This window comes from Rhamphochromis longiceps, linkage group LG7 (genome assembly GCF_057381845.1).
Source record: "Rhamphochromis longiceps isolate RC_006_pf linkage group LG7, R_longiceps_female_GT1.1, whole genome shotgun sequence".
NCBI lineage: Eukaryota > Metazoa > Chordata > Actinopteri > Cichliformes > Cichlidae > Rhamphochromis > Rhamphochromis longiceps.
Window position 1 is genome coordinate 16,323,009 of NC_140563.1, and position 144,179 is coordinate 16,467,187.

The 144,179-nt window shown below is 40.5% G+C and overlaps 2 protein-coding genes across 14 annotated transcripts; both read left to right on the plus strand.

Moving 5' to 3' along the window:
- The first annotated feature begins 1,803 nt into the window (after window positions 1-1,803).
- Window positions 1,804-89,227, plus strand: LOC146665086 (pleckstrin homology domain-containing family A member 5-like). Of its 12 annotated transcripts, XM_085412535.1 has the most exons (29): window positions 1,804-1,931; window positions 2,053-2,129; window positions 4,571-4,628; window positions 52,305-52,388; window positions 61,246-61,366; window positions 61,510-61,614; window positions 63,433-63,505; window positions 65,213-65,313; window positions 66,661-66,776; window positions 68,644-69,138; window positions 70,355-70,835; window positions 71,938-72,021; window positions 72,714-72,833; window positions 73,825-73,878; window positions 74,716-74,796; window positions 77,131-77,193; window positions 77,281-77,361; window positions 77,974-78,123; window positions 78,250-78,351; window positions 80,328-80,486; window positions 81,560-81,715; window positions 82,513-82,633; window positions 83,282-83,397; window positions 85,708-85,923; window positions 86,039-86,200; window positions 86,782-86,915; window positions 87,297-87,439; window positions 87,735-87,819; window positions 88,078-89,227. In XM_085412535.1, exons 1-29 carry the CDS (start codon window positions 1,840-1,842, stop codon window positions 88,133-88,135), a joined length of 3,888 nt encoding a protein of 1,295 aa, XP_085268661.1. In that variant the 5' UTR covers window positions 1,804-1,839; the 3' UTR covers window positions 88,136-89,227. The 12 variants fall into 12 exon arrangements, with proteins under 12 accessions (XP_085268661.1, XP_085268652.1, XP_085268651.1 ...); XM_085412526.1 differs by lacking the exon at window positions 74,716-74,796 and having other exon boundaries at window positions 87,735-87,837; XM_085412525.1 differs by lacking the exon at window positions 74,716-74,796.
- Window positions 89,228-90,425: 1,198 nt separating this feature from the next.
- Window positions 90,426-115,379, plus strand: LOC146665087 (zinc finger protein aebp2-like). 2 transcript variants are annotated; one of them, XM_085412537.1, is made up of 9 exons: window positions 90,426-91,082; window positions 91,655-91,865; window positions 93,050-93,157; window positions 93,284-93,470; window positions 96,226-96,350; window positions 103,895-103,962; window positions 111,399-111,512; window positions 112,814-112,843; window positions 113,888-115,379. In XM_085412537.1, exons 1-9 carry the CDS (start codon window positions 90,526-90,528, stop codon window positions 113,892-113,894), a joined length of 1,407 nt encoding a protein of 468 aa, XP_085268663.1. In that variant the 5' UTR covers window positions 90,426-90,525; the 3' UTR covers window positions 113,895-115,379. The 2 variants fall into 2 exon arrangements, with proteins under 2 accessions (XP_085268663.1, XP_085268664.1); XM_085412538.1 differs by lacking the exon at window positions 112,814-112,843.
- Window positions 115,380-144,179: the final 28,800 nt, after the last annotated feature.

Genomic DNA, 144,179 nt, shown 5'->3' on the forward strand with positions numbered 1-144,179 from the left:
GTATGTCCATCAGTCTGTGCCCCCCAAGCACATGAAGAAGGGAACTTTCCTATGACAATGGATGTTCCTCAGAAAACTCCAGACTGTCTGTGCATCATCTGGTTTGAGCTAATTTAATTGATCATTTGTTTTGGAATATGTACCACAAAAGCACAATACCATCTAACACTATAAGAGCCTCAAAGTGGTTCCTGCTATTAGCCGATGTGACTCGGGGGCACTATTTGAACATGAAGAGGAGAGAGGATTTGAGTTTTGATTAAAAATGTCTAAAGTGAAAAAAGGCTTTTGGAGGTCCAGCAGATCAATTTTGTCCTGGGGCGCTAGTGGCAGGTTTATCTTCTCCCCCCCCCCCCCCCCCCCCCCCCCCCTTATGCTTAATGTGCCTTTGTATGTAGAAAAGCTACAACGACAGCCATGGGCACAGGTTTTGTTTGAGCACTGGGGGGTGAGTGTGGATTAAGCAGAAGGTCTCGAGGTCTTCCCCAAGGAATTACTGACACTTATTTTCCTTCTGGTGAATTTTAGACCTCTTCTGCCCCCGTTTCTGATAGAAATGTCTTTTTTTATATAGAAGAAAACATTTTAAAATCAGTCATCAGGTGCCAATTCAACATGCCTGGAAGTTATGTTATTATTGGTGGGAACAAATGTGTGAGATGGGCGCCTGCATTCACCACTGACATCTGTACTATGATGTAGCAACCAGATCCCACAGACGAGACATAGAAGGAAAAAAAAAAACATATAAAGAATGTGAAGAGTGTAAGGGTGCAAAACAGAAAATATACACTCACCGAACACTTTGTTAGGTACACCTTGCTAGTACTGGGTTGGACTCCATTTTGCCTTCTATGTCTAGAAATCTATGTCAAGTCTTCTTGACATAGATTCAACAAGGTGCTGGAAACACTGCTCAGAGATTTTGGTCCATATCGATATGATAGCATCACTCAGTTGCTGCAGATTTGTTGGCTGTGCATCCATGATGCACATCTCTTCCATCACATCCCAAAGCTGCTCTACTGGATTGAGATCTGCTGACTCTGGAGACCAATGTAGTATACTGAATACATTTTCATGTTAAAAAAAAACAAATCAAAAAACAGTTTGATATGATTTGAGCGTGACTACCTGTACTAAGAAAATATCTAATCCTACACCGTTACAGCAACTAATTTAGTTACAACCCTCTCATTTTAAAGCAGTGTCCTCTCACTTCATTGTGAGAGGAGACATTGTGAGAGACATTGTTGCGCAGAGTACATGTTTTTACACTATCTGTAAACACCAGAGATGGATCTTCGGGGAAAATCCCACCCAACCACAGACGATCAGGAGTTTCTGAAATACCCAGACCAGCCCATGTGGCACCAACAACCATACCACTTAAAAAGTGGCTGCTGGGAAACCGATGTTCAGTTTTCAACTTCAGCAGGTCGCCCTGACTATGTCTACATGCCTAAATGCACCGAGTTGCTGTCATGTGAGTTTGCTGATTGGACATGTGGTTTAATATCCTGGCTGTATATTTAAGTCGTAGAGAATCATAAAGAACCATAAATCCAAAAGGACTTTTTTGACTAAAGCCATGTACACAGCGATGCAAAAACTTACCTAAAAGTAAAATAACTCTTTTATTGTGTCAGTAAAGAAATAAAATACATTTTGGGTTAAAAAAAACCCTCGGCTGTCCAGCCATTATTCTCCCATACAAATGAATGGACTTTACCTGTCTGCTCTACACCCTGCTCTCAGCCACCCGCCGTTGCCAAGGTTTCCGTGTACGCGCTGCCTGGGAGAGCGGAGCCGCGCGATTGTCATACAGTACTGCCAGACATGGCGGCGGAGCTACAACCCGAGTGGATTTCTTGTCTCCCGTCTTCCTGGAGTTATGGTGTTACTCGGGATGGACGTGTCTTCTTCGTTAAGTAAATATCCCTTCCAAAGGCAAACGCTTCAAGTCATTCTGCTCGTTTCTATTTCGAACAAAGTCACCGCTGGATTTGAACGCATATCTCGCTCTTTCTCTCTGTCTCTCTTTCTCAACAGCGAAGAAGCCAAGAGTACAACCTGGCTGCATCCAGTAAGTGGTGAGGCAGTTATAACCGGGCACAGGAAAACTCCAGGTAAAGATGTCACTGTCAAGTTTTTCTCTTATCTTGAACGCCTTTCGTGTTCGCCCCGGCAGTGTGTTGTTGTTGTGTTACCCAAAAGCGAACACTTCCCACGCTGTGCGTGTGTGTGTGAGAGAGAGAGGCTGTGATATCCACGCCGTGTTTCTTAACACACGAGTGGGTTTTTGTCGCTCGTGCTGTGAAAATTGAGCCCTCTCGTGCCCACCTCTGCCCAGCTAGTGCCACTTCCTTCGCTGCTGCCTCTCCCCAGGGTGGTCAGTCAGTGGAGTTGAAGAGTGGACACTAGCCAATATCGCCCGAGAACTAGTGAAGAGGCGACCTTTAGCCTAATAGCAACTAAAGCACGTAAACAAATGTAGGAAGTCGTTTTTTGTTTTTGTTTTGGCTTTGAATAACCCAACGCATTATGTTGACCGTGCAGGGGAGTAAGATTAGTGCATTTAAGTGTTTTGACACAGGACCCTACTTAACAGTAAGCTCCTGTGTGACAGGTAAGCAGGAAAACTGTAGCAGATTGAAGTATAGCTCTGCTGAATTTCATCATTAATTTTTTTTGCAGTGAGCTTATATATATATATATATATATATATATATATATATATATATATATATATATATATATATATATATATATATATATATATATTCCTACAAAAAGCTTGACTTATCTTAGAGACATGGTACAATTAGCTGCTTAGTGCGCTTTTCTGGTGAGATTATGATGCAACTATATACAGCAGCAGCAAGCTCTTCTTTAACTTCAAGCACCCCCTCTCCTGTTAAGAGTGTCTGCTTCATCTGAATATGGCTGCAACCAATGAGTTGTTTTTTTTTTTAATAATGTGTGAGTTCATACATTTTCTTTTCTTTAAAAAATTGTATTCTATTAGTATCAAAAATTGAAAAATGTCCATCAGTATTTCACCACAGAGCTGAAGCCCAGAAGGCAGGCAGCTATTCTAAAAAAAATAATTACTAATATCATGATATAGCTCTGTTCTTTTCAGTTGCAATGATATGCTTTTATTAGCGTTGTGTAATAGTAAATGAGATATTTTTTTGTGGTTTCCGGGGGCAAAACCACAAAATTTGAATGTATTCTCAGTCAGTTTATTGACCAGATGACTGAACTGATTTATCAAGAAACTAAGTGACAAATTGAGCACAGGCGGAATAATTAGTTCCAACCCTAAAGGTGATGCATAAAGCTGGCAGAGGCAGCATATTTTTGGTGTCACTCACTAATTCATGTGAATGAAGAGGGGAGTAAACTCGCACTTTTTCTGGGCTCTCGTTCAGGGCACTAGAAAATCTAGCTTGTAATGAAGTACTTGGGCAAAAAGTAAAGTTTGTGCAGAAAATATGCAGTAGTGCGATGGGTTAAGTAGAGGACTTTTACAAAGCAGAGCAGTTTTTGAATCCCATGTGAAGCTCAGCTTTGAGTGAGTTTTAGCTTTTGTGAAGCATGAGCAGATGCCTGCATTTGTCTGATGGGAGGGTGTTAGGAGGAGAGCTGCCAATTTTCATATTCTAATTTCATAGCAGTTTTATTTATTTATTCTTTGCCTCCTATTGCTTTTTTTCAAAACATATTTTTCAAATTTTTAAACATTTCTCCTTTTTAACAAACTGGAACTTTCGAAATTTGCTTGAAAATTCGAGAAACTCTAAATTTTCAAGGTGGTTGCCTAGTTTTGGGTAAGTGGGTCTTTCATGTCTGGCCAAAACACCTTTAACTTTCTGGGACAAACACTCATACATACATGCATGCTGGAGGTGTTGTGTAGCATCAGCTTCTACTACACTGGCTGCAGGTGGATTGCTGAGCGGGGCTTCATGGACTAGACTTGTTCTGGTGCTCACTCATGGAGCTTTAACCTCCTAGGACCTGGCATCTACATATGTGGACATCACATTTTGTGTTATTTAGACCAAAATACTCAATTTTACTCTGCAAGGGCCTGATATCCACTTAGGAGGACATTATACTGCCACTGTTCTATCGAAATTTTAAACGAATATCCTCATATGTGGCTCTTATTTTTCTTAGAAACAAAAATAAGGTTAAAAAAAATCTGGTAATTCTTTGTTTTTTACATTCATCGAGTGCCAATATGCCCAAATATCAAAGAGAAATTAAAAATGCATGCTTTGGAAGAGTTCGGGTCTTAAGAGGTTAAAGACCATTCACGAGAAGTATTTGCAGTCTGGCAGCACAAGTCGTCCCATCAGGAAATGTCTTTTTCATGGTGGTGTGTGCTCGGTCTGCATCTTTATGAATGTCAGGACCCAAGAGGCCCAACAGAACCCCAACAGAACATAGCATCGTAATGACATGATCAATGTTATTTGCTTCACCTCTCAGTGATTTTTAATGTGGCTGATGGCTGCATGATTGTTCACATATTTGTCCACCTTTCCTTCTTTCACAGACTTACCCACCGGATGGGAGGAGGGATATACGTTTGAGGGAGCACGGTGCTTTATCAAGTGAGTTTCCCGCCTATTTTACCGCATGACACGCACACCCATCGCAACCTTAGTACCTCTGCATACAAACATGTCATCTAAATTCAAAACACTTCCCCGTTGCGCGCCACCGTGGTACCTCGATTACAAGCATAAATTAATTTATTTCCACTTAAGTCACCTCAGAGGAATGAAACGCTCCTCTCAATAGTCTGCAGCTCCTGAAAACACGCCTTGTGGTGGATGTGTCAATATAAAGAGGTTGTAAATTTGGAACCTTTACTCCCTTTTTGTGTGGCCTATCCCAAAAGTTAATGATTACACAGCTACATTGTGCAAATAACAGGCAGACATGGACACAGTGTGCTTGCTTTCCTCTTGCAAGCTGTTTGTATTTATTCAGACTTACCCTGCTCAAAGCTGAGTCTGCTTGGAAGAGTTGAGCCAAAGTATAATGCGTTCTCTTTTTCTGACAGTTATCCTCGCTGTTTGGGTTTATACGGCTCCTCACATTTCAGGATGACACTTGTCCCTAAATAGATGCTGGAGAATATTTCCGAAATACTACATGCCAGTCCACTCCGCTAAAGGAAACGTAAATGGCTTCTCATTCAAAGTCTCCTTCCAGTGATTTTTTTTGACATTTTTTTATTCCTACATCATATCTCAGGTATGCTAATTTCTTGTGGCTGTGTGGGCAGGGGAGAATGTCATATATCCTCTGTGTCCACTAAAACACTTTGTTCAGTTCGTGACCCTCTCCGTGTGAAGCCCAGGTTCTGCATGAATTACGTGAGCAGTCGGCCATAGTCTTTGAAATACAGTAAATTTCACATTTTGCTCTCTTCCCCCAGTAGCCTGATGTATGCGGCTAATCAAAAGAGATCACAAGTGCTGTCATTCATTGGGGTCTGATTCATCATCTGTCCTCCAAATCCAAGGGTATGAGGGGGGAAATATGTTGTTATTTTGCATGTTCTCTTGCAATTACGTTGCACGGCACGTATAGATGCGTAGTATGTGAACATCTCTGCCAAAGTACAAGAAGGCTTCTGAATGACTGAGGATATAGCATACGCGCCATATGAAAATAGGATATTATACCCTATTATTCTCATCGAATCCTCTCTCCTTTGACTTCCTCATGAATTTGAGGAGCTTCATGTGGCAGGCTGCCAGGCAGTCGGACTGAAAGGCAGTAATTTTATATTCCAGTATTTTATCTCAGCTTCTCGGTGCAAAACAGACTTGAGGAAGACATTCATTAGATGATCACTGTGATTTTGGCACAGTCCAATGACATGGTAATGTTGCCTGTAAAACAACTCACAAACTAATCATCCTGCCCCCCCACAAAGCAGGCCATCTGCATTTTTGTGAGAAAAAACCCATTTGGTTTAAGCCGTAGGTTGAATTTTAGTCAAAACTGTGAAAAAGTAAAAGCATTTTAAATGATATCGTTGCCTTTTATCTCATATACTGGCATACTGGCGCTTCAGCAGGGTCAGAGTAAACAAAAATATGCGGATGGCTGATTCAACTGAGCTTGTCCTAAACTGAAGCGAAGCAAGTAAAATACACAGAGAAACGGCTTCAGCATACTGATTCTCCCTTCTGTTGACCTTCAATAGCAATTCCCTCTTTTTTAAAACAGTAATGAAAATCTAACACGGAGCAATGTGACCAACATTTGACCGACACTTTCACCATCTTCCTTCTGTGTCCTCTTTTAGTAAGTAAACATTTACCCCGTCCTGTTTCTTGGGAACGACTTTGCTTCTTTTGTTGTTTTAACTTAGCAAGAGCTTTTAGAATTTGAGTCATGTCGTCAGAACTGCGAGTGTTTTAAAGATGGTGGCACATGCTGGAAAAATATTTGGTCAACTTAGGGCACAAGATCAGCGATCAAGACATCTTTAAGGTGTTTTTATGCTTTACGTTACGAGGTTGCGTAAAACCATGCCTGTTAATTTCATTGTGACTCATGTTTTGACATAGAGCTTTGTTGATAGCTTTATGTGATAACTGTCTTGGACGGTCCTTGAGGCATTTTGAGGCTTTGTGTGAGGTTGCCAGTAAAAGCCTCTCAAAGCTCTCCAGTACAATTAGCCCAGTGACAGCTGTTCTTATGTTTTACAGTAGGTTATTATTGCTTTGTCATCATTTTTGTATTAAATATCACAAGTTTGGAGATCCTTTTTTTTTATATTCAAGCAGTGGCTCTAAACACACACTTGTGTGAAATATAGACACGTTTATTGATCAATTTCTGTGGCTGTTTTGCTAGAAAGCGGAAAAAAAAAACCTTGTGCCAAAGGATCTGGCTTATTCACATGCTGGCTGTGTGGCTTGGCTGTTACCGTCGGGTTACACAGTGTGAGCATCAAGGAGCAGATTGTGCTGACGCAGGCTGTCCTCTGATGAGATGTGCTGGGAAGGATGAATTGCAGGTTGTTGGTGTGATAGTGTGGACTAGAGGCATGCTCCGTCCCAAGATTTGATTAGTTTGTGTCGCCGTGAGTTCTGAATGAGTGAAGGTCACTGGAGATGTTAATTGAATCAATCATAGCTTACTGCTCTCCTCAGACTCGCACCACTTTTCTGGATTGGTTTCTGGGTTGCCTGATGCAAAAATAGGATTTTTTTTTCTTTTTTTTAACTTTGTGGTGTGTTCCAACTGGCAGGTGGTGGGTGCTCGCTACCCAAGTAACAGAGATCCTGGTGAGGTAGAAATCAGCAAGCTGTTAACTTGTTAATTTCATTCACAGGCAGTCAAAACAGTCAGTGCAGTGCAAGTGCTTTGCTTCCATGTCTGACAGGACTGCAGGCACTGAAAGTGTGCCAGTCCTTTTTGCTAAGATGCTTCAGTAAAAATGCCAGATGTACCTAAGTATGACTGCATCCAAATTTTTAAGTCAGGAGTTTTGGCCACCTCCACAGCTGTTGAACTTGGTAATAAATCAGAGAACACTTCAGCTATTCTCCTGACTTTACTCTGAGATGATAATCCACATATAAGAATAGTAGACACCTTAGAAGTTGGGTCCTATCTCTCATTAACTTAACCTCTATGCACTCCTGGATGCTGAAGATACATCTTTTACAAAAGTATATACAAGCACAAAAACTATATGCATTGCTCTGTGCAGACTACTGCAGGCAAAGTCAAGCATTTCTACTTTTATTTTAAGACATTTTCTCTCCCTCGTGTCTATGAGTAAATCCAGCAGCCACCCAAATCTGTTCAGCTTGTTATTATTTGTGATGAAACAGTATTTTATGAGACTGGTCCATCTGGCAGATTTGTTTTTTCATTTTATCTCCATAGCACATAATCCCAGATTCTAACTCAAGCCTCATTTTGAACAAGAAGTGGGCCTGTGATTTAGGCACTTTTTGCTGTGTTTTGTCACATTTTGCTAATGAGCATTCCAGACCTGTGAAAACCTCTCAGAAGTGTGTGTCAGGGCAACTTAGGTGAAGTGACTTTGAGTGAAGCAAAGGTGTCATAGCATTAATATATAGTAGGAAAGCGGTGACCCTAATTGTAAGTTTGCTGCCTCGTCGATGCTGTAAGTGTAAATATGTTTATGAAAGACAGGTGCAGAAGTCAGTTCCCGGTCTTTGTTTGCTATTCTTGTCTCATTAATTCTGTCTGGGAATGGAAAAAAAAACAAAAAAAACCCCGCAAACTGCTGAACTCAGGGATAATTGCGCTAGGTTTGTCAAAGAGACTGCTGTTATCTTGTTTTGAAGCCTAATGAGTGAGTAATAAGCAGTCTGCATGTGACCCTACAGTTTTGCTTGATGGCTGTCCAGTTAGTAATGCTTCATTTGACGACTTTTTGCAAGTGAGCTTTGAGGACAACTTACCGTTTCCAATAGCTTATCAGTGTGAAATGCAACATAAAATATACATATCGTGCTAGTCTGCTCTCCAACTACCATTTTCATTAGGCTATTCACTTCTGCTGCTGCATAATTCATCACTCAGAGCAGAAGAAAGCATGTCAATTAAAATGCCGTCAATTATGACAAAAATCTCCTCAGTGGATCTGTGTTTAGCTGTTGGCTTTCTCTGCTTTAAAAGCCCGTGTACTCACGTGTCAGGTTACTCCCAGACAAATATTCATTGGTGGTTAATGTCCATCAAAACTAAATAATGAAGTTCATATAATAATCTTTTTAATGACTGTGTTTTTTTTTAAAATTGATAACCTAGATTGTGCTTATAATAGGTTTCCTGTTGGGATGCAGCAACATCGGTGTTTTAAATAACAATCTGACTGATTGCTGATGCAGTGTGGGGTTTTTTTGTTCTGCTTATTTGCTATGTTAATTATCTGTTCCATCTTTTGTGCAAGGGAGGGATCTTCATTCTTTACAAAAAAGCTTTTAGCTCTTTGACATTTGTATGGGGCAAATCTTGTGTGGTACAGCTGCTGGCATCTATAAATGTTATGTTATATGCTAATATGTTGATATCAGTTAGCATCGTTGATACTGGCCTATAATAAGTCAATATTTTTCATACTGACTCACATTAAATCTCTTGTTCAAAAGAAATACACTTTGAACCTAAAGAGGATGTTCTGTTTGAAATTATGTTAGTATACATCCAACTATCCTCCCTGCCTCCGGCTCGGCTGGTTATCCGGGTTCAGGTCACTGCGGCAGCAGTCTCAGCAGAGATGTCCAGGCCTCCCTCACCGACCACCTCCTCCAGCTCATCCCAGAGGACACTGACACATTCCCGAACAAGAGACAAAGTCTCTCCATTATGTTCTATCCTGGGGCCTCCTGCTGGTAGCGCATGCCTGAAAAAACGCTTTCTAGGAGGCATCCCAGTTAGATGCCTGAACCACATCAGCTGGCTCCTTTCCATGTGGAGGAGTAGAGGCTCCACTCTGAGCCCCTCCCAAATTATTGAGCTCTTCACCCTGTTTCTAAGGGAGAGTACAGCCACCCTTTGGAGGAAGCTCATTTCCATCGTTTGTATCCTTGATCTCATTCTTTCAGTCACTACCGAGAGTTCATGACCATAGATGAGGATAGAAATGTATGTTGTCTTACTCTTTATCACAACAGACCAGTATAGCGTCACAGGAGGATGCTGCACCAATCTGTCTGTCTGGAGGCCTACATGGTCCACCCTCCTTTGGGTGCACCACTTGCAGGAGTGGCCGTAGGGGTTCATCCCCAGTTGATGAGCTATTAGTATTTTTATATCTTAATTTTTATTTACCTCTGCATAGTTGCAGTGACTGTAGAAACAAGCTGTGAACACAACAGAAATATTACAACCTTTGAAGTTGGCAAGCTGGCTGAATGTCAGTGTCATCTAAGTAACAGTTATAGACATGTCTGACTAAAGTAATAACACCCAAACAGTTTTCGTGTCCTTGCAGGGTAAAAAAAAACTTAAGTAAACTTTTAGACTTAAAGTTGAGCTACTCCAGCAGCAGCAACCTTTCTCAGACATTTCCTGTAGCTGCTTATGAGACTTGCACAATGATGAGGAGGAATTTTGGATCTTTTCTTCCTACAAAACTGCCTCAGTTCATCAGTATTTCTGGGATGTCTTCATTCAACAGCCTTCTTCAGGTCATGCCACAGCATCCCAATTGGGCTAAGGTCAGTTTTGCAATACTAAAACAGGATTTTTCTTCATTTTTAACCATTCGTGTCACTGATTTGACTGTGTGCTTTGGGATTGTGATCTTACTGCATCTCCCAACCTCTCTTAAGCTGTAGGTCATGGACTGCTGCCCTGACAGTATCCTGAAAAGCTTACTGATACAATTTTATGGTATTGCTCTTTCAGTGACTCCAAGGTGTTGAGCAGTCCTTTGCCTCAGCTGAAACATACAGTGGATGAAAGTCAGAGCACTAATTGCAAATAATCAATGCAGAAGTCCTGGTAATTCGAATGGGTTCACAAACATTTTATTGCATTCGATGCATTCACCTTTACCAGTGTTTTTGGCTTGCCTTGTGTCTTTTAAAGTCTCATTTTCAGACAATGACGTCTGGAGTTTCAGTAAACCCAGGCGTCTTATCAGCGATCATAAGATGGAGATTAAAAAGTCACAGCCCTCGAAGATGGGGTAGGGGGTGGGGGAGTTTGTTTTTATTGACCAGAGTGAAAATGATTTTTTTAAAATTGAAGAATGACTTCACTCTATTTCTCATTTCTCATTTCTACCTGGGTTTGCTGCATCATTGTCAGTAGCTTTTCAAGAACTCAGAGTTGAGGTCCTAATCCTTCTGTGTAAGAACGATGGGAGTCCCTATGAACCCTCCTTAACTGTGAGAATGACAGTTATGGCAGACATTTAAAGACACTCCCTTCTCTCCAGGAAATAAACCATAGCTGTGAGCAAAGCCTTATATCAGCCCTGATTATGTAACCCTGAAAATCCAGTCATGGAAGTGGAGAGGAAGGCACAGAATCAAGCCCTTGGACTTGAAAATAAATAGATGCAAGTTAAGGTTGTATATTAAATTGTCTGATAACACCTACAGGTTATTTAAACCCTGACTTGTGAAAGCAAAGCTGTGATCAGTCATGCAGAGAAGGCTTTTTTTTACCATATGTGCCCTGGCTCGTAGTATATCAAGAGATTTATTATAGAGGGAACAAGTAAAGCCAGTTCCTTTCATTTGTATTGCAAGAGCTGTAGCTTGTTCCACAAGACATTGTATGAGAAGCAGGGTGCGCATAGGAAAGCCTGCCAGTCTGCCTCACAAAGACAGATGACCACAATCACATGTACAAGGTAATTCATTTCTGATTCTACTAACTTCCTCCTTGTACATTGTAGGAAATTTGAGCACTTGTTAAAAATTGAGGTGACACACAAACCTTTAAGCTGGGAGGCCACACAAGAAACTACTCAGTGATAAAGAATTGTGACAGTGCACAGAAAAATTAATTAGAAAGCCAGAAGAAGGGAGTTAATATTCAGAAACAAACTCCTGAGTTTCTGAGATTAAAGATGCAAATTTATGAAATAAAGCCACAAATTTACAAGAAAAAACATTCAAATTTTCTGACATTTGTAAGGTTAGATCGACCTCATTACACCACAGATGCTAGTGGTAAACAGGGGATGCTGCATGCACACAACTGGATGATGTAGCGATATGCTTGCATGCTGTCCTTTGAGTTGTAGTCCCTCATCACAGGCTGTATAAAAGATGTATGAACCTTCTGGGTCTGAAAAGTGAACCCATGGAAAAACCTGCATTCTTCTTAAGGGACCAGTCGAGAGCAACTCCTGTGGTTATTTAGATGTCTGCGACTGTGAAAGCGCCTCTCAGCTCCCTCACTCCGTGACCACTGTAAACATTTTCCTCATGAATTTGTGCCTTTACTGGTTTCAGGTCATGTTAATAAAACCTTAAGTTAATTTTGCAGATTGTGGTCATTATTAGAATTAGAATTAGAAAACCACAAGTTGCCATCCAGTGAGTGAGCGGTTTCTCAGTCTGATCCAGCGCTCGCTCCTCGTGTCATATGTTAAAACAATGAGCTACTTCTGGGCAAACTCTCTTTACCAGGCTGACATCAGAAATGTATGAAAATGTTCTGCATGTGGACGCAGCAGGAAGAGATCAACGTCTGTGTGTATGGGGTTTATTTGTTTTATTTATTTATACACGGTGCACAGGTTAAGAGTCCTGCGTGTCTAAAAGCCAGCGTTGATTGATAGCTTAGATTGAATGCAAGTCTGTGGTGAATGACGGATGTCAAAACTGCTTTCCATGTGGAGTGGCCTGGAAAAAAAAAGCTTTGAAGTTCCTCTGTTTACCACTTTAAGACAAACTGATGTTAGTCACACGTGCATGTTTCAAGTTTCACCACAAAAAATCACACCCTTGGTTTTGAGGGTGTTCCAGTATCAGCAGCATTAGGTGGAACTGCCCGCTCCTTTCAGGAAGAGATCTATGAGCAACAGAGAGGAGCAGCAGGACAGAACATACAGCTCACGGTTGCAGATTACACAGAGGTGAATGAAATGCTGTGTCACTGCTCTGACCTTCTTTAGTACATTATGAAATTTTGTCCTTATTTTGGATTTGACTCAATTACAAACTTTGAGTCAAATGAAAACCAGATTTTAGTTTTCAGTCATAACATCAAAGCCTATTGGGTTATTGTTTGTAAGTTGGCCATTACACGTGACTAACTTTAAGAAAAGGCACACGGGACAATGTCTTATTCAAACTGCAAAGTGCTGAGAGAATATTTACTCATCCTCTTGGCAGGGGGAGGCTCTGATGTGTGTGACTGCTGACTCACTAACACTGTCTGTGCTCAGTACTCTTGCAGAGCACTTGTGTGTGTAATGTGATTTAAGAGGGAGACCAGACTGCTGTACATCATCCTGATCTCCACATCTATAACTCTCTGTTGTGTGGCTGGGTGCTGACTGGGAGACAGACAGTCAGCGAGGCGAGCTTTGAGCTGCTCGCACTGCTCTCACGCCTTTAAGTCTCGGTGGGGTCCTCACCATCTGGCTTCTATTGGGAGGGGTAAAGTGTGTATCTGTTTAGATGCTCTGCTTGTGAACATATGTGTAAGAGATGCTCTGATGTTGGTGGCTGCCCCAGGTGCTGATTAAGACAGTTTCTCAGTGTAAAGCCACATCAGACCAAGTTAGCCCTTTTGTAATGTGCATGTTGTTTACAAATTGTGTGCACAGAGATTGCTTCTCCTTTCATCCCATGAGGAAAAAATGGAGGACAAAAAATATGGGTGGGGTTTTAACATAATCATAACTCACCTTCTATGGCGTTTTAGGTGGGATATGGATGTGTTTGCACATATGACTTTGCTGTAGTCCACACAAGCCTTGCTGGTGATCAGATGTTGTGATTGTTTTATAGTTATTTCTGTAATTGAGCCCTTTCTGGTTAAATCTTACAAAATATATAAAGCAAATGTAGGCCCACACCTTTGGGTTAAGTAAGGGAGCATATAGATGACAGTAATTCTTTGGTCCTAAAGCCTCTTAGTTATGCGGCATCTTTCATTTAATGCTGAGAGAGCTGTTGAACCTGATTAATCCCTGTATTAATCTGCAATGAGCCATCCTTTGTTGATGTTGTGTCAGGTTGAATCCAGGGACATCTGTCTCCATGGAGGTCATGCTCTAGTCTGCTATTACCCCACAAATGCTTTGGATTACGTATGAAAACTTGGTATGCTGGCTGTGTTGTAGTTTTTCAGATTCTGATTTTCGAGGGATAATGCTTAAGTCTCATTCTGCATTCGCTTCACTATAGTCAATTTTCCTTGATTGCAATGTGTACATTACAGAGGGCTATGAAGTCTTAAGTCACAAGGACAATATAGAACATTTCAAATCCGTACAGGCTGCTTCTGAAAGGCCCGAGGAGATTTATAAAGCTTCTACTCATAGCTGTTTTCCAGGGTGCCCATGGTAAAGAAATCTGTGGAAATAAAGCAAGCTGATCGGTGAGTGATGAAGGGAAAAGCGACTTTTATTTGCAACTGGAATACTTTACTTTTTGCCCATGTTATCAGTTCTCTGATCTATTAGTGGTGGATATCTCTTACGCTCTTAACATGTTACCGCTTCCATATCATACCCTGAAAAATCTTTTACTTTCCTTCCCCAGCTTTATCTTTCTCTCTCTGCCTCTCTTGTCTGTCTACCTCGGTCCAGTGGACAGTGCACGGCCCAGTTGTTTTCCAGATGGTCTGTGATGATTAGGGAGCTTTTGGAAGCCATCATTCTGCTCAAATGCTCTACAGCTGTGAGCTCTTGGAGCACCGTGTTAAAATGTCCACAGAGGACTCCGGACCACTAATACAGATAAATTAAACTTCTGAATTCGTCTTTAACAAATCCAAGCAGGCAGGGGGTTGCCTCTTTCTTTTTATTTTTTTAAATTGTCTTTTTTCTTCCACTTTATTTATAAAGCGGAACCAAATCTCTGTTTTCACAGTGAAGCCTTCGTGTGAAAAGGGTCCATTAAACTATTGGGCCATATTGTCATTTCACACATTTCCAGAGAGTTAAAATAAAAGGAAAAGTGGTAGAAATGAAACTTCAACACTGCTGTTAATACCTACTTGGTCCTATTGATACTGTGGCTTTGCTTTTTTGTCTGTCTCTCTCCTGGCAACAGTGTTTCCAACGCTGTCCCTCTGCAACCCCTACAGTCCCACAGTGGGCTTTCATAGGTACGCATTATTTAGGCTCTGCATCTTGCATGCTATTAGCAGGACATTGTTTCTCTTTGTGGCTCTCCCCTTAAGTTTTTAATCCTTTCACGGCTCTCATCTGTGTTTCTTAAGCTCAGCCACGGCACAGATGCTTTAGTCTCCCTACGATGTTAGCCTTTGATATCACTACCTCATTTGTACAGTGATAACCCTTACCTAATCTCTAGTAATTGTTTGTTCACTTCTAGAAGAGAGAGCTTGATGCTTAGCCTTTAGCCCATCTGCGTTGCTGGCATTTGTAAAAGCCCTTCATCTATATATAAAACGTACCTGTGCGAAGGGTTTCCAAAGCTATTTTTGAGCATCGCCTCACTTCATTTTTTTAAAATGTATTTATTTTTTTTAACAAGCGCATCAGTCCCCCCCACCGTGTGCCAGTGTGCATGCATTTTAGCGCGAGGCCCATCGTGACTTGAGTGCACTGCTACTAGATGGGGCACTCACGGATATAAATAGTAGCAGTTTGTCACGACTTCTTCAGAGAGTAGAGATATGTAAAAACTTGTTGAAAATAAATCAGTATCTATATAGTATGCACAGCCAGTTACTTTCAGGGAATTTGGTTCACTTTATGTGGGACAGAGAGATGAGCACTGACAGTAGCAGTGATTGCATACAGTGCCTTTTGTTGCTCCTCTGTGGGCGAGTCGCTCCTCCCACACTCTGTCCTCAGCTGTCCCTGCCTAAACAAATATTTGAACTGTGTGCCAGGTCTGTCTTTGAATAATCTGTGCTGCTGTGATTGATTTGTTTGTATCGCATGCTGAATGGCATCACCTGAGTTACCACACGGGAGGAATTTGCCACAGTGAAAAAACAAACACACAAAACCCAGGGGAGGACAAACTGCTAAATGTGTATCCCTTGATCTAAATCTGTGCCATGGAAGCCTGCTGGGTTTCTGCATCCTGGAGTTTGAGCCGCCTGTTTGAGATCAGGTGATTCACAGTTAGCTAGAAAGAGATGCATGCCTGGGTACTGGACATAACCTTAACCCAAACTCTCACTTTGGATGTTCTTTTGAATTCAAGGTGGGTTTTTATTTTTTTGTTTTTTTAATAGAATGTCGGAAGGCATTTTGTTGAAGTTTCCTTTTAGTATGAGGGCTAGTCAAAAGTTGTACATGTGTCACTGTTAGTATGCATCTTAAACCCTAATGTGCCATGAAACATTTGCAAACCTCCCCTTTACATTAGGTTTACTGTTGTCTTTCAGCCTTTATAATACAGCAACAGCTCCAGCCATTTACTGCACTTTGCAGAAATGTGCCCTCGTACTCGGGATTGCATTACCAGTAGCAGTTGAAAAAGCTCCATATGTTACCTTTAGAGACTAGCTGCAATGAAATCAATCTTTTCCACCTTTTCATACGGCGTATCAGCTCCACACAGCCTGCTTTCAGTTTTGTTGGGAGGCTGTGTGTGAGAGATGAGGCCAGAGTGGTGTGAGCTGACAGGGGCTTCATAACTGTAGTAATGGCTGCACCTCATATTGATCCATCAGTCTAATCAGCCGTCAGCCCTCCGCAGTATGTTTCTGCAGCATTCAGCGACGAGTGCTTCCAGAAGTCGAGAGTCTGCTTTAAATATCAACGGTACTTGCTCAAGGATAAATGCAGCCTTCCCACATTTGTGCTGCAATTCACAAAGTGATGTGTGCAGGCATTCCTCCTCCTCCTCTGAATGAGAGGAAACCCACTGTTTTCCACTGTAAGACCCCTGCTGGTGGTGCAGATAAATGCACCTCTGCTTCTCATGTAAGGTGGCTGGATTTAGCCACCAGTTCAAATGAATCTTTTAGAGAATGCTTCAAAATGTCTCCCCGTGTGATGGCTTTATTACTGCCTGCCACTAGTCTGAGGGTCCTTACTGTGTGTATTCAACTGTGTGTTTGAAAAGGATGGGAAATTTAACCTGCGTAAATGTCAGAATGGTGAATAGATGGGCTATGATATCATTCTGATTATACAGTTAGTGCCACCACAAGGTAGATTTTGTCACCTCACATAATGTGCACTGTGCACATGTTGACGCATGCTGAGAGTGCAGAGTGTGATGATTAGAGCTGCTAGGGTTAGCTGATTGGTGAAAACTTAACATATTTTCAAGTGATTAACAGTTACAAATTTGACCGTTTCTCAGCTGTGTGAGTTAGTTTTACCTTAGAGTACAGTGAGCATATACAGTATGAGTGAGTGAGCTTGTATATGTGCAGATTACTTTACTTTTATCATTGATAGGAATTCAGAGCCCTGATAGACAGCATACAGATTTGCATGCAAACTGGTTTTTCAGGTTAGTTGCTGGTTGAGTAAATGCTTTCATGGTGTAAAAAAACAAAACAAACTATATTTTGCCTGCTAGTTAAAATTTGATTTGACATGATACACCAGCAATGAATCTCAGTTTGCTGTTTTCCATCCTACCAGTCTTAACAGTCAGAATAAAAAATGAGACATCATGTTTCCTTATCGACAGTCTGTGCCTTAAGCTTCGTGTCTAACTCTCGAGCAACTTTGTATTTTTGGTCCAAGTCAGACTTAATGAGTTCTGAGCGGTGAAGTGTTTGATAAATGTCTGAAAAATCCAAAACCTCCCTCCACATCTATAGCAGGTTTTCGTGTAATGATTTAGAACTAGCTGTAAGTGGACTGCAAGCTGTTAGAGTTGCCACTCGTCCCGTTTGTTTTCATTGCTTATTTATGGAGGAGGGAGGCTCATTAGTCATTCGGTGTGACGGCGCAAATGTGTACACAAGAAGTTAGCTCTTTGCCAAGAACTAAAGCACAGTTGAAGATGGCTCACTGCCAAGCTTAAAATTGGCTTCACCCCTACCCACACTCAAAATGGCAATGTTCAAAAAATTCATGTTTATTCAGATTTAGAAACTTAGCCAGCACAATGCTTCAAAGACATTTCTTTGAAGCAGAAGCATTGTGTTGGCTAAGACTTGATTGTGGTTACATTCATCCAACTCAGTAATGTATTTACCTAAGTCATATCATTTTCACAGTTTACTAGTTAAAGACTAGTATGATAGTAATGTTGCCTGATCAGGTGCCTCCTGCATCTCTCTGTTATGTAGCTGGGTGGGATTCTTTGTGCTCTAAAGCTCTGGAAATGGTTATATTGGCCTCTGACAACCAATGGGCACATTTAACAGAGAGGCTTCATTAGGAGGTTGGAGAGCTGCTGGTAGAATAATTCCTGGGGTTAACAGCCAGGAGACCCTGGTTTAGCTTCATGCTGAGCCTTTTTCTTTCTTTTTACACTTTCCACTTGTTAGCTAGTTTAGGCACTAAAACCTATTTGGTTTGGGTTAAAACATACCTGTTTACAACAGTGGACACTTTGTGCCTAAATTAGCTAGCGGCTAGGGCTTTCTTTTGAGCACTCCTGGTGCCTCGTTGGGTTTGAAACTTCCACATTTGGATTGTTAGTACAACAGTGTTTTAAAATGTCTTTGACTGAATGTCAAAGCGTCTTTCCATAATAACAGAGAAACAGTCTGCTGTGACTCCAAAGCAGCATTTTAGTAAACTACAAAGAGTCATACAACTGAAATTCTGTTTGTGTTGCTCACAGTTATGAGCTTCAGTGATACCCAAAGTGGCTCTGAATCAGAGGGTGATTTATGTTTTTCATGGAGACAGCTGTTTACCACAACTGCTTTTGTAAATTGCACATTGTATGATCTGATTGGATGGTGTGCTTTCTCTCAGCTGGTGTGATGCAATAGCTGGACAAAAGTACTGGTTCACCTACACATTACACCTGCTTGGCTGCGGAAACCCATGCCATGAAGCTCAGCGCACAGTTTTTGTGCTGATGTTAATGCAACATGAGCTTTGGAGCTCTGCAGATGTTGAGTCAGCCAAGCATCAGGGACTAAACGCACACTAGGATCATCAATTAATTCTCTTATTTACACACTAAACGCATCAACGCTTGGAGACCCCGCTCTGTAACTTTATGTGGTCTGCCGCTTTGTGGCTGAGTTACTGTGGTTCCTAAATGCTTCCATTTTGCAGTAAAACCACTTACAGTTGAATGGGAGGGAAGAAATTTCACAAACTGACTTGTTGCAGGAAGGGCATCATATTGCCGTAGCATTATTGAATTCAGTGAGCTCTTTAGAGCGACCCATTCTGTGTAGACTGCATAACCAGGTGCTTGAGTTGATACATCTGTGGCAATAAGACTGAACACATCTGAATATCTTTCTGGTTGAATCAGCTGGTAAATGAACTGAATCTTGGAAAGCTGGTTTCATTTAATTTAAGCAATTTTAAATGACTTCAAAGCGGCCTATACTGGCTTGTGACTTTCGTCTGACCAAACGTGCGATATCCACTCAGTACTAATGGTCATAATCCTGATGGCTCTGTATTTCATGCTTCATTTTATGTGTATGTGTGCTTATTGTATGCATTTCACGGTGTGCAATCACTGTGATTTAGCTGATGCTGTTTTGTGGCCAATCTTGCAGAAGAAGTTTTAGACTTTTAGATCAGAGGTCCCCAACCCCCGGGCCTCGGACCGGTACCGGTCTGTGAGTCGTTTGGTACCGGGCCGCGAGAGTTGAGGCTCAGGTGTGAAATGTATGGTTTTCAGGGTTTTTATCGGTTTTCAGCGTTATTTTGTTATCGTTTTTATCGTTAACTCGGTTTTCCTGGGTCTTTTCACGTGTGTTATGAATTAATCTTCTTTTTTTCGGTACCGGTACTAGTTTTATTTTGTTGTATTTATCCGCGACACCTTAAAGGTCGGTCCGTGAAAATATTGTCGGGCACAAACCAGTCCGTGGCGCAAAAAAGGTTGGAGACCGCTGTTTTAGATAATAACGCTATCGACACTATTTGACTTTCTCAGCATTTTTTTATTTGAGGGGAAAGGGCCCTTATTTGGGGTTTCTGGGTTAGATGAGACCCAGAAACTGATATTTGTGTCTCTTGGTTCAGCGTGATTCTTGTGGTCCCTGTTTATGTCAAACCTGGCTGTAGGCACTTTAGTGCTGTCCACACATATTGGTTCAAGCTTCCATCACCCTAAAAGCACAGGACTTTAACTCCTGCACGCTCTGTCTTTGTTTTTGAAGCATCAACTGATCTTTATGTAAAAGCCAGGGACCAATAATGATCCATAACCTTGTTGGCTATGCTGTCGGCGATGCTAGCAGAAGCATTCAGCTAATGAGATATCGATAGAGCCTTCTGCAAGGAAGGATAAGAGAGGTATGTGTGAATTAGGCCAGCTTTTCTCTCTTATACTCCCACGCATCATTGCAACACAGCAGACAATTTTAAAAACTGACAGAAGAAACCTTGGTGCATTTAGCTTTTGGGAATTGGCATCAATGAAAGAGCCTGTACATGTGAACCTTAGTTAACTTGACATGAAAAAAAAGAATAGCACCCAAAAGGGATATTTTACTTTACACAATCGTTCGTGTTTATGCTCTTTGATGGATTGTTAATGGATAGAAAAACCATGAATAGTAGCAGCTAAAAAGACCAGTCAGCAGAAACAATAATTCGATGATTTTCATATATTCTTTAATAGTTCTCACCTATATCAAAAGTGCAATTTACTCTTGTGATATGGGAGGTAACTGTGTGGGAGATATGAAATCACATGGATGTGCTAATTCAAACATTTTAGTACTGTGAGTGCTTTGCTGATCGACTGATTAGTCATGTCGTGCTCATGGTAGACCCATTAGTCCAGATTTCTCTAGTTTCCATTGTTCTTTTAACAGAACCTAACAGGTACTGCATAACGTTTCACTGCAGCTGAGTCGATGAAGGCTTGTGTGTAGGACATGTTCTGTTTTGTTTTACATAGAAAGTGTTTCAAGGTGCCTTAGACTGTAGATTTGGTACTTGGCTGTGTAATGGTTTTCTGATGTCTGTGAGCATATGTGAATTCCTCTTCCCTTGAATCAGATCTTGATTACCACCTTGGTTTATAGTTAGGCTTGTTTATAACTCTCCTGGGGAAATGAATCATGGTCTATCGGGAACAATTTTAGGTTCTGTCTGGAGAACTTATCAGCTCTCTGTCACAGTCTCGTCACCGTGAGGCTTACGCACTGTAAACTAATGGACACTTCTCAGACAGATGTTACCATGTCTCACTGTTAGATGCATTTTTTATTCGTGGTTGTCTAGATCTAGGTGTGTGGTGTTTTCATTCCTATTAGTAGTCCTATCAACTATGTTGATATGACTTTAAGTCAGTAATATGACAGGTTTAAGTATACTTTTGATGTGTGTGGGGTTTTTTTTTGTTTGTTTGTTTGCTTTTTAACCCTGACATAAAATTTTTAAGATGGATACTGATATTTGATCGTTTTTAAAAATCTAATATATCAGCTGACATTTTTTCCCTTTCAGAACATCAACAGATTTCACCATTTGTTATATGTAGTCCCTACTAAGAAAATATGAAAATGCGGTTTAAAAATAGTCTTGTAGTGTTTAAAACAACAATTTGCCTGATACCCTGATTGCTGATATTGATATGTTTTTTTTCTTCTTTCTTTTTTTGTTGCTTTTTTCTATATTAAATTTTCTATATTAAAAATAGTTGTGTAGAAGTCATTCAGTTCTTTATTACACTGTCACCGAACACTAAACGAGCAGAAAATCGATGTGACACAACAGATAGCATCTGCAACTGACATTGATTAATGCCATTGTATTGCTATCATGCCGGTAATTGGCAACGAGGCTCAGCAAATATATTGGAAAATCACCACTATTCCCAAATGGATTTAACTACCTATTTGTGAATGTATGATTGCCTCAATGAGAAATATCCAACGTATTATCTCTGCTGGAAATATTTTATTGTAAAGGAACGAAATGGTGCAAGACCTGGTAGATTGTCAGGGATTTAGAAAAGGAGAAACCCTAGGAGCTTCAAGCCATGTGGTCTTTACATGCTTTCAGCCTGGTCACATGTTCACTGTCTCTGTTTCTGATGCCACATGTTAAGCCCCACCTGAGGCCAACATGTTTTATTCCTGCTGCTGAGGTGTGGTCAGAATAAGGTCTGACACTTTCTATGGTGGTTTAACCGGTCTGTAGTTTGTATGCGACTTACTGTTTTATTGTGGATGAGAGAGAGAGGGCAGCAGTTCAGTGTGGTTGATTTAAAACAAAGCATTTGTACTGATCTTCACCTCTGGTCAGACATAATGCCAGAGAGGCAAGCAGTCAAAAAATAGAAGCTTGCATCATTTGTCATGATGACAGGTGGAGTTCAGTGACCCCCCGCTGGACCCTGGAGCAGCACAGCTGATTCCCTCTGTATTGAGCAATTTGAAGTGATTTAGGCATGTGGAAAAGATAATGCCTCCAGCTTTACTTTCGGTTGTTAACAGATGACTGATAGATGACTTATGACTCAGTGGAGAGGGTGTAATGTTAAAACTGGCCTGCTGGCACCCAGGGATCCCCTACAAGCAGCTCGGAAAAAACCTGCTGGTTTTTTCTGGAATGGAATGGAGATAAATAAGAGAATTAATTGATGATCCTAATAGGGCGGAGCTCATGAAAGCAGTTTTTTGACTACTCAGGGGCTTCAAGAGCGTGCACTCCTGATTGTCTCAGTAACATGTGCTTGTTTTATTTTCCTCCAGCACAGCCATTAGCAGAACGAGCTGCACATCTACATGTGTGTGGGGGGTAGAGAGATGAAAGGCTCTTTGATCTAAATTATTTTGAGGTTTCATTATTTGACTGAAGTTATTTTAAAAAATTAAATGGGGGCTGTTCCTTTGATCAAGGTTTAGTTTCTGACATTGTCTGATTGAGTTTAAACATTTGTCTATTCTTTGATCTAAATAATATCTGTGCCTCTGTGGGAATAGAAAATCCATAAAGTTTGATTTTTTTTTTTTTTTTAAAAAGCAAAATAAAACTTTTGAAAGTAAAACTCAGAATCCCTGGTGGATTTTGTCCATATACACTTTGCTTTTGTTTGAATAAACAGTAGCATTTTTTATAGTACGTTTTGTGACATTAGCGTTGCATTTCTGCACAGTATAATGTCGTTTCTCATTAGGTCAGTATGCTTTGTCCTGCTGTCATATATATTTTTTGTCTTTGCCAAAAATAACCATGAAATACTGGATGAACTCAGCATTTTTCTGGATTTGTGATAGCATTGAATCTTGTTACTAAAAGTACACTGAAATACAGCAGTGTTGGGTTTTACTGCAGGGAAGATGTGGTTTACAAAAAGGAGAGGGAAAAAAGGCTCGTTTGTGCTTCGGATTTGTCTCCATCTATTTGTAAGGCTTCTCCTCCAAACACGGATGAGTCTTAACAGTTAAGCAGCTGTGCTCATAAATCGCCTTCATTGTGATCTCTTTGATGAATTTGAATAGATTTACTGGGATCATCCTGGCCTCCTACCATGTGCCGTTTATTGTTTACACCCGCATGCATCCCTTTGCTTTTCTTCAGAGACTGATTTTATTGTGTATCCCATTCCAGCTGCAGGGGTAGCGCGCTGTGCTGCTGAAAGTGACAAATTAGCATTGAGATTAGGACCAGATGTCAGCCTGCATGTTATAATTGTGCTCACTAATGGTGTAATTGGATATTTTATCCAGCAGAGGGCATCATAGTAGCTGAAATAAGGCCGGAACTGCAACTGCAGAGAAAGTGAGAGATCTTAGTCAGATTGTCAGTTTGAATTAAAATAGACTTTAGTTCCAGTTGTGTTTAAAATTAGGTGTTTTATCTCAGTGGGTTTTTTTAATTCTTTAAATGCTCTAGGGGAAACCTAGACATAACATGCTGTGTGAATCCCCCACATTTCCACTCCAAAGAAAGGCTTATTGAACAGTGCGAATCGATGTTTAGAGTGCCTCTTTGTTAGCTTCAGAGCTGAGCAGTGCTCTAAACAAATGACAAGTTGCTAACCTAAGCTCCAAAAAAGGGAAAGAAGCTATTCAACAAAGGGCTTCTCACTCCTGCTACGTGCTTGTAGGTTTGCTTATATTTTTAGTGCACTGCTTGCAAAGTGAGGTGGATGTGAGCTGGGGTTTAAAAACAAAAGATCTGCTGTCATCCAGTGGTGCAATCCAGAAGCTGCAGTCTCTTTGAGTGAATCAATCACAGAGCCCCCACCTCCTCTGGTACAATGTACACCCCTCCTATACAACCTGAAGGGAGGAGAGGGATGGAGATCTAGCACAAATGTAGAGAACAGGTTCATAACATCAGAGGCCTGTATTGTAGTTTATGTCTCATCATTCACCTGACGAGTGTAAGATCCCCTGTTCGATCTCTGGAGGAGACACAGACTTTGGTGGTTACGCCAGGGGGAAGAAAAAGAAAAAGAAAAAAGCTAAATCAAACATGTGGAGCTACCTGCTGAGAAGACCCCTTGTGAATATTGGTGCCCTGCAGGTAGCTTACTTTTATTTGGTGATGTAATTGCACAGCTTTGGTAGGCATTAATAATGTATGCCTTAAAGGTTCTTGAAGCAGGTTGCTTCAGCTTTTTGATGTATTTATTCTGACTTGATTCAAATTGCCCGGGTCTGGTTTTGTTTTTGTTTTTGTTTGTTTTTTGTTTTTTGTTTTTTTTGGAAATGATGTGTAACATTTTGTTTTTGCCATTGGGAGGCAGTGTTGGATCTTAACATCTAGCAGCCCTGTGGTCACTGCTTCAATGTAGTTGTTATTATTGCCTTAAACTTTTCTTCATTATATATATAAAAACATGCCTCTGTTAGAATGTGTGTGCAGATTAATTAAGTTTTTTGTGCATGCTTGTGTTGTGTGTGTGTGTGTGTGTGTGTGTGTGTGTGTGTGTGTGTGTGTGTGTGTGTGTGTGTGTAGGATGACTCACAGCACTTCCTACTGTTGGTTTGCAACAGATTTTTTTTGTTGTTGTTGTTCTTTGCTTTTGTTTTCTCTCCCACCTTGGTTGTCTTTTTGTGCGCTTCTTGCATCACCAATCCATGTAAGTGGCACTTAGGAAGATGTTTCACTTAAAAACTAAAAAGCTCTGCTCTGCTGAGAGTAGGAGGATGACTGTGTGTTTTACCTTGAGGTGCTTACAGTTGAGTGTGGTGTCTAACTTGGAACATTCCTCCCTGCTGTTTTAACTGCTGTCTGCCTCTCACACAGCTGCTAACTCAGTTTTTAGAGGAGCCGCCAAAAACACTTTGTCCTCAATCCTTTTTTGTAGGTCTTTGTAGTTTCACCTCCTGAACAGGGAATTGGGTGACATATGCACTTTTTTTCTTACAATGTTTTTCTAGTTCAGCCAGCTACACTGAACCATTCACTCGATTTACTCCATTTCACTCCCCATCCGCTCCCGCCTCTCCGAGTCGTTCCCTCCCTTCCCGTAATCTATGTGGCTGTCGGGACGTTGATGAATTGCCTTGTGACCCCTTACAACTCTACACCTGACATATGCAGCTGTCGGTGGGAGGGCTACAACCAGGAAGGAGGTGCGGCCCGTTAAATTTAAAACAGGCTCTCGCGGAGCGTGTTGATAATGAAACAATATTGTCCTTTCACAGTTATCATAAATACGCTGGATCTGACCGCTTGCTTGTAGGCGTGCAAAGCTGCAAAGAAACAAGATTTGAAAGTCAACAAGAATAGCTTGTTGTCCTTTTTCTCAGAGGCGCATTTGAGAAATGCAGCTGCACCTACAGAAATAGCACCAGGGGACCTAAGAGGAGACACACCTTGTAAAACAGACTGAGATTTGGCTCCTTGGCTTTAAGGGCTTGTTTATAAAAGAGCTGAAAAATATGGAAAATACTTAATACAGCCATATTGATGATATCCTCCAGACTTAAAGCTTTACAAATGTCTTTCACGCTGTGGAGACATACTGTGTTGATATGAATGACGACTATGAGGGAAGGTGACAGGGCGAAAGATGCATGAAGTGCCATTAGACTGAGTCACTAACTCAGTTGACTGCTCAGCACAGAGAGCTGTCCTCAATTTGTCAGCTGTGCCTTCCTCTGCACACTCCCAGCCCTTGTTTTAGAGTGGCATTGATTGGCTCCATTTCAAATATGGATTAACAGGATGCTATAATAGAGGGTCAAATCAGGACGTAAGAAGCCTCAGCGAGTATGCCGTTTGTTTGGCTTGCTCTTATGACCCCGCATTTTTATTTCACCTTTTTCTTGTTGTTGTTGCAATGCTTATTTCCTGCATGGAAAATAAATGGAAAGATTTTTCCCCTTCCTGCCAACCGTGCATGTCTGTGCTGTACTCTCATAAACCTCATGATTCATTCATGAAGTAAAAGAAGTAAAGTTTTATGCTTTCTGTTTACTTTAATATTTATAATTTATATCTAATCCTTATAAATAGGTTGCACGAGAAAACTGCGAAGATGCAGCTTTCATGACTAAATCATAAGACCTATAGATCTTACAAGCCGTATTCTAAAGCTTGGGTTTACCTTGAAAACGTTTTAAAAAGGGAACATTTGTTTTCATCTAATGCAGTGTAAGTTGATCATAAGGCTATAAATACCTGTTAATTTCTGTAAGCATATAAAAGCCTTTTAACAATCGCTCTTGCTCTAAAGGCATGTCATGTTACCTAATGCAAGCTTATCATATTAAGTCTCTAACTGATTGTGTTAGCACAGCTGATGTGATTCGGCTGGTTATGGAAGTGAGGAATTTGGCTTGTTGATTTTCTCATAATGGCCATTTTTTTCTTATGATGATTATTTACCCTTTTTACATGATAACCCTTAAATTATGTAACATACTGAGCTACTGCAACAGCATTACTGGTTGCTGAAATTGACCATCTTTGGGAATTTATTTATGCATTCCACCAAAAAAAGTCATATATACATAAATTACACTTAGTGTTACTTGGAGTTATTAATTTAAGGTTATTGTGCTGACCTGAACTAATCTTAAAACTAAAGCTAAGTGTGAAGAACATATTACACTGCCACTTTTTGATCATAGTGTAACACAAAGTTCAATCTGTCCAGTGAGGAAGCAGGAACAATTCTGAATGCGTTTTACCTGCTTTGGCACAACATTGCAGAGGGAGTGCTGGACAGGGCAGTCAAAGGGCGTCAGACCAGCAGCAGGACTGGTATCTGCTCCTTTCAGAAATGGTTCTGGTGTAGTCTGTTAAATGCCAGTGTTCTCTGCTGGGCTGTGAACACAGTTTCCACTAAAAGACGCCAGCCATTTTCATAAAGTCTGTGTCTCACATTTTGGTCAGAAACATGGCTGTGAGTAGCCTGCTTGTGATTCTGCATGGCTCTGGCATTGCTCCTCCTGCTCTTCCTGTTTCTCCTGGTACAAAAGAGCAGATACTGGTCCTGCTGCTGGGCTGATGACCTTCTACTGTCCTGTCCCACTCTTCCTGTCTAATGAGCCATCTCATGGTATCTCCTCCATTCTCTTCAGAGTCTGCTGAACAAGACAGCAAAATTAGTTGTGGCAGTATGCAAGGATATGTCATCCTTGAGGAAGCTGGACTACCTGAGCAACCTGAATGTGCTGGTGGTGGTACTGTAGTGGCACTAGCAAAAAAGCAAAACTAGAGAAAAATCAGTCAGGTGGGATAAGGAAAGAGCAATGGTCTGTGACCACCACCTGTAAAAACATTCCCTTTTGGGGGTTGTCTTGGTGCCTTTCAAGTGCACTTGTTGTCACTTTCAGTTCATCCAAAATGCTGCTGCAAGAATACTGACGGGGACTAAAAAAAGAGAACCCATATCTCTCCCATATTGGTTTCTCTCCCCGTTAAATCAAGGATGTAATTTAAAATCCTTCTCCTTACATACAAGGTCTTGAATAATCAGGCTCCATCTTATCTTTAAGACCTCATAATACCATACCACTGCAATAGAGGACTTCACTCTCAGACTGCTGCCTTACTTGTGGTTCCTAGGGCATTTAAAAGTAGAATGGGAGGCAGTGCCTTCAGCTTCCAGGTCCCTCTTCTGTGGAACCAGTTTGGATTTAGGAGACAGACACCAGCTGTACTTTTAAGATTAGGCTTAAAACTTTCCTTTTTGACAAAGCATATAGTGAGTGCTGGATCTGGTGATCCTGCATCCTCTCTTAGTTACACTGCAATAGGCCTAGGCTGCTTGGGTTTCCCATGATCCCTTGAGTGTTTCTTCCTCACCTTCACCTTTTTCACTTACTGTGTGTTTCTACACCACTATGCATCCAGTCATTAGATATTATTAATCTCTCACTCTATTCTACAGTATATAAACCTCCCCTCAACCCCAACCGGTTGTGGCAGATGTCTGCCACTTCCTGAACCCAGTACTACTGGAGGTTTCTTCCTGTTTAAAGGGAGTTTTTCCTTCCCACTATTGCCAAGTGCTTGCTCATCAGGGGTCATTTGATTGTTTAAATTTGTATTATTGTAGGGTCTTTCCTGGAGCTTGACTGACTTTTTGTTAATGTAGTTAACATTGTAGTTGTTGAGCAATGTCCTTAACTGAAAAAAATAAAATAAATGAAAGCTTTCTGTTCTTACAAAACCAACTAAAATAAATGAAAACAATAGAGTAATGTCCTTAGTTTTAGACTTTGTCAGTGTGGTCAAATATGTCAACACAACTAGCCTGTTTACTCAGATGTGGTATGTCTACATCACTGTGAGTCAGCTGCCTTCAAAATCTCATATGCTTGTGTTGTAATATCTAATCTGAACTTCATAAGTCCTGCCCTTGATAAACACCCTCTTTATTGTGATCTTTAAAAAGACTGAAACTAACAGTGAAGCTAATGAAAACTAGACTGAAGCTGACCATTTTTACACTATAAAAACAAACAAGCTAATGCACTGAAAACAAAAACTTAAAATAAGATTATTTCGGATTTATTTTAACATTTTCATGTTACATTAAAATAAATATTACCTGAGCTTTTTTTGTGTTTCTGGTCTATTTTGGTGCTTCCACAGATATACTGAATATCTCAGATACCATTATGGAAACTGCGTCAAAATGCCTCTACGCATATTAATAACACAGCGGGATGTGTTGACTTAAAAATTAAGTACATATGATGACCTCTGACTGTGGAGCGGTGATGTTCTGGGTCAGCTTGTTTTTCAAGATCACCGCTGCCTCTCTGTGTACTCTGTTTATCTGCTGGCTCAGATTAGGCCTGCTGAAGAGACAGCAGTCAGGTTGAAGTTTCGAAGCTGTGACCAATCCATTTCTCCTTGGATCGAGTGTCCATGACTGAATTGTTTGGTGCTGCACTGAAGTCTGTATATCTATTGGGGTTTATGTCTGTTCACAGCTCCTGTCTCATATTAAGTTTGCAGTCTACTTGCTTTATCTAATACATGTTATACATAATTCAGTAAATGCACAACAGAGGAAACAAATAGGCCTTCAAAAAGTAGTCTGTACAGCAGATTCAGTAACTTTATATGCTGGGGGTTTTTTTTAGGCACTGAAACTGCAGGCAAGAGACCGAGTATGTGCTTTCCACAATGTTTGTTTAGTCATCTGCTGTTTGCGTTGCTTCAGCCTGAAGCTGATAATATTTGACAATCCACAGCATACGATGAGTGTTCTTATTTTTGTTGCCACAGAGCTCACCTTGTTTAAAAAAAGAAAATAAAAGAAGAAAAAGCAAAAAAGAGCTTAGAAAACGTGATTCTAATAAACAAATATACATGTAATTTTAAGGTGCCACTCATATTTTAGTAAATATTGTCCATGATTACTGACTCTTTGAGGTGTAAACAAACACTGTTTACTCCTGAAGTCTGCCTCCTTCTAATTTTCAACATGGAAAGCTTCTGAAGTTTTAACCTCACATGAACTTCTGCCATCTCTCTTGCTTTCTTGCTGTCTCTTGGGTATCTTGGTATGTCACTCTTGCGGCTGACCCACTTGCATTGGTCAGCTTTTCTATAATCAGCTGCACCAAAGTGAGAGCGGCACTGCCGCGCCATGTCTCTGCTCACGCTAGCTGCTATCCTTGCTTGGGGACCAGAGGAAGTAGAGCTGAACAGATCCTGTATGGCGTTTCATTACATTGTCGGCTAAAGGCTGCCGTTCTTTAAATCTTTCTGTTGCTCTAGAATGAAAGTTGTTTTCCTTCAGCTGCAATTTAAGTTGTGCTTTGTCCTTTAACTGCAGTCTTTGCCTGTTAAAATTCTGGATGATGGACAGACCAATAATCCCCGTCAGGGGTGGTATTTTTTTTGCTTGTTGCTTTGGCTGATTAAATTGGATTTTTACCCATTTATTGAGGCCACACACTCTCCTCTCTGTCACTCATTGTCTGTCAGACACACGCACACACACATACAGTGCAAAGAAACTTTCCATGACATTATTGGTTTTATCAGAAGTAGGCCAAAGCAGGAGCCTGCCCCCCTGGCAGCCTTACTGAGCATGCTCAGCACTGCTGAGGGCGACGTAGTGGATCGAAACCTTGTTTTAGACATTTCCCTCTCTTTCTGTCTGTCACAGCACAGGCTTGTTGATTCAGACAAAGAAGGAGACAACACATGAATTAAAAATGATATGCCAATGCTTTATTCGAGGGTTTTGGCTATGGTAAGCTTTACTGTCACTGGCATTTCTACTGAGTCTTTTGAGTCTTTTTGGCCTTGAAGTCTTTAAATTAGTTATTAGTTCTCCAGTTTCAAATGTGAAGATAATCTATTACTAACTCAAAAGGCAAAGTAGTCAGCAAATTATCATATTAGGGATGCTGAAATGATGTAATATTTGGGCTTTGAAATGCCTAATGAATTAAATATCTATAGTCTTTAATTATCTAGTAGTTGTAGCTCTCTTTTATTTATAGATAAGGCAGAATTAAAGACGTAGTGGGATAGGTTGTATTCAGTGAAACCAAAGCAGAATAACATCTCAAAGAGCCTGAGCGACCCATGCAGATAACACGAAGTCTATCAGAAGCTATTCTAAGGTTTTCTCTAAACAAGTCAAAAGACACATTTTACCATTTCAGTCTTTTGTTCCTGTTTATATAGCTTCAGACAGTTAGCTTAGTCTTCAGTTGAGTGTCATACAAGTTTTATTGGGGAGTATTTCAGCTGGTGTTGTAGTCCCTGAACTGTGGTGTTTCATTCAGATCTTTTGTTGTGAACAATGGAGAAGCACTTATGAGAGAAAGATTGGCCTTTGGAGTCAGTAGATTGTCCCTCAGGCTGCAATAAATGAACGTTGTGTAGAAATCAGAGAAAATAAAGCAATGGATGTTTGAAAAGGAGATCACATTCATGTTTTTATACACATATAAATCTTAAATAAAACTGACAACGTACTACATGCAGACATATATTGCCTCAAGCTTGATGCAGCAGAGCTGATTGCATTCACAGCGTAAAATTTGACTCGGCTCACTTGCTGTAGTGTTTGGTGGGCATTCGTGTGGCAAAGCTGATCCGGCATCCGTTCTCTGTGATCAATCTGTAACTAAAATAATAATCTCAGGAAGGAAATAAGCTGATAGAGTGAGCCACAGTATTTTTCATGCTGCACTGTGGCTCTCCATTGTTGTATAATCATCAGTTTTGTGGTTGGTTACAGGGGCTCCTTGTGCATGTGGAAGAGGTTGTCATTACTGGCTTTAACAAATCAGTTTCTCAGCTTGCATTATCTTCTCCTGACAGGCTTATTATGCTCAAAGACAAGAGTTAATGTGTTCATTAGGCTCGCAGTGATGAACTGTGTGCAACTTGTGTGTCGATTTAGGAAACTCAGCAAGAATAAGACCTGACTTCTGATGCTTAATATTATACTGTAATACCAGCATTTGCTCACAGAAAGTGTGCCCACTATTTCTTATTATGTATAGGCTTTTGTGCTCTAGTGTCTGGTAGGCAATTTGACAACTTTTTCAGCTGATTACTTGATATTTATGTAATTTATGTAATCGAAATCCTCTATTTTTGTTATGCTCTGAAACTCCATTATTAAACCATTTAAGAACTGTGAATGGGGAAACACAACCGTTGTGTTTTCAACCACTGTGGTTTGATTTGTGACTCTTAAACTGATGTTATTTTAACCACTATCACAATTGCAGCCTGTAGGCAATATAGTGTGTAGACTTGGTTGTACAGCCATATTTTATTACGTTAACAAGCCTCTGCTGAGGCGATTCAGTCTACCTGAGTGTGCTTCAGTTGGATGGATAAAATTCCAGGATGCAAACTTTCATCTTTTACGTCAAATAGTTCGCACCATTTCTTCACTTTCTTCTTCTTAAACATTTTTACAAGTCTTTCAGATTACCTTCAAATTACACGAAACTGGGACATTTCTGTGTGATCTCAGGCAAAGTAATATAAAGTAGGATTTAAAGATCTAAGTGCCAAATAAGAGGTAGTGCTATGTATTACTTTTTAATAAAGGCACAAACGTCCTCTTTGTATTAATTATGCAGAACCAGCAAGTATATTTTTTCTGGAAAAAATATTGACTGTATATTGCTAAATCTAAGCAACTTATTTTCTAGGGGTACATACAGTATAATACACTTGGCTCATCATTCTGCACAACTGAAGCCCAGTGGATTGATGCTCTGCTTACCTAAAGGTTTTAAAGTTTACTTTGAGCGTTGAACTATAAATTATTCATGTCCAAATAATTACCCCTGTGTTTGGTTGCCTCGCTGGTGTAAACAAAAGTTGACAGGCTGATGCTGACAGTTGTTTGATGATGGATGTAAAGCATCAGTACATATTTCTTTAACGATAGGCATTGGCAGCACCTGCACTTTTTGCTGGTACTCTACATTTAATGGGGGGAAAAAAGAAAGTCGAGCCTGGTCAGCATGTAGACGCGATTGCAACAAGGGCTGGGTGAGGCCTCTTTGCAAGAGTGCATCACTGTTGGTATTTTGACTAGTAAACTTTGGAATGTGTGACTGTCAGTACTGCTAATGCTCACAATAAGCCTGAGCAGTGAAGTGAGTCAGTCCGACCCCCTCTGTTCACATGCTTACCTGTGATGTCACTCACAATGCCCACATTGTGGTTAAGAAATACTGCAGGTTCACTGCCCTGCTGACATAAATTTCATTCCATCCCTTGGTGTTTGTGACTTTAGCATCTTGGTCTATGAACATGAACATTAACATAACCCGTTCCTCCGATTACAATATGTGCTGCAGATTGAACATGTCATTGGGACAGGGATTTCTAGCCAGCTTTTACAGTCAGTAGGATTCTACACTGCCATTCACTTCTCCCAGACTTCCTGCCAGACTGTGAGTTTGACTTGTTATTGACTGAGTTACTTGTTTGCCTCTGTAAAAGTAGCCATGTTGTTTTTGTTGTTTTTGTGTGTGTGTGTGTGTGTTGATTTAAACTAATCTTTATTTCATTGTATCCGCTAACAAAGAAAACCATTGTGGTTCAAAATGCTAAGTGCAAGATCTTTACACAAGTTCAATACACCAAAAACAAATTATGTAAAAACATCGTACAAGTTGACTGTTTTCATTCAGTGAAAACACAATGACTGCAGTCAGTTTGGTTCCTCAGAAATGCTTTCTTGTTTGCATCAGATGTAAATGCTTTCGTTGTTGTAACCCAGGCAGATGATAAGACCCTATGTTGTTGAGGGATTTCTCAGTTCCTGTCAACCATGTCTCCTACACAAAGATAGAAACAGCTCTGGTAGTCTCTCTCTCTTTTGCTGCTCTTCTTGTATTGTATTGGATAGCATCAGTGGTGGCTTGTATCTCCTCGGGCAGCATACCATGCCTTATCGCAAATTAGTAAGAAGTCCTTTGAATGCACTGAAAGATGCATAGTTTTTCATTCCAGATTACACTTCCCAAATTCATGTCCTTTGACTCAGATCCCTTGGTTTAATCAGTGCTAATCAGTCAAGTTCAGTGTTCACCGATTCCTTTATTGAATAAAAAAAAATGTAATTCACTGATGTTATTAGAGTAACTTTATCTTGGTCTTGTGTGTCTGGATGCGCTCACTCAGGCACACAGGAGTGAAATGTTTTTCAGCTCCATCTGACACACTCAGCTAATTACTGGAGCGGGAGACACCCCCATTCTCACACACTGGCACACCAAGAGGGTGGCCATATCAGCCCGTCTTCTCACCGGCTCCCTGGGGACAAGCTGGGAATTGAACTGTTTATGCATGCAGTATTTTATTCGCTGTCACACAGTAGGAACAGAGGCCCCCGCAGAGTGCTGGAAAACGTGCCGCTTTGATTCTGTGTGGCTTCTTCACAGTAGAACCTCAGGCTACTGCTAGTTGCAGCCATTGTACGTGCAGCATTTCAGAACACTGGCAGGTAATAATCTGCACCTTGGCGACAAAGGAGAGAGCTTGGGAGTGTAGGTGGAAGAGGAAAGAGCCAAAGACGAGAGCGAGTGGGCAGGTAGCAGAGGCTCCTTTGAGAGTGGATAAACAGTGTGAACACTTAGCGATTTCCTCTCCCTTCCTGTCTCTCACTGACTCTGAGTGGGCAGTTAATGAGTCTGAAAGCTTCTCCCTGAGATCTGTCAGCCGAGAACGAGATGAAACTTCTAGTTCCAGCTACACCTGAAGAGAAGCACTCTGTTGCCCACTAATAATCAGTCCAATGTATAGAAGTTTTTTAAATTTCTTTTTACTTTTTAGCTTCTTTGTTAGGTTACTATGTGGGTCCAAAGGTCCTGTAATGCACATTAACCACATGTTATTAGACTAAGTATTATTATTATGCTTTTAGAACAGAATAAAGCACAGTCAGCTCCTAATGGTACCCAAAATTTACTTTAAAGTTACACTGTGTAAAATCTCACCACTAGATGTCAGTACATTGCAGATTTCTGTCAAATGAATTCTGTTTTCTTAACCCTTCCAATTCAAGTGCATAATCCTAGCTAGAATGGCCGCTGTAGGACAAACAACTCTGGCCACTGTTCATCTGTGGTGAGTGTGGGCAGTCAGTCCACTGTTTACCTCAGCTGTCAATATGCCAAATGTTAACATCTATTACTCTGGAGGAGACTCTAAACCTTTATGAAAGGAGTGAGATACACGTCAATGAGACTTTTCTGTTTTTAAGAAGTTACGTTTTTTTGCTGCTGTTAGCGTCTGTTAGCTGCTGTTAGCCAGGATTACTGAGACTTCTTTGAAGTGGATTTAAAATTGTTGGACCGTAAACTCTCATATGACGTGACAATGCAATCAAGCTGTGACACCTGACCAAGCCTGGTTCTGCTGGATGTTTCTTCCTGTTAAGAAGGGTTTTTACTCCCTGTTGTTGCCAAATTGTTGCTCAAAGTGGTGGGTTGTTTTTGGGGCTTTTTCTCTGTAGCGTCTTCACCTTACAATATAAACTTCCACAAGGCAACTGTTGTTATGATTTGGCACTACATAAATACAATGGAATTTTTCTATTATCCAATCCAAGTTAAACAACCTCAAAAAAGACTTACTATACTCTTAACATAGCATGTCATGCACACTATGAAACCTTTAACTTTTTTAAATAATAAAGGTCCAGAGGGGTTCTCTCTTCATTATAAGTCAAAAACAGAAAACCATTAACACATAACTCATCACCTGCCTGATAAGGTGCAATTCCAAAGGATCCTTTTTAAAGTTGGTGTATTACAGGTTTGTTGTTCAAGTTGCATTATGTTGCACAGATGTTGCTATTGTTCACAGCCTCTGTATCTGCTTCCACAGAAGGTGCATTGTTTCTTTAAAGGCTTTCAGCTTGGACAGCCAGACAGGAGGGGTGAAGTTAAATAATTCTGCTGTGATAACATCAACAGATCTGAGCTTGCCCCACTGTGTTAGCCTTTCGCTCATAAAGCTTAATGGTGCACTGCCATAAAATTAAGTGTAGCTGAGTTTTGGTTTGGGATGAAACAGACTGTATAACCTTGGTTTGGCTATACCACCACTTAAACTAATTCTTGGAACAGTTTTTAGGACTCTCACTCCCACTGAAACCTCTCTGGGGTTTTTCTGCTGTGAGGTTTAACTTCACGCTTCCTAATTTATAAAAAATGAAAAAAATGACAACAAATAGCATGCAGTTGCAATTGTAACAAAAGATCAGTGGCTGGGTTGATCGGGACTGGTTTCATTTTTTTTAAGCCGCCAGGCACACAAATCTGAGCTACTGAAGTTGTGACATGTATGATTTTGAAAACATCCTGCAGATCTGTGCCTTGGGGTAACTGAGACAGACCTGGTGGTTGCAAGGGCTACATTTTCTTTTTATTCTCATAGATGCCCTTAAATGGAATTAAGCATGATTCATAGAGCTCACAGTACACATCTCAGCAAAGCAGACTGGTGCACAGCTAATGCAATAGCTAGTATTATTCCAAGCACATAAGCTGTTTTTATTTGTTTTCATAGCTCTAGATAGACTATAGACTAAATCGATTCTGAAGTCTTCTCTGTTTCCTACAGTAAGAGTAACTTTTGTTCAGTGTTTTGGCTCACAGTGCAACATGATTATCTCAGTTTCTCTCTCCCACTACAGCATAGGATTCAACACAAGACTATAAATCAAGCTTTACAACGAGTGAGCAGATAGAAACATTTTTTTTTCCAAGGGAGTACTTTGATAAAACTTGTTAAACAGAGCTTGGTTCTTGTGAGAATCAAATGTGTGGATGCGCTGTCGTCTGTAACCACCCTGTCACACTTTTATGTAACAAAGTGAAGACCTTGGCAGTGGACAGACTTTTGTGTAGATTAATAGACTGCTGTTTGCTGTTTGATTTGGGCACTGAAAGCAAACACTGATGTAGTCATCCTGGATAAAACCACCATGTTCGCCACACAGCACATACACAGATGGCTGAACAGCTTGCTTTGACTTTCCCCTCTGACACTTTTTTTTTTGTGGGCGTTGGAGCACAAGATCTTCATTCGCCATGGATTCATCTTCCTGGGATTGGGTCACTAAATATCTTATCATATATGTGCCAAATACTCATTATTCCCATCTCCCTCTGCTTTCTCTTGGGGTATGGTGTCTGTTCTGTGCCCCAGGTGGTGGCCATATCCCCTAGCTCTGAGCGCCAACATGGAGGCTCTCCCTGGAGGACCAAGGATGGCTGAAGGAGTGAATACACCCCCTTTACTGCTCTCTTTGTAATGGAAGCTCGATGCATTATTTATGTAGCTGGTCAAGGTAGTTCACGTATTACAGATGGCGTTATAATGTGTAATTCCGCTTTACTGCATTTTCTGCCTATAAAAAATACATTCAGTATTTGAAGGCATTTTTTTTATCTGTCTCTTTGAGAGATACAGTATACTCCTTAAGGAGTGTTGAAGTATTATTAAACAGAGGCAAAAGGGAGAGAAAAGCAGCCGCTAAGAGTGCATTGACTGTCCCTGGGTGTCTTCCTGCACCATTCACTGCACCCAGCAGGTTGATGAGTGGAAGAGCTGTTTGGCTTCTTGGTAGAGGCTGGGGTCATTGTCCGTGCTTTCATGTCCTCAATAGCTGCGGGCTCCCTGCTGAATCTACTTGATATTCACTTCTTTCTCTTGCTCTGTCCTATTGAAACTAACAAGCCTCAACCAGAGATAGTACAGTTCCAGTAACTGGGATGCAAAGGAATCAAAAACCAGAGCTAAGAAAAACTAGTTAAATGTTTTAAGCGTGCTTACACAATGGCTTCAATGTTTTCCACATGTTCACAGCAACTTTTATCGCTATGATCCAAAGAATATTTTCAGGATGAGGCTGAGTTCACTTTCAACACGGCCCTTTGTCAGGACTTGTTGAAGAATGAGCTGAAGGAGGCGCACCTACCCACACTCATATTTAAGGCAGTAAATGCCAGAAATAACACAGCTCGGCTCACCCAGGAGCTACAGCGCTCAGACTCATTGATATTCACATTATTGACCTGCCTGGATGCATTCCTAAATAAACATCGGAGGGATGGTGTATGTTTCCATCTCAGATGTGGTTCAGTTATAAATGTGTCCAGCTGTTACTGGGCTCCCCGTATTTTTCCATGCAGTTATATTACCCCCCACCCCATCCCATCCCATATGAGCGGAGGAGTTTGGGAAATTTGCAAACTGCGTTTCAAGAATAAATCTTGCGTGGCTACTGTGGAGAAAAGTCCACCAGTCTTCCGTTTGTTTTTTTAATTTCGCCTTCACCACACGGGAGCCCTTCAAGTCTTTCAGCCTGCGTGAGTCAGGCTGTGCCAGCGTGGTATTGGCGGGTTTGTACCGCTGTGCTTTTCTATATATTAAAAAAAAGCGAGAACGCCACCGGCTACCTTCCTTTCTTTAAACCCGGACCGTGACATCATCGCCTCTCGTGTTTCACTGTGTCCCTACTACAGGGCGCACGCGGCAGTCAGCAGTCCACACTGAGCCGTGTGTGAGAGCAGAGCAGCCGCGGACGGGGAAAGCGCACTCCACGACGCACGCTTGTTCTTCACTGACAAACTGTTCACGTCGTTTTTTGCAACGTTCACATCTGGATAAGACGGTGTTTGTTGATGTTGTTTTTCTTTTTTGTTTTACCTGCTCGTTTTCTCGCCTGCTTGACTTCACTGCGATTTGAAGCCGCCTGGACATTCATGGAAGCGTTTCTTTGTAAGTAAAAAAGACAAGCAGACCTCAGGCTGTACTGCGTGCCACTTGCACTGAACGGGATTTACTGTGAAGTAAGGCGGTAGTGATTTGGGATATTCGGGATGTGAAATGTATTGACGCTGATGGCTGATGCTAGCAAAAGGCTATTGAGATGCAGCCCCCGTGATTGCCTTGTACTGTATTGCAGCTCTAATCAGCTCCGAGCAGGCTCCCAGTCAGCGTTTTGTTCTTTACATGGCTTTATGCTGGACACTACCGTTCTCCATAATACCGCATTTTATCTTAGTTGGGGTTCTTGTTTGTGTAATGGCACACATGCTGTGGTGCTTATGACCCCTTATGTGGTATCTTTGATCTATTTCTCGTGTTTTTGTTAAATACATGTAATAGATCATCCTTATGGTTAAGTGCAATGGTTCAAGCTTGGTGTGAGAAACGCTTCCTTCCTACTCTACTTTGGATCAAAGCAGTTGAATTCAAATATGTTATTCTTTTTTAAAATGTTTTACTGGTGGTCAAATGTGATAACAGGAGTTTTGATGGAGACAGCAGTTTAAGTAAGCCACATCAGGGGAAATACTTAAATAAAATCTGAGACTTTCTCATTCTGCGTTTTAGTTTTTGAATGCTGTTGATGCAAATCGAGTTTCATGCTTTTCCGAGTGTATTATCATGGTTTCATGGTGCAAGTTTTAAACCACTCTTTGCAGCTATTGAAGAAGCATTTCCATCTCACTTTTTCAGATTTTTCCATCACTTAACTGCAAGCAGTCCTCAAGCCTGGCAGTTCTCACCCTCATGGCTCTGTTTTGTTGTATTAGTTTTTTTTAAAATTCCTTACAATACTGATCTGCGCAGTGGTTCTGTGATCTTTAAAACCTTTTATCTGTCCATCACAGTCAGTAGAGCCACAATTACAGTCTTTCCAGCAGTGACCAAGACCATGCACTCTTTTAATAAACTGCTAAGCTCTACGTTGCGACAGACTGGATTTTATTTTTTAATTTGGATTTTGTGGTTTATGCCAGAATTTCTTGGAATAACCAAACAATTAAGTAGTTGAGCCTTTTCCTCCTATCCTTATCAGATGTGTTTTTATTCATGCTGTTCGCTGTTTTCCTTATTTCTACATTCATGTATGAGCTGCGGATCATACTCAAGCATCATCTGTAAAGGTAGTTTTTGGATTTGATTGCATTTAGACTGGAGATTGAGTTTCTCTGTATTTGTCCCCTACAATTGAACAACATATAAATGGTATATCTGTGGGGGGACTAGTGTGGTCAGGACTCAGTGGGGTTTAAGTGATTATGGGATAAAGTTAGAGTGGAGAGCATTAATTGGATGTTGGCATACAGACGTGGAACATAGTGGCGTATCACAATAAGGATGAGATACTTGTCAAATCGAGAATAATAAGGAGAATAATAGCCATTCTGTAGTTAGTATTCATTCACTTTGCGTGTGAGTGTATTCAGTCCATATACCCACTGTTGTTTTATGAATGGGATCTACTCTGGGCTGGAGCACTCCATCAACTTAAACTTGAGTCCTCTGCAAAACATTAACAGCATTCACAAGCTAATGTCTCTTTAACCAATCAGTGTGATTTAATATAAATTGGACTTTTAGACATTTCAACTGGAATTTTAAAGGTATAAAGAGTTGATTTGAAAATTTTGGATGGGTAGGTAGCTTTAGATAGGCTATCCAAATAAATGTTATGAATGGGAGGCACAGGGCAGGCCCAGAATAATGGAGATAAACAGATGCCCTGATGATCTCTGCTGATCCAGCCCCAGCAGTCACTGAGCAGAAGACATCAAGGACAGGCAAGGGCGGGGCCCCATTTGTTTTCAATCATCGACTCATGAGAGATAAACCAGCAAAATGGCAAAAACTTGAGATGGATGTCAGCCCGTTGAAATGCAGTTGTGTACAAACCAATTGTTATTGTGTACTGTTTACATTTTTGCAGAGATATATGGATAGAAAACAATGGGTGAAATGTTTAAAAGCATTTCCTTTTCAAACTCTGTCTTTTAGATTCACATGTAGTTGTGTGATGGCAGCAGAAGCAAAAATGTGTTCATGCATTTTGTAAGTAGGGAAAAAAAAACACCAGAGGAAAGGCTCGGGCTCATGTGCAGGCAGCCTGTGGTGAGGAAACCTTTTCAGTTCTGCATGATTTAAAATTTGGCTCTTTACTCCAGTATGTAGCAAAAAAAGGGGAATGAACACATAAAAGCTGTTCTTACTTCTCACTTTAAGCTTAACCTTTTAATGTTTAGAAATTTGAACGTATAAAAAAATAGTAGTCAATAGTCCAGTTCTTAATTTTGCATTTGATTGACTACTCCACCACCACCACCACCACCACCACCACCACAGCCTCTCTCACTATTTCTTTAAGGAGCTGACCTTGATTAGAGTTTGTGTTATTTTAGGGTGCCACACTTATGCTCTTTGTCCTGCAACAGACCTAAATAGCTGTGGTAGCTCTACAAATGGTAATAGTGATGGTATATAGGCATAATTTCTATATGCGCAAATATAAATACAATTTTTTTCTGATACAGCCGTTTTGTATGCAAGCCTAGTGTTGTCTTTAATGAAGCTTGAAATTGAACATGGAGTAGTTAATAAGGGAAGTTTCACAACACTGAAAGTGAAGGTAGAAACTTTAGATGTGTGGCAAGTATATGGGTGGGAAGATAGTATTTGGTTCATCAGCAGACCTTTAAGGAACCATTCCTTTTGTTTAATGAGGAACAGCTGGGACTGGCCTCTGGCAGAAGGTCACAGTGTAGCTTAGTCTACAAACATAGGTGTTTACCTCCAGCATACTTCCCAAATTTTCCCCATAAATGCTTGGTTTCACTTCTTTCAGCCTTTGTGTCTGTTTTTTCTTTCCACAATAAGGCAGCTTGTTTCCATGACTCTGAAATCTGCTTGAATTGCCCGTTCAGCTGTGTCACCTTGACACACTTTGCTCGCAGTCACAGCTGCCTCAGTTGAGCTGCTAATTTAATTATTTGTGCAAAAAATCAGATTTATTGCCCGAATGAGCAGCTGTTTTCTGTGAATACGTTTAAAGGTCTAAGGTGAAGGTCTAAGCTAATCAGGCCTCCAGATTAAGCTATGGGTTCTATTTTCTGCAGTATTTGTGCTTCAGCACAGTGTGTTTTCATCATGTTTTCATCACCACATCACTACGTTTTGGAACACTGTCTGTCCTGTGACTTGTGTGGACTGCAGAGCTGCTATTTTGTCCTTTATTGTCTTTTCTCCCACTGCCCCACACACGCCCTCTCATAAACTGCCTATTCTGCCTATTCAGCTCAGCTATTGTGAGGAGGGCTATTCATACCTCTGGTCAGCATCCATGTGGTATTGGAGAGTACCATACCAGCCCTAACGCTTTTCATGCTTGCTAGGAGTACTTACCTGATGGCACGAAAACCCCAATTGGCACTCGTGGGCTTTGTCTGATGTTCAACTTCCTTCTCGTGTAATGGGATTCGATTTTTGACCTTTGCCAAAAGAGTTATCATTATGAGGGTCTCGTTGATGAGCTGACGTTTCATTTGTTTAAGAGACAAAGCAACATTTTTAAATTCATTTCCTTTAATATCCTGTCAATTTAAAAAAAAAAAAAACAAAAAAAAAAAAAGTGTGATCCTCTAGTATTACAGATATGAAGTTGGGTTTAGCCTGATACCAATACCGTATTTGGTGATTTATAAATCAGGCTGATGACTTTTTCCCTGACATGTCTTATGTGTCATTATTTATTAGATATGAGAGAAAATAACTACAATTAAAAATAAACTTGTTTTATTCTCACGAGTTGTGCATCACTCGTTTACGCTCCACCTGGGTCTACTCTGATCAACTGTTAATACTGATACACTGACAAATAGAGCAGGGCGATATGGCCAAAAATATTTATCACGATATATATTTGAAAATTTGCGATAACGATATAACCGACGATATAATTGATGCGAGACAAAATACAACTCCACAACATTACTAGCGCAAAAAGACAACCTTCCATTTATTTTCACTTAAACAAGAAGCTGGTTTTTATGTACATTAAAGCTTTATAAAAATGTAACAGTGCAAATGCAAATTCCTTGCTGAAAGTTTAACCAAAAGGCATTTCCAGTAGAAATGGGCTGACATATCCTGAGCATAACCATGTATAATATCCACTGAAGTTAAAAAGAGGTGCTTTGCAACATTAAACTGCAGTGTGCAGTATGTATTTTTCGGACCATAAGGTGCACGGGATTATAAGGCACATTAAGCGAAACAAAGCAGTCAGATAAATCAAACTTTATTAAACTCATTCTTCTTGCTTCCTCCACTTCTGTACCATTGATTCATTAATGTTGAATTCTCTGGCAGCTGCTCTATTCCCATGTTGTTGCAGTCTATTAATGACTAACCTCATATTGTGGATGGATTATCTCAGTTGTTCTCCTGACTGAAGTTTGGTCCGTTTACAACATCCTGCCATGCGATTGCATTTGTCTCTAACCATGAAGAACCTTCACGTTAACTTTTATAAGTGGAAAAGTGTTAGTGTTCGTCCTCCAGCTTCACTGTTTATGTTATGCTAACATAGCTGTGTCGCTAGCGATCACGTAGCACATCATTATATACCAGCTAGCCCAACTTCAGTAACCCTACAAACGTCACTGCTGTTTAGTTTCCTGTCTTCATTTATGTTGGAAGTGATAGCAGAGCTGTACGTTTGATTTTTTTTCAGAAATCTCTCAGTCAGAACATGCTATATCATGCTTAGGTAACTAGCGAAACTAGCGAGCTAACTTCCGCTAGCTTCCTGCTAACGTCTAACTCCGTTAAATGTAATAACTTTAGTTTTCATGGATGCCTGGAAGTTAAACTTCATAGTTACACCTGGTAAAGCAGCAATGCTGATCGTTTTATTAAAGATGAAAGAATTTAGACAGTTTTTAACTCTAAGTGATGCTGCAGTGTTGTTTGACCTGAAGATTACGGAGTTTAGGACCCAGATTACTCCCAGATTTAAGAGCATCTTAGTCCGACAAATACGACAATAACAACGGCCGCTTGCATGTTCTGCAAAAAAATGTGCTTTGTCGTGTATCTGACGGACAAACACCAAACCAGTTCCACATCACGGAAGTTGCACCATTTTTACAAACCAATTCTGGTTCATCTGTTTCACTCAACAATCGGCCATGTGCGTATGAAAACAAAGGCACTGCGCATGCGCGTTTTACTCCCATTCTATCGCGATATTTCATTTTCCTATCGTTGCCTAACATTATACCGGTATTACCGTGAACGGTATAATATGGCCCAGCCCTACTGACAAACAGCTAATATCAGACTGTGCCCATATGTATATCGGTGGGGCTTTACTAGGGGTGAAGGTTGCCAGATAACAACATATAAACGCAGTTAAATGTGCTGCAGATATATAATTTATTTATGATGGTAACTCTTGATGATTGTCTACCATCTGATCTACAGGCAGTGCAGAATTATTAGGCAAGTTGTATTTTTGAGGAATAATTTTATTATTGAACAACAACCATGTTCTCAATGAACCCAAAAATCTCATTAATATCAAAGCTGAATGTTTTTGGAAGTAGTTCTTAGTTTGTTTTTAGTTTTAGCTATTTTAGGGGGATATCTGTGTGTGCAGGTGACTATTACTGTGCATAATTATTAGGCAACTTAACAAAAAACAAATATATACCCATTTCAATCATTTATTTTTTACCAGTGAAACCAATATAACATCTCCACATTCACAAATATACATTTCTGACATTCAAAAACAAAACAAAAACAAATCAGCGACCAATATAGCCACCTTTCTTTGCAAGGACACTCAAAAGCCTGCCATCCATGGATTCTGTCAGTGTTTTGATCTGTTCACCATCAACATTGCGTGCAGTAGCAACCACAGCCTCCCAGACACTGTTCAGAGAGGTGTACTGTTTTCCCTCCTTGTAAATCTCACATTTGATGATGGACCACAGGTTCTCAATGGGGTTCAGATCAGGTGAACAAGGTGGCCATGTCATTAGTTTTTCTTCTTTTATACCCTTTCTTGCCAGCCACGCTGTGGAGTACTTGGACGCGTGTGATGGAGCATTGTCCTGCATGAAAATCATGTTTTTCTTGAAGGATGCAGACTTCTTCCTGTACCACTGCTTGAAGAAGGTGTCTTCCAGAAACTGGCAGTAGGACTGGGAGTTGAGCTTGACTCCATCCTCAACCCGAAAAGGCCCCACAAGCTCATCTTTGATGATACCAGCCCAAACCAGTACTCCACCTCCACCTTGCTGGCGTCTGAGTCGGACTGGAGCTCTCTGCCCTTTACCAATCCAGCCACGGGCCCATCCATCTGGCCCATCAAGACTCACTCTCGTTTCATCAGTCCATAAAACCTTAGAAAAACCAGTCTTGAGATATTTCTTGGCCCAGTCTTGACGTTTCAGCTTGTGTGTCTTGTTCAGTGGTGGTCGTCTTTCAGCCTTTCTTACCTTGGCCATGTCTCTGAGTATTGCACACCTTGTGCTTTTGGGCACTCCAGTGATGTTGCAGCTCTGAAATATGGCCAAACTGGTGGCAAGTGGCATCTTGGCAGCTGCACGCTTGACTTTTCTCAGTTCATGGGCAGTTATTTTGCGCCTTGGTTTTTCCACACGCTTCTTGCGACCCTTTTGACTATTTTGAATGAAATGCTTGATTGTTCGATGATCACGCTTCAGAAGCTTTGCAATTTTGAGACTGCTGCATCCCTCTGCAAGATATCTCACTATTTTTGACTTTTCTGAGCCTGTCAAGTCCTTCTTTTGACCCATTTTGCCAAAGGAAAGGACGTTGCCTAATAATCATGCACACCTGATATAGGGTGTTGATGTCATTAGACCACACCCCTTCTCATTACAGAGATGCACATCACCTAATATGCTTAATTGGTAGTAGGCTTTCGAGCCTATACAGCTTGGAGTAAGACAACATGCATGAAGAGGATGATGTGGACAAAATACTCATTTGCCTAATAATTCTGCACTCCCTGTACTTTGAGTAGTATGATATGTTATTACTCTAGCACTTGTAGGATCATCTTACTAGGCTGTGTGTGATATTTTTTTTTCTTATAAACAAAAAATCAAGAACCAAATGCTCTCACTTATCCTGTGATTAAAGCATCATTATAATTGGTTCATGTCTTTAAAAATGCAGGCTAGATAGCTTGACTCCTCTGACCTGCCTGCACACTTGAATGCCCAGTCTAGAGACCTTGAGGCAGTTATAAAGGCATTCAATTAAAAATAGGATGCATTTGCTGTGGTCAGGCAGTGTGTATTTATAGAAGTTGTGAGGAGAGAGAAAGCGGCATGGGTTTCCTTGCTTGAGCTTTCCCAGAATTAGAAAGCAGTTACAGAAAATGCAGAATTTGAATTTTCTGTCTGGAGAAGTGGAACATTTTACCATTTCAAGTTGTTTAATTGATGTGATTTTGTGTCGTAAAGTCACTTAATCATCAGTTCAAGTCGTCCTGGGACAGTGCTTCATCTTTTACCCTTGCAAGGTTACCTTTGTGTTGCAGAGTTTGTTTGAAAAGCCCTTTTTCAAAATCTAAATTTGCCACAGTGGTTTTTTAAACTCTGCACCATGACTTGGGGGGAATTTCTTCCAGTTTTTCAACAGAACACAGAATGAGGAAATCCCCTTCAGTGGCTTTTTCCCTCCTTTTTTACTGACAGCAAAATATATGACAGCCACCGCTGTTTATAGTGGGTTTTTTCTTAATATTTTTATTGGTAGAAACCAAGGATTTAATAATCTTAATTATTAAGTTTTTTATTTTTACATTAACCAAACTTAGGATCACTGTATTAAGTCTTTTTTTTAAGCTCAAGATTGTTGAATAAACATCAAAGATATTTTATGAGATTTCAACAGGGTTCCTAAGTTCTGGTGTTAAAATCCAATTATATGTTGTCAAAACTCATGGAGCCCTATCCCTCTCTCTATAATGGTATGGATATTTCTTGCAGCCTCTTAGTTATTTATGGTTAAACTGCAGTGGAACGAGAGCATGGGATCAAAGTCCCACCCGGAGCAATAAAAAGCTTAGCCTGTGGAGTGCTGGAGTGACACCCCCCCCCCCCCCCCCCCCCCCCAGACCTTAAGCTCTTCATTACTGCAGCTCACTGCTAATTATTTTGGACAGGACAGTTCAGGAGACAGAAAACTCCCCAACCCTCCTCACTGCAGGGTGGTCGGTCATTACTCCCACTCCTAGTCCCGCACCTTTTGTACATCTGCAGAAGATCCTGTGGGTGCACTTCACCCATACCCGCCCCATGAACAAACAAAGGGAGAGATCTTACACTAAAATGTAGAGGAAACAATGCGTCTCTGCTCTACTACCACATGCCCGTCTTACAGTAAAACACTGTGATTTTAAGCTAATTTAATCTGGACCGTATTGACCACAGACCACATCCTGCAGAACATGTGTGACTATTTTAAATGTTGTTGCAAACTAAAATTAGCTGGGTGAGGTGGAAAACATATTTACTCACAGTTAGGAGGTCACAGTAAAAGTAGATTTTTAAAAAAAAAATTTTGTTAAAACAATAACTGCCATCAACAGTCATTAAGGACTAAGGTTTAGTGATATTTTTTGGAAGGCCCTCATGTTGTTTACAACAAGGAAATCGAGCCACATTTCTTGCCAGTAATTGTTCTGTAGCGTGTTCCTGTCATGGTTGAATTTAGCTCCCAGTGCCATATGGATACAGCAAAATTGATTTTGAGGAAATTCTTCTCACTATTGTCAAGGCTGTCAATCATGTTGTGAATGTTTCTCTTGTATAGCTTGAATAGATGGAAAGGCTAGCTCCTTTGTAGGTTGCTTTAAAAAAGGACCTTCCTTTTTTAAAAAGGTCAGAAAAAGTATATTGTATCATCATACCTTTTTTGGCCTGCATACAGGCACAGATGGTTGTGATGGGAATGTTTAGGATCTTCTCAAATTACTTCTGTCCAAAAAGGTGTGCTATACAGACACTGACCTCTGACTTGTGTCAGCTTGCCCATCTCTATAAACCTCTGTGAGAGCAACCCTTTCATGTAAGGGTACATAGTTTGTATCCTTAAATGAAAGAGCCCTAGTCAGGTTCATTTTGAGCGTGGTACTTCAGCTATCTTTGAAACTTTAATTTATATCAGTATGTTTCAGAATATTAAGATCCACCAGGTCACTGGTGGAACACCTAGGGTTGGGGTTAGGGTTAATCAACATCCACCACTTGTTTTTTCAAAATTTTCACCCATAAGGGAAAAAACAGAAAAGCTTTAAACCACAAAAATCTAATATCAACATGAATGTATGGGGCTTCATTTGAAAGGCACCATCTCTTAGGTTTTTTGTTTGTTTGTTATTGGACGACAGCCTTAACACCTTACCGGGGTGTCCAACTCCAGGCCTCGAGGGCCAGTGTCCTGCAGGTTGTCTACAGCTGATTTAAATGGCTAAATTACCTCCTCAACATGTCTTGAAGTTCTCCAGAGGCCTGGTAATGAACTAAACATTTAATTCAGGTGTGTTGACCCAGGGTGAGATCTAAAACCTGCAGGACACCAGCCTTTGAGGCCTGGAGTTGGACACCCCTGCCCTTGACATTTCAGTGGTAACCTGGTGGATGTCAGAAGGGTGTGGTATGTGTTTAAGGGTCAGCACTTGTGCCGCTCTAACAGCCTTGTAGCTTGTCAACTCTCAAGAATACTTCAATAGTTTAATATTTCTTTTAATAGAGGTAATATATTTCTTTTTCAGATTCAGGTGAATTAATTACAGACATGTAAATACACTGCCCTAATTAAATTAAGTTCATCTGTCTTTTTGGATTAAGTGCATTTCCCATAAATAATTTTTGATAATTTTGTTTTTAATCCAGGTTTCAGTGTTAAGTTTCTAATTTTATTATATTTCCTCATGTACCCGTTTAACATTTCTTACTATAGACAGAAAGAGATTGTGACGGGAGTCACTGGAGCTTGATTATTTTAGCAAAGACTGTGTAGGGGTCCTCTCTGAGTTGCCTCACATCCTTCGTTTGGTCTCCAGACTACTGGGAACTGTCTGGTGTCTTTTGGCTGCTACAGCAGATGTTTGACTCCTTTTTGTTTGTCCATTTTTTTTTTTTTTGCCAGTTTCATTGCGCAACTAATGTATAATTGACTTCTTTGAGCTGTGTGTCGAGCAAGCCCCTACTTTACTGTACCATCTTTCAGAACCTCTGGGATTTTACCACCCAGACTGCCAAACCAAAACAATGAGCTGAAAGAAGCTGAAAAGTTGTAAATAGGGTGATGGTTTGGAAGTGGGATTGGCAGTCTGAGCAATCTTTTAACACTAAACAGTCTTTTTGTGTTTTCATTCGGTGCGTTTTTGTTTTACTGCATAATTATTGCACTCAAAGAAGTGTATCTTGACACATACAAAGTTCTTTATGATGCATTCACCCAAAAAGTGTAGGTTAATGCATACTAACAAGGTAAAATAATGCTCTAAGATCTTTACCTTACAGTATGAATGGCTTTGACATTGTTATTCTTGTGAATTGTTCTTATATAAAATGTATTTAATTGCACTGAAACAGCAAGTTTTAGTGTCTTCCTGCAGCATTTAAAGAGTTTCCCGCTGCTATGTATGTGTGTTTGTGTTTATTGCAAACATCCTCAGATGTGGGAGGTAATGGATGTTGTCGTTGCCCTAGAGCCCCACTACAGATTGACCACATGTATGCATTTTGTGTAGCTTACTGTGCATTTGCTGTACAAGCCAGCACAAGCAGCACCTTTGGAGAAATTCTCAGCTGTACCTGCACCACAAGTAGAGCAACTTAGCAATAAGAAAACACTACGTGGTGATCAGGGCTTTAAAATGTTGCAATTGTATATTATTGTTATTAATAACCCTTTTCCTTGAATGGTGGCCTGCCAGCATTAGAATGGCTTAACTTTGATGGGAATTTTACATAGTTTAAAGTGAATAAAGAAAGACTGCTTTAGTGAAAATGCATTACTGTTTTTGTTGTGTACTGTTGTTTGCCTAATGCAGCATAGCACATGCAGAAATCGCAGTTGTATGATGGGCCACTGTAAGGAAGTCACTTCGTCAGGAGCTCTGAAGAAGTTTTTGGCAAATTGACGGTGACCCTTCCTTAATGCTCTCATCTCCCAGATTAGAGTTGACAATGATACAGCTCTGATCCTTGATGAACGAAGGCCAACTGCAGGTGAATGTAGCTGAATTTGGTTTTTTAGCTGGGAGCAGAACCTCTGGCCTAATTCTACCACCATTTTACAATTGAGTGCTGTGCCTAGCTATGCCCATTGTCTGCTCTTTATGTGGTGAGTCTGGCTTGACCCATGCTGTCCTGGATGATTGCTCTCCAGAAATGTACTGGCCTAGACTGACAGTACGACCAGGACGGGATGTTTTCGGGTTATTGGAGTTTGGTAGAACAAGCGTGGAGAGTTTTCTCTCTGCCATTGATAGAGTTTTTTGGAGATGACAGGGCATCTGAACTGACAGCGGTCATAGTCAGTATCCAAACTTAGAAATGTGAAAAAATGTGATTGATTGGAGCTGATTCTGTAGTAGAAATCATTATTGGGACTGTTGTGCAAAGGAATGTTCTTTTTTGTGTTCCACTATTTTGTGTATCTATACTTTTTCTCTCTCTGGTATTTGTAGCCAACCTATGCAGACCAGCATAGGCATGTGTGAGGGATGCCAAAGAAATATGGTGCCGCTGGCTTGCCCAAAGACCGCACAGAGTGCTCTGCTGCCAACAGAGCCTCCAGTAATTATAGACCAGGGCTGTGGATACTGTTGCTCTTCAGGCTAAAATGAAACTAAACCCCATATTTTATACTTGGTATTTGGTCGTTTCTTCAGTGTTTAAACGCTGTGTTATTTTTGGGCTGTAGCTTGAGTCTCTTGTGTTTATAGTACAGCCTGACTGAGTTAAAGTATAGAATAACTATCAAGAACATAAAGGCAGGAGTAGCTTTGATGCCTTTGTTGACATTGCAAGCCATATGTTTTGTTAAGTCTCCATTTTTGTTATTATGTTGATTAAGATATGTATAAAATACTCAGTTGCACCCCATCTCTGTATCAGTCACTAAATAACTATCAGTTTCTATTTCTAAATTGCAGGTTATGTGGTAGGAAGCTAAATTGTATGTTGATGTTAAATTTACAGTCTTGGCAGTATTCCACCGACACTGTTAAAGCAACAAATGATTAACATGAGTGACACTAAAGCCCATCAGCGAGCTTCCTCACCCCGAGGCCATTCACACTGACCGCTGGCTCCTTTACCAGTACGCTGCTGTTCTTCAAGGACTGTGAGGTCGCTGTCCTGGTGTTCTAATTATGTCAGGGTGGAACTGACTGCAGGCCGCTCTAATTGGCCAACAGGATAGTGGCATCATTTGTTCCTCTGTTATTAGATTTTGAGTGTATGTTAGCACAACAGCCTGCTGGAACCCTTTTTTAATGATCATTTTCATGATTTCTTCACATGGGCTTTCAAATGATTTTGGATGTACCAAATATCCTCTATTTTATAAATTATAAGAGGAAAAACTGACATGTTTAAACTTAAATATATACATTTTTTGTTTGTTTTTGTTTAAGAGAACTACTGCCATACTTTTTATTTAAACGCCTCTTCTCTCCCAAGTCCATCCCAAGTAGACAAGCCATAAGAATTTTTGCCCCTATTGAGCAGCCATAGTACCTAGAGTACCTATTCTGGTGAACTGACACAATGTGTGTCAAGTTAGGTCAGTTTCCAGTATCTCTTCTAGTTGATTATAATATGTATGAAGTTAACGGTCTACTGAGCAGGCTCAGAAGCAGTGCTCACAAATGCCAGGTCTACATTCTTCTCGTTAAAGAAGAAGTCTTTAATCCTCGAAATTAGTTCGATTGAAATGCCTCCAAGCTGCTGCCGCTTTGCTGTTAGCTTGCAAGCTTTCCATGCAATGTTAGCTCTCCTGCTAGCAACCAGTGGACTACTGCCATTTACAACTCAATTGATTGGGTTGGCTGTTGGTCAGCACATTGTCAGTGATTTTGTGTCAAGATGGGACTGATGTGTCATGATGGGGGGCTTGAGAGAAGGTCTATTATTAGTGTGCTGAGAATTACTAGCAGTAATAGGAATGGCTTTTTTTTTTTTTCTTTTTGAGGGAGGGGTGTAATAAGACTATAGTTTTAAAGATTGAACTCAACAATTAAAGACAGTAGATAATTTAAGGAGGTATAAGTTGACAAGAAATTACACATGAGGCTCTAAAGTTTGATATATGCTTAGTTTTATACAGAATTGTTATCGACTTTTACATTTTTCCTTTAATACAATAGTTTTGTTTCCATGGCAATGTGTTATCAGTCCCAACACCTACAAATTTTCTGGCTTAAACTCTTGTCATTTCAAGTGTGGTCAGTTTCTTAATTGGTGTGGCTTACTACTACTTCCGCACTGTGTGTGCAATTTTCGTTACCATACACAATATCAATTGTTTGATTCTCTTATATTTTGCTAGTAAAAGTTTCAAATAAAAGCAAAAATTTTAATTTTTCTGAAATTCTTCTGTGTCTAAGCTGTTAAGCAGCATGTCTATTAGATATTTTTAAAAGTAGGTATAAATGGAGAGATCTATTATTGACAGACTTATTTTTTGACCAAAACAATAATCAGTATTTTTTTTTCTTCCCTGTCCTCCTCCTCGTTAGCCACAATGAACGGAAGGTGACCTGCAAGCATCCTGTGTCAGGCTTACCCTCGCAAGACAACTGCATCTTTGTCATCAACGAACAGTAAGTCTCTTGTTTTTTTTTTCTTTTCTTTCTCTCAGAATGCCACTGTGCAGCATTTTTAGCACTACAGTATGCTGTTGAAACTCCTCATGTGTAGGCAACATTGCATAAGTTGTTGCCGTGCCATCGTCTATTTGCAGTTCTGCCCTTTGAATTCAAAGGCTCTATTCAATGCATCCTCAGTTATGCGGTTTCATAAAGAAATTTCTCAGCAGTAAGAAGGAAAGTTCTGTTAAGAAAAAAAACATTTGTAGGTAACTTTTCATATTTCAAAGACTTAAATTTTAGTGCTGGTGCTAAGGCCCCAGAGTAAAAACCATTATTATTTCAGGCATACATCAAATAGTGGAAAACATGATTAATCACATTTTGGCCCTTGTTTTGACCTGGAGAGAAGTTCATGTCCTTTTCAAATACAGTACAGGGTCAACTGTGTGACGTCCATGTGATCATCTACACTGCTTTCAGTCATCAAATTTTTGCCCACATGACTGAATCAGATGTCAGTCATCTCAAGCTTTTACTTACAGGAGATCAACACTATGACTCTGTCCAGTATTTTCATTACCATCCTCTAACTTCATAACCTTCCTGATTGACTGTTTAAGTCCGCAGCATGTCGAAAGTGAGGACAAATATCTGTCTGCTCCACTGCCCTCCTTAACTAGTTCCCATTCTGATTTACTTCAGTCTGTAAGATTGCTAAATATACACAGCTTACATCATAGCCCACAGCGCTTTCATGGTTTACCCTAGCCATCATAGCTTAATGCTGCGTAGCATGTTCCAGCTCTGCTCAGTTTCTAAGTTAGATTTTAAACCCCATTCATTGTAGATCTCCTCCACTAGATTGTTCCACTAAAATCAAGCCATCACAACTGGTGTCACTTATTTTAGCACCGAATACTGATTGAAACACGTTCTGCTCCAAGACGTATAATTTCACTCTCAAGTGGTTCAGCAGTAAAGAAGAAATCCCCCAGTCGTTCTTTATGAGTACCAGTTTCAGCTTTTTCCAATATGTGGGTTAGAAAGTTGTTTTTTTTTTTCCAGAGCATGCTGTAGTGACCTATTTGTCTCTCTAAAATCTTCTGAGCAGCACTTTTCTTCGGTATAGATTGAATAATCAGGAAAAAAAAGTTTGTGAAGAAGCTTGTTGTACCAGAACTGTGACACTGCACTCGCTTGACACATTCCTCTCTCCACTGTGTTGCTCACACATTTCTGCCGCTTTTCACGCTAAGAAGCACAACATGTCAGTGCTAGATAATATCTAATTTAGCAATTTGAGTTTTATCATTTACAGAATCTGCAAAAAAAAAAGGAGAAAAAAGAACGCACATCGGGTCCAGTTAGCGAAGGCAACACAGAAAAGCGGTAAACCTACATGACTCACAATTCGAAGTTTATTACAGAGCATTTCATCCAACAGTTGGCTCTGTTTTAGTAAAAATAGTACAAGGCCAAAATCTGCACCGTGGACGAGTAATAAAAGGCAAAGACGGATTTAAGCTGCCACAGGGATAAAGAGGCCTTGCTGAAAATCTCCGCTTAATCTGCTCTGCACTTTAAATGCACTCAAAACACAAATCTTTGCCTCAGTTTGGCATTATAATCAGTCTAGTATAACATAAAGCCTGCCTCAGCCCACCTTAAGATGGAATAAAAAGTGAGTAATTCAGGTAAAGGAAGCTTAGATTAGATTTGAGTTAATGGATTGGAGAAGACAAGCAGCCATGTTTACTTTGAGTCCCTATTTGTGTCCCATTAGGGTAGATATAGCAATGATATGTGAAGCTTTATTATGAACACTTAAACTGCAGTAAGTTACAGGATCTTCTTTCCCTTAACTCTCAAAAAAGAGCTCTGCTGCTGGAAAGAGGTACAAATAATAAACTGCAGATTTATGTAACAAAACAAATGTCAGTTAGTTACATCATTTTCAATTATTTTTGTAACTTTGCCAGATAATGGGGTGCTTCTCTGGATCACTGGTTGAGCAACTGATCCATGTGCCAAAAGGCTACTGCAGAGGCCCGGGTTTAGCTCCACTCCAACCTGTCCCTACGTGTTACCTTTTAACTTTCTCTCTTTTTCACTTGTCCCTTGTAATTTCCCTCATAATCGCTTGATCCATTGACCGCTCATACTGAGGCTCATATTGAGGCTGTTGGCTTGGAGATGGCCCTGAGCGCTGGATAGCGTTAGCTGTTTTTTCTTTGTTAGTGTCTTTAAAATGTTCACGTTGAGCCGGGTTAGGGTGATTTAAATGTCTCATTAGGTTTGTCGTTAGAATTGTTTTTCCGCCGGTCTCCCTGTGGTTTACTTTGCTGAACTCTGGGTCTTCAGTCACAGTGAAGAGCTCCCACGATAACGACATGTTAGCATGTGGCCGTGAGTGTGTACAGGATCTGCACATGAATAAAACAGATCAGCTGGCAATCAGACATGAGAGGCTGACCGGCTGGTCACCAGTTCAGGCTGTGCACACTGAAAATCAACCATTTCCAGTCTCTGGCTAGTCAATTGCTACACTTTCAACAGGAAATTCTAATAATACTGTAATTATACCGCTTTGTTCTGGAAAGCTGTCACTTATCAAGAGACTGATTTCACATTCTGAAAAGTATTAACAAAACAAAGCTGCTCTTTATGTTAACATAGCTAAGAACAGTAACCAGGAACAGTTTCCCTTTCTTTATTTCTCTATTTCTTTAGTTATTGTGAGTTTCACTTCAAGGTTCAGTTTGTAGTCTTCAGTTACATAAATGTGTGACAGGAACACATGACACTGTCACTGCTACATTGCTACGCAGGGTATAATTAAAGCTATTATTTGCACATTAGTGTTCTCAAACTGCTATAATATTCATTAAGAGGCTGTATCACTCATGTGTCATACATACAGCTGTGGTGCGATGTGCGAAGTTACCACTAAAGTGCTGTATGTGCCATGTGACTGTACCCATATCTCTCATTGTCAGCTTCACCATTCTGTTATACTGTGTAAATGTTTTCCTGTTTTTAGTGTTCTGCATGATCATGTGCAGGCTAACAGGAGGTATTTGTTTACAGCAACTCACATGTAAAAATGTTGACCAAAACGCAGTCTCACCACGTGTTCAGCGTGTCAGCTGTTTCACAGTGCAGTTTACTGCGTACCGTACTAGCTGTTCATTTAAAATGTATGTGTCCATTGGAGTGTTAGGGACAATGTTAAAAACAGGGCTGTTTTACTGTAGTGTTGGGTTGATTTTTCTTATTACAGGTTGTCCTTTAGCTAAATTTGCTACTTTAATCATTTTAATTTTCAGCTTACTTGTCCCTAGGGCTGCCACGATTAGTCGACTAGTCACGATTATGTCGACTATCAAAATCGTTGACAACTAATTTAATAGTCGACGCGTTGTTTGAAGCTTTGTAAGATCCCAAAAGACGCAGGAATAAGTAGTAGGATTTAAGAGTGTAATAACGGACTGAAACAGGAGATGGCAGCACTGCATGTACAAGGATGCCAGCTTCTGTTAAACCCCGAAGAAGAAGCAGTGTCCCAGAATTCATAGCGCAGCCCAGCTCAGTTTCCAACAATGGCGGCAGCTAGTTAGTTTTAATATTACTCTTATTATTCTTTCTGGGTCACAAAATAAACGTTTAACATGTTTTCAGAATGTAGCTGTGTAAACCTCAAATATCTGCTTAGTTTATCAAGACACCACATATTTTCAAAAGCGCTCCGACGTTTTCAGAGACGTCTGTTACCCACCAGCTCGATAGCGAGCCGGGGTTCAAGACTCACTAGAGCTGGAGAGAACACTGGACTCCCGGCAAATCGTTTTCAAACCCACCGCCGTCTTTCACTACTCAGGTTAAACGTGATATATAATTCACTTAGATAACTTAAAACTGTTATTGTTTGGCTTTTTTCAGTATTTTACTTGTTCCTGAGTAAATCTGTTTGGCTGAGATTTAAAGTTATAGTTTTTTTACACAGCTGAATAAACGTCAAGCAGACAACTGATTATCAGAAGTGTGAGATGCTCGAGAATTTACTCCGGTGTCCCGTTATATTTTAGATAGCAAGGAGCAGACAGCTGAGTTTATTAAACTTCACCGAAACAGTCTGCAAATGTCATTACAATTTAATAAACTATCATCTTATCTTTATTTTTAGTTAGCACCTTAAACACTTAAAGCTGTAAGCTAATGATAGTCATATAAGAGCAGGTGCATGCTGGTTCAATAAGCTGTACGTTTTACGTCCAATGGATGCATGATCTGATTAGTCGACTAATCAAAATAATCGTTTGTGGCAGCCCTACTTGTCACTATCTTGATACATAATGACATGACGCAAAATAAGATGAGATAAACTTTTCCTGACCGAGTAGTATTTGAGCAAGTGTTACCTGATTACAGTAGTCCTCAAAACCCAATCTCAACAAATTTGTTTTCCCTCTGTTTTGTGGTGTAAAATGTGGAAATGTGTCTCTCAAGCACAGCTGGATGACTGCACCGTTTCTTTTAATGTAAAACAACTTAAATGTGTTTGTCTGTTAATATTTGTCGTTGTTGCGCACTAACAATAGACTCTGCAATATACTTGTACTACAAAATCCCATGATGTGTATCTAACTGTCTGAAACATTTCTTTTGTTCAACTAAACTTTATGAACATACCCCAAGGAGATCATTACTAACATTTCCTGAGCTAAAGTCAAGCTGCACATCCTTTATAAAAGCCGAGCTGTCAGACAAATCATCTTTTGTACCACTGACTCTTCTTTGTTGAAAGCATACTGTTTTGTTTTTTTTTGTTTTTTTTTAAGTCTGTGGACCAATATAATTGGCCAACATTAGCCTTTTGCCAATCCATCTGTATTAGCATTTATTACAGCCGATTAACGAAAATGAAAACGTTAATGAAGAAATGGGAGAAAAACCCTTCAGCCATGTTATGAGTGGCACTTTGCAGCTTCCCTGCTGACAACACACCTGTTTTGAACACCACAGACTCTACTCTAGCTGCATAACTAAAAAATAGATAAAAAAGATGGATTAAAAAAAATACATATTTTAATGTTAAGCATATTAAAATGGATTTGAAATGGGCAAATTACAAAAGGTCGCTGTACTGCCCTATAAACCTCTAAAGTTCTTAAAAAGAACAAAGAATAAGAGTATGCAACATACTGTTCCCAGAGCAAGTAAATAATGCCCAGAGAGTGAGCGCTCTTGTTGTTACCGGTTAAGGCTCCACGGTTTCATATGTTATTAGTTCTGTAAGTAGGGTAATAATAATGTGGGTAATGTGGACCCACAGCAAAAAGGGGTTTAGTTGATCTCGGTTTAGAACCTTTAGTATCTGTAAATCTTTGGTGCACGATCCAGCTCTGTTCTGCTCTACACCAGTGGACCTAGTTACACTGTTACAGATCTGATTATGCTTCCCTTGTGTTCCAACCTTTTGTTCATTAAAAAGATAAAGGCGCAGTTCAGCAGCACACAAAGGTGTTTTAGAGCCGCCTCGTCTCTTTAGAAATGCTGTGTGGTCATTTTAAAATGCGGCCTCAGCCTCTTCGTTCAGTGTTTTGTTTTTTTCCCCCCAGTGTGCTTAGAGTGCTAGGCTTCAGTGACAGTCTAATCCCTGCTCTTTCTGCACACACAGACCCCCACATTTACACAGACACAGAAAATCCATGCAAGGGGCAGCCTGTATCTGTCACTTTTAACACATACAAGTTTGTTGAATTGATGCAGCAACATCTATTTTGTTTGTCTACAATAATGGCTCTATTAGACAAAAGGTTGATTGCACAGTTCGCCTAATTTCAACTTTTACTCTGTGCGGAATATTTAGAGTTCAACCTTAAGATCTGATGTTCAGTTCTCGGTCTCATTTGAGAGTGTTTAGTGTTGAAAACTATAATGACACTGGCGAAAACTAAAATGGAAAAACTGTTGCCGCGACATTGATCTTAAGACAGACTGGCACGCTGTACAGACCTTCCTTCCCGTAGGTAACAGAGCAGCTCGACATTGCTGAAAACAGAACGTCACATGGCCTTTTCAGCTTGACTTTTGGGTTCATTGACTTTGTTGTTGACATTGAGCTCTGGTGAACACAGCGGCGAGTGTTGCCCGTGGTATTTCACTATACAGTGATTTCCACTGTGGGCAGTGCTGTCAGGAGGCAAGCCCCATCCTAAACCAGACAACAGGAATTGAAAACAGACAGGCATTCAAAACAGCATGATAAGAGTATGAATAGTGGCATATAAGCCATGTGGGTATTATTGTATCATTTTACACTAAATAAACGAAAGTTAAACAAAATATAGGAATGTGTTGGTTTTCATTGTGTGTGCACATGTATGTGTTTGTGGTGTTTTGACTCTAAATAACTGTGAAATAATTACTGGTGAGGCCCTGGGAACACTGCTCAATTCATTGGCCGAGTATTGATATCAGCTGATATTAGCTGAACATCCTGTGTGTAACACTTTGAAGGCTGATGCCGGTGTATTTGCAAATAAGATGGCATTTACTGATGGCGGTGGATGATATATATCTGCTGTGTCACATCAATTTTGCACAGGCTAAATGTTCAAAGTGTGGTAAAGAGCTGAAAGGGATGGATGCAGCTCAGGTGGTTGAATAGATTGTCCAGCAGATCGGAAGGTCAGTGGGTTGCTCCTTGGCTCCTCCAGTCTATGTGTCAAACTAGCCTTGGGGAAGATGCTGAAACCCAAGTTGTCCCTGATGCGTCTATCGGCGTGTGTCTCTTTGTGAATGTTCGATAAGTGCTTTTTTGTGCAGATAAATCACCGTATGAATGAAGCTTGTAGTAGAAAGTGCTTTCACTGCAAAGGATTGAGTAGAAAGGGGCTATATAAGTGTCACACCGTATGAGCTTTATGGCTTATAACTCTTTGTGATAGAGTATGAAATGGATTTTTACTCCCGAACCTTATTGTTGAGTTCTTTCTTTTAAATACTGGTTTCAGTGAAACGTTTCATAGTGATGCATCCTTAATTTTTAGGATGTTGATCAGAGAAGAACACTATTGATTATAGATTTATTTATTTTTTCATGTTGGTAAATTGCAAATGACTGGTGTTGGTTTGGTATTCTGCAAATCTTCCGTACATGTTTCTAGTGTGATTAGGAATATCTTTTTTTGTGTGTGTGCATGTGTTCAGTCACTTGTAAAAAGATCTGTAATGATTACGTGTTCCTTATTTTTCATATTAGATTAGATTTTTATGTTGTATTCTGTTTGCTTTTCCAATAAGCACTGAAATTTCCAAATAGAATATGTATTGTAGTGTGGGTGTTTTAGGTTGTCAGGGCTGTAATGCAAAGTAATTTCTCAATTTTGTTTTTAATGTGCCTATAGTCGAAGGCCAGCTCTTACATTAAAGCTATCAAATTGACACATTTGTATCTTCTCGGTTTGATTGCATGCGGAATGATTATCACTTCCAAGCTAATTATCTGTAGCCGAGAGCCTAGAAGTGTCGTGATGCCAAATAGAGCATCAAATAAAGCACTATATCTCTTACAGTGCAGTCATTTCACACGTTCCATCCTTCCCGACCTTTATTAGATGACAATTTGACTCACCATTGATTATGCTTTAATAAGGATTTCATGAGTCAGTGGAAGTGCTCAAAACGTTTAGACCTCATTTTCAGAAGCAAATTTATTGGACTGAGAAGAAGGCAAATCTCAGTAGTTACTCACCCATCTGTAAAAGCGCCTTTTCTTTAGATAAATGAGTTAGTCACTCGTCACTCGTGTATGTGTATCCATATATCTAGTCACATACTTTCATATCTGAAATTATCAGAAAACATTAATAACATACTGCTGCTTTTTCTAACTAAGCTTTCCCGTCTAACTAACTACTGTACGTAGCTTTCCTTCTAAATGCCGGTAAGACCGGGTCGGTCTGTAATAGTCATTGTTTCGAGGAGTTTCCAGGTGACATCAGATCTGTCCCTTTGCTGCACGGGAATGAACATCCTGTGTGTGTCACGTATGGTCGTCCATCGTGATCCCCTTTTTGTGTTTGTGCACCTTGGGTATGACCGCATGGTTTGAACTGTTTCTAATTGAATGCTTATGTTTTCTTATGTTTTCTTGTTGCATTTCTAACAGACGGTTGCACTGAAAGATGGAACTTGGTGATAAAACATGATCTGGACCGTACAAATGTTATATTGTTGATCACATGGCTCGGTTAGATCGGGGAGTGTTTTTAATGCAGAGTCAGCAGTTTCAGCCCTTACGTGCAGCAGAATCACTGGATCTGTGGAGATATCACTGCTGCAGTATTTTTGATCCCCTTTGGTTTTCATGCCTTGTTCCCACTGGACCACAGCATTGTTCCTATCTTAGTGAATGTAGGACATCTCCGTGGGTCGTGTACTGCTTATTCACGTGGTGTTCTTTCATATGCCACAATTACTGATCCTGTTATGCTTTTCCTTTAAAAATAAGACAGATTTTGTCTTTTAAGAAACATCCTGACCCTGTTCACTGCTGCAGCTGCTGCTTCTGGATATGTCAGGCGCACTTTGCAGGACATTCACTTTAAGCTCTTAGAGAACTTAAAATGTATCAGCAGTGACAGGGTGGGAGTAATTGGTTTGATTCATAAGCCCATGTTGAGATCTCATTATAACAGAGCTTGAACTTCAGAGGACAGACAGGGAAACATATGATAAGGGCTGCCTGCTCATATTCCTGCTCCTCTGAAGGTCACTGGAGATAAATATGTTGGATATAACACAGTGTCTATTTCTGATTAATGACTTGCTTGTCTGCTCTTGGCATGTTGTGCGTTTTGTTTAGATCTGCTTCCAAAGTGCCGGCGAATGAGAAGAAGGAACGACCAGTAAGCACCATGAGTGAGGCCTCTAACTACACGGGCGGCTCGGAGCAAGCTGCAAACCCCAGTAGCCCCGGAGGAAGGGTGAGTGACAGGGGGGCTTACGATTCATGCCTGTTATGTTAGAAAATAATGGGAAAAACAAGTGGATCACATTTTAATGGCTTAAAACATCTAGATGTTTCTTTTCCGTGTGTGTGTTGAGCTTAATTTGATTTAACTTGTAGCCCTCAAGACCTTCTAAAAAAATTCACAACTTCGGGAAACGATCCAACTCCATCAGGAGGAATCCCGGTGCCCCGGTTATCAAGAGAAACTGGCTGTATAAACAGGTGAGTAGGAGTGCACGGCTCCAGGTAATCTTTACTCCAGAAAATGCAATCAGAAATTTAAAGGACAGATCATACAATTTGTTTTCTTCGACGCATGTGTGTATCAATATTTTTAAACCACTGTGGTTATAACTGAAATGTATCAACGTGCGGATGGATTTTTGCAGAAATCTTTTTGGTTATACCCTGACCTTTTGTCTTACACCACCCTGTTAACAATTTGTGTGAAAGTGCAAAATATCAATAAAGTTGATAAACATGGAAAAAATACGTTAAACAGCATGTTAGCATTATTAGTCCGAGCATGCTCACGTCAGGAGCTCCCCTGATTTCTGCTGGATAGTATTATCTTTGGAGTCAGAGGCAAGGAAAAGCTTGGCTATACAAAGGTGATAATATAAAACAGTGTTGGGTCTGTTTCCATTTTTAACTGCAAGTGGTTATGCAGCAGCAGCAGTAGTCTTAAGATGAGCACAATCTGAGCATTTCTTTGTGCATCTCTGTTTTTGCTCATCCAGCAGGGCCACTGTATGAATGCAAACCTCCCTGGTTACTTACAGAAGAGTAAAAAGGGGCCAGACCGGACACCCTTGTGCATCCTAACTGGGAGTTTCATTTAGCGGTGATTGCAGGCACCCTGTGCAGTTTTGTGAGCACACGATGGGCTCCTTTGGTGCAGCTGCCAGCTGCTTTTTTCTTTGGAAACATCAATCAGGGTGACGTAGATCAAGCAAAAGACTCACAAATCTGCTAGCCTGAATAAAAGCTGGATTTGCACTTTTATTTCCCTGCCTCATTGAAAACTGGAAGCCATTGAAGTCCTTGGCTGAGGGGAAGCTGCAGTCCTTCGGTTGGTCCGCTGCTAGAACAAAGTGCCGCAGTGATTGATGTGATAGCGAAAGCCTCCAGAGAGCAAGATTCGACAGAACTTTTTGATAAAGTTTATTTATTCTTCTGCTACTGACATTCAAAAAAGGGGGGGTTAAGACCTGGATTTAATTGAGGAAAGGTGGTGGACACAAGATCTTTAAAACTTGTTACATTTCACATCTACCTCTTTTATGAACATACGGCGCAGCATCTGGTATTTTGAATCTCTCTTGATACTAATGTTTTAACCATTCTGGTTTGTGGAAGTGAATTTCCATTTCAAGTAAACTGCAGCCCACATGCCGTTTGACCATAATGACAGAGTTGTTAAGATCCCCCCTCCTGCTTTTGTCTCCTGGTGGAGGCTACGATTAAGGACTTTGCTCAAGTTTTCCATTAAAGTAAACCAGGGAGTTAATACCCTTTACTTCACCCTTCAGCTTTTTCAGGCAGCAGCGTTAAAGGCTTTGAGCTGATACTGAAGAACAACTTAAGCAGAGGAAGTTTGTGTGTGTGTGTGTGTTGCATTGTCTTTGTTTCATGCCACAAATTAAGTTTCCCCATCTCAGGCCAAAAATAGCTAAATTTGAGAGTCCGAAATTTTGCAGTGCTGATCGGATGACTTCCATAACCCGTCTTCATTTAAGCAAGGGGTTATTTCATAATTTCCAAAGTTCAGAGAGGCATTTTGGATCACAAATGCAAAATGGTGACCTGTCTCAGCTGGAAACCTAGAAAGTCGTACACAATTATGTAATACAACAAAGAAGTGATTGGCTGTTAATCCTTAGAGATGATGTAGCAAACAATTGATCACATGGAAAGGATTGTATCACAGGACTACAGCATGTGCTGAATAGGATAAAAAAAGACAAAGATATTAGAAAAAAATCAAAGCCCCAAACATTTGTGGAGTTAATGTCCTCTATTGCTCTGGTGTCTTTTCAGGACAGTACAGGGATGAAGCTATGGAAGAAGAGGTGGTTTGTCCTTTCTGACCTCTGCCTCTTCTACTACAGAGGTGAGTTCAGTCCTGTCATCTAGCGGCACCGGTTGTCGATTAATAGTTCAAGTGCTTTTGTGATCTTCAACAACAAGCGATGCCTTTTCTCATCATTGTTATGTCTGAGTCCCTGTGATAAAGAACATGTCAGGACCAACTGAGGAGACTTATCAGGTGAAAAAGCTTGCAACATCACCTTTTTTTCCATCAAGCAAAGCCAGGTCCTTACGCAAGACCTGGATGCAGAGTTAAACATTAAAGCATACTAATAGGATTCCACACTTAATGTTAAGTCATGATGAAACAAGATGAAACAAGTTTATTGAATGATTCCTTTTTATGCAAGTCATGTCATCATTCATGCTTTTACATGATAGGAGTCTGAAAGTAGTGTTAGTAGTAGTTACACTCACTTACTGTAGTTTGCATTTTTGTAAAATGTGTGGACATTTCGATGCGATTTATCGATTTTATATAATCTATTATTGATTAAAATGTGATTTTAATGGCTGTTCTCTCATGTTGGACCAATCTTCACATCTAATTTTGACACATCTCTGTTTGGAGAATGTTTAAAGTGTAGACCAAGTGTAAACTAGGTGTGCTGTTTGAAACTGTGAGAAAATACAAGCCTTACCTTTGTACAAGGCTGCACTTCCCAGTGCCGCCTCTTTATGCAGATGTAGTCGTCATTTCTGCTGATCAGGATGACATCCAGTCTGTGTTATTTCTGGTGTCTGCCATTCCCGTCGCCTTCTTTCCACCCACTGACTGACAAAAGCCGCGGACAGCGGCGGACCCAAAGGCTTTATCCAGATGGATATGTTGAGAAACTGTATCCATCAGCAGAGAGTGGGCAGAGAGGTCGTGAACTCTGCTGCTTCATCTGAATACATCTGTTATCTGCTGTTGTAGTTATCACTCTATTTCTGCGCATCAGGATATCCCATGATGAGACTGCTCTGCTGAAGCCTCTGCCTGTTGTGTTTTTTGAAAGAGGCAGTGGCAAAGAGCCCGGTTGGTTGCAGACAGGTGACGCTGTCAAAAATCCATCCGCCCCTCTTTTGAAAATCAGTTAAGCGAGGCAGGTCTCTAACACAACTTCTGAGCAAACAGCTCGACTTCTGATATGTTTGGGAATGTCCAGATTGATGTTACCATATATTTCCCTAAATATTACTCACAATGTTGAACTTTATTCATGATCAGCCTTATTCATTCCATCATCGCCAATATGTGTTAAAAGACTTTGACTCTAACATAATGGTTTTGAGTAACACACATGCAAACTTGCACATAAACCAGACAAAGTCCATGCCTATAAGGGATTGCAGCAGTCACTGTTTTGTTTTCCTGCACTGTTTTGGGTAAGCAGTACAGTTTGCTTTTATGGAATTTGGAGAGTAAGCTACTCTGCTTAAACTTGGGACCCAATCTAATCCCCCCCCATGTGGAGTGTGCACAATTGTCAATGTGGAACCCTGTCTGTTAACTTAATGAGGATTAGAGCAGCCTAGCTGCATACAGAACTGAATCAGTGCTCATCTTTTCCAATGTTTTGACTTGGTATCCTATGTTTATCTGACCAAAACACTGCACAGTTTTTCCTTTCACAGTCCACTTGACTTGCGTCCTGTTTACAAATAACGCTTTAAGATAAGAGTTGACAATATAGTGTGTATATATATATATATATACACACTGTGTTTTGTTTTTCCTCTGTAGATGAAAAAGAGGAGGGGATTCTCGGCAGTATCCTCCTGCCAAGCTTTCGTATATCCATGTTGTCTGTGGACGATCACATTACCAGAAAATATGCCTTCAAGGTCAGTGCATGTTTTCATTCCTGTCAGACTTTGTTAGGCTGCATATTTTATGGTTTATTACACTTAAAGAAGAAAAGACAGGAATTAGTTTTCTAGAGAAAATGGAAAAACTTGTAGATAAGGCCATAAAAATAAATGTGCAAGTCTCACAGAAGGTACATTTTAAAACTGGTGCTGCAGTGGCTCTTATCGTGATCTCACAATATATGTATGTGTATTTTTAGACATGTTGAGCAGTTTCTAGGTTTTATTTCCTATTTAACACGTTGGTTGTTACTTCAGAAGTTTTGGTTGATTGACAAAGCGAGATGTTTAGTCGCTAATGCTAACAACTAAAGTACGACTCATATTTCTACACTGACTACTGACAGCAGTGAGGTAGGACTACAGTACTATGATGCTATAAGTTGACTCGCAGGATTCAAGTTTCAGGGCAACGGACTTATAATATGAGATCACAGTGGTGTGTAAAGGATTTGACTGTGGGTTCTTCATAAACCCAAAGAGACAACAAAGTTGTCCTGCCAAGCACAGCCAAACACAGACGCCCAGGAGTCTGCTCAAGGTCTCTCCAACCACACAGCCCACTCCTTTTCCAACTTAGATTCAGGCTGAAAAACCCCCCAAAACAAGACTTAGAAAAGAGAAAAGCATGAAAGCAGGACACAAGCTCTTCAGTTCAGTGATTCACTCAGAAATGGGATGACCTTTTGACTGTATATTTTTCATTCTCAACTTTTCCTGTCTCTTGTTGTGGCCAAAGGTCATATCAGTAAGTGTGTTATTTCTAAAAATTATTGTGAAGCAATTAGAAAAATTATAGTCTTGTCTTTTTTTAAACATTGGAAAACTGCACATTGAGGTTGTTTACGAAGCATTATGTCTCTTCCTGTGTTTGTTTTAACAATATATTGGTTTGTTCACCACGAGGGAACCAAGAGACAACCGACCATGTGTCTGCCATACAATGCACTGAATGGTAAGTATTGTGGCAGATTTACTTCCCTAATCTAGCATGACTTAAGGATTTGATTTATTATCATTAACTGCAGAGAATATCTCACAAGTCAGCACCGATTGCCATTAGTTGCTTAAAAAAAAAGTGTGTGTGCGCGTGTGTGCGCGCGCGTGTGTGTGTGTGTGTGTGTGTGTGTGTGTGTGTGTGTGTGTGTGTGTGTGTGTGTGTGTGTGTGTGTGTGTGTGTGTGTGTGTAAAATGCAATATTCTACCCTCCTGTTATTGTGAGGAAACCTTAAAAATCCTAGTCAACCAGTTTTTGTCTTCTCTCTTTCAGGTAACTGTGTGGATAACTCTTCCTGTCCTTGATCCCGTGTACTGTCAAAACAGGCGACACATCCCAACATGAGGACGTACTACTTTTGCACAGACACAGCCAAAGAGATGGAATCTTGGATGAAAGTGATGACAGATGCTGCACTCGTGCAGTCAGAGCCAGTCAAAAGGTTTGTAAGAGCTTTGACAATAAAGTCATGTTTGCTGAGTGGGTGTGTCATTTTTGAATTGCGAGCGCATGGGGGGGGTTTGAAAAAGCCATTTGAGGACAGTTCTTCAAACTAGTACTAACAGCTGTGCATCACGTGGTTCATTTCTAGACTCTGATTTCTGTTTGTACTGGAAGAGAGTACTTTTAAATTCCCTGTTAAGTTCTTCGGCAACACTTCAACACCCACTTTTGACATCTCTGGTCTCTGGGTTTGTTGAAGAAGCTACGATGTTCTTTCATGTTATGTAACTGTTTCAAGCGCTAAAGTTTATTATGGAGTAACATACATAAGACTGTGGGTGCACTGTGAAGGCATGATGCAGGTGGTTTAAGGGATGATGTGCACAGCTGCGCTGGCTGATCAGGATCACTGACTCATCAGGACAGGGTTTTTTTTTTTCCTTCTTCTTTTTTAAACTATGTTAAATATCTGCCATTTGGCAGGCTGCCTGTCTAATGCCCTGCTTTTACATGTGCGAGCAGAAACGTAATAGTAACGAGCAGTGTAATTACACAGAGCAGTAGTGCCTGAAATCCTCTGAAAGTCTCTGCTAAATGGGACCGTGTGATGCTACTATAAGATTATCTTATATAACTACACATTGTTCAAAACAAAAAGGTTCTGTAATTTCATCTTTTTTTTTAAATTTACTTCATCGTTTGTTTTGCAGTTGTGTAACTTGAATGCTCGCAGGGCTAAATGTGTGCTCTGCTTGGTTGGTGGAGGCACAGAAAGATGGAGAAGTCATTAAGTGACTAGTGCTGCTATTTGAAACTATACAAGTGGAAACTCTGAAGGAATGCCTTTTCTGCAGCTCTCTTATTGCTAACCCAGTGAGCCATGCTGCTGAGAGGAATTTGCCAAACTTTGAAGTTGTGACCTTATGTCTGTCTAAGGTCAAGGCATAGTGGCATCTATTACCTCTAGATAACTCGCTAGGGAGCACAGAGTGGTATGCAGGTCTTCTAGACAGGAGGCAAAAGAGAGAAGCAAATGGATTACTGGGATCTGAGCATCACTTTTCTGAAGTGTCTCAGCTGAGGTATTGTTTTACTGGAGATATCTGATTTCCTTTTACACGCCTCCCCTTCTCTGGCAGCTGGAAGAGGCATTGTGCACTTTGCTTTAGTTTGAACTGAATTCACAACATTAGTTGTGTAGTATATTGTAGTATAAACCTAAAAATGTGAATCAAACATCGTTTACAGCAATTCCTACCAAATAATTAGTTGGACATGAATCATCTCACCCAGATTTACGTAAGGGTTAATCACATTAAAGACATTTTAGCCTATTGTCTGAGGTTGTAACAGTTTTTACATGAACAACAAAAGGAAGGAACGATGCCTGAATACTTAGGTGCAAACTTCCACATGTGCTTGTATGACATCATCCAAGCAAGACGAACAGCAATGCTTCTCAGCTCAAACGTGGCTAAATTGGAAAAAATACAAACACAACAGAAGACCAAGCCAAATACTGTGTGGAATACAATACAAATGTGGAAACCGTTTATGGATCCATTCAGAAAACTAAAAGGGCACTTTTCAGCATCAGCAGCTACTTTATGCCTCATTGGTTTCATATTCATATCAACAAGCATCAAGTTAACAGTTCATGTAGTAATACAGTCTGTAGGATTAAGTTAACAGTGCTTTCAGAGGGGTTGTAAACAGATTACAAAGGCGGGAAGATAAAACAACACGCCACTCTCAGATTTCACTTGAAGACAAGCGTATCTTAAGTCTGGATAATCCAAAATGTCTATTGAAAGAGTTCCAGTGTTTTGTGATTTTTCAAGCCTGAACCTTCTTGTCTCTTTTAGGTTGGACAAACTAAAAGTGGAGCAGTGTGGACCTCAAGAGATCAACCATGTGGCCAACCATAGAACAGAAACCGAAATCCAGAAGAATGAGCGCAACCGTGAGGTTGACCGTGAGCACGCAGCCGTCTCCCCCACCACAGAAGAAGAGGAGAGAAAGCAGCGAGATGCAGAGCGCTACGGCTTCCAGAAGGATGGGGCCGACCGTGAACGTCCACTCACCAAAATAAACAGTATCAAACTGCAGCCAGCGCAGGCGGCAGCCATCAAGGCTAATATGACCTCGCCGCAGCCTCAGACCGAGGTTGACGGATCACAACACAGCCCCCAAGTTAATGGATCTGGAGAACAGCGTCCAGCTAATGGGACTGGAGTCCCTCCTCTGCAAAGTTCCCCACATGAGCCGGATCGCAGCCTGAGTCGGACCAGCTCGATGCAGCAGCTGGAGCAGTGGGTTCGCACACAGAGAGGACGTGGCCAGGACGACGATACCAGAAGGTTGGTTTAGTGCTATGCCCAAAAAAACCCGTCTTGACATGATACTGTATAAGCTTTAAATGTAATTGTTTGATTATAACATGCGTACACTGCAAGAAGAGAAATGATGCTATTCAGATGGCGCTGTCGTCTGTACAGTAGCACCAGTTATCTTCAGATTACTCCACAAGAGTCAAATCTTAGACTGTTTCCACAACATGAAGTCAGATTTGGCTTTATTGGGTGGAAAGTATGACACTGGTCTCCTCTTAGTTCTAAGTAGTTAAAGTATATTGATGAGGTTTTGATGAGAGGATTTAATAAGCTGGTTCTTGATTCCCATCCCTGGTGTTCACATTTTTGTTAAAAATACATGTTTTAGTCAAGAGATACGTTTGTCATCAGGCTTGTGTTCATATTTGACACAGCTTTGCCTCATTCTGTGGTTATTTGTTTTTTTTTAACAAATAGACATACACACTCGCTTTAGAGTATACCATGGGCAAAACTAATAAGGCCTCAGTAAATATTTTTGTGTTGGCCCTCTGAGGTAAACATTTAATTCTCTCTCCATTAATCTCTTTCAGCTCCTTTTGTCATGACATGCATGTTCTCTAGACGGATGTGTAGCAGTCACAAGCCTTTATTATAACACTGGTATACTGGGATTTAAAGACCAGTGAGTGTTTTAGCCCGGATCTGTCAGGTCTTCTTATTATTAAGCTCTCCGTACTGACTTTGAACTCACTGAGTAAGTGGAACTTCTTAAAGCCTTGCTGTCAATAGTAAGGTCTAATTTGTTTCTGAGTAGGGAATTGCTTTGCGAGATTCTCTAAAGACACACATGTAAACAGATAAAATAAGAATCATCCTTGTTTGATACTTAATTAGAATGATACTCAGCGTGAAGTGCTTTTCAACTACAAAGTTTAAACCAAACCAACAAATGAAAAGATTCATAACATGGCATTGCTTTGATAACTGATGTTTTTGACTGGTTATAATCAAAATAAAAGAAATCCAATGAGATTTTTTTCCAACTATAAACAACTTGTTGCGTCCTTTGAACCTGACAGAGCCTAAAACCACGTTTATCTGGTGTTGTGTATGGAATATATGAAGAATAATCAAATTGTTATACCAACACAGATCATTTTAGGTCTGTGTTAGTGTAACACCATGCAGGTCATCTACTATATCATACATGATTAATTATCTGGTTTTTCTTTTACCCCAGCATCACATCGTACCAGACGCTGCCTAGAAATTTGCCAAGCCATCGGGTACCCTACATGCCTCATTATGGAGATGGATATTGCAGTATGCCCAGGAATAGCATGGCACAGCGGGACAGCATCTGCAGCATGTCCCCATCGGTATATGACCAGGCCATGGGTCCTTCAATGACTGAGAAACGCCGCTCCATGCGCGATGACACCATGTGGCAGTTGTACGAATGGCAGCAAAGGCAGGCCTACAGCAGGCAGCCAGGGCTGTACAGCAATATGGCCAGTCCCAAAACCATGATCAACTTGTCAGAGCATGCTGCACCGAGCCACTCCATCCCCCCCTCGCCCTCCCATGGCTCCCTGTCGATGTACGGCGGCTACTCTCCAATGAGATCTTACAACATGGGCAACACTCGCTCTGAAATTTCCTCTCCCATCTTCCGAAGAGACATGACTGTTGAGAGACGGCAGAGGCCACCAGTCAACAAGGTCAGCTAAGAGATGCATAAACAGGAAATGTTCAGTTCATCCTCATAATAACAAAACCGCCTACTATGCAATAGTCTTCAGTCACCCCTTATTTCTTTATATTTTGCTTCCAAGCATCCAGAATAGTTCTCCAGGCTTTCTGGTCTATCACGTTTTTTTCTTTGGACACTGGCTGCTTTTTCAATCATTTTCAGTCCAATCCTTATACTTGACCATTTTCAAAGGAGTGGGGTTTTTTTTTTTGTTCATCAAGCCATTTAACACTGAAAAATGCATCTAATGCCAGAACCAGTTACCAATGTTGTGTCTACAGATAGCAGACAACTTAGCAAAAAGTCTATTTTAAAGGTATCGTTAACAGCTTGTTGCAAAAAATAAAAGAAATAAAAGAAATGGCAGGCCTAAAAGTAAGATCTACAGCAAAGGAACACAATCTGAAGCCTCATCAGAAATGGTCTCAATGGAAGAGTGGCTGTAAGAAGCCATTCTTAACAAAGAGCAATGAGGAGAAAAGTTTCAGGTATTTTAAATGACAATAGAGCTGGACTGAAAGTCAGTAGCAGCAGGTCTTATGGAGTGATGATCATTAGTATGGAGGAGATCAGGGGAGATGTAAAACATTATGAATGCAGAAAAGTACTGTCAGGTTTTGATCCACTGTGGACAACAGCCAAAGAAGAGCATTGAATGTCCTTCAAGAAGCCTGGAGAACTATTCCTGAAGACAACATACAGAAATTAAAGAAAGCTTGACTAAGAGAGTTCAGGCTGTGCTGAAGAATAAATGAGGTCATACCAAATACTGATCTTCAAACTCATCAGAATTGTCAAAACCCTGTTTGTGCCTACTTTAGTTCCCAAAGTTCAAAAGTGAGGTCATGTGTTTCATTTGTTTTTAAGCAGCGCAAACAAAATTACATTCAGCTTTGAGCATATTTATAGTGACAGAAATATGAGAGGGATATATACAAAAATATGCATCAAGGGTAGCAAATGTTTCTTTGTACTTGGATGAACCCCGTGGCTATGGCTGACTATTATATCAAAGATATTTAATGTTGCACATGACAGGCCTTTTTTCATATTAAATCTGTGTTCTGCAGTATGCTTACCTGCCTGATAGGAGGTCTATGCCAGCAGGGATCCCAATCCAGACCATCACTGCCCAGTCTTTACAAGGCAAAACAGTAAGTCTTGGTCTATGTCAGTCTTCTGGCTACCTAGATTTATATCACTGTGCTGTTCAGCTGAGATACTTCATGCTTGGTTTCTGTACACCTATACAGTCTGGGTTTAACTGGATGTCTTTCAAGGACAATGCTGTTTTCTGATGATGCCACCTACTCTACCCTTCTCCCTCTTTCTGTCCTTCATATCCCTCTAAGACATTGTGACAGAACTCTTTCGAGACAGGTTTAGGCAGATCTGTGTTCCAAGGATTTAGGGTGTGTTCACTTCAGGAGCTCCTTAGACTCTCTTCAGTTCAGTGGAGACTTAAAAACCCTGTCACTCAAACTCTCTAAGCCAGGATCAAGAATTTATGTCAGAGCTGCACACAGTTCTCTGTACTCATTGAGCTTGTAAAGTGTGAAGTCAATTCTGTAATGAGTGCCAACTGTTCTGCTGTTTTGAGTGGACATAAAAGAATGTGCATGCTGCTAGCTAACATGGTACTAAATTGCATGAAACGCAAGACTAGAATGCAGCAACTGTTCACCTACTGGGATCCTGGTACCTCTAAATCTCCTATCCTGGTGTGCTCTCTCTCCTTTCTTCTCACCCCCAATCCCTGCCTCACCCCTGCGGTGTGTCCCTGTTTCACTGTGGCGATGCATCCCCCCCCCCCCCGCCTCCTCCTCTTCCTCCCTCCTCCTTGCAGCCTGAGGAACTGACTTTGCTGCTGATAAAGCTGCGTCGGCAGCAGGCAGAGCTAAACAGTATCCGGGAGCACACTGTAGCACAGCTTATGCAACTAAACATGGATGGCGACAACCCAAAGGTCAGGCCCCCAGGGACATCTCTGCAGGCGTGTATGTTAGCGTGTGGTGTGTATGCCATCTTTATCCACTTCCATTATCCATCTCGATCCGGAGGATTTGTTTGGTCTTCACACATGGCTGATTTAAGAAGGAATTTTCTTCTAACATGACTATGCGTAATGGCTTCATGTTTTTTGTGGACCAGCTACCTTCTCATCAAAATGTGTGGAAATAAAACACTCTTCTTCCAGTTTCAAAATAATTTTGCAACCAGCATCTGACTTAAATCAGTGCATCAGATAATTAGATTTGGGCCATTTTAGCAGGGCAAGCAGCTGATTGAGTCATTTATCCCCCTAAAGAATATAGACAGATGTTATCCGCAGATGAAACTTAAAGCCATTGGCGAGCTTAAAGAGTGACCAACTAATGAGGCTAAGGCCACTGGCATATGTAAAAGTTAATTCAGGATTTTGGGACTTTAAGTCTCCAGACTTAATGCCAGACTGCAGATTTTACCATTAATGATGTAGGTCAACCAGGACTGTTGAAGATTTTTCCATTTTACGGTGTTTTTGTTGTTGCTTTTCTTAATCTACTACTGTGCAGTTAATGCGAGTTTTCCTTGTAGCTATACAAGTTGCCCTGCTTCATTAGGGCAACCTGCTTCATTAGTTTATGTTTGCGTCAGCGGACACACACCACGTTGTGTGGTACTTTGACTTGCCATTGTCTTTGTTTTTTGCATGCACTCGGTCAAGACTAGTCCTGCAGTGTACTCATTCTGTTACCTTTGAAAGTACACCTGGTACCTGACCTGTTTTCTTCACCTTGATTGGTCCTGCTTTCCTTTCTCTCGGGTTATCTTTGGGTACATGACATGCTTGTGTGATTGTGGATGTAAGAGAGAGTGTGACAGAGAGAGCATCAGTGAAAGAATGTGACTTGCCCTTTCTTTTGTCTCACTGTCCTTTTGCCTTTTCTTTGCTCTCTTTTTGCTGCTGATGATAGAACGACATTCTTTCTCACCACCTCCAAAGGAACCTCATGTATTTGGACAATCAGGTGGGGTAATGCATGAATGCATGCCCTGTCTTCTTCTGTCATGACCTCATTTAATGCCTCTGCTTTTATTGTATTAATCCCTGCTCTGCGGCTGTTTTAGTGATTTGCAATCCCAATGCCAGGCTAACTTGTTATCTTTTATTGTGATTTTAAATGGCTAAAAGTTCAGATCGCAGCATTTTTAGCTCACGCTAGTTCATTTACTCACACATTATCCAAATAACTGATCATGACTGTGGACAGTCGTTATTTCTGCCATATAAAGAACACGTAGAGATGAAGGTATCATATTTAACGTCTAAGTGTTTGCAAAGGAATATTAAAGCTTCATCTGCTTTTTTTTAACGATCTTAAGTGCTTTGTGAGTTTTAATTGCTTTGTATATAGCACACAAAGGTCCAGTAAAACCTTTCTAATAATTATAGCAAAAGGAAGCCTTAGATTTGTGTAACCGCTGAGAAATAAGTAATTTTAATTTCCTTGACTTGGACTGATGAGCCTTAGCATTTGTGATTTCTTGCACCTCTTGTAAACGCAGTTCTTTTTACATTCCTACACATCAGCGTTTAATGGGAACTTTTCACTGCTAATAAAAATGAACCTTAGAGCTTTGTACTTCCGTGTCTTCCTGCTCCTGCTCCTGAGCGTCTTCTCTCTGTTGCTGTTAACCATCCCTGTCGTCTCTGGATGCACGTTTCTGTGTGAGTCTACCTCATCCGAGAGCGAGAAAGCGAGAGCGAGTGAGGTGTAATCACACTGTGGGTGTTGTCTCAGAAATGAAAAGCTGCTGTAAACTTTCTGACACTTGCTATATCGCTCCTCTCCACACTGGACTAGATGAAGGAAAATGAGCCTTTAATCGTCATGACTCACACTTTGATTGAGAACTCTGCCCCAAGGCCTCAACTTTACCAGCAAGTAAGGCCAGCCTAAGGCTTTGCTCCACCTCATCCTCACCAGTCGCTGTTGTTCTTTTTGGTCTGTTTTGCAATGCTCCTCCTTCGATGTCCAAGTCCTCACGGCATCTTGAGACTGGTCTCCCTGTATCATTTGTATTGCTAGCACCTCTTCATCCATTGCTTATGACTGTTCCCTCTTATTATTGAGAAGTCATGCTGATGCAGGCATGACTTTTAAGACTTGGAGAATGTATGAATGCTCCACTGTTGGGTTAAATCTCTTCCTCACTGTGGTGTTTGAATTTATTTGTTTATTTATTTATTTTTCAATAATCCTGCGCAGAATGTGTTCCCTCTCATTACCCGAGCCACCTGAACTTAACAAGATGACTCTAATTAATTTGACTTAATTACATGTTGCTAGTCTTATTGCTTGTCAGTCTAGTTTATTGCCAAATAATTCATGTTTTTGTGGAAAACGGACCCAATTAAGGGCCAGCAGAAGAGCGATCATTAGAGTAAAATGGCATAAATAGATTTTCATGTTTATCATCTATGACGCATGAATATTCTGCTATAGTTAAAGAGAAAAGTATGTACGCGATCTCAGCATCCCATTTAGAATTTATGTTCAGCCTGCCTTTTCTTGATTTTTTTTTTTTGTTTCCGCCTGTGCAAGTTAGCCAGACATTTTTCAGACGTAGGGATTAGCTTAATAACCTTAAGCACCACAGCTTCAATCACTGAATCGACTCTATATCTAAAGTCTGAGGTGGCGATACTGACGAAGATGAATCCTCATATTTTTTTAATTTAGATTAGCACTTATTTATCTGTCTTCATTACTTCCCCTTCACCCCCACTGGTCATTCTGCTGATGGAAAGGATAAAGGGGCCGGCTTGTGTGTGCCGATGGCTATGACATCACATTGCCACTTTTGAGACGCCCCTCGAGGTGTAAAAGTGTTGCTGAGACTCACCCCGTCACTCATTCACTAGCATACCGCCACCTCAACAGCTGCATTCCCACCTGTTCAGCTGACAAAAATCTGTCTTCCTCCTCCTCCTCCCTACGTCTCTTGTATATTAGTCCACGCCACACAAAACCCACAGTGAAGCTCTTCAAGCTGTGGGAGAGTCTGCATGTTCTGTGTGGAATGCCATGTGGTTCTTAAGCCCCACCTGCTTTTAGCTTTACTATGTTCAGCTGCAAAAAAAAAAAAAAAAGGTGTTTGTGAGAGAGTGCAGGCGTGGATGTTGATTCAGAAAGTATTTGGACAGTAAGTCACTTTTTTTGTTGCTGTTTTGCTATTTTTGGGCACATTTGATTTGAAATTCAATCATGTCTTTGAGGTTAAAGTGCTAGGTGGTGAATCTAAACCTTTTCAGTTATATCAACCGAGGATTTGTTTTTTTTTTTATAAGGGCCTGACAGGTATTTTATCTGATATGTGATATATTTGTTTGCTGAAAACCAGACTGAAAGCTTAAAACCAGCAATAAGGAAATGGCTCCAGTCGAGTTCTGGCAGAGTGTCTCAAGTGAATATACAGAGGATGTGCTGTGTCTGTAGGTTGTACACTTTCCAGGAAGGGAATTAAATCTTACACTTGGCACTTTGAGCCTATAGTCATTGAGTCATTTCATATCAAATGTGACTAAAAACACAAAATAACACAGAAATATGTCACTGTCCTGATGTCTGTGGTGTGTACTTATAATATTATAGGTTTAGCAGAGTGGGTGAATGACTATGTGATCTGTTGATTTTTCTGGAAACATGGGATCCAATGCAGCTGCAATGATTTTCTTTGTTTGAGAAGTAGCTGAATGATATCAAGTGGAAACATGGATGACTTTTGGAGTTTTCTGACTAAACACTGACGTTGTAAAATTAATGTAGAAACCATAACCGTACACTTGGGCACTGAACAAAAGTAACAGGGCGCTTTGGCATGCACACGTACACACACAGTCTCTCATTAGTTAACCCCAGATTATGCTGTAGAATACATGATTGGTGGACAAAGCTTATGCGCTAACTTCAGAGTGAAGTAAGCCAGATTGTTTTGTATGTTTTTCCATAAAACCATTGTGCTGATGGAGACAATGACTGTGCATGATGAAACACGAGGCGCAAGAATCAACAGCAGAGACTCTGTTTAGACTAGCCGAGGTCCCACTGCTGGTTTGGTAATGCAGATCGTCTGATTTAGTGAAATATGAGTTCCTTCTGAAGGATAAATCCTGCGGCTCAGTGAGAGAGCTTGGTCTTGACACTGCATTAGATCTCCAGATTCTAATGTGTATGCACAGATTTAGTGCCCCTGTCTAATGCTGTCTCTCTCAACAGATGAGTCCAGAGAACTACAGGGAACAAGCCTATACATGCATGCCAGAAGAAGTGGACACTGATGTAAGTTCAGTGCTGCAGACTTGCATGACATAATGTTCCTTTTAGCTGTACACAGCAGGTCATGACTCGTTATTGGTTTCTCTTCAGACTAAACTTAGCATGCTGTGTGAGCAGGACAAAATGGTCAGGATACAGGAGGAAAAACTGCAGCAGCTGTACAGAGAGAAGGTGACTAATACTGCATTTGTCGTCATGTTCACGCAAAACATTGTCTAAACATGCTTACAAAGATTTGGTATCATGTGCAAAAAATGTAAATTTGAAGGAATGCACAGTTTGCAGTTCCTAAGAGTAAAGTTTCTAAGCATGAAACAGAGCAAGTTAGGAGACAAAGTCTGTAACTATAACTAACTATAGCCTGTAAGTATAACTACCATCATCAGATGGAAAGACTTGTCTGGTTTGCATTGCTTTGTCATATTCAGCAAATCTCACTGACTGTTTTATGTTACTAGTTGATGTGCAGTGATTGTAGGTATAAAGAAAAAATATAAAATCATTTCTAGTCAATTTTGAGTCACAGCTGTGCCCTTTGAACTTTGGATAAGACAATTAAGTAGTTTGAAATGCTTTCTTTAGGCTCTGAGAGGGGCTGATGGGCATTTGTGATTATTTTGACATTTTAAAGATGGGATAACCTCCTGTTTAGTGACAAAACAGCTCAAAACAGTGATGTACAGGAAATATTTAAAAATAATCTACTATTCTGAAATAGTCTTACTGAAGTTTTAATGATGACTGTTGTGCTCTGTGTATTTGACATGATGCGTGTTGCTTCAGCACACTCTGGAGACAGCACTTCTGTCAGCTAGCCAGGAGATAGAGTTGGGCTCCGACAACCCGGCTGCCATGCAGAGTGTCGTGCAGCAGAGAGACTTGCTGCAGAGCGGCCTCCTCAGCACTTGCAGAGAGGTGTCCAGAGTTACTGCCGTAAGTAATACAGTGCATTCACACTCCAGACAATGAAGGCCTCTTGGGGTTTTGTTTTTCAGGAGTATTAATAATATGGTCATTTTTCTTTGTTTGTTGTATAATTGTTGTTTCTATCCTCCCCAGGAGGTGGAGCGGTTATGGAGGGAATATGACAGGATGGAAGGAGATGTGACTATGGCTAAGAACAACCTGCTGGAGCAGCTAGAAGCACTGGGAAGCCCTCAGGTAGGAACATTTTTGACAGTGAGTCTGCTCAACTTCTTCTCTCTAAAGGCCATTAAACTCTGAGCATGTTGGGGAAAAAACAGCACAAAATTGGGCATAGTTTGGAAATGATCTTGTAATGTGTAACATATATATACACACACTGACCAATCGGTCCTCAAGAATCACACTGTGGGGAAAAGAATGAAGCAAAAATCAGGCGATGATGAGCTGGTTCTGGTGTTTTTAAACAAGAAAAGGAAGAAACTGAAATTCTGGATTCAGCCAAATCTCAAGAGAAGGCAGCAGCAGGGAGAGTTTCATGGTTTGATCCAGGAGTTGAAGCTGCATCGCGGCTGCTTTCGTACATATTTCAGGATGTCAGCAGGGCAGTTTGAACTCTTGTTGGCAGAGTCGGCACCACATCTGAAGAGACAGAGAAACTATTTCAGAGAGCCAATAGCAATGACTAGCTGTGTGTCTGAAGTTAAATGGTATCATTTTACTATTTCAGAAGCATCGTATCTTCAGTACCGGTGTGCGTTTTGAGCTACTTTGTTGCCAAATGCAGTGGTCAGATTGGTCAGATCGGTTTATTTGCAGGTAAAAAATCTGAAAAATCTATTTAAAAAATACAAAGTCAACAACTTCGTCCTGTGAGATTATACAGTCAGTGTGAACAGCTGCGTTAAGCATCGATGAGTCTGGAAAATATTTTTAACACACAAATTTTTCGCTTCCATGTGAAAAGACCTTAACTCTAACTCGACATTAAGTGTGTAGAAATATGCTGATAATTTTGTAAACAATCCAGCACTGACACATTTGATGTTTAGTTTGCCATGGCTAAGCATTTCAGTAAGTACTGTATACTCACTATACAACTCGCTTCTCACGCTGAACCCGTTAGGTTAGACCGAGTCACTCACGCAGGAAGAGTTCGGCTGTTGCTATGTGATTGAATGATGGGTGCAGATGGATGAAGTGCTGGGGACTTGATTCTTAATTTAATTACCGATTTGGCAAAAGAAGATGTCCCACAGTGCTCTAGGCTAGCAGTAGCAGCTGTGCCTTTCATCTTGACCCAAAGTTGTGTTTACAGAAGTGCTCTTGTTCTGGTTGAGTCACTGTAGTTTTGGTTCTCTGGTTTAGCGTCATGATTTTTTTTTGTTGCCTGATAGGGTTTTTTTTAACGAAGCGCGCTCTCAGTAGCTATCATGATATCATCATTCTTGTGAATTCCTTTTGGCTAAAGTAATGGTGTAGTGAAAATCTGATACTGCGGCTGACCTGCTTGGCATACTTGCAGATTCATACACTGCAGAGCTGCAGAGAAATCTGTAAACCTACTCAACCTTTTTGCAGACACGTTTTCTGGACTTTGGGAGAAAAATATGGAGAGAAGTAAATGGAGATCAAAGCAACACAGGGGGTGATTGATGACCGTTGCAAGGATGGAGCAGGTCTTAATTAAGTTTGTCTTTTATCTTCTCTTTCATCAAGGAAGAGGTGCAGAGACAAAAAGAAATTGTTCTAGCAGTTATTCCTGGCTTGTACTGAGTAATGATAATTTAGAATAGAGAAGTCAGAGGGCCAGCAGGGAGTCTGGACATCCTCTTCTTAAGTCCATCTCACAAAGACCAACCTGCCAACAGCGAGGGGGAGATAATTACCTGTCTTTTTTTCTTCCCCTTTTCCAATCCTAATCTCTCCTCTGATTATCGTGTTGTGAGGCTAGTATCTCTCGCAGACAGTTGGAGCCTGATCAGATCTGTGTCTCCGCTGACTGCACACCTTAGCAGATACAGACATTACCCTTTTACTGTTCTTTTGCGATGCCATCATGCTAATTTTTTTCACTTCAGCTTTCTGTCTGCCTTCTGTGTGTTAGTTTTATTTGCTATAGACCTCCACCTTAGATCTCAGTCTGCAGGTGTTTTTTTTTGTTGTTGTTGTTGTCGTTTGTTGACGTGCGTCTGTTTTCTGTGCACACCCAGACAGAACCACCCAGCCAGCAGCATGTCCGCATCCAGAAGGAGCTGTGGAGGATTCAAGATGTGATGGAGGCCCTGAATAAACACAAAGCCCAGAGAAATGCTCTTGATGGGATGGGTTTCTATGGGCCCAAAGCCAACTTCAGTAAGCACAAAAATGAGGTGAGGCACCACTTGTAGAAAAAGAAAACTGAACACCTGGTCTGACAGGATGCTGAAACAATAAGGCATTTTAAATCATCATTTACTGTTCCTAGCTTTTCAAATGTGAGAAAGAGTTTTTCTTTTTTTCCTGCCTAAGGCTTCAGTCACACAGGCCTTGAAACTGATTAGCAACCATCTGGCAATTACTGGTTGTGAGGCAAAAAAAGTGTATTACCTGACCGGTCATGAGTGATTGGAGGCAATTGGTGTGAAATTAATTGCTAAAGTCCCAGTCAAACAGACCTGGAGACTAGCCAGTGACCTTACTGGCAGTCACCAGTGTGAAGGTGGTGTCAAAGAGGTATATAGTTTGGTTGTTAGTAGGTTGCCTGTAGTTTGTAAGGAAGATGCCGACTTGGCTGCAAAAACAAACTACATGCCAAGCAGTACTGAAACAAAGACCATTTCCCTTTAAAGTAAAAGTTCCGCCATTTGAAATGCATGCATGTTGTGCAGCACTCTTTCAAGTTTCACCTCAGTTGAAAATATCTAGCGTTTGCAAACCAGTTGGCATCTTTCCTGCGAAATGCCACTACAATCCAAGTTTTTTTGTGTAGTGTTCTCCTTGTAATCGTTTTCACGTGACCACAGTCGGCAATCGGCGGTTGTTTAGGAGTTGCTGACTAGTCTCTAGGCCTGTGTAAGGCTTTGGACAGGTGGTTGTCATTACAAGCAAATTAAAGATGTGAGCTTAACGGTAATTTTTTCACCTTTTATTGGAGTTAATTAATGGGGAAAATTGATCATAAAAAAATAAACCCACATCACCAGCAGTTTTGAAGATGATAATCGACGTAAGCTGAGGGCTCTAAATGCCCACCCTACTCATGGATGGTGTGAGTAGTGGTGTCTGGAGGAATGTGTCACTCAAGCCATAACAGCATCTGGAGCGCTCTCTCTGGCTAATCAACTGTTTAGCCCATCCTGTGGCCCAGAGCTACTCTATACCAGATGGCTGTAGCCCTGAGCCTGTATGGTGGCGCCATGTGTCACCTTGCTTCCTGTGCTGTCATACCCAATATAATCCCCAGGAGGAGGACTCTGTACCCCCACGGCCACCCCTACCCCAGTCCTACGAGCCCAACCCCCCCACCGTGCCCCCTATGCCGTCTCATCCCGGCGTGCGCCCTTCATCACTCCACAAGCCAGAGGACAGGAAGGCCAATCACAGGAATAGCACGCACAGCGTAAGCCTGTTGACCTCTTGGTTGACCCTGCCCTCAGCTGTATCATCCCATGTCCATGATGATGAGTTCACTTTGATTTCCATAAATATCTCGTGTCTGTTGCATTTTTTTTTCCATTTGTTCCCGTCATTGTACAGCATAATTTACTTTTCAGTTATTTGGTTGAAGTCCAGCTTGTGTTTTTATTTTTGTTTTGTTTTTTTTAATTTTGTTTTTGACTAAATTACCACATCCCCCTTTTCTGTCTCATCCTTTATGTTGAAATGTAATATTTTTTTGGGTCTGTTTGTTTCGCCATATCGAAGTTTGAATGTGTCTGCCTACCTTTTGTCTGAGTATTTCACACATTTAAATTTAAGGTGGCTCAGTCTTCAGGGTTTTTCCTGTTTTCCGAGCAGGGATTTTGGAGATGAATTAGTGCAGTCGCCTCATGTGCAGTACAGGCAAACCGTTTTTATTGCTTAAATCTATTTGTTTTCATGTTATTTCTGAGGCGTCGATAAACTATAAGTTTATTATGTATGAGTAAATGAAACTACAATTAACAAATACGATTAAAAGAAAATATTTCTATTACAGTGCTTGTTATTTTCCTCTGTAGGGGGCACGAAAACGTCTCAAAGCAGAAAAAACCCTGGTCAATGAAGAATTTTATTTTATTTTTTCATCTTAAGTCATTCTGTAAGAGATAATGACACGCTGAGTTATGCAGAGTTTGTTTACAAACTGACTACATTTCAGAGTTTTTCTCATTTGTGTTGACCTCTTTTTTTAACCCCCCAATTTCTCGTCTCCAGGGTCCTGACTACAGACTGTACAAAAGTGAGCCAGAACTCACCACAGTGGCCGAAGTGGATGAGAATAATGGAGAAGACAGATCTGAATATCCATCTGATAGAGAACATGTTGGAAATAAAGGTACTTTGGAGAGATACTGGTGCAGTTTCGCAGTGAAGCCTAGTGTATAAAAATACAATAGAGTGGTCATTTTAGTCTGTATAAAACTGGAGCTTTTTATCATGGGACTAACAAAGTCTACACATTGTGATCGCTCCCTTTTAGAGTATTTGAGGGCTCTCTAGTGGAAACATTTACACGCTCAGAAGGTGAACAGCATATGGAGTGCACTATGCTGTAAATATGGAGTGATTTCTGACACAAACCTTGTCTCTAACACAATTTGAGTTGGCATTTGGATTATTTGGATCTAGGTCAGTATATCACAAAGTAACTCTCATGGCAACCATAATTTTGCTGGTTACCATGGATACAGTGAGATTTGCACCTGCATGCATCTTTTTAAACTTGGCCAAAACATGTGAGCTATAATATTTGTTTACTGTATTTAAACTTTCTGCCACCAAACATGTGATGTGAATAGATGAGCTGAATTTACCACAAAAGGGAAATTGATCTACATTTATTGAAGAGCTTGCAGGTCTTTTTTTTGTTGGATGGAAAGTGTTAATTAAAATACCACCTGTAATTGACCCTATCTAATTTTTTACTATAATGTGATTTCAGTTTGACCTTTTATTGATCTCTTGTCTTCTTTTCTGTGGGTAGGTATGTCCTATCCAGTTGGTATCGTCCCACCAAGGACCAAATCTCCAGTGCCTGATTCCTCCTCCATAGCTTCATATGTTACATTAAGAAAGAGCAGGAAGCCTGACCCTAGAACGGTGAGACCTTGGGCTTTAATAATAACTAAAATGTTCTTAGCATTTGTAGATTTGGATCTATCGGACAATAGAAAAACAAACGAAATACAGTCACGATCAGGACTATAGTCAAAAAAAGACTGGTATATATATCTGCAGTTATTTAGATTTGGTAGTATGGCTTTCTGACCTTCCTGCGTTCCTATATACATACTTGGACGAAGGCCCAGGCAAAGGGGAAACGAGCAGGAATTAAGTCAGATACAGCAGCGGTCCCCAACCCCCGGGTCACGGACCGGTACCAATCCGTGAGTCGTTTGGTACCGGGCCACAATAGTTGAGGCTTGTGTGCGAAATTTATGGGGTTTTTTAGGGTTTTTATCATTATTTTTTTATGGTTTTTATCGTTAACTCAGTTTCCCTAGGTCTTTTCCCGTGTGTTATGAATAAATCTTCTTTTATTTTTTTGTACCATTACTGGTTTTATTTTGTTGTATTTATCCACAACACCTTAAAGGCCGGTCCATGAAAATTTTGTCGGACATAAAGCGGTCCGTGGCGCAAAAAAGGTTGGGGACCGCTGAGATACAGCAAGAAAGTTGGAGCTCAGCTAGAAGTGGGTTGTAAGGCAGCTTGCAGGTGTGCAGCAACTATGGCCAGGCTAAAGTAGCTTAATTGTTTGTGCTATCTGCAGATTGCCAGTTGTGTAGAGGAGTATCAGCTGAGCCCTTAGTTGATGTAGCCCGGTACTGTGTTTGGCTTGCCTTGATCATTTTTTGGCTTTGTGGTCCGCCTGAATTAACGCTTTCTCAATTAATAATGATTATGGGCAGCTGTGAACTAACCACAGTTAATTTTGAATTGTGATTACTCCTCTCCTAATTGGTTGTTTTGCTTGTAAGCTGCTGGTTGAAAACTCACATGTGCAGTAAAGGCCAGCTGTCACATGGTGAGGGTGTGACTCATGCTGCCATAAAGTAGATGCCAAACTGTATTTAAACAGTTTCCAGCCACGAATCCTATCAACTTAAACACACTAACCATATCATTAGTGCACCACACTGCAGGGTGTGTCCTGCTTTTGCTGCGCCTGTGTAACTTTGACCGTTAATGGACATGTAGTACAAATGAAAATAGATAAACGCACAATATTTCTCTAGGCTTATGTGCTTTAGCACTTGGTGCTAAGAGAGCATGCCTAAGGCGTAAGAGTTCAACTTTAGATCCTGGGAGAAATAACAAATGAGTTTCAGTGGACTCGTCTCTGTGCTTGTCCTGTTAGACCTCAGTGCGGCATTCAGTACTGTTGACCATAATATTTTATTACAGAGATGTATAGTGCATGCCATAATTATTAAAGGTACTGCGCTGGAGTGGTTTGAATCATATCTATCTAATATACAGCAATAACATACATTTTCATTGCTATGCAGGTGACACCCAGCTTCATCTGTCATTAAAGTTTCATGACGCACACAAATTGGTTAAACTGCAGGAACGTCTTAAAGAAATAAAGACCTGGATGAGCTCTAATTTCCTGCTTCTGAATTTGGATAAAACTGAGGTTGTTGTACACACTGCAGGGTGTGTCCTGCTTTACTGTGTCAGTGTGAGTATGAACATGGATCGATGTGTAATGAAAATAGGTGATTGCACAAACTCCCTCTAGGCTTATGTACTTCAGCCTATGGTATTAAAAGAGTATGCACTTAGGTCCCAGGATATCTTGGACAGTGTGGACAGTGGGGACTATGTCCTTGACCTCTGGACTGAGTTTACATCTGCCTACCCTCCAGTGTGGCACAGACCTGAGAATGAACAACTTCTCCTCAGTTCACTTCACATCAGCCTCTCCTGCTCAGGCATTAACAAGCCCCCAGCCGCTCTGAGTGCACCCATGTGTTCCAGCGGGAGCGTGCAAGCGCACAACAGCCAGGTTGTTTGGCCTTTTGCCAAATGTAGCTCAAAGAGAGCAAATATTTAACAATTTCTCAGTCATTATGTTAAGTCCAAAGTGTCTGTCCTGTTTGTTACTTTTGTTTAAAAAAGTAAAATGTTTTCCAGTACATACATTAAGGGTAGAGATTATTCTTCTTTGTAAAGTTTAGACTTTTTTTAAACCGTGCCTAGTTCATCACGCTGCAAATGCTGCGTCATGTGAAACAACCCAAGTAGGCAATGACACCATGTAACTTCAGATCTCTACCATGCACACAATTGGGGATCACAGTAAAAAAAGTTACCATGGCGGCAACCTCGTAGTGCTGAATGTCTTCACAGTAATGCTATATCATTATTAAATTATATTCTGTTGTCGTCTCTGGCCAACAGGAGCGTCCACGCAGTGCAGTGGAGCAGCAGCTGTGTGCTGTGGAGAGCAGCCGACCCAGGATGAGCGTGGAGGAGCAGCTGGAGAGGATCCGTCGCCACCAGCAGGGTACCCTCAGGGAGAAGAAAAAAAGCCTCAGCATCAGGGGTAGCAGCCAGGAGAACACACCCTCTCGCAGCCACTCATTTACTAAAGAAAACCATTACCGCAACACGCAGGTACTGGCTGAGTGACTCAGACCCTATTTGACATTAGGGTAGCTCTGAAGTCAGAAGATGTTCATATGATATAATGTCTCTGCTTCTTTTATGTTTCATAATTTATTTCTTTTAGTTTCAAGTGAGACGCAGAGATGAGGTGATAAGCAGTGACATTCAGGAGCTGGAGGCCTCTCTCAGGCAGCAGGAGGTGGTGGGGGAGCAGGAGACGCCCGCTGAGGAGATAGCTCGTCTCAAAGAATCCTCCCAGGCTGATCACTTTAATGTCGACCGAGAGGTACGGCACAGCAGTTAGCCGTCGTTCCCATCAGCCTGCTGGTTTTTTTACAAGCCATTACTCAGAGGGCTAATACTGTCATGGGCAAATTATTATGAAGGTGCCGTTTACCAACAGAACATCATGTATTATCAATTCAATTGTTAATACTGCAGGAAAAAAAAGTTTCAACTGGAATGGAGAAGTTAACAACTTATAACTGTATAAGCGTTGTTCAGGCTAACTGAACATTACACAAAGGCCTCTGTGCCAAAATCTTTTCATGGGATGCTCATAAGCTACCAACATGATTTGCATGACTTGCTGCCTTGAGAAGAGTTCACGGCCTTGCTTTAGATTACATCGGTGAACTTCTTACAGTTGATCTCTGCGTAGTACAGAATGCCTCAGAGTAATTGACAGTGACACTCCATTTACTTCTAAACACCCAAAATGTAAAATAGTCTTCCTGCACAATAGATGCCGATCAGGGTAATAATGTTGTTTGCACAGAAGTGGAATTTTCTGTGTCAGTTTAGAAAACCATTCATTTGTACCAAATGTGCTAAATAAGTGTTTCTTGTCTGGTGGCTGTTCCTCAGCTTTCTGTGCCTGACAAAGTGCTCATTCCTGAGCGTTACATTGAATCGGACCCTGAGGAGGCTCTGAGTCCTGAGCAGGAGGCTGATAAGCAGAGAAAAGTCGACCGCATCAAAGCCCTCATAGCCAAAAACAGGTAAGCACACTGTCATGATCCATCTAAATCAGTAATCGGTTATTAGCATGGACAGGTCTGCTCAAGCCTTGAATATTAGATAAGGATACTACGGTGAAAGAGCCAGCTTTGCAGGTGAGCAGATGTCGTGCATGAAATTCCTTCTAAAAGTAAAAGGTAAGTTTAGGGTCATAGCATAGATGTCTCATGCACTTGGCATGCAGATCCATGCCTCAAATGTGCAGAAAAGGTCTATTTGCTCATCTCTGAGCCACTGTGGCATTTTATTCTAAATGTCAGTGCCCTCATATTGATTTTTAAAAACTGGCCTGTTTGTTGGTAATTAGAAGTTGTCCGTCGCATGCTGTAGAGAAAACCTTGCTGTTTTGTGTTTGCTCCTAGCATGCAGAATGTGCTGCCTAGTCTGGCTCTGAGCCCTGAGGAGGAGACTGAAGAGGAGGTTACTGTACAGGAAAAGGAGAAGATGATTAATATCTCCTATGAGCTGGCAGCCGAGGCCTCCAAACGCAGCAAGCTGGTAGCAGGTACGTCTCTAGAGAGACGAGAGGGTGGAGGTGGGGTGGTTGGATCAAAGAAAACGCATGCAATAAAACAAAAGCTGGTGGGAGCCTGTTCTTAGAAACAAACTGTAGCTGCTTTCATTGTGTATGTGTTAGGTAATTTACTTACTACTTACTCAGTAGCTTTTTCAGTAATTTCACTCACTTTAGTGATTATTTCTGTTTTATTTAGCCATTCACTCATTATCAACTGTTCTAATTTGTTGTTTTGTCATTTCATGCGTGCGCCTGTGCTCACCATGTTGTCGTTTCGTTGCAGTGAAAAGCCTGTCGTCCTCTTCCCCACCCCATCCGCAGTCTCCCACCACCACACCCCCCCAGCTCACTGACGGTTCTCACTTCATGTGTGTGTAGTAGCATCAGTAAGGGCCTCCATCCACCCTTTTTTCACTCATACTCATAATGCTGAAGTGTTTTGATTGTTAAATTTGATTTCTGGGGTTTTAAAAAAGCATTTCAGGATAATTAGTTGGGTTCATTTCACGTAACAATGCGGGGAGTTTGTTCTCTATGTGTTGCGGTATCACTAATACACTGTTGTATAGCAGAACTATGAGGGAATCTCACTATAATTTCACTTCTGTCCTTTTGTTCTGCTTCAGCCCAGGCTCTGGCCTCAGTGAAAACCTACACATGAAGGAAGCAGCTGGGGAGGCCTGAAGCGGCTCCTGAGGACTTTCCTAAAGAGTTCAGCACAAGGCCTTTGGCTACAGAGTGAAACTGCCTACTTCATACTCATGGGTCTCAACCTCTGACTTCTGTATTGCTCACTGTGACGTCTTAAGCTCCTCCCTCTTCGGGGGGCAACAATCTTCTCAACCTGGCAAGACAGCACATGGATTCATACCGTTTTACTGCTGCAGTTTCAGTTTTTACAAGGCTTTTATAATCATTTTTATTATTTATATGGTTTTATTAGGTTTTTGTGTTCGAATCTGGGCCAAAGTCTATCTGTATATACAGGAGGCTAATAGACTGAACTCTGTTCTGAGCCTGATAGCCTGTGGCAGAGTATGTTGGTCTGTTATACGTTTTCATTCATGTTTCATCAACTGTTCGAAAAAGTTTCAGAAGCAAGTTTCACATTTTCTCTGCATTTAATTAAGCCTTTAATAATTCACTTAATTTTTTCCCCCCACACATTCGACATCATCTAACCAGGCATATTTATCCATTTATTGTAAAGAACATGTGTCTATGCTAAAGATGAGTAGATAAAAGATATAGATCCCTCCATTATTATATAAGGAGGAACCATTTTATTGCTGCAGACTAAGAGTATTTGTAATTTCTCATACTTCTGAGTTCTAATTATTTAAAGATGGGATTTGAAGTCCCTGGCACTTTGTTGCCAATGCATATGTGAATGTTCTGACTTGAGTCAATCTATACTGTCCTTTTTTTTTAAATTGCTGAGAGATATATTTAAACTGAGAGATGGAAAAAGAGATCTTGATTATATTTTATGACAAAAAATCGAGAACATTTATGACATGTTGGTTTGGAGCCCTGGAACTAAAAGAAAACAGGATAAGGATGTGTAAAAAGCAATAGAAATAACCCCTTTCTGAATCTGAGATAATTTTTTGTGTGTACAAAGTGTAATTATCAGAGATTTACTGTGTATATAATGTACATGGTATATCTGGATGGGAGGATATGTTCAACATACAGTTACATACTAGATTTAATTTGCAAATGTTCATATCCCATCTGTTTTATATCATGTTAAATAAATGTTTCTGTTCCTAATGAGTGGTTGTGTTATGCTCTTTATCTCCCCTGTAGCTACATGCAGTAGAGATGCTGACCAAAAGGGAGTTTGACTCAAGCCTGCAACATAATCAAAGATTACATTCTCAAAAACTGTTGACCGAAAGAATTTTACTTATTTAAATGAACTCCAGCTTAAATAGACCCCAAAATATAAAAATCGCATGCATGGAAAGTGTTAAATTGACTCCAAAATATAGATTTAAAAAGCATTTCCCCCATGACGGTTACACTTTTACTATGAATTCACTTATAGGATTTTTTTGAATTGTTGAGTCCCTCATGCAAAATTGCATGCCTCTGGTTCAAATAGTAATCAAAAACAATCAAATATAAGATATGATTTCATTTGATTTACCAAGCATGAATGACAGTTTAAATGAGGGGCTGTGGCTCCCTCTGGTGGTCATCTAGCTGTAGCAACATGGACCATATTTTTGCATTCACAACAGGTTTCTAACATTAATCATAGCATTCATAAATTATTAATAGGCCACTTTTGGGTGGCCATGTTGTAGAAATGCCCGTGCTTACCTTCCTGTTTGGCATTCTAGCAAAAAAAAAATTAAAGCTCTTTGGTGCATGATGGAAATGTTGTAAATCAAAGCCGTTTACATGTGAATGCCTGACTAATAAGAACTCAGTAAACAATGTACACGCAATTTGAGGCCAACAGATGCAAATATATATATATTTAATATATAATATATTAGGCTATCTCAAGGATTCAATGTGCAGTTAAACGTCTTCACACTGATAGAAGCGGGAGTCTCACTGGTGCAGCCCACTTAAGATCAAAGTGCATGTGCTGTATGTGCCCGATGGTGTAAAATGAGTTTGACATCCCTGGCCTAAAAACTATTATCTACACCATGTCTAAAAAGATGTAACGTTATGCTGACAAACTGTTAAATCGATATATTTGAGGAAGACCTGGAAACCCCAAAGGTATTCTCATGAATCGGTTATAAAATCATTTCTAGCGCGATAACTAGCTATCCAACTATGAGTACATTTATTTATTTATTCATTCATTCATTAAACTTAATATTTCAAAGCTACTTATAAGCTTTAATACTAATACTCCAGTTTTTATTAAAAAGGAAAACCATGTGCTTTCGGAAACACGAGGAAACTTTAAATACTACGTCATAGTTCGCCACCTCGTGCCGTCTCCGTCCAATCAGGGAGCGGACTGAATTTAGCCAGCCCTCCTTCTGCAGAGAAGCTTTTGACGGTGGCATGAGTAAATTTTAATACCGAAAGTATTCCCGGCTATGTCCGCCGCCGAAATGGCTTCTGCGGCTTCAGAAGAAGCACCCGCGCTAAGCGACGAGAAAGACGTACCGACGGTGGCCACAAACAACGGCAATGGCGAGGAGAAGGAAAATGGCCCTACCGAACCGGAAACGGAACAGCCAGACGGTAGCCTAGAGCCGAAAATGGAAGCGGTGGAGGCGGAGGTTGGCGAGGAGAAGCCCGCTGCAGATTCAGACAAGGCCGCGAGCGAGGTGGTGTCAGACGACTGTGTTTCTTTGGGCGACAAGGAGGTGACAAATGCTCCCGGAGAGCCAGAGCCAGTAACGGAATCACAGCAGAGCCCGGGAGACGGTCACAGCGAACCTACCGGCGATAGCACGATAAAAGATGCTAAGGAGGAGACGGGAGAGGATAGCCGGAGTTCGGGGACAGACAGCGAGAAAAGCAAAACTGTCAGCGAAGATGGAGATAAAGCCAGCGCTGGTGGTGGGGAGATGGGTGACAAGAGGCGGGCGAGTGTGGAGATATCATCCTCGGATGGTGAACCCTTGAGCCGTATGGACTCAGAGGACAGGTTGGTCGGCGGAATAACTCTTGTAGTGTAGGTGCTGTTGTAGTACCCACCCACCCAAGTAGTGACTGAACGAGTGCAGGATGGCAATCCAGTCTTTGTTTTTTAAAGTTGTCTGTTTTTAGTGTTAAAGTTTAAATCTCACATTTAAAGGTAAGCACAGAGGGCCTTTAACCTCCAGCAGCTGGATGGGAAAAACAACTTTTCAGTGGCTATTCAGATCAGTGTGAAGTGTGGGGATGTATCTAATAAAAGGTTGTTAATGCTGAACTAATCAAATTGTAGCCACTTGAAATTTTAAACCTTATTTGTTTTGCGAGAACACTGCTGACTGTGAGCCCTTTGATGGAAGCACAGCAAATTTGTAATACTATGCTAAGAAGCTATGTGTACCGCACTCATTAAGTTGATTTGGCATGAGTGTTTGTGGCATGCATGGAAAATCCCTTTCAGCCCGAAGGCTTTCAAGCATAGCAAGTATGTAATATCAGCACCTGTTCTTTATGGCTGTGCAAAGCCATCTTTGTTTTATAACTGTGACACTGAATTCCTCCTTGCCCTCTCCTCTTGCTCAGTATCAGCAGTACCTTGATGGAGATGGAGAGCCTAGTATCCAGCGGGCGCTCCACCCCTGCCATGATGAATGGACAGGGTAGTGCCAGCCGCTCTGGAAACAAGTCGATGGCTTACCAGTGTTGCTGGGACCTCTGTCCAGAGTGCTTCAACTCTAGTCCTGATCTGGCAGAGCACATCAGGGGGATTCATGTGGATGGGCAGAGAGGAGGGGTCAGTAGACTGAAAAGTTTTGTAGCCTAGTACACTAGTGCCCCTTTTTGCTCTAGCTCAACACTAACTGCGAAGAGAGCCAAATCACAGTAGAGCAATTTTCTGTAATTGGACGACTTTAATTTAAATTTATAGTTGGCCATTTTCACTTCATCGCTTCAACACCCTGGCAAATCTAAAATAAAGGTCATCTGAATCCTTCTTTTGTTAAAGTGAACTGCATAATTCATTTTCTTACTAATTTCTAGTGACATCCAGTATGCCACTGCACACTCATAAAGCACCTTATGTGCCTATAATCTGATTAAAGTGAATGTTAAACTGCTTTTTCACCAAACACTGGATCCTTTTTTTGTAAGCAAAGTAAATAAAATTTTTGTTGCCACTTTTGTAACAAAATTACTTTTTTTTTCTATATCCCATAAATCAATTAATGTAACGTTCATGCAGTTTCACAAGTCATACTGACATCTTCCATCTGTTGGCGGAATTTGAGAAAAGGTTATTGAAAGTTTTATATTTTGTAATTAGTTTTTACTTTTATTTCATTTTGACTTTAGCTTAGTGTCAGTTACCTTCCAGAGTGGATTTTCTTGTTTTAGTTTAGCTTTTGCTGTTTGAAAATCTTTAGTTTTTATTAGTTTCGATGTTAGTTTTAGTCTTTGTAATTGTTTTTTATGTATGGAGGGCATATGTCAGAGGCAAGATTTAGGAAAACCAACAAAGGCGTTGCAATAGAAAAATCTAACTTATTTTAAAGCAGTTGACTCACACTGCAGACGTCAGGCAAGTTGTAATAGCCTTTTTTATCAAACTAACAAATACTAATGATATTTTCTCTATGTTTTCATATTACTTTTAGGTCATTTTCCAAGTTCCCAGTCGTGTGTTTGTTTTAATTTGAAAGTGTAGTTTTAAACCCCAGCCTTAAAAGGCTGATGTTATTTTTTTGTCTCGTTGAACTAAAATGTTTCTTACATCTAATTTTCGTTTAGTTTTAGTTAACTATAATAACGTTGGTCTTTAGATAACAGGGAAAGTTAGGTTTAGATCATTTCACACATGATCTTAAAAAGGCCTTTCTTCAGGAGTCTTTATCCTCTGTTCAATATTCTGTTATGAACTATTTTTTCTCTCTGTAATCTCTTTTTATTTTGTCATGCTTGCCTGTCTGTGTTCCTCAGGTTTTTGTGTGTCTGTGGAAGGGTTGCAAGGTGTATAACACGCCATCCACCAGTCAGAGCTGGCTCCAGAGACACATGCTGACCCACAGTGGGGATAAGCCCTTCAAGGTAAAACCATAAATAAACTAAGACTTAATGTCCCGCTCTTCTCTTCATTGTCTCATTATCCTTCATAGTATGGGTAATATCCTGACAGGGCCATATGTTTTTCTTGTTTCTGCTTCTCTGCTGCAGTGTGTAGTTGGTGGCTGCAATGCTAGTTTTGCTTCTCAAGGTGGACTGGCTCGTCACGTACCCAGTCACTTCAATCAGCAGAACTCCTCGAGAATGTCTGGTCAGGCCAAACTCAAGGAGGACTCCCCTTCTAAGGCCGGACTCAACAAAAGGAAGAAGCTCAGGAACAAACGCAGGTGCTCCTTACGTACGTACCTTACAGGCGCACGCACCGATCTTATTCCAAAATGCTTCTCATTGTGCTTTTCTCTCCTTTCTGTGTTGAAAAGGATTACAACCTGAGCACATTTTTGAGGTCGCGCTGTGCTTGTTTTGCTTCTAAACTCCCACATGTCTTTGTTGGAAAAGTGAGAGCTGGACCACACACACAAACACCAACACAAACAGGAACTGCTGCCAGCTAGACAGACACACTTTCCACATGGCAAAGTGCTGCATTTCAGTAGGAAGTGTTTCATGTAAAAGTGTAGTTTCTCAATGCTTGGACAGGTACAGATCACTACCTCGTTGCAGGGTTTGCCTTAAATGGCCTGTTTATGCATTATGCAGGTATTATTTTTAATTTCTACACCTCTGTTTGTCTTAATTCTCTAAACAAGAGGTAGTTTAACAACACATGTACAACATTTTCAGTTTTGTAACCTTGGATACAGATGTGATTTGTGCAGTAGTAAACCACCCATCCACCAAGAAATATTGAGTCTTTAAGAGTCTTTTGTCAGGAGTTTTGCATATTCCAGTCAATTTGTAAATTGTGTATGCTTGCCATTATTACCAACTATTAATATATAAAACATACTTTTCTTAAATGGCAACTAGATTGCAATAATATGGATTAAGAAAATCCAAATCTGAACTGAGACATTTGACCTGTATTCTAATGCAATCGAAGGTAATATTCTGCCGTTCACACTTTCTGCTGATAGTCACCTACGCATACGTTCGCTGGTCGTGAGTCATACGTGGCAGTGGTTTCTAAGCGTTTAAGGTTTAGCTGAGGGAAAAAAAATACAGTTACAAAATCCAAAGTTGTGTAATAGTTAATAATTGCCATATTTTCCTTGTTTGGTTGTCAAATCAAGTAAAGGTATGAAAATTTCCTTTCTCCTAAATGTATACTTCTGGTGATTTTTTTCATAATAATGTTTTTCCTTTCAAAGACTGCAGAGCGCTGTGTAAGTATTTTAGAAAACACGATGATGACAACTTCAGATGTTAAGAGGTCAGAGTTTTCTTTCTACTGAATTGTGTCACAGTTATTCAGAGAAACTAAAACAGTCATCTATTGTGTGAGTGCTGTAAAGTGTTCACACTGCATTTTCGCAGGAAATGCACATTTTTCCAGTTTCATACAGCTTTCAATTGAGAGCTGTCATTTGTTTAACTTGTATGTAGAGCTGGGCGATATGAGATTTTTTCATATCACGATATGTTTTTTTCATTTCAGGCGATAACGATATCTATCACGATATAAGCCAAATAACTATATTTGTAAGATTTAAATGTGCCGTTGCTCACAAGTAAAATGTGAAATAATCAGCAGCTTGTTTTTATTTAAATATTTATTTCCCATAATAAGTTCAACAGGGTAGATGTACTTAAGGAACATGAGACTTTTTCAGATAAATAAAGGCAAATATTGCAAACTACACAAAAGGCAGCCGCTAAAGCGTTTAAGTTTCAAAATAGAACAAACAAAACAGACTAAATTGTCAATTCCACTTAGAAACAAAATATTAATTCTAAAAATAAATCTTAGTTTGTTTTACAGAAGAACAGACAAAACTGACTAACTTTTGTCAATATCAAATAAACTGAGAACTAAAAGGAAATTCTCAATCTCTCCTTGTTGTATAGCTTAGCTTTTCAAACAGTTTTAACAGTTACTTTAGTCTGACAAAAGCCGAATGACGAATTAGCGCTTCCAGTCAGAGACTGAGGCTACGTCCACACGTACACGGGTATTTTTGAAAAAGGAGATTTTCCTTTTTCGTTTTAAAAAATAATCCCGTCCACACATAAAGGCAGAAATGAAGGAAAACGCTGCTATGAACATGCCAAAGCAGCAGGTGGCGCTAGATTCCTAACCGTGCAGAAATGTTGGCCAATCAGAAGTCTAGAAGCCTCGGTGGGAAAAAGTAAACAAAGCTGGGGCATAGAAGCAGAACCGAGTCGTATGTGTGGAGGGACAGTAACTGTGTGTATATGTAAGCATTTAAACACTGCAGAGAGTAGAATTAACAGTATTGTAGAAATTCATTTCACCGAAACAATAACGTGGCGCGCAGTGTGACGCATGCACCAGTTTATTGTATTTCCAGACTTGCTTTCGGCACAATTTACAGTGCACGCTACTCTGTTTTTTGTCAGACTTGAAATAGCCGAAATACCTTCACACTACGGAACTTCTATGGCTCTTCCGTTCGACAATCTCTCCGGCATTGGAACCGTCATCTGTTTTCTCTTCGGTCACGCTCGGTTGATTTTTCTAGTCGGCACACTCATTTCCTCCATTACGCGCTGGCTGCTTCCCAAACAAACACACGTGCGGCTTGGCACTTGTGCTGTATGTAACAAGTCACGCGACGTGACGCTGCGGCTGTGATTGGTTCGGCTCTGCGCTACTTAGTTTGGATTGGCTGACCTTTTTTTTTATTTTTTTATTTATTTTTTTATTTTAAGAGGACAAGAGCGGCGAGGTCTATCGCGATAGCTTAATTTCTCTATCGAGTAAAAGTTATATCGCGATACATATCGTTATCGTTCTATCGCCCAGCTCTACTTGTATGGGAGCTGTTGTTACAAAAGATTAGTATTTTTCAGCTGTGAGATGATTGGGGGGCCCAAAATTGGACAAATGGTTTTATATAAACGTGTGTGTACATGTTTGGGACTTTGACTTTACTCCTGTTTTCTGCCTCCCCCCACCCCCCACCCTCCAGCGAGACCCCATGACTTCTTTGATGCCCAGACCATGGATGCCATTCGGCACAGAGCCATCTGCCTCAACCTCGCCACCCACATTGAAAGTGTGGGCAATGGCCACAGTGTTGTCTTTCACAGTACGGTATGTGCTTGACTGAATGTCTTGTAGTTTTTCTAGTGTCTTTTTTCCATTTTAATGGGTTTACACACAACGGGGGAGGGGGCGGTTCAGAGAGAGCAGGCTTTCTCCTTTTTTATGCTTTCCTCTTCTTCATGTCCAGCTTTAATTGGTTTCTTGCTGTGTTTGTTAAAGACTGGAAGAGTAGAGAGATTAAATCAAACACGCAGAAAGGGAAATGCATGTAAAATATTACGTTTGTTTTAAAGTTAGACCAGAAACAATTTTGGCTCCCTCTGGTCATATCTAAAACACTCTTTACTTATGTAAAATAAAAAAATAATTTACAGTTAAACTGATTTCCTCAAAATATCCTGATGTCTTAAAAATGTTAGTGCTAAGACTATTAACCACTAGGAATTCATTCACCAGATTGAAACACACTTTTTGGGCACACTGCAGGCCGCATTATTTGGAAAATAAAGCCATTAAAAATGGTTTAAAAATCACTAACAGCACAAAAATGGTAATGGCAAACAAAGGCAATAAGAATAGCTTTTTTGATTTCAGATGCAAATTTGTATGACTGACATTTGCTCATCAGCTATTTGTATGAGAATGAAAAAGCCTGGTGGTTGTCATGGTCATATGTGACATGGTTTAGAGGTCCAGTTCACAGCTTTGAATTGGCAGAATTAAGGCCTTTGTCCATACGCCTGGCAGTCAAAGCAGAGACAGACTTCATTTTCAGACCTATCAGTATAACTCTCGGATGATACATTAAAAATAAAATAAAAGTCACTCAGTTGTTGTGAAGGGAGAAACGACACATGGAGAACAAACAGTAAATGTGCTTTTTCGCGTTTTTTAGCTGTGCGTTTGCACATAGTTTTGCTTTGGGGATTGACTTGCATTTGGCAGTTAGAGGTACTGCAGTTTTGGCCTTTCAGAGTTAATTTTTTGTGTCTTGGAAGTTGCTACTTTAGATCAGTGTTGGTCAAGTTACTTCCCCAAAAACATAATCCCGTTACTTTACTGATTACTTATTTTCAAAAGTATATATTACTTAGTTACTTTTTAAAAACACGATTTACAACCTGAATAGGTGATAAAGCGATAGATCTTTCAGCCCAATTCTACTTTTTCTGCATAATCTATCATACAAAGTGTAATCAAATGGAAAAATGTCTTTTTAAATCTCGTTTTATTAGTTTTAATCTTTTAACTTTATGCATCAAGCAAAAATTTAATTATATGCAACATTCTCTGACTGGAAGAAATTTGTTTAACATTTAAACCTATTTTCTGCACATTCCAGCACATAAAATATTTTGTTTTTTTGTGTGTTTACACTCAGTCTTTCAAATAGATGCCAGTAAAACACAGCAGAAAATAAAGTCAAAGACTCAGCGGTCCTGTTGCTCTATTTTCACCTGTAAAGCAGGAGTGGCATAGGCGGAGGTTTACCCTGGTGCAGGTGTGCCGCGGTCAGTTGAAGAATCCGCGAGTTTCTCTGTGAGTTTCCCATTACGTCATTGCACACTCGGTGCTTGCTTGGAAGTTTAGGGGTTTTTTTCGCTGTAAAAAGAAGTTTTCTTCCCACGCACGGTGGACGCTAATGTTTTTGTCACTTTTTATGGAATCAAACTCAAAGTAAGGTCAGTACTTCCACGCTTTAAACGCTGCACGCTCATACTCTCTCCCACAATCGATATATGATCCACTGTTGATCTGCACACAGCTGTTGTCACGAATATCGCACTCGCTTACGTCATTGTCATGAGACATTCTCGCAAAAAAATCACGGTCTTAGTAACGCAGCGTTCCTACGGGAAAGTAACGGTAATCTAATTACCGTTTTTGCAATAGTAATCCCTTACTTTACTCGTTACTTGACAAAAGTAATGGGATTACAGTAACGTGTTATAAGTTATACACCCTTACTAGTTGGTCTCCGGGTTCTCGCTACTTTTGTATGTTAAAAGTCTATTTCTTATATAATTGGAACAGGACTTGATTTCTCTTGGCTCAAAATAGGCCCTTTGTGAATGAGTGCAAATGTACAGCTGATCAATGTACAGTTAAGGCACTGAGTTGGTTACATAATTTTATAGAAATTTGAGCTTTTTGCTGCCATTTCTAATGATTTGATAAACCAAAAAATCTTTTACTCTATAATGCAGTAAATAAGAAAACAAGGTTGGAACGCTTGTGTGTCAGAGCACCAAGATCAAATAAGATAAAGAATATTTTCAGGAAACACAGCTGAACTTTCCCAAAGTCATTTATCCGAAAGAACACATAAGAAATTAATAACATTTTCAACGATGGTTTAGACCTTCATCATCATAATGAGCAATAAAATTTGAAGCTGACTTTGTCTTCAGCGTCATCTAAATCTTTCGTCTTCCCTTCAGGGACACCAATAAAGCTGCTCGTTTGTAAATTTATGGCACTGTAATGTTACTTTTTGTACATCCCACATTTTCATTTATATATATATATATATATATATATATATATATATATATATATATATATATATATATATATATATATATATATATATATATATATATATATATATATATATATATATATATATATATATATATATATTGCAGATTTTTTTTTCCTCTTTGCACTTGAATTGAACCTGTAGCAACAGCCCAAGGCCTGATGTTGTTTTTCTCTAAATCGGGCTTCACAGGAAAGACAATTGGTGTGTTTTATGTGTGCAGCTTTCCCCATTTTGAGCCTTGTGCAGAATACATTATTAATGTGTGGTAAAGTGCCCTTTTCACCTTAAACTGGAGCCACATGTGAGCTCTCATAGGAAGAAAAATCTTTTTTCCTGACAAAAATTCCTTAGATAAATGGATTTTCTGTTAAGAAAACTTAACTGTAGCTGCTATTCTAATGCATTTCCACAAGGGAGCACTCTGACTCCAGTTCAGATTGAGTGATGTGGTGTTCTTCAAAAAGATTGAGGGGGGGGAGGAGTAAGGATCATCTGCTGCCTAATCCTCTTTTGTTCACATGGTGTACATGAAACACACACAGTCCCACTCCTTTCTCGGCGCAGTCTCTCTTTACATTTGTAAAGCAGCAGTTTTCCTGCCAGTGTCAGTAATTCTGTTTACACTTGTTATCTCCAGGCAGAAATCTATTCTATTTTACCGGCCTGTACCACTCTAGCTATGAAATATTTCCATTTGACATTTTCCCAAAAAGATATAACAATTCTTAAAAGCGTTGTTGTAGAGCATCACCATTGGCTGATCAGAAACGGGAAACAAAATGTCTCCCCTTTGGCCTCTAAATAAAACCAGCCTTTCTGAAAAGGGTTTTAACCACCATGAAAAACACACAGGTGTAAAAGGGTCGTTTAAAAATAGAGCCCGGTTCTGTTAAAATGTTTGTTTCGGTATTAAAAAGGGTATTTTGTACAACACATTTGCAGTTGTCTCAGTGATGACAACAATGATTCATCCAGTGTAATTTTTTGTGATGTTAGTAAATGAGCACACAATAAATCACAAATATGTAAGCGGTACAGTTCAAAGGAAAAACAAACAAATCTGGCCAGTTAGGTGCACATTAGTGTGTACACCCCTAAACTAATACTTTCTTGATGTACCTTTTGATTACTGACAGGGGTGTTTACACTTTTTGTATTCACTGTACCTCTTTAATGCTTGCATGTCAGCTATAGCAACACCCAGCCCTTCATTATTTGTTAGATTTTTTTGTTTGTTTCTTTTTCTGTTTTTTTTTTTTTTAAGTAAATAATTGATGCATAAAGTGGGTGCAGCTGAGGAGTATTTTTACAGGACTCCTGTTCAGCTCTTTTCTCCTTTGCATTGCCTCTATAAACCTCAACCGGTCAGCTGCAGCAGCCAAGAATTTAAAGACAGGGAGGGAAAATTTGAAGATAAAGCTTGGGAAGAGGTTAAGAGAGGTAACTATTTGGACACAGAGTCAGAAGGAGGAAGAACCAGTCAAGGGAGGGAGAGTAACAGACTTGGAGAGTGAGGACAGGGAACAGGGGTTAAGTGAAGGTTAGGGTCATGGAATCGGAAGGAGATCTTGCCAGTTGGGCATAGATTTTTTTTCTCTGTAATCCCTGAAGGATTGTGGTGACGGGCTGCGATGCTGAGTTAGACCCCTGGCCCCAGTGGACCCTCCCAGGCCTGGGGTTATGGAGCAAAGCCGTGGGGGGTTCTGTGGAGCTTGGCCAATGGGTCTGCTGACCTGTTGGAGCAACTCAGTCATGTTTATGATGGGATATTTTTGCTATTGCACCAATCTGCGTCATCCACAGCTTGACCCCATGACACTAGACAGGCACCCAGTTTTAGCAGGCCTGTCCTCCCCCAGCTGGATTCCTGCAGTTTTCACTGCTTTGTTTTGGAGCCACATTAATATCTGCTGTTCACTCCCTAAGTCCTCCTGCTCTCTCTCCCTCCCATTCTTTTACTTCCCCCTCTCTTACCGTCCTCCCCTGGGTTTATAGAGGATTAAGATCTGTCCCTTAAAGCACAGACCATCATCATCAGACCACTCAGCTCACAAATCACTTCATGCTGCTTAAACACAAGCCCACTTCTTTACATACATGTTCATGGCCCTTTCAAGTGTAGGCTTGGCTTGTGATTATTAACCTGGTGCTACAAGGTGCCTGAGGGCATAAGTTAGCAGCTATGCATTTTTAAATAAAAAAGCAGTAAAGCAGCTGGTTAGTGCACTGAGTCTTACCCGCGGGGCTTAAGACACTCAAGTAGGGCTCACTCCAGCTAGCACAGGAGTTTGACTCTCGTATACAAGCCCTGCTGTTGTCTCTGAGAAACTGTTCCTCTCCATGTGAACTGACGAAGCTGGAGAGCTAGCAGATAAAGGAAGAGGGAGATAAGCAAGAACAAATGAGATACAGTGCTTATTTATGAGATGTGACTAATAGTCTGAAAGGAGTTTTTACATCTTCTGAGGACTAAGTTAGAAAGTTGGAAGAGGCACATCTGAGAGCATTTTAAGTAGAATCCAGTTAGCAAAGAGGTGCAAGTCTGTTTTGATTGTTTGTTTTTGCTTGAGTGAGATATAATATCGGTAGGGAAATGTACTGGGGCAGCACGGTGGCACAGTGGTTAGCACTGTTGCCGCACAGCAAGAAGGTCCTGAGTTCAATTCCAACATCAGGCCGGGGTCTTTCTGTGTGGAGTTTGCATGTTCTCCCCGTGTTTGCGTGGGTTCCCTCCGGGTACTCCGGCTTCCTCCCACCGTCCAAAGACATGCACTTAGTGGGGATAGGTTAATTGGATAACCCAAATTGTCACTAGGTGTGAATGTGCGAATGAAAGTGAGTGCGAATGGTTGTCTGTCCCTGTATGTTGGCCCTGCGACAGACTGGCGACCTGTCCAGGGTGTACCCCGCCTCTCGCCCTATGACAGCTGGGATAGGCTCCAGCGCCCCCCGCGACCCTGAAAAAGGATAAGCGGAAGCGAATGGATGGATGGGATGGATGGAAATGTACTGTATCACTTTCTCCTATAATATATAAACAGGTGCTCCAGACTTTTTCCTCTAATTTGAATTGTCAGAAACTGCTAACTACGTGGGGTCATTGGGGTGGCTGGAGCCTATCCCAGCTGTCACATTCTGAACCGGTCAGCAGTCCAACAGAGACAAAACGCAGAGCGACAGATAACCACATGCTCTCACAGCCACACCTGCGGTTAATTTTAGATCGGGACTTAACCTTTCATGCAAGTTTTTGGGAGGAGAGACCCCCGCTGGTACAGGGAAGACTAGCAAACTCCAAAACCAGTGCTTTGTGAATAATAATGAATATTTGAAAGTGACTTAAACTGGCAGTTATCTCACGGCTGTTTGCAGCTGTGACATTTACAGACTTCCTGATTTATATCACTGTATGTCACATTTCAGTGTATCACACTGTATCACTGTGATACCATTTAGAACTGCCTGTTATCACGGGCAGTGTATCGAGATACGATCAGATGGTAAGTAACTCTTTTAATTCCCCAAGCTATTAATCAATCACCCTGTTTTAGGTGCTTTGATATCCCTCCTTGTGTTTGTCAAGACTTGTGTGTCTGCACACTGTATTGCAGACAAAGGGAACATGGTTGATCTGCCAACTTGGCTGCTGTTTGCAAAGCGTCTAGCAGACAAATGTTAAGGCACAAGTCCAGAAACAACAAAATTAATCTCACCTAACCTAGCCTAAATAGTCCTCGTTTCATTTTTTTGTTTTGCTTATTTTAAAGTTAATCAGTTTATTACAGGTCATGTTTGTGTCCTCCTTGCTTTCCTCAAAACATCACAAAGGTGGAGGAAGATGAAAATACATAATTTGTCAGATTATCCATCAATTAGCTGTATCTGTTTATCATTGAGGTTAGTGGGATCTCAGATAAATAAAACAGATTGAAGCTACTTAAAACACAAAAATCATGCGTTTTGTGAAATGCAGGAGCCGTTGTAAGAGGAGGAGAGCGAGTCTTGCCTCTGTCTCTGTGTCTTGTCTCAGTGGAGCCTGCTCCTTCCTGTCCTCAAACCAGTTTCCATCAATGCCAGAGCTAGTCCCTGGAGTCACAAAAATAATCTCAAAAATTCATGTGCGTAAGAGAAGTTCTTCACATGTGAGCTCATTCACAATCCTAAAAACAGACCCCCTCAAAAAAAAGGCAATTGACGCAAGAGGTTATATCTGTGGCTATTTTTGCCTCTCCTGGTTATTTTTCTTGCTTTTCTTTTCCCTACTGACAATATTTGTGAATTCCACACCAGTTTTACTATAAACCAACACAGCATGAAAGATGAAATGCTATGCATGAAAAGGGCTAGATAGGGAGGAAGTCTTGTATAGTCTCAACTGTATTTTCAAAGAAGAAAAGCCTTGAAGTTTGTAGCTGCAGTGGCTGTGCAAAAGGTTTGTATTGAAACCAGAAACCAAAGCAAAAATGAACACAGGTTTGTGATGCAAACATTCCTCTGTAGGAGTTGGTCTCCGCTAAACGCATTCCTGCCTAACGTGTTGAAGCTTTCGGTTGCGACATAACCCGCAACAGGAGCAGTGACTTTGTGACGATGGAAATGTCTCATGTGCTTTATCTTCTGTCTGAATTAGTTTCTTGGTCTTGCAGTGTGTTGCGGGGCATAGAGCACCCTGAAAATAGAAATCTCACTGAGCTCTCACATGCATTATTAAGACCGGCTGATGATTACACTAACAAGCAAAATGAGCACTGAATCACTTGGTAGGATGTTTGAAGCATGTAACCGTATTATTCATTAGAGAGGTGAGGCCAGAAATAAGACGCATCTTTGAAGCCTTTTCTCCACAGATGCGAGAGAATGCTGCAATACAGACTAAACCCGATACGTCTGTGCTCATGTAAAGCAGCAAAAGGGGCTTGAAATGTAAAGGTTAACAGCCATTTGGGTTAAATTATATTCCTGTGTAAATACTTTGTTCTGAATCTTCCTTGCTGAAGCCAGCTTAATATTTTGTTTTGTTTTGTTCCTCCCATGATTGTCTGTGTAGGTGCTAGCCAAAAGGAAAGAGGGGTCTGGCAAGGTCAAGGTTCTTCTGCATTGGACACCTGAGGACATGTGAGTAAAACTTTTCCTACATGTTATTATAGATCTGCATGAGCATTTGCCTTATATTAAATAATATACAGGGTGTAAGCTTTCGATTTCATAGTGCTTTAGTTCCTTAGCTGTTCACTGGCAATGATCGAAACACATACCGTTAGAAAGGAGGGATTTGTGAATTTCATGTGGTTGCCAGTATGTAGTATAACGACTGCAGTGTCTCCAGGGATGGGTTTGACTATCGTATGGATATATGCCACGAGTCTGGAGGGAGACACATTTTGTAAGCTTTATATTTAGATATGTATTTTAAAATTTACTGCAGGCTTCTATGTCCATTACTTTCAAAAATATATCCTTTTGAAATGGGATGCTTGTTTTTGATAGACTGTGTATAAGCCAAAAAATAAGTGCCAGCATGTTTTAAAGATGTTTTGGCAGGCCTCCTCTGACTTCTAAATTGTGAGACTATTCATGCTTCAGGGGCGTCTGTATGAACCATCTTGGGTTTTGAACTGAAACTGAACCTGACACTTACATGTCTGCCTTGTAAACGGGACAGTCTTTAAGTTGTTGTAGTAACCTTGTCGTGCAAATACTTCTGGGTCTGACTACGAGATGAACTTATTCACTAGTTTAACCCCACTGAGAAGGAGAAGACGTGCACTCTGACATTTGTTAATAATTAATGTGGAATGTTAAAAAGTAATATACTTTATTTCTATAGGACCTTGCAAAACTCAAGTTACAAGGTGCTTGGGGGTAATGGTCTGCACTGATATAGTCCCATTTATCCTTGTTTCTCATTCGCACACTTGCACACTAATGGTGGCAGCGCAGCCATGCTCACCTACCATCTGATTTGGTGTCTTGTCCAAGGGCAGGTTTGCAGCATACTTTACCACCTCAGCCATGGCCACACAATAATAATAATTTATACTAATATTTGTAAGCCATAATATGTAAATGTAACCAGTGTACAACAAGGCAGCTCAACACCTCTTGTACAAACCTCCACATCTGTAACAATCCAAAGACTGAACCACTTGTACAAAATTTACCTCTTTGAGCTGTAGCAGTTTGTACGAGTATGTGTCATCCAGCTGCACATGCAGCGATCTGGGCTTCCTTCATGTCGGGGCTTGTTATAAATCTTCCTTACTTGGCTGAATGAATGGATAAACTTGTACTAAGCCCACTGAGACTTGGACCGTTCTGCACAGTCATCACCCGTTTAAATGCCTTTTGCCAGCTTAGCCTTCCTGGGCTCAGTCCACTGGAGGTGAACATTGGAAGCAAAAAGAGAGAGAGCTTCACAGAACTCTGTGATTGTCAGTAGGGCTTTTGCTCACGGGTAGATCCAACCAAACTCCCAACTCTCCCACACTCCTATTAAAGGTTTTGACTGAAAGGCATCTGAAAATGATCAGAATGCCGACTGAGAAAGAGAACAAGGATGACTAGAGATAAGCGGGAAAGAACTAGAGAAACAGAGAAGGAAGGGGAGCGAGAACAAGGTCAGTGGTGGCAAAGAAATAGTTTGAAAACAAAGGGACCTGGCAAAGACGGGAGTACTGGCACAAGTTTGCAAATTCAGCTGTCTGCTAAAAGCTTCCAGTGAACAGACTGTAGAAAAATCTTTATTCTCTGATGTTTCTGCAGTCCATCCTCCTCTTCTTTCCTTTTCCCATCTCCGATCCACCTCTACAGCCTTCTGCTTTCCATGCATGTGGGAGTTTAATCTAATGTGGGGAGAAATAATAAGGGAGTGGGGAAAGGAAGAGAGAGATGAAGTTTGGTGATTAGGAAACATTTCTCAAATTAATTCCAAACAGAGAGACAAAGATTGAGATTGATGCTGAGACCCCAAAGACAGATGCAGGCAGAATAGATGAGGAAAAGAATAGGAGGGAGAGAGATGGGAGGAAAGTGAGAAATAGGAGTGGGAGCAAAATGGCTGTGGGAGTGAGAAATGTGAGGAAGAGGCAGAATGAAATCAGAGGGAATGAATGATAGGGAGGGGATTTAACAGAAAGATGGAAGGCAAGAATGAGACGCCTTGGTTCATGCAGAAGAAGGCAGTGGTAGTACTGAGTCATACATTTGCCTTGGGCCAGAGGAGTGCTTGGGTCATTAATATGGATAATTATCCCATTACGGAGGGGGGTTACAGTAATGTCTTAAGCCGTGTGGTTGTGAGGGTGGCTTGAGTACCTCTAAACAGATGAAAGTTGACCAGGGGACTGAACTAAGTTTGCTTGTACAACATTTGCGAGGCTGTCTTTTCTATTAAGTTTAGAGGTGACTATTTTGCCACCTCTTGTTGGATAAAGTTCTTTAGTCTGTCAGGCTTTCTTCTTACAGAGGCACATTTTTTAGTTTACATTGATTTTCGGGGCACATTTACCGGTTTGTAAAACAATAAATCTATGATTTCAGACAAGAAGCTTTTCATCCATAGCCAAGAACCTGTGCCAGGTCTCGTTAACTAGCAAGAGAAGTAAGAAAAGAACACTTGATCTCATTCGGCCTCGTTCACTAATACATGCATAGAAATGTTCTTACCCTGCACAAGAAATGAAAGCTCATGAAAAACTACCCTTGGATTTATTAGACTTGCACACTGACCACTGTAGTCTTACCGCCACACATACGTTTGTGAGTTCAGAATAATTTTAAGTCAGTCTGGCCTTATTTCTCTTTTTAAGAAAGCATATTTACCTTGAGGAGAAGTGGAGAAAGTGGTGAGGATGTTGTAAGAACGAAGTATGCTTTCTCCCAGCTAAAAACTGGAAGAGAAGACAAGTTGGAAGTCAGAAAAGGCGCAAAGTGTTTCCATGGGAGTGACAATGAGGTCAAAACAAAGTGAACTGACGGAGGTGCCTGATATCTTTTCCACTGACAGGCTCATTGTGGGTCTCGGGGGGAGTTTTGACACTAAGGTAATACGAAATACAGACTAATAGACCAAAAGAAAAAGAAACCTGGTAGAGAGAAAAGAGCAGCAGATCAGCCCGAAATGAGAAACACTCAACAATGAGTGAAAAACATGTTATCACATCTGTGGGATAGTGCAAGGAATTAGACTGTAAGTGATGACATCACTTATAGGATGAAAAAAGTCACAGCACACACTGCCTAGTTTGTGAGGAACTGTAAATGATGATAAAGCAGACAAAGTGTCGAAAGTCACTCCATCATCATTTGTCCTACACACATCTGAGGCGGCTCTAAATGTGTAATTTGGTAGAATACCCTAAGGATAAGGAAGAATGTAAGCATATAGGCTGCAATGTGCATGTGTGCACATATGTTTCTCAGCCACTGAGTCAATGATTAGCTGTGTGAATGTGGGAAGTCATGTTTATTAATGCTCAAGCTAACCATTCACTGTGTGACTGACACTCATTAACTCCATTTGGATTAATGAGTAACTGATTAACATGAGCCATTATGAACTGAGATTTACCAGCAGTTCACTGAGGAGGAAAAGGGGGATGGGAGGGCTGGGAGAGAGAGCGAGAGAACCATAATTGGAGTCTAATCTTTGATGGATGGGTGAGTGGATTCCCCTGCACGCTGTTGATTGCTTTTGAATAACTAACACTAGAATACACAGTCACTGACAATGAACACCTCCAACCACCGAATCTGTTCTGCACATAGTTATGAAAAAACTAGACGGAGCTTATATTTCCCAACATGGATTTATCTCTTAAATGTTTGTTTTTTTCCCCAAATTCAAATTTTTTTTATTGCTTTGTTTACTTTTAGGCAGCTGCCATACAAGCTAGTGGAGATCTAACAAAAAAGCAACAGTTTCCAAAAGAAGCACCTTTAATATTTATTCTAGTCACTTAAGCAGAAACAGTTTTATAAAAAGGAAAAAAAAAGGGGGGGGGGGGGTATTCACTGTGTAGAAAAGAAAAAAAGTGTAAAATTAGATTTTCTTTTTTTTCCCCTGCTCTGTTTTCAGTCTGCCCCGGGGAACTTTGTCACAAGTTTGCAAGAGTAAGCATGCAGAATTGTCTCTAAATGTACTAAAGATCAATGTAGCTTTGATCTATGATGTCTGACTACATTTTGAAAGCGCACTGGGGGTATTGTCTGGTGGGTCTCTGACCAGTTACTTCTGCACCATAAATTTTGACACGAGGCAAAAGAATTAATGCATAAACCTGCATCACTGCTATTTCTAAGTTTGCTTGTGAAACTCGAGCTGCTAATTTGATCTGATAGGAAGAAAAAGACCGTGTCAAGAACATCCACTTCCTTCCACGCATTCTGTCTGTAGTAGACATGTATGTAAGCCCCCCCCCCTCTCCTCTCAAAAAAAAGAGAATAAATTTATTTTTATTTTAGGAAAAATTAGTGTGAATGTCCATTTGATGTAACCTATGCTCTATTTACTATGAATGGGTTTTTCCTGGCTGAGAGTAGAGTAGGTGTGACTTGACTCCTTGGCAGTAAGCATAATAGAATGAAGGAGGAGGTTATTCTTTGAGCATTTATCATGTTTGATGGGTTTGTAGCATAAACCTATTCGCTGGAACGTTGAAGGCAATATAATTACACCGCAAAGCAAGACACGAAGTAGGCAAGCTTCATGTTACTCGTGCACGGGAGAGAACCGGACAAACGCCGTTCCTTCGCTTGGCCCCAGTTGCTCTCGTCCGTTCTCCCGTATCACTGTCCTTTTATTGAGGTTACATGAATATGCATAGGTTCATTAACATATGACGTCTACATACACAAAGAGTACCGTGTGTGTGTGTGTGTGTGTGTGTGTGTGTGTGCTACTGCTGATCAAAGGGTCATAAAAGCACACAAGCAAACATCCTTGGTCAGGAAGAGGGTAGACCCCCCCTCATCCTAGATAACACAGTAAGGAAGTCTAGCAGTTCATTTATACACAAAAAGCACTTAAACTAAAACAAATGTAACTACGTTAATCCTACCATAACAATTAAACAAGGTACGAACTTTCCCATGCTCCCAGTGTGGAATGCACACCAGGCCTCTGTAGCCTGTTAAAGATCACACAACTTATCACTACACAATTGATTATACACTTCTAAGCATCTATGGTTAAATATTTCTAAGCATAAATGAGTAAATGTTTCTAAGCATAAATGACAATCAACAATACAACTCTATCAATGTTGATTACATTTTTTTTTTTTTTAATTGTTAAACTGATTTTGGTTAGCACTGTTGCTATTTTTACCAACTAGGTCTTGGGTTTGAATCTGTGGTGTAAACCTGACTAAGCAAGGAGTAACGTGATCTCTGGGAAGACAAAACGCATCTAAAATCTCAGAATTTCAGAAGTTTGAATTCGTTTTTAAGAATATATAAAAGTATATTGTATTTTAAATAGAACCGTTCCTAAAGTATTGTGGTGTAAAATCGTAATAGGAAGTTGGGGTGCCGATGGGGTGTAGCCTCTCTTTAGGCTGCAGTGAGTTTTATAGTCAATGAACCGGCTTTCTGAGCCTCCTGTTCTTTGTAGTTTATCAGGACACTTCATATAAAGCCATTTAATATTTTACCAATCTGATTATACTCTTTAGTGGTTTATGATAAACCTTTTGCTTCTGTCACCACTGGGAGCTTCAAGGCCTGGAGCCAGCCATCAATTCAGGGTTGAAGACGAGCTTCACTCTGGCAGGCGTTCCCCAGTAGCTTTCTCAACAGAGGGCCTCCCGCACAATATACATTTCTGGCTCATAAAGACGCGAGGCAAATAACCTTCCCAATTCTCCTCCTGAAAATAAAACAAATCCATTTGTCTTTATTTGGTTTATGTGACTGAATGGGGTTTTTCGATCTTTTAGGGCTTTGAAAATGTGCACGTGTGTTTGTGAATGATATGAGCACTTTGGGAGTGTTTGTGTGTGTGTATTTTCGACACGTGCAACATGCTGCCCCCACTCCCCCCAGTGCAGCCTTCTTATGCATTTCCCAGACACAAGGATATAATAAGTCATCAGTACCACAGCGCACTTACTGTGAGATGTTTACATGTGTAAGTACGAGCACACACACACAGGTGTTTACTGCATTTTTAACACTCCGCAGGTCCACCTCTGTCATTTGAGGTTTGCTTTGGAGAACAACACTAACTCAAGAGTAATCCAAACTGTAAAGCTGCTTTGAAGGGGGCTGTTTCTTGTCGTATCTCTGCCTCTTCTCAGCTTCCTCTTTCTTCTCTCCCCACCATTAAAGGGGATAGAGGGACTTTGTGCACTGCAGAATCAAAAAGGAAAACAACTTAGCATCACACTTCTTTACTTTTTTCAAACTTAAAAAACAACAACAACCAAACAGACAGCATATGCCCTTATCATTTGCATGAGCAAGCTATGTTTTTGCATGATTTAGGGTATTTTGTAGTCCTTTGCAACCACACACTTGAGCAAAAGCATATATATACATTATGCAGCTAGCAGCACCTTCCAGGCACTTAAACATACCATAAAAGGGTTTTTGCAACCACTGAAGTGAATCATTTTACTTTAATGTGTGCCATCCCTGCCTCCACTGCCACTTCATTTTGCTTTCCCTCCTTCCATACTTTCCTGTCCTTCATTTATCAGTTTTGCATTATATTTTCTCTCTTTAGTTCTTCACCTCTACCTTCAACTCTGCAACATCTGAAGCGATACCTGCACACCATAATGCTGAATGGGCTGACTAGGCATGTGAATGACTGATTTGGCTTGGTGACTGCATGCTTGCCTAGCAGCCGCCTGGTGTGTGTGTGTGTGTGTGTGTGTGTGTGTGTGTGTGTGTGTGTGTGTGTGTGTGTGTGTGTGTGTGTGTGTGTGTGTGTCTCTGGGGGCTCCTGTGATGACGCACATAGTGACGGGGGAACGCTGGGGGTGGAGACGGGGAGGTGGGGGCTGTAGGAAGGAGGGGAAGCGCAGCAGACTTGCTAAGCTCTTTGTTTCTTTCTTTTGCACCTCAACTTGCCACGCCATTACTCGGCACACTCCCATACTGTGGGTGCAGTAAGGTGCTACTGCTCAGTTCAGCATTTAATATAACACACTCTCTAATTGAATTTTAAGGGGGAATATAATCAGTCTGTTGTCATTGTACTTCTAAGCCAGTTTTTCCATTTTTTAGTAAAATTTGCAAAAGAAATTACTGACACATACGATCTGATCATGCAAATGAGAGGAAGGTACACTTTTTCCACCCTTTGTGTGTGCTAGTCTGGTCACTTGTGCACGTATGTCTGTTTCTGTGGTTTGGTTCCTTATAGAAACATACCTAGTCTTCAGAGATAGGTGTTAACGTGTTCATTTGACTCACTGAGGCTACATCTTTCCCACCCTGCTCCGTTCGACCCTACTCCCACTCCGTCCTCGGTATCCTCATCTTCGTCTTGTAACCTTGAAATCTGACCACATGTCCTCTTTCTGCATGTGTGTGCTGTCTCGCAGACTGCCTGACGTGTGGGTGAATGAAACAGAGCGATCTCAGCTGAAGACTAAAGTGGTGCACTTATCCCAGTTGCCACAGGACACAGCCATGCTATTAGATCCCAACATCTATCGGTGAGTGTGTGACAATGCCAGTGACCTTTTTGTTTGCATGCATGCATGTCTGAATGCACAATGGCACAGTGCTGCAGATCGGTGTTTTACTGCAGTCAAATACATGGGTAAATATTACCTAATTAAAATGACACTTGTGTGTTTAAGGTTTTTGCCTGCACAGCTATGTGTATGTGAGAATTTCTGCAAGTAGGTCTGTCAGGTTGTTTGTGTCCATGTGCTTTACCATTCTTCCAGCAGGTGGCACCAACTCATGATTTTAGCAGATTGGATTCAACAACCTGATACAGAGAAAACACGTTTTGTGTTCCTTGTAAGGCGAAAAACATTATCTGTTGTGCAGGCTGGTCAGAGAGGTCAGCTTTTGGTTAAAGTACAGATGCAATTTTCTGTTACTTGCATATATGCAGATTGCATTTTACTGAGCAACTGATAAATTCATAAAATGAATAATAAGTTGTTAGTGTTGCTCTCCACATGACCCTGTTTTTTTTTTTTTTATTTCTTTTGATTTTTAAAAAAAATGGAACTTGTCACAATACAGTTTTAATACAGGAAAAAGTAATTTCCTGCTGTTGTGCAAATGCAACTCAGTGGACCACGTTTTCTGTCTTCAAGTGCACCACACACCACTAAACATTAGCTATGATATTATTTGAATCCTGCACAGCTCTTCTAGACTTGCACTCGTCACTGACATGAGAAAACAAGGGTAACTTTATGGCACCCCATAAAAGTCTGAAAATGAATCCTGAAAGAGGAACAATGTGCCTAAAATAACAAAGTGGTCATCTTACCAGAGATATATGGCACACAAGTGTGCTAATCAGCACACAGGCTGGCTGATTTTAATTAGAGGTGAAGGCTCAGTAACTGCAGAGGCTGCTGCTGGACTCTGGTTTCATAGTTGAATATAACCGTCAGCACCTAGCCAATTTATGTCAAGGTTGTCCTCGTGCATGAAATCCCAAAACAAATGTTGTAGCTGCTGCTTATGGCAGCAGATATTATTTGTTTGGACTCCTGTTCATGTATATGAGATGGAATAAAAGACCGTCATAGTGGCAGTGCTTCCGTGATGAAATGTATCCGCCTGAAATCAGCTCAAGCACACGAAGATTCTCTTGAAAAAGTGTCTTGATGCATGCTAAATCGTCCAGGTAAGGATACCCCACAGAGTTGAGTCTGTTCATCTGGACGTAGTGTTTTCTATCTACAACGTTTCTCCCACTAAAAACGCCACGTGCAGATGAACAGACTCAACTCTGTGGGATGTCCTAAAAATGTTTCTTTCTTTTCAGAGCACTTCCTCAAAAGCGTCTGAAGCGCAGGTAAGCTGAACATGTTCAACATCGAGGTGTTTGTGAAGTATAAATAAAATCATTTTAAAAAATGGATTTTAGACACTCTCTACTATATACAAAGGCATGTATGTTGGTTCAAAGCCAACTAGTAGTCATGTTAATCAATTACAGCAGGTACACAAGTAACTTTAATAGGCTATTAATGTGAACCTGAGCTACAAACGAACAGTACAGGACTTAAAGGAGCAACTGGATAACAATATATTTTATGTAGTTTACTTATTACAGCATCATTAATACACACACACACACACACACACACACACACACACACACACACACACTGTTTATACGAATTATTTTAGTGAAGTATTTAAAGTGGGAGCTTTGTGGAAGTTTGCAGCAGCAACAATGTTTTCAGTGACGTGCAAAAAGTCTCAAGACACGCTTAAAACATATATGCGTGAATCATTAAAGTCACATCAGACTCTTGTGTGAAGATGAGTGCATGGTTTTTGAAGTTCACCGTGGTGTTGGTGCGTGTATGCAGATAAGACAGAACTGCTGCCTCATTCTTGCTCGCCACCTCGGCTGTTAAATACACATATGCAGTTGAAATGTCTTTTTTCTTCCCGCTGTGACGTAGATCAAATGATGCACTGACGATAATGTTCGTGCGTCTGCAGTGTTGCTACCCGTGGCTGTGACTTCCCTGTAGTGAAATATCATTACAGAGGATTACTTATCGCCCACAGCTCGGCAGTTCCTGTGTAGCATGAAGCCAGTTAACTGAGAAACAGGCCATTTTGAAGCCACAGCCTTTGGCAATTGTTAGCCTCATTCAAACATTAGCTCTTATTTGGACTTTGTTTATTATTCCATTAATTGACCGCAGTAATGAAGTACATCCAAAAAAGGAAAAAAAAAAGCACTAAAAGCTCTTAATGTAAAGAAGTCAGCTCAGTGTCTGAACACCGAGGATAGATCCAGTTTTTTCTTACTGAAATCTCTTTGCTGGCAGATTAAAAACTCGAGTCTCCATCTCTGTTTCTCTCCTGTCTTTGTGCTCAGCCTGTAAGGGGTCATCTTTGGACTTGATGCTTAAGTTGAAGTTCCTGTATGGGACGCTCTTCATCCGTCTCTGCTGAATGGGGGGAGTGACATGGCGATAAAAGGAAACAGGCTTTTCTGCAGTTCTCCTTTTCCCTCTCCAGCTTTGTATATAAAATGATTGTTGTAGCCAAGTGTGATGTCAAATGGGACTGAAAATTTTTAAAACCTTTGTGTTTAACAGAAAATGAAATGAATGTTGTTGTTTTTTTTTAAACAAGAACCAAACATATTAACTCCAAGTAGTGTAAAAAAAACTGCAACAAAAAACCTGTTTTGTGCAAGCTTGTCAGATAACACAGCATCATTTTATAGCTGTTTTGTGTAAAATATTTATCCAGATTTGTAACTTATTTTTATACCTTGAAAATACTGGTGTACTGTGGATTTCTGTGAAGGTTTTGAATAGAACCGTATTTACTGTGATAATATATGTAAGCTGTCACCTGTAGGGATACTTGGAGATTTTCTAGTTGTAATTACGTTGTACGTGACGTAAGTCTTAACAAATTATCCTATTTATAGTTACTGAATGCAGTACTGTTAACTATGTGTGCGACGGTGAAGAGTGAGGCTGTGCCGGTCGTCAGACAGTTCAAATGGTGTCTGGAGCAATAGGGACACTACAGTGTAGCTCTTAATCTCACCCAATCTGTAGACAGCGTGCCAGAAAATAAAAGGCAGGCATGTAAAATGTTTAAATTGCAGCAACTAACGCGGCCTCCTCTTCCACAAGTAACACGAACTGTATGTATCATAGTTGTTAAATGTTCATTGATTAACATTACCGCTATTTAAGCACTCAAGAAATATTGGTAAGTGTTTTCTACGTAATGTTTGAAATTAACTATTGTGTTTGTAATAAAATTGGGGAAATGATGTTAATGAATTGAACTTGTATCTGTAATGATCCAAATGGCTACATTGGCAATGGCGCAATCCACTGTTGCGTGGCTGTAGTGGAGTGTAAGTTCTTTAAGGGTGTGCTGGAGGGATTGGCTTTACTTGGCATCCATTAGCAGAACAGCTTTGGGAGCATGCTGTGGAGAAGCTAATGACTGGGCTGGCAGAGCAGGGCCACTGCCAGCCTCAAATGTTGGTGAACATGCCTGCAGAGAAAACAGAGTTCAGGGAGAGGTCTGCTACAGTGTGGCTGTCCTGCTCGTCAATATTTCATGCACTGGTCACACATACAAAATTCTTTTGGACTCCAGTGCCTGAAACAGTGTGGCTGAAGGTTTGCTTTTGTGAGCGTTTCTAATATCTGCAATGGTCTGTTGAAGCTTATAGAAATGTTTATGGCAAATGATAATAATGTAATGTTCTAATAATGTAGGCAACTCTGTGTCAGCATGAAATCTTCATAGTCCCACTGCTGGACCAGTTTACATTTTTGGTACTAATATGTGAACCTTTTGATACGGAAATAAATAAATGTTTGTTTTGTTTCTTTGTGGGTCCTTTCTTCTGTGTGTTCTTAGAGTCAGTATTTTTGTGGTTTTGCCTCTGTGCAGATCAAACAATATGTCACTGAAGTTATTTCTTTTGCCTTTAATTTGTATGATTTTGTATTTTTTATTTTTTATACACAGTCCCCCTTTTTCAGAGATTTGAATGTAACTGGACAGTTTACCTAATGGGTAGCTTCATGTCCAGGTGAAGTCTCTTTTCCAAATAAAACCTATCAGAGAAAAATCAATAATCTGGTTCCTGAATGAATCCAGTGTCCAACTCGGCTTACAAAAACGCTTTAAAAACCATAATGACAGAATTATTTTGATGGTTAGGAATAATAGCTTCACAACATCTAACCAAGTCACGAACACAATGTCAATGACGGGATTACAACCAGGCGAAAACTACAAATTATGTTAAGAACAATGAGGCCAGATTAGACTTTGCCAGAAACCACCTAAAAGAGTGCACAGTTCTGAAAATAAAATCTTTGGACAGATGAAACAAAGGTACACGTGTACCAGGATGATGGGAGAAGGAAAAAGTATGGAGAGACACCACACTATCTGTCAAACGTGGTGGAGGCAGTGTTATGGCATGGTTGTGTATGGCTGATGGTGGAACCAGATCATTGGTGTTAACTGATGATGATACTCTCTGATCATATTCAGTCCAATGCTGTTAAACTGATCAGACAGAAGCAACCTCAAGGTAAAGAAATGATATGTTCTTCAATGGCCAGATCAGTCACCTGATTTAAAACCAACAGAGCATGCTTTTGAGTTACTAAACACAAAACTGAATGTAGAAACACCTACACAAGCAGTAACTGAATGTGAAGGCAGTCTAGGCCTATAAGAGCATATCAGCATTTGATGATGTCCCTGTGTTCTCGACTTCAGGCAGTCAGTGACTACAAAGGTTTTTCATGCAAGTACAAAAAAGAATCCTTATAGTTAAAATAATGTCCGGGTGTCCAATGAATTTTGAGTCTGTGAAAACGAGGGACTGTGAATAAAAAAAGGATGTAACCTAAACAGTTACTGTGATACTTGTGTAAAACCCCTCGAATTAAAGCTGAAAATCTGCACTCCAATCACATCTTGATTTCTTGGTTTAAAATCCATTGTGTTGGTGTACAGAAGCAAAACCACAGAAACTGTCTTTGTCCAAAAAAATCATGAACAAAACTGCAGCAAATTTAAATCCATTAATAAGCAGGAATTTGTCATTAAGAAATCATGCAATGTGAGTCCGGTCAGTGCATCATTTACAGTAACTCTCAGTAAGTTGTTTATTGTGGAAGTCAGTGACATTCTTTTCAATTCACTGTTGGTCATTACTGCAGAGTCCATTTATCACCCTGTGATGAGTTTTCCACTTGAAAATGCAGATCATTATTGAACTATTTCGTAGATTAATTGCTTTTATAAACATGCGATATAGCTGACCTGGAATCCTCAAATTTAATATTAATATAAATTACTTAATAACATTCAAAGCACCAACAACATACAACTTTGGGAATGCTTCTTGGCCTAATAATTCTTTCCCTGGAGTGACTACCATGTTTTCTTAATGTCTCCATTTCTCTGACGCATTATATTTCCAGCACTGATTATTTGCAGTGTGTCTTGACTGAAGCACCCAAACATTATTAAGGTTCGTTCAAATCACGACTCCAGAAGTGACAAACAGACCGACACGACCAGCAGGCGTGTTTAGAAAACGGACAGGAGCTCCGCCTGCAGGCCCTAATCCCGCCTCAGCCTGCCTGTGAAGGAAACGCTGGCTTTTTACCCTGATGTGACGTCTGCCCACTCAACCCACAAGACGATTCTCCCTCCTTCCTTCTCTTCCTCTAAACACCCAGTGTGATGCCAATCCCTTTGACTCCGTCTCCACTGGAAAAGCCCAGATAAGCAGTTAGTTAACATTTATGTTTTTCATTCTCTAATATCAGTCTACAAGTTTTAGTCTTGTGTCACACTGTATCTGTAAGTGTTGCCTATTAGGCAGTGTTGGTCAAGTTACTTGAAAAAAGTAATCAGTAACTAATTACTGATTACTTCCCCAAAAAAGTAATCCCGTTACTTTACTGATTACTTATTTTCAAATGTAATTAATTACTTAGTTACTTAGTTACTTTTTAAAAACACGATTTACAACCTAAAGAGGTGATAAAGCGATAGATCTTTCAGCCCAATTCTACTTTTTCTACATAATCCATCATACAAAATGTAATCAAATGGAAAAGTCTCTTTTTTTTTACTTGTTTTATCAGTTTCAATCTTTTAACTTTATGCATCAAGCAAAAATTTTATTATATGCAACATTCTCTGACTTGAATAAATTAGTTTAATATTTAAACCTATTTTCTGCACGTTTTCTGCACGTTCCAGCACATTACACTCACTCTTTCAAATAGCTGCAAGTAAAACACAGCAGAAAATAAATAAAGTCAAAGACTCAGCGGTCCTGTTGCTCTATTTTCACCGGTAAAGCAGGAGTGGCGTAGGCGGAGGTTTACCCTGGTGCAGGTGTGCCGCGGTCAGTTGAAGAATCCGCGAGTTTCTCTGTGAGTTTCCCATTACGTCGTTGCTGCTTGCTTGGAAGTTTAGGGGGTTTTTTCACTGTAAAAAGTTTTCTTCCCATGCACGATGGACGCTAATGTTTTTGTCACTTTTTATGGAATCAAACTCAAAGTAAGGTCAGTACTTCCACGCTTTAAACGCTGCACGCTCATACTCTCTCCCACAATCGATATGTGATTCATAGTTGATCTGCACACAGCTGTTGTCACTAACGGCGCACTCGCTTACGTCACTGTCGTGAGACATTCTCGCAAAAAATCACGGTTTTAGTAACGCAGTAACGCAGCGTTCCTACGGGAAAGTAACGGTAATCTAATTACTAGAGATGGCACGATACCACTTTTTTATGTCCGATACCGATATCATAAATTTGGATATCTGCCGATACCGATATGAATCCGATATAGTGTTTTTTAATCAACAAAACTGTTTTTTAAATATCTTGCTGCATTTTGTATAAGTTCATACTCAAGTTTAAAACAACAACTACACTAAAGCTATTCTGTTATACCTGTATGCAAAAAAAAAAATTTCATAGTTCAGCAATACTGATCAATCTAATAAACTTAAACCTACACCATCCTCCCTATTCTGGTATTTTAAAGAGTACTTAGCATAAATATTAAGCAACCTAACTAATAGGGTTCCAACTCCCAGCAACAACAAAAATAAATAAATAAAAAATAGGGAACCACCCCTCACGCTCCACCTCATGATGCTTAATCGACGTAATCAACCTTAATTTGATGCAGTGTGAAAAAAAATGCACAGAAATCAATTATTTTTCAAGAAATATTAAATAGATTCAACATCTTTCTTCAACAAAATTGCAGACTGCACAGATGGTACCTTCCCAAAGGAAAAAGTACTATAGCTTACTAGGGTATATATATTAGACTTAATAGTCACTATATACAGTAATTGACTTCTATTCATTTTACATCAAATTAAAACTTTGGGTGTCAGATAATTATTTATTAAAAGCTAGACATTTTAAATGAGAATAAGAAAGAAAAGTATGTCTTTGTGCCCCCTTTTCCCTGTTAATGCCCTATCGGCCCCCCTGGCTAAACTTTGCTAGATCCGCCCCTGCACAGTTACCAGCGTCAGCTAGTAGAAAAAGATCCTGGAGTAGAAAGTAATAATAAATACATTCTAACAACAGCTGATCAAGCTTAAACGTGCTGCTGTTGTTCAGCCGCTGGTTTCCTCTTTCTGGTGCAAAGTGGGCCAAAAGCAAACAAGAGAGACGTACTCCCGACAGAAAAGCCGATCAGCTGATCGTTAAGCAGTTTCACCATTGAAGTAGCAGCAGGAGAGTCGCTTGTTAAGCTTAACGCAGGAATGCTTTACAAACATTCAGAGATGGACTTACACACTTGCTTTACTTCTCTCGGGATAACTTTGTCGGACATGAAATGCCGGGTTGCTAGCGAAGCTCCACATGCTATCCAGACCACCGACAGGTCCCCATGCCACAGCCGCTCTATCACGTGATGCATACTGCTCCGACGTGCTAACGTTCTGAGGTGAGTTACGGCGTGTTGCAAGTTTTGTGAGGTGCTTTCGTGATATTTAATGGATCGGATTACATTTTTTATTTTTCTCCGATATCCGATCCAGTAATTTAGGTCAGTATCGGACTGATACCGATATGTAATATCAGATCGGTCCATCTCTACTAATTACCATTTTTGCAATAGTAATCCCTTACTTTACTCGTTACTTGAAAAAAGTAATCATTTACATCTCTGCTATTAGGTCTGTATTTCTTCAAATCTGGACACTTTCCATCGTCTGTGTGTCTGCTTTGGTCCTGAATCAGCCATCTGAGTTTCTCTTTGTGCACAAAATCTTCCCTTTGCATTGGCTACATGCGCTGTTGTCTCAGTGAGGAATGGAGGCATTTCATCAAAAACAAAAACAATGAAGCCCTTCTCTAAATCCCAGCCTGGAATTGTTTTTCCTCAGTATTTAATGTTTTTCAAAGAAAGAAATAGTAGGAACAAAGTCTGACTAGTTCACAAGTAACACTAAGAAAGTTTCTATATTTAAAAAAAAAAAGGAAAAGAAAAAAAAGAATGTTGTGAAAAAATTTCCAAAAAAGATAAAATTTCTTAAATTCTCTATTCATGAAAAATTTCAAGGCTTTATTTATTTGTTGTTTTTAAGTTGTGGCTTACAGCTCAGCAAAATCAGAAATTCAAGAATCTCAAATTATTAGAATATTTAATTTGTAATTAAAATTAATACAGTATAAACACTGTAAACACTTTTTCAGGCTCATAGGGAAGTCTGCTGACTTGACAGCTGACCAGATGATGATCATCGACACCCTCCACAAGGGGAATAAACCACAGAATGGCATTGACGAAAAGGTGGGCTGTGATAAGAGGGCTGCATTGATATAAAAGTTGACTGGAAGGGAAACAGGGACGACCAAAGCCTAAGAGGACTGTCAAATAAAGTTGACTCAAGAACTTGGGAGAGCTTCAAAAGGAGTGGACTGAGCTGAGGCTGGTGTTACAGTATTGAGCCACCATGCACAGCCATCTTCAGGAAGGAGCTGCAGCTCTCGTATTTCTATTATCAAGCCACTCCTGAACCAGAGACGATGTCAGAAACATCTCCAAGGAGAAGAACAGGAGTGCTGCTCTGTGGTCCTCTTTTCAGATAAAAGTCATGACAGTTCCCTTTCTTCCTCATTCTGATCTTCCGTTTGAACTTCAGCAGGTCTGTGACCACGTCTGCATGTGTAATTGCTGTGCAGTGTAATCAAGTGGTTGGTGAGTTTGAATTTTGCACTTCATCCTCAAGTCTGGAGGAAAAATGGAGAGGCGCAGAATCCAGGGTGTTTGAAGTCCAGTGTGAAGTTTCTGCTGTCTGTTGGTGGCAGTTGCTCAGCTGTGTTTAATCACATCCAAAGTCAGTGCAGCCATCTACCAGGAGACTACAAAGTAGTTCATGCTTCCACCTGCTGACAAGCTTTATGGAGATGCTGATTTCTTTTTCCAGCAGGACTTAGCACTAGTCCACAGAGCCAAAAGACGACTCTCAAATCAATTGCTGCCCATGTTATTGCTTCTTGATTTATTAGCAAACTCACTTGAACCCCACAGAGAATCTGTGGAGGGTAAGAAACACCTGACCCAAAAATAAAGATGAGCTGAAGGTCGTTATCAAAGCCTGAGCTACAGTAATACCCCGGCAATGCTGCAGGTATGATCGCCTCCATGGAAAAGGAGCCCCAGGTAAGATTTGGGTGCACACATGAACAAACCTTTCACAAGAAAACACAAGTGTATGTAAAAAAATAATAGAAATACTGTAATAGATTAACAGACTTGATTTTACGAGCTGTGAACTGTGATCAAAAACATTAAATTAAAAATGGCCTTTGCACAAAATATATGAATGAACAGTTTCATTATGTTCAACCAAATCAGTAATGTGGAATCTCAAATGCTTTTGTAAAACTGTGAGCAATTATCACAGTCTTGTGAACAGCTCTTTTGGATATTGGTCACTTCATAAAACAGCATTTCAATTTGTGGCAAAATATGTTAGTCATATAAGCTCGTTGGCCAGCGCGTTCTTTTTCACAAGCCCCGGAGCCTCATAAACAACATCTCAGCTTTGAAGACAGCGATTGTAAACGACAGAATCCAGAAAACCTTTACACAAACATGACATTTTCACATACGGCCTCTAAAGCGTGAGCGACCGGTGGGGAAAATGTTTTGATAACTCTTTGTTTTGTGGATATCGTTTTCAGCGGTTTTCAATCATGTTTGTCATTCTTACGCCGCGTCAAGAAGCCCTAATGGTCTTTTTATTGAGCGAGCTCCTCATCTGTCTTTTTTTGTTTGACTCTGTTGGAGATGTTGCAAGTCAGTGTTGTGACACGGCTGTCTGTCCAAAGCTTCCTGTCCTTGTATTATTCATTCTGAGGGATTGTGCATTTGTTTAGGCTTTGTGCACAAATATATTTTGACAGCTCTGGACCCTTCCATTAGCGCAGAAAGCGTACCAGAGAAGCACTCAATAGGCTGTCCTCAAGTGGCCCTGACTGTTGACCCCTCCTGTTAACACAACGACCTGATCCTGTCTTAGCATCCTCCAGCTAGGGAAACAAGTGAATACTCAGTGTTATAGTGCAGGGTATCCCTCCCATCAGTTTCAGATGTTGTGTATTAACACTGATAATATATCTACAGTGAGCTAAATGCAACATCTGTGAAGTAACTGCTGCTGTGACTTCACGTCTAACGCATCTGCGTGTTGTGATATCAGTTTAAGTTGAGCTAAGGCCCGGCTGTACTTTTGTGCAGTACCGGTTTGTACCACAAGATGGTGTAGTGAGCGGAAGCACTAAATGACCAGGCAAGTTGGTAAGATCACAGTCTTATTGACATTGAAAAAAAGCAAAACCTCTTGTAGATGTCATTGTAAACATCGGCACACATCTGGGCCCCGTTCCAGGAAGCTGGTTGAACAAACTCTGAGTCTACAAATAAACTTCGAGTTGATTAATGCAGACATGGAAACTCAGAGTTTTTAGTTGATCCCAGCTCCTCAGTGTCAACTCTGAGTTAAACAAGTTGTTGACTAGTGAAAGAAAGCACTCATCAGAAGAGCTCTGATGCCGATGATTCACCATGGCAACAGGTAACTAAAGAGCAGAATCTCTTTTTTAATCCGATGAATGGAGGAATATGAATGTCTTTCAATCTGGACCCTCGTGTTTGTGTTACTTTTACTCAATGGGTCGAGCTGGAATCACGCCGAATACGTTAAATTTCTTAAAGTCTCATCAGCTGTAATTTGACAGGGACACAATACAGATGGTAGCTACTGCAAATAAGACTGTAGATATGTAGACTTTTGGTCAGCACGACTGATTTTGGTCATCTGTGGTTGAAAAAAATGTCTCAGCAGCCTGGAATAAAAAACTGTGGGGAATTTATAGCATGATTTTTTTATTTTATTTAACCTTTATTTAACCAGGAATATCCCGTTGAGATCAAAGACCTCTTTTTCAAGGGAGTCCTGGCCAAGAGGCAGCACATTTCAAGACAAATACATACGAACAAACAAAGTTAAAATTACACAAAACAATTACACATTATTGAGGCAGCCTGTAGGCCTTTGAGTTTAGTTTTAAAAACATTTAAAGACAACAATTCAGTTAGTTTCCAGTCTTTCTGTAACATGTTCCATGAAAAAGGCGCAGAGTGGACAAAGGCTTTCTTACCCAGCTCTGTGCGGACAAGGGGAACAGACAACAGCAGCTGATCATTTGAGCGCAAGGAGTAAGAACCACTATTTGTCCTTGTGACCAAAGTACAAATATAAGGAGGCAGCAATCCAAGCATAGCTTTGTAAATAAAAGTGTACCAATGCCCCTGTCTTCTAATGGCCAAAGAAGGCCATTTTACTCTTAAGTACAAATCACAGTGATGGGTCAGGTATTTACAATTGGTAATAAACCTCAAGGAAGCATGATACATCGTGTCCAACATTAGAAGACATGAAGAAGAAGCGTTCATATACAGAATGTCACCATAATCTAACACAGATAAAAAGGTTGCAGTGACAAGACGTTTTTTTACTGCAAAAGAAAAGCACTGTTTATTACGGAAGAAAAAACGAAGTTTAAGTCTCAGTTTCTTTACTAGTCTCTCTATATGTGGTTTAAAGGTGAAGGAGTCATCAATCCAGACACCAAGGTATTTATATTCATGAACTATCTCTATGACATTTCCTTCAAGGGTGGACACCACTGGAATAGGCTCCGGGACCTTCTTTGACTTGGAAAACAACATTAGCTTAGTCTTGTCAGCATTGAGAACTAATTTTAGCTGAATAAGTGAATGCTGGAAAGCAACAAAGGCTTTCTGTAAAGTTTCAATGGCCTGAGCAAGAGATGATCCATAACAGTAAATAACTGTGTCGTCAGCATAAAAATGCAAATTTGTGTCTGAGACATTTTGACCCAAGTCATTGATATATAAAAGGAACAGAAGGGGACCCAAAACTGAGCCCTGTGGCACCCCCTTGTGGACAGCAACAAATTTAGAACAAAGACCTTCAAGTTTAATGCACTGGGTTCTATTTTTCAGATAATTTGAGAACCACGCTAATGCATGTTCTGACAATCCAAGGCTGAGCAGTCTGTTTTTTAGGACTGCATGATCAACAGTGTCAAAAGCTTTTGAGAGGTCAATAAAGAGTGACGCACAGTACAATTTCTTATCAAGTGCCACAATAATATCATTTATCACTTTCATAGTGGCAGTGTTAGTACTGTGTTTTTTCCTGAAGCCTGACTGAAATTTGGAGACAATATCATTAGAGTACAAAAACTCTTTCAACTGGTCACAAACTAGAGATTCCAGGATTTTGGATAAAACACACAAATTTGATATTGGCCTATAATTAGTCAACACTGATGGATCACCTCCTTTCAATAAAGGCAAAACGAAAGCTGATTTCCAAACCGCTGGAATTTCTTTGGTTTTAATTGAAAAATTAAATAGAATTGAGAGTGGTTCTGCAATAAAATCAGCTGCCAACTTCAAAAAATAAGGTTCCATCAAGTCTGGACCAGGAGGTTTTCTGTGATCCAAAGCCTTTAAAGCTTTATGCACTTCATAAACACTAAAAGGTACAAAGTTAAAACGGTCTCCAGAAAACATAGAGAGTTCTGGGCAAGTATTTGTTAAAAAAGTTTCTGCAGAAGCAAACAAGGAACCCACTGATAGAAAGTGTTCATTAAAACAATTCAAAATTTCAGTTTTATCATTAATTGAGACTGAATCTTTTACAACAGATTTAGGAAAGGTTTGAGTCATTTTATTGGCGGAAAAAGACTTGATTACTTTCCAAAATTTCTGTGGATCATTGAGGTTCTCAGTGGTGACAGACAAAAAGTATTCAGATTTGGCCTTTTTAATAAGAGAAGTACATTTATTTCTAAGCTGTTTGAAAACAGACCAATCAGTGGAAGTATCTGTTTGTCTCGCCTTGTCCCATGCTCTATTACGCTTGTGTATGCTATCTGCGAGTGTCTGCGAAAACCAAGGATTTTCTCGACCTTTAATTCTAACTTTCCGTAAGGGGGCATGTTTATTAACAATTCCCATAAAACTTTCCTTAAAATATGTCCAAGCTAGCTCTACATCTGGTAATAGTCCGATTTTTTCCCAATTAACTAATGACAAATCATGATGAAAAGCCTGTTCATTAAATTGTTTAAGATTCCTTTTGCACACTATGCGTGGCTTACATTTTGGAATTTTAGCATTTCTGCAAACAGCAACAACACAGTGATCACTTAGGTCATTACAGAAAACACCAAGTGAAGAGAATTTATGAGGTACATTTGTTAAAACCAAATCAATTAATGTAGACTTTTCAGGGCATTTAAGATTTGGCCTGGCTCCATGGGCCTGATAAATGATTATTCACTGATTATTGTTTTATCTGCATAAAGCTCCATACAGATTAGGCTATTTAAAAAAGTAATTACTGTGTCAAGTTCGAGTTTTATACTGCCTGACACTCATGTCAAATTTAAAAAATGTAAATGGGATCATAATGTTTGTAAAGATTTCTGTGCTCTGTGGGTCGTGCCATCGCGGTTCACTCCAGTGGGCCATCTTTTGGATCGTGGTACCTTGCAATCGTTCCAGAAGTTAGCAACATACGCTAGCTATGCCATAGAGATATAGCAGCACAGAAGTTTTAGATGCATTTTAAAAGGTAAGAAGTTAAAAAGAAAGTCTGCCTGTGATCAACACACATTCCAGCTGCCTGCTAAGCACTAAGGCTACACGATCCATGTGATGACCCTGAATTCTGACCCCCCCCCCCACTGACAGGACTCTGTCTTACTCAAGAGTCTGTTACCGAGGTAACTGACTCATGGTTTAAATTAGCTTTCTATGTGGATAAGAAAACCCAGAGTTTTCAGGGAACAGCACTTTCAACCTGTTGAAGGGTTTAGTTACATTTTGCATAAGAACTACAACAAGCACCTTTAACATGATTTTGTTTGGCTATTTTTCTGTCAAACATAAAAAGAGATCAATATCCACTTTAAGCTCTACCAATTAGCTGGCAGGGTGAGCGTCTTATAGCTTTTACCATCACTCTGAACATTTGAAACAATAATAATAATGTAATGTTGAAATATTTCATAACAGTGATATAGAACTAGTTTCCAATCATGTAACATCCATCTTTACTCAAATACAGCCTCCACATTTATTGTATTGTGGGTATAAATTGTGCTTCTTGTGTTGCAGTTTTCCATCTTACTAATTTCTCTTTCTTCAGGTTTTCATAGCTCCGCTTCTTCTAAAAACAGAAGAACAAACTTTTTTCCCCCTGCAAACTCTACAAACTTTTATCACTATTGCAAAGAAAAAGAATCACATTTCCAAAGAAGGTGAATACCTGTATGTCTTTAAGGCTTTTACGTGTCCTTATAATGTTAGGAGTCTGTCTGGTCTCCAAATTTACATTTAACGCCCCAAACGCATAGCCATAAACAACATGCTATGTAGTTGTTTTTCTGAAATTAGCTACTTATGAAAACCAAAATTGTTGTTGCTGTTTTTCATATTGCATTTTGTCTGGCATGAACAATGGTAATCTGTGAGCTTGACCTGTGTTGTAGGCAGATTATCGATTTCTACCTGTACTAACCGGAACCGATCATAACCTGGCTGCAGTTTAATACCCAATGCTAACACTCAAAAGCCACTTTCCACTTTTATCTAATCTACCAATCACATGGCAGTAACACCAGTGCATTTAAGCAGGTAGACATGGTCGAGATGAGCTACTGAAGTTCAAACTGAGCAACCTAGCAGGGAAGAAAGGTGATTTAAGTGACTTTGAACACTGCATGGTTGTTTGTGTCAGATGAGCCGAGTATTTCAGAAATTGCTGATCACTGGGGATTTTCCAAACACAGGCATCTCTTGGGGTTTACGGAGAATGGTCTGAAAAAGAGAAAAAATCCAGTGAGTGGCAGTTCTCTGGGCCAAAATGCTCCCACAAGTCAGAGGAGAATGGGCAGACTGCTTTGGGCTGATAGCAAAGCAAGAGTAATTCAAGTAACCACTCATTACAACCAAAGTATGCAAAAGAGCATCTCTGAATCCACAACATGTTGAACCACGAGGCAGATGGGCTACCGCATGAAAAGACCACACTGAGCAGGAAACTGAAGCTCGCAAAATTTTGACAACAGCAAAAAACATTGCCTGGTCTGATGCGTCTCAATTTCTGCTGTGCCATTTGGATGGTCGGGTCTGAATTTGGTATCAGAATTGGATCCATCCTGCCGTGTAACACTGGTTCAGGCTGCTGCTAGTGTATTGGTGTGGGGGGTATTTTCATGGCACACTTTGGACCTCTCAATGAAAATTTGTTAAAATATGCAGCCTACATGGGTATTGTTGCTAACCATGTCCATCTCTTCATGACCACGGTGCACCCATCTTTAGTCACAAAGCTCAAATCACCTCACACTGGTTTGAGTTCATTGTACTCAGATGGCCTCCACAGTCATCAGATCGCAATCCAACAGAGCACCCTTGCAATGTGGTGGGACGGGAGATTTGTCACATCAACACAAACCAAAATATCTGAGGAATGTTTGCAGCACCTTGTTGAGTCGATGCCATGAAGAGATAATTCAGAAGATAAATGGAGTCTAACGCGGTACTTGCAAGGTGTACCTAATAAAGTGGCTCGTATTTGAGAGGTTTTGATCTTTCTGCCTTAATTATAGAGCAAATGTGACCAATGTGAAGTTTCCCAAAGAGCTACATGACTGTTCCTTAAACCAACCCGGTCGACTCCGCTGACATGGAAACGTCCAATCACAGCCCTCCAAAGTGGGGAAAGTCAGAATGTAGAGATTACATAAGTCATCATTACAGATGACCTGGAAGCGCTGGGAAGGCCTGCATTCATGAGTTAATATCAAGCCCTGCCTTTGTGCTTGCCCGAGACTCAGTCACTGCTCTTTCAACATTCATACTCGACCGCAGTAGCCCTTTGGCCATTTACCCGCCCTCACGCTCCACTTTCCCAGCAGACTGCGTAGCGAGACAATAGTAACGGCTTTTATTTATAGTTGATAACATTTCATCAGTTCCACGGCATGTCATAGGCACTGGGAGGAAAAAAGCAGCAACAACGGGGAGTGGAAGAGTCGCAGCGTATATGATTGAGGATGTTCCTGTTTTCAGCCCAGAGTTATGCTCTGTCTTTGGATTCGTTTGTAAGAATGTGTTCATTTATCATACAGTTTCTCCTTTCATGTTTATTTTCTGCTTCTTGTGGGAATTTGGCAGGATCTGCTGGGACTAGATTGCACAGACATAAAACTGAATGACCTCCAGCTGGTCATCATCATGTGACAAATAATCACCAATATAAACTCTGAGCAATAATTTGCTGCTTTTAAACTGGCATTAAATTATGCTTCTGACCCCGGCTTGTGATTTATATTTCTGATATGTATTTGTGAATTTTGCCAGCAAATGAGACATTTACAGCAAAAACACAGGAAGAAATTAGAGCGTGAAGTTATTTGGGACCCAGTGTGACTAACTGGCATCAGCACATCAGACAGGTTGACGAGCTGATCCGTGATGGTCAAGGTCAACCAACTGGATGATATAGTGGAGACAGAGGCAGAAGCAGAGCTTTTGGGATGTTTTCTGTATTCTGAACTGAGGCCTTGAGGGAAACCAATTAGTACAGGTACATTAACCATGCCGAGCATCAGCTTTTCTTAGACCGCATGTGAAATAAGTCTTTTACAGTCCTTAGGGTGCTGTGCCATATTTCCCATACGTGCAGTAGGTCTCTCCTGGAACGGGAGTGTGAATGACTGAGGTTGCCATATCAGTTCTCAACCAGTTCCCCCTCGTCAGACTGCTTTAGATCATCCTTAGCCAGGACAGAACAAAAAACACACCTCTCTGTGACAATGATAACGCAAGATAATGTCAAAAGAAATTACTCACAGGACATCAAGTTATACAATAATCATCACGACATTTACATCTCTCCCATCTTCCCATCTTCATGATTACCATCAGTTAAGCATATGAGGCTTTATGGTTGTGGTGAATTTTCCCTTTTTTCCCAGCTGGATCCCCCCCCCCCATTCGCCTCCCTTTTTTCTCTGATGATTTAATACATTTGTCATTGAACTATGATTGGCCTGCTACCTCTTCTCTTGCGGCCTCCCATTTTCCAGGCTTCAGTGATTTGTCAGAGTCTGTGCCCAGTTTTCTATGTGGTCTTTTTTTTCATGTCTTTCTCCTCTCTCCTCCCTTCATTATCTCCTCATGATATCAAGTATTACGCTCTGACAACTACAACTCTATTTCCTCCTAACATTAAGCAATATCTTAGAATAAGATGAAAGCCCATCAGTCCCATATGGCTTTAGCAGATCTGCCAACAGTAAATGGAGTATGATTTAAGTGTGTGACTTAATCTTTTGCTGTACAGCATGTTTTTGCCATTTTATGCATTGAACCGGCACGGTGGTTAGCACTGTTGTCGCACAGTAAGAAAGTCCTGAGTTCAATTCCACCATCAGGCCAGGGTCTTTCTGTGTGGAGTTTGCATGTTCTCCCCGTGTTTGCGGGGTTCTCACTGGGTACTCCGGCTTCCTCCCACTGTCCAAAGACATGCACTTAGTGGGGATAGGTTAATTGGTAATCCAAATTGCCCATAGGTGTGAATGTGAGTGCGAATGGTTGTCTGTCCCTGTGTGTTAGCCCTGCGACAGACTGGCGACATGTCCAGGGTGTACCCCGCCTCTCACCCTATGACAGCTGGGATAGGCTCCAGCGCCCCCCGCGACCCTGAAAAGGATAAGCGGACGCGCCTCCCAAAATATGCTTGTGTATATTTAAGATTTGGTAGTTGGTGAATGGATTGCTGATTGTGCATAAGTAACACAGCTCAGGTCCGAATATCTGTGAACTCTGATCTATAATACAACATTATGTGTGATAAAATTGGGCCTTGTCCACATTTTTGTGCAAAGGTGACACTTTTTCTGAGATTTTTAGTTGATGCACCAGTGGTATCAATTTGAAAATCATACGTCTTCTTGTTCCTCGGTTATCACATTCAAGAACTTGGGTGTCCACGCCACCCACCTGCCTGGTGGGGTAACGACAACACTTTCTCCAGCAAGTAATGTATTGAATTATTTTTAATAAAATTATCAAATAATGTGTAATACATTACTTTTTCTGAGTAATGACCCCAACACTGGTTAGAGCCAAGGTATGAGGAACAAAAAAGCAAACAACAAAGAAACAACACGTCACATCAGGTGTGGTGCCTGTCAACTAAGAGCAGGAAACTGCAGGTGAGCCTGTCCTGCAATTTGAACGGGCTCACCAAAATCAGACTGCTATATCAGCAGTTCAGGCTGGTAAAACGTTGCAGGCGTTTTGTGTCTCTAAGTAGCACTTGAGCATAGATTGAACACCACAGCCTCCCTGAGTACTGTTGCTGACCATGTCCATTACTGCATAAAATGACCATGACCACTTTTTGATGGCTGCTTCCAGCAGGGCGATACGTTGCATTGCGAAGCTTAAACCACCTTTTTGAACATGACAATGAGTTCATTGTACTCAAATGACCTCCACAGTCACCAGATCTCGATTCACCTTTGGGACATGGTGGAGCAGCATAGATGCACAGCCGACAGATCTACAGGAACTACAGTGTGCCGTCATTTATGGGTGAAAACCTCTGATGAATTACTCCATGTTCAGTCTATATCATGAAGACTAAGGCAGTTCTGAAGGTACTAGAAAGATGTACCTAATAAAGTTGCCAAATAAATGTAAAATACAAATGCATTTACTAATCAGGTGGTTACCAACTGCATAACTGAAAATGAATGTGCTAAAGTAAACAGGTTTAAGTATTCTCTAGTATTGTTTGACCATTAGAGAATAGTAAAAGCCTCTCTAACAAAATAGTGTGAAAAACACTCAATCCACTAAATCACAAGTCAAAAACAGCAAAAATAAGTCAAGGCGGTCAAAAAAAAAAGTTCTGTCAATCCCACTTTTCTGGTTAGATGTGACTGACGTACAAGGTTAACGTTTAGCTATCTGATCAGGACACGTTACTTAATAGAGTGGTGACCAATCTCTCTCACAGACACACAGACAAACACACAGAAGAAATGGGCATGGCCTGTATTTATATAGCGCTTTTACTAGTCCCTAAGGACCCCAAAGCGCTTTACATATCCAGTCATCCACCCATTCACACACACATTCACACACTGGTGATGGCAAGCTACATTGTAGCCACAGCCACCCTGGGGCGCACTGACAGAGGCGAGGCTGCCGGACACTGGCGCCACCGGGCCCTCTGACCATGTCACGCAAACTCTGGCATGGATGCTACCCTTTCGTCTAAGCGCCAGCCCACTTCTTTGAATAAACTCCCTGAGGCCAGCTGCATTGCCTGATATGGAAATAACTTGTGACTGTAACACAAGCGTTTGTGCGTATGAGCTCACACGTTTTTTTACACCAACAAACTATTGTTAAACTATTTTTAGAAATAAGATCATCAAGCCCTAGACAATGTGAGAGCTGATATGTTGCCAAGTAGTAGGTTTGTGTCTGAATTGGCAGTGTTTGCGCACAGGTAATTGCTAGCCTGACCATTAGCCTCTGATCTTTACTGCTAGGAGTGACCAACTGAAAGCCCAGATGACATCAGGCAGCTTAGCTATTCTTATATTTAAGCTCTTCCCTTGAACACCATGAAGAAAAACTATCTGAACCCCCTTTAAGACAAGGCGTTGCTCATCTAACCTCAACATACAGATTCTGATGGACTGCCTCAAATATTAAAAGTTCCTTTTCTTTTCAAAACCTATTTTCCAGGACGATATTTCATGTGTTCTAGTTGTTATTGGCCCCACTAGTGTGGTAAATCAAAGCTGAGGAAATAATATTTTAGCATGTGGACAGAGAAAATAAGCCTCATACAAATTCCTGAGCAGGGTTAATTTAGGCTATTCCAGCTGTTTTGTTTTGTCAGTTGATTTAAATCCAAAGAACAATTACAGTACTGTGTAAAAGTCCTGAGTCACCCCTCATTTCTTTATATTTTCCTTCCAAGAAGCCAGACTTTGTTGTGGTCTTAAGCAAAAGTTCTCTAGGTTTTCTGAAGGTCTTTCAAAGGTTTTCTTTGGACTTTGGCTGCTTTTTCACTCATTTCAAGTGCAGTCCATTTGAGAGGAAAGTCTGTCTGTTTGTTTGTTTATTAAACCACTTAACACCGACCCAAGAATCATTCAAACACACAAAAGGCCCCAAACTCAAAAGATGAACCAGTGTCGGGTCTACACATAACAGGCAACTTAGCAAGGAACAAATTTTAAATTGTATCTTTGAGCACTTAGCACTGTTACTAACAACCAGTCACAAAAACATAGAATGTCTTAATATTTGGTTGGTTAAATGTATGAAAAATGCCAAAGGTGACAGGCATAAAATTATATTTTTGCACCAACAACGTGATTCCTTAAGTCCTTTTAGGTGAAAATGTGACACAGCATGGTGCACAATTAAATAATTTGAGGAAACTGAACAAGTAGAGGACAAAAGAAACAAGTTAAAAGCTTGAAAAATATCTACAAGAAGTGAAGCCTGTGTGAAAGTAAATGTAAACTTGGAGAGAAAACGAAACAACTGAACACTGTGAGTCATGGATTGGCCTCCCCAGAGCCCGGACCTCCACATTATGGAAGCAGTGTGAGAACGGAACAAAAGGCAGGCATCAGAAAGCTTGTTTAAGAGAGTTTGTGTTGTTTTGATTAATAAAGGCGGCCATGGCAAAATATTCACATTCATTTTAAGCTTATTAAAATTGTACAAACTTTTTTTCTTCTTAGTTTTTGCCTTCTCGACTGTATTTCCATGTCTGTTTACACGTTTCCCATTTTCCAAGTGAAATATAAAGAAATGAGGGGCGGCTTAAGACTTTTGTACATTACAGCAGATTGCTGATTATATTTGAGAGACATCACGTGTGGAAATTGTTTCCTTTTCTGGTATGCTGGAACAATCAAACATTAAACACTTAAACTCGATCAACAAGAATATAAACAGGCATCAACCTCTTGAGGGTAAGTTCACCTTTGGCCTCATAGGGACAGTAAAATGTCCGATTTAGGAGAAATAACTTATGGATGACTGTCGTCAGTCTACCATATTAGCCTACTGAACCCTTCCATTGAAAAATTAATGTCGTTTCAAGGTGTTTGAGGGGTTTTGATCCCCTGTGCATGCTTTTACATGTACTACCTGCTTCAGATCTTCAGTCGAAAGCATTTCAGTGGCATTCGTTTACCTGCCCATTAAATAACACTTCATTTGTTATTTTTGATCTGTGTCCTGGTGGATTTGCATGTGTGCTTTGGTTCATTTTGCTGCTAAAAGATCTGTTTCTGGTTCAGTGTAAATCTTTGAACAGACACCTTCACAATACCTTCAAGCGCTCCTTGATACGATGCAGAATTCATGGCTGATTCAATTACTGCTAACTTCCAAGTCCCCAAGGGAGCGAGGCAACCCCAAACAATAACATTTCCACCACTGTGGTTTGCAGTTATTATGAGGTTTTTCTCCTCAAAAGCTGCTGTTGGCCTGTTTCTGCCTATCTGTCATCTGACTATCTTGACTAAAGTGCTGGCCTTTAGAGTAAAAGTAAACTTTTACAAGGAAGACAGTTCTTTGTTGGACAGCAGTAACTTTTTCCTGGCACTTCTCCAGTGTAACACAGATCTATCCAGTCTCTTTCTGGCTGTAGATGCACTTTGACATTGAAAATGGCCAAACTTACCTGCATGCTGTAATGAAATTTGGTTTTCTTTAGATGAGCTTTTTTTTTTTTTTTTATCACATAAACTGATCTTAATGGTGAATTTGCTGGGGATGTCAGTCTTAAACTTGCAGCCATTTGAAATTAACGCCAGATGATGTTCCCTGCAGCGGAGTGATTTATTTGCTATCATTTGGAGATCATTTGGAGATCTTTTGCCAGACTCTTAGGCATAAATGTTTTGGGTTTTTTTCCCCCTGAAGATCTGAAGGAGCTCTTTAGATCTTGGAATGATGAGACCACACATTTCAGTGGCAAAGTGAACACCAGATGTCAGATTTAAATAAATCAGGTTCCACCTGTCTCTTAAAAAGGTTCTAATCACTGACACATATCCTGCAGCCTCTGATTCCAAATTAAAGGAACTTAAGCTGACATAAATATCGAAAAAAAAAATTTGAATGATGACTGAGTGCATCAGCAAATCTCAGCTTGAAAACAAAAGGAAATATTAATCAGAAAAATCAGGCCTATACTGCGCCATCATCACGCCAGCCTTAGTCACGTGATTTAAAACGAACCTCACAATGAGATACATAACATCCACATGTAGCAGCAGTTGTTGAAGGCATGATGACAAGCTGTCTCCTGCTTTCAGAGAGAACAAAGAAGGTCATTGACGATGAGAGCTGAACGATGTATTTGCACTGCAGTTCTCGGGACGAAGACACGTGAAGAGGGGCCTTTACAGCCTCCTGCCTCACAGGGCTCCTTTGGCCTGTGTATAATTGATGAGTGGAGTGAATAAGGGATGAGTTTGTGACTGTCAGCCACCCTGATGGGGACAGACAGAGCTCAAGTTTGGCTCTCCTCATCTGGCTGATGATGACAATGATGGTGATGATGATGCTCCTGCTTCTTCCATGACTCCTTCGTGGTCTGTGTTTGGATTGTGCATCACCATTATCGTCATGCTCACTACTACCTTTTCTGGATGGCATGCGGGGGGGAGATGAAGTAAGAGAGAAACAGCTTGGAAGTGGAGAAATTTGTTCAAAAGAAATGATGAAATGCAAATAAGACCGGGATTTGGTTTGAGAACAAATCGATCATTGCAGAAGGAAAGTTTTAAATCATACATATACATACATATAAGAAGATGTGCATTCTGGTCGACTAAATCTTTGGCAATCGTAGCCTATAAACTCAGCAGGCAGAAAAGATTCTCGTGGATAATCTTGCCATCCTTATTCTTCTCACATTTCACTCTCAGGAAATAAAAGCACCTTGGTCATACGGGATGTTTAAAGGTACATCTTCCCTCAGGAATTCTTCCATCATGGTAAGGTCAGCCAGAGTCACCAGGATTTGGTTTAACATAAGCCTTTGAAGCCCACAGTTTGATTGGATAGTTATTACATGGGAAGATCCTCACTTCACGTATCTGTCATTGTTGTCCCAGTACACCACTGGGGTTACGACCTTTACTGCTCCTCCTGCTGATCCCGTCTAGTGACTGAGATTGATGTGAATGCTCACAGGTTAGAGGCGGGAGGAGAAAAAAAGTCAATATATGCCCAGGTCACATAGGACGCAGTGTGAGGTGACGAGATGGAGGAACTGCGATTAGAAAACTGAGCAGGAAACACCTTTCACAGTTTACTGCGCTTCCAGAGTATCTATTTTCAGTCTCAGGCGCTGCCGCAGAGTCTGTGATCGAAGAATGTTTAACCGAGGGCCCTGACACATTTAAACAGTTATAACGCCGCTCTAGTGAAACTGTATCAAGCAGAATATTGTCATGATTGCGATCGAAAGGGCCTGCGATTGCATGTGTAACATCAGGAACGTTAGGACAGCAGTGTATGAATGAATTACTGAGTTTGCCCCTGAGTCATTTTCAGTCTGTCTCCTCTTTTTAATAACTACTCTGCCATTCTGAGACAACAATTTACATATCAATGTGATCCTTCTGAGAGGGATTACCAGCAGAAATTGGACTTGTTACAGATTTGATGGGGGGGAAAAAGCGTTCTACAAATGGCTTATAAAGGAAAGCTTCCTGAATGCTGATGTTAAGCTACCATCATAGTGCCGGGAGATAACTTGGCCATGTTTAAACTTTCTAGGACAAAACTGTCAAGGATTGACCGAGCTTTGAGAGGTGAATGTTAATCCCCCGCCGCAGTTAATGAATGAAGGTAATGTTGGAAAATGAGGATGTGTGCTTGTGAGCTTATGTGTATATACTTGTTTAATCGTTAAATGAAATACACATCTACACATTAAAGCCTCTTTTCAGCACCAGATGGAGCATTGTGAGAGAAGGAAAAATTGCTCTAAATGTACAGATAATAAAGCTTACACGATGACTACAATTTGTTTGTAAATTAAAACATACTCTGCAATTCAGCCTTGTAACATGGCATGTGTCAGTTGTGGGGTAAAAACACCATCTGGCATCGGCTCTAAAACTACACTCCTCGGTATTTGGATGGTTTGCTTTTTTTTTTCTTTCGGAACAAAAGTCGTCATATTTCTTTGAGAAAAGTTTTACATTTTTAAACGGATTATGTTAACATTTTACAGCCAGCCGCCTCTTCAGTCAGTCGTTCTCAAAGTTAAAATAATAATGATGGTCTGTAAGCAGACATGGATTATAGTCTATCAAGACAACTCAAGAACTGCACATTAATCTGACTTTTCTCTTTTATTTATAAAGATAAATAATGAGTCTCATTGAGATTGACATTTCCAAGAGAGGGGCCTGGCCATACCACACATATAAAAACACAGCAAGTAAAAAACAAATACAATATTCCACACAAACAAGTGAGATCATTAAGAGCAACATTAAAAACACTCACGCTCACTAAAAGACTAATTCTCTCACTCCTTAATAATGGACTGCAGGGTAACCAGTGTATGTAAAAGCCTTTATTACCGATTCAATTTCAAATTCAATGACGTTTTTAGACTTAATATAGTGGCTGCTATAATTTTGAATTATGTAATAATTGATCACAAGAAAATCCCCTAAATATCTCTCCAATCAAGTGAATAAGAAGGCCAGAGTGGACAAACTAATAGAGTTAGTTCAAGATTGGGAGAAGCAGAAAAATTCTTCTGAAAATTTTCTCTCTAACCTCTGGAGAACAGGTGGCTGGGCAAACTTTTCAATCTGCTGAAATGGTTGTCTAGTTTTTTTTATTATAGATACTCGCGGCTGTTCCTGGGTGAACTCTAAAGATTTTTTTCCAAAATGCCTTGCCAGAGTACCCCTCCTGATTGCTGTATCACTTCTTTAAGAAACTGTTGTGTTTACATTTTCTTTCTCTTGAATCTACTGACGCCACAGACAGTCGAAGGCTCGGCAATATTTTTATTTATTTATTTACTTTTGCTCAATAATCATGTAGATGCATAAATCATTGATATCCGGTTCATCCTTTAAATATGAAATAGAGGAAAGGTTAGGGAATCTGATGGTTCAGTGAAAGGCATCATTAGTGGCATGGCGAAAGAACGTCTGCCCTTTCCACAACCTCTGAGACTAGGTGACTGACATTTCTGGTAATGTCATCATATGAGCCGTGCCATTTCAATGAAGACATGGACAGATGCCACCCTGTGCCTACACCACCCTGACCACACAGGAAACTCTATGTCTCGCTCTGTTTTCAAACGAGAGCCTTTGGAAGTAAAGTTTCTGAAGCCTTCTATGGAACTACGCTGAGTCCTTAAATCTCAAATGCTGAATTATTCAAATGATCAATAAGTGCAGGGGTCAACACGGAGGCAAGCACATTGTACGCTGGGACATCACATGGCTGCACATGTGGAAGGTTTTCAGTGCTTCTCGCTACAGGTTTAGATTATTCGCAGACATGGCAAGTTGCGTGTCTGAATGTCATTTACCGCTAACATTTTGCAACGTGTTTTGTTCAGATGAATCCCATTTGTTAACAATGCATGATCTACTTTTACAGCAGTCCCTGTAATCTGACGGGAGTGAGAGCTTGCAGAGCTCTGAACTCTCTCGGCTCCCTGACAGACTGCACTCACCCTCCCTCTACTTTGTGTCTTTTGGGGGAAGGTGTTAGTTGGATATGAAGCAGACGAGCCGGCAAGCAGCGTAGCAAGGGGAGCGAAGTGTTTCAGCTGAGTCCAGCGTTTTTCTCTCCACTCGCTGATGGTTCCCAGATGTTTTTAGCAGACACTCTCTCTGTATTTGTTCTCTTCATACCCCCTGTCTCCCTATCCCTCCTCTCACGTATTCTCCTGGCTTCTTCCTTTCAGTGTTTTCCTCTCTTCAGGAGTCGCACCCTTGACAAAAGTGCTTGCTTCACCTTGTCTGATCGTAATCGCCCTTCGCCAAATAAACGCTCCTTCTCCACACTTGTTCTCTTATTCTGTGTCTCTTCTTTTCCCCACCCCTGCTTTTCCTTCGTTTGCTTCTTCCCCTCCCTCTCATCTTTCATCACTCATCATCTGGTCTGATTGAGGGCAACGGCGTACTGTTTCTCCTACAGTGTACCTGACCTTCTCATGTTTTTGCTGTGTTTGACCACAGATCAAACTGCCTTCACCATCAAATGCATTGCACATGTGAAAACTCTGTGATTGTAATGCACTCCAGGCCTAGCAAAGATTCATGGTTTTTCACAAGGAATCTAAAAAAAAACAGTGTAAGAAAAACATTTTATCCATATTGTTGATATCAAAAGTTTCCACCACTAGTTTGGTCTTCATCAGCACATTTAGACATCTGATTGCACTTTTTCAGTAACTACTTGGACTTCTACAAACTCTTGACAATCACTGCCCTTTTTTAGTTTTGCCTCTAGGCAGTTATTATAAAAACCTTATGTAAAAAATTAGCAAAAGCTGCAACTTGTCATTGTGTATAAAAAATTCATGTAAATAATCACCAGTGAAATTTGATAAGCTTTTTGTAAAACGCAAAGCTTATTATACTGTCACACAACAGTTCAACTTAGTTCACCACAAAAAGAGTGCAACCTAATCTTCTGTTGTTTTTTATACATTCTTTTATCTAACCTCACCAGCGCACTCGAACAAATACCATGTCGTGCACTTGGCCATAGTATTCTACGTATAAATATTACCTATATATTTATGACAATAATGTACATTTCGCTGCAGCTGAACCTGTCATGAACCTCTCTGTAGAACAACACAATGTCTTGTTTCAAGGTTAGCCCTTTGGGGGTAATCGTGAGATTACTGCCATCTTTGGTCGGTGCAGGACTCTTTCGTAAATTTCTGCTAAGCAGTCTTTCTCTGACCTTATTAGTGATGTCAGAAACGGCATCAGATAGCATCAAATGTGGCACACATCTGCAGTTTTTATGGGGCTACATAAGGCCTTCAATGATAGCCTTGACTCACAGGTCAACATATTACGTGCCCTGTGTCAGATGTGGGCAATATCTGGTCCACATGACATTAGCCAATGGTGTAACTGAGTTGTAAGTACCAAAAGTAACCCACATGACCCACTACTTCTGTCTGCACCGAACCAGTAATGCTAGAAGTCTTATTTGCACAGTGAATGACAAAGGGCTCTGACATGTTAACTATTCAAACCTAGCTTAGCAGTAATGTATTAGTTAAGCAGTGTTACAGCCTGACAGCATAAAATGGAGAAATCAGAGTTTTTAGAGTTTATTTCAAATTGCTATGTAACCTATTCTAAAAATAGCAGCTAGGAGGGCAGGACATGGCCTAGCATGTAACATGCCCAGGCATCACTTGCACCAGGTAAGTGCTGCAGAGGAGTGTTATGCTAGTAACACCTAATGCTAACAACTGGCTAAGGCTAATAATGCTGAGCAGGTTGCTAGTTAAATGCTCCTTTGATATTACTAGTTAAATAGTGAGGTTTAAAATGTCATAATGGTGGATAATGACTCCAAAGGTTCAGTTTTGGCATCAGGTATCTTTATTCATACGGGGAAATAGTAATTTTACTGAATGTGGGAGTGCTCTTTGAAAACCTTTGTATTCTTTTCAGAGAGGTAAGGTAGAAACTTAGGGAGCTTATTTGTCATATTGCTCTGTTTGCACACATTCTGGATATAATTAGCTTAAAAAAAATTAGTCAGCTAGAGTCAATTACCATTTTTAAGCCCATAGTGTTTACTGTTGATATCATTTTCTTAACAGCCACGGATGGATTGTTGCAACAGCTAGATGCAGGTTTCACATGAGCTTGCGCTGACAGACAGTGAAGTTGACTGTAAACAGCGTGATCTGTTTTGATGACGCACAACCCACTGCAAGCTCATTGATATGGAGAGTGAACTGAGGGCAGGAGCTGCTTCCCCAGCACACACATTCCTGTAACGTTGACCAAATGAACCCCACAGTCTGCCGTTTTGCATCTAATGGAGGTAGATATGCATTAATGGTTAAAAGCCCAGAAATGATCACACAAGCAACTATTAAATGCACCCAAGTAACTGCCTGAAACTCTATATCAACCTTGCACTCTTTCATTCTAATTCCCATTTCACACCACTTTTTTTCATCATCTCATTTTATGTAACCCTATAATCTCCAAAAGCATAAATGAGAAGCAGGTTGTGATGAAAGCAACCTATAGGGAGAGATTTTCCTCTACAAACATAAACATAAGCACGAATCTAAGCTAATTATTGCACAACAGTTCCTTTAATTAGAAGACTACACGCTGGTGCACTTTAGCACAATGACAACTTACTCCAGATTCTTCAAATCATACGTGTTGCAACAATACTCGTTACGAGGAGCTGTGTAAGTACCTCTTCCTGCACCCATCTCTCATTATTTTCTTTTATTTCTCTTACTTCTTTTAATGCATTTCTATTCTGCTAAAGAGGTTTACCCTGCTCTTTCTGTGTCCTCCCGCTCACTCACTCTTGCTGATTACCACTTACTGTATCAGAGTCCTTTCCATAATCCCCCTCCATCCCCTCTCCTCCCTCTGTCCCTCCTTTTTCTTATTAAAAACTCTTCCACTTGAGTGTTGCTCTGGCCCAGGTCCCACTTTTCTCTACCAAATGATCCAAGGCATCCTCCTGGGGGTTTCGACTCCTCCCCGTCCTGCCTCTCTCCTTCCAGCTCTCCCTCGCTGGCTGGACGTGTAAAGAATGACGCACGGTGCTGCTGCTGGGGTGAGATAGCAGACCTGGCTGTTCCTGTGACGTCACCAGGTTATTCCAAGCTGTTCTCATGCGGTACTCAGACCGGCTTCAAATACACACACATGAACTTGCATGTGTAGTGTTTAGCAGTTGCAGAAGCACAGCTGTCGAGATTACAGCGCCTCTGCAATGCTCTCATGTTTCACACCTCCAAAAACTGCACATCAGTTATCAGGGCACATGCCTTAGTGCCACACTAAACGCTACACTACATCGGTTATTTACGTGCTCCCTTTTCTTTTTACTTGTAGCAAGCAACCACTCATTAATACATCTACTCTTCTCTTCTGCTATGCTCAGATCAGACTTGCTGCATGTGCACAAATGAGTGCGTCCTACTTTATACTACAAAATATCAATTAATGAGATCTTAAAGCAGAATATTTGAGTAGGGATGTGCAACATGAGCTGGGGATACACATTGGGACACATTGCTGCCTTTCTTTCCAGCCTTTAATATTTCATACAGTCATTTCAATCAGTAACTCATAGTAGTTTTGAAAATTGTGCCAAATGCCCATCGGTTATCCAGAACCCTGTTTGACACTGTCACCTGTCTTGTTCAGTGCAACTAATTTCCAAAAATCCAAAATAACGATATTTAATAATTAGTGGGAGGAAATTACACAACATTTTATTCACGAGTACCAGCAAATGTTTGGTATTTTTGTCTGGTTTTAAATTGTTCCTACTTTTATTGCAGCCATTTCAATTCACATTGTCATGCAAACAATTTCACAACTTTTTTTCAAATGTGCTAATTAGAATTAAAATAAATGTAACGACTTTGTAAGTAAAATTAGAAAGTTCTACTTTTGCAAGCAGAATAAGAATAAAATCAAATGGGCGCAATAAATGAAACTGAAACTAACCAGTCTGTGATGCAGTTGTGCCATTAGTTGAAAAAAAGAAAATTAAAGTACTGATAATGGGAAAATATCCCTGCTGTCAAACCATTAGTGAGGTTAATTTGGAACCAGTGAGCTCCATTGCTGCACCACCTCCTCCAGTAATGAAGGGAGAGGCGAGCTTGGCTGTGGCATGTTTTCACAGGTGGGTAGTAGACCCAGAGTGTGGATGATGGATGAATATGGAGGTACCAACCCCCGGACAGCTGTTTGATCAAGACTCTTAACTTGTGATGGTGGTTATATTTATACTGCATATTAGTGAGCCTACAAGCTCAGAATGCTTTTATCATTTTTAGGACCAAAATCAAATGCACGAGATTCTTCTTCCAAATTTCCAAATGAACCATATTTCCAAGTGGCTGGAACTTTGCATGCATTAAAATCAACCCCCACCCCTCATATCCATCATGCTCAATGTATTCCTGGAGTTACACGTCCATCAGAACTGCATTTATAGTCACACCACCTCCTAATTGTAATTTAAGTGACCAGTATTTAACGAAAAACATCCACCCATCACTCTCTCCATTTTCTGTGGCCTTATCCAGTTCAAGATGGCAGGATGGGGTGATTATCCCAGCCAGCATAGGGGAACACACATTTTCGACAGGTCGTCAGTCTATCACGGGTAAAACAAATCCTGTTTACATGAAGGTAAGAGTGCTCTACACACAATATACACCAATGTAGCTTTTGTGAAGACATTTGCAATGCATGTGCCCACAATATTTCCTTCCTAGATGTCAATCCTTCTTAGATGTGTACTAGCATCCAACCTTTGCAGGTTTAGTTAGTTAGTTAGTTAGTTAGTTAGTTAGTTAGATAGATAGATAGATAGATAGATAGATAGATAGATGGATGGATGGATGGATGGATGGATGGATGGATGGATGGATGGATGGATGGATAGATTCCTCCGGTAAAGCTAGCTGAAACGTTTTCTGTTGCTTTTTTTGTTTTTCAAATATTATGTATAATTATACTAGCTGTAGAGGCTTTTAAAATAGGTCAAATAAGTCAACAGGTCAGTTTGAAACTTTCCTAATATGCATTACTTCTAATACAAAGTTAAGCTTTTTCTGGTTTTTATGACAGCATTTATCCCTTAGGTACTGTTAAGAGTACACCACTTCCACAGAGAGCTGCACTGGAACAGAGAGCATTTTTTCTAATAGAAATTTTCAATGCCTGATTTCACATTCACAGTCAGTCTTAGAGTAAACCTTGTCCAAGCCCCAAACTGATTGGAACCTTTACGGCCAAGCACAAAAAAGGGCCAGTCTTTCAATATTCCTTTGAAGTAGAAAATCAGGCAATGGTGAAGTTCAGTGGGTTTGGGTGGGATTCATATGAATAAAATTGGACAGCCCACTTTTTTCCGCTTCATTGAACTCAGATGAGGACGTGATGCCAACTCTTAGATGTGTCGCAGAATTTGGCAGTCGTAACTTTATGCAGAGGCAGCTGTGTTGAATAGCGTCGACCTCCGGTAGAACTGGGAGACTCAACCACCCAAATTTTGATCTTCTTGTTCTTTACAATCATGTATGGATTCTTCTTTTTCACCACATTTGTTATTGTTTTCTTTTTAGAGTAATGAAAGAATGTTTTAATACTTTTCTCATATTGCATTGAGTGTCTCTCTAGGCTGTCATCAACATCCTGTCCGCCACTTGGCTGCATGGAGCCCCGATCTTACCAGAAATGGGGCAGCCAGATGCAGGCAGATGTTTGGAGTGGTGTCTGGTTGTGTCCATGAAAAATGTTAGAGGACAACAAAAACAGCAGGACACACTTCTCCTAGCTAATGATGCTGGGTACAAGAGGAGAGGACTGGGATGGATGTCGCCACTGTGCTTTGCTTTGTGTTCACCGGCTTACATCAGCCAGCCCTGATGCAACGTGGCTGAGGAGAAGAGGGTCACAGTAGACTGCTGCAGAATACCACTTTGAACATGAACTCTATGTGATAGTGATCTGACATTTACAGCATGTCAGGAGAATTTGTTTTGATTCTTTCAACGTAAGGGTGCAAAGTGTGATCACAGTGGTCTCAAAGTCTGCTTCTGTTCACTTGCATCTTATTTAAGCTGTGAGGCGTCACAGTCATGTTTGTGAAGTTATAAATATGAGATTAAAATACAAATGTGACAACTGCAGTGCATTTGCAGTTTGC

Excerpts from the sequence above, each read along its gene's own strand:
- LOC146665087 (XM_085412537.1), top strand. The coding sequence starts at position 90,526 with ATGTCCGCCGCCGAAATGGCTTCTGCGGCTTCAGAAGAAGCACCCGCG. Across the intron at positions 91,083-91,654 it reads CGTATGGACTCAGAGGACAG|TATCAGCAGTACCTTGATGG; the intron begins GTTGGTCGGCGG and ends CCTCTTGCTCAG. Across the intron at positions 93,471-96,225 it reads CAAACGCAGGTGCTCCTTAC|CGAGACCCCATGACTTCTTT; the intron begins GTACGTACCTTA and ends CCCACCCTCCAG.
- LOC146665086 (XM_085412535.1), top strand. The coding sequence starts at position 1,840 with ATGGCGGCGGAGCTACAACCCGAGTGGATTTCTTGTCTCCCGTCTTCC. Across the intron at positions 77,362-77,973 it reads AGCAGCTGTACAGAGAGAAG|CACACTCTGGAGACAGCACT; the intron begins GTGACTAATACT and ends GTGTTGCTTCAG. Across the intron at positions 86,201-86,781 it reads ACTTTAATGTCGACCGAGAG|CTTTCTGTGCCTGACAAAGT; the intron begins GTACGGCACAGC and ends GCTGTTCCTCAG.